The 117749-nt window shown below is 39.1% G+C and overlaps 3 protein-coding genes across 6 annotated transcripts; 1 reads left to right on the top strand and 2 right to left on the bottom strand.

Moving 5' to 3' along the window:
* Positions 1–2286: 2286 nt before the first annotated feature.
* Positions 2287–13315, bottom strand: ptgfr (prostaglandin F receptor (FP)). The gene is made up of 4 exons (XM_057841148.1): positions 13094–13315; positions 6589–6695; positions 4389–5197; positions 2287–2793 (listed from the first exon to the last, which is right to left on the bottom strand). The coding sequence occupies exons 3-4, from the start codon at positions 5181–5183 to the stop codon at positions 2449–2451; spliced, it is 1140 nt and encodes a 379-aa protein (XP_057697131.1). The 5' UTR covers positions 5184–5197; positions 6589–6695; positions 13094–13315; the 3' UTR covers positions 2287–2448.
* LOC130918910 (choline transporter-like protein 5) lies at positions 12719–88486 on the top strand. Of its 4 annotated transcripts, XR_009063853.1 has the most exons (23): positions 12720–13194; positions 35931–35979; positions 50193–50266; positions 59596–59674; positions 59776–59860; positions 59985–60101; positions 61688–61745; positions 61831–61894; positions 64023–64100; positions 67902–68014; positions 68084–68215; positions 68288–68387; positions 70777–70869; positions 74532–74616; positions 74706–74968; positions 78907–79001; positions 80004–80107; positions 80204–80277; positions 82644–82714; positions 82839–82927; positions 83063–83079; positions 83253–83337; positions 86274–86422. XR_009063853.1 is itself a non-coding variant. In XM_057841145.1 (22 exons), exons 1-22 carry the CDS (start codon positions 13158–13160, stop codon positions 86462–86464), a joined length of 2136 nt encoding a protein of 711 aa, XP_057697128.1. In that variant the 5' UTR covers positions 12725–13157; the 3' UTR covers positions 86465–88486. The 4 variants fall into 4 exon arrangements, 3 of the variants coding, with proteins under 3 accessions (XP_057697130.1, XP_057697129.1, XP_057697128.1); XM_057841145.1 differs by lacking the exon at positions 83063–83079 and having other exon boundaries at positions 12725–13194; positions 86274–88486; XM_057841146.1 differs by lacking the exons at positions 50193–50266; positions 83063–83079 and having other exon boundaries at positions 12722–13194; positions 86274–88486.
* Positions 88487–97220: 8734 nt separating this feature from the next.
* On the bottom strand, positions 97221–112317 carry LOC130918958 (cytochrome P450 2J2-like). The gene is made up of 9 exons (XM_057841266.1): positions 112132–112317; positions 111772–111937; positions 106881–107027; positions 106645–106805; positions 106380–106556; positions 106176–106314; positions 97823–98007; positions 97598–97739; positions 97221–97473 (listed from the first exon to the last, which is right to left on the bottom strand). The coding sequence occupies exons 1-9, from the start codon at positions 112315–112317 to the stop codon at positions 97298–97300; spliced, it is 1479 nt and encodes a 492-aa protein (XP_057697249.1). The 3' UTR covers positions 97221–97297.
* Between the last annotated feature and the right edge of the window lie 5432 nt (positions 112318–117749).

Here is a 117749-nt window from a genome sequence, read left to right as displayed (position 1 = left end):
AGTGGGGATGATTGTTAAACACTACGGGCTTGCTTCCCAGATAGCAGACCAACATTGAAAAGATGTTGAATCAACATTACGCTGTCGATCTTATATCGTTGAATCAACGTTGACACCCGACGTTGATTTTTCATCACTTTTGCACCCTCAATTAATGTTGTTCCAACGTTTAAATCCTTAGAAAACCAAAACTTCATTTCAATTATTAATTATACTGGAACAACGCTGAATCAATGTTATGTTTTCCTTCATTTTCAACCAAGGCACTATTATTGCTTTCAAATATGTCTTTATTTGGAGGTCCTGCTTTATTTACAGACAGAAAATAGAAACAACTAGGCTGAATAATAAAGTATTATTTGGTAATATGGTAAATGAATAATAAAAATATAAACTTGGCTAGATTTCAAATTGTTTTTAATAACGCTCAATAAATATATTTTAAACTTATGCCTCCTTTTCAGTCTGACGAGATTCCCTGCGAACCTTGCCACCAATGTGTTCTGTACGGGGCATAGCATAGCCATTTCTGCACAACAGCAGCGAATACATATTCTGACACGTCCATACCCATCTGCCTCTTCAGTGAATCTGAGGAATACAAACAAAGCGCAATTCACAGTTAAGTCATATCATTGAATTCAAGCAGATATCGTGGGTTAGTTTAACATACTATACAGTACAGTAATTGTGGTGAAGTGAGTTTCTCAACCAATCTCAAACCAAATTAGGGAGACGTGTGGGACCGGAGCTAGCTAGCTAGCTTCGATGGAAAAATGACCGCACTGTCTTGGTTCTCAATGAATTAATTTAGACAAGGCTCGATTGTGTAATATCTAGTGATTTTAGTACTAAAATTGGAAAAATTTATTTTGCCTAAGCTTTGTCACATTTGGTCAGGAAAAGGGTTATATATACAAGTAATAAAGACAAACGCGGTTCTTTACACCGTAAAACGTCATTGCTGATAAAGGCTCTGAAGAAGCGCAGCAGGCCTACCTTTAAATATGTCTATCCTTAAATGAGGCGTTTCTAGTGGAGTTCGTGCGAGGTGATTCGCTGTCTTCCCGGTCAACCAAGAACACAACTCTTTTTCGACCAAAACTCCCGCTAATCCATAATTCAACGACTTTTCAATCATATTTCCCTGTCAATTATAAATCAACTATTTGTCAACATTAGTTCATTAACAACAAAACAATGTTAACCCAACCATCGCCTGACAGACCATAGAACAATGTTGTTTCATTGTCACTGTATTTGCAACATTGATTCAACATTGTATATTGTTGAAAATTTCCATGTCAACCATGCTGATGATTTTGATGGAAAATCAACGTTTATTTAATGCCGGTCTGCTATCTGGCTTGTCACTATTAATTTAAATGGAATTTTCTTTAAAAATGATGACTTCTGAAGTAAATTTAAGTGTTTTTAATTATTTATATTCATAAACCAGGAATATTAACAAGAGTACACAATAAAATTACTATACGCTGTACAGTGACCCAAAAAATCCTTTAAACCCTGTTGAACTGTTGATAGTGTGATAACTATTCCCATCACAATTGTGACAACCAACCCGTGCTATCAAGCAACTACCTAGCTTGAGAATGTGAATCAAAAATGTAATTCTGTCCTCATGCTTTTTCACGGTAACTTTCACACTAGAAACCTATTGTTTAAAAGACGAATCTTAAAAGTGAGAAAACCTTGAAAGTTTTAAATTTTCACAAAAAAGTAATTCCCTCTTACCTCAATGTGATGTGTGGCTCTACCATATCAAGCAAAAGCAATGTAGATTTTTTTTCTGGACATGATGATGATAGTTTCAATACTGATACTATAAAACACGGCCCTCTCGTGGTCGAGTAATAGCAAGTGTGACAACCAACTCATGTGAAAACTTACCCTGTTCTCCCCTATTTTAAATATATATGTTAATTTTGGAATAGTACTGAAAACAGTGTTTACACAATAGCAATATTTTAGTGAGAATTAATGTTAATGCTATGGTCAATTTTATATTCAGTGATTTTGAAGCCTTAGCCTTGTGCTATGTGTAATTTTTTAAAATCTTTATAATTTAGCACAGTTGTTGTATTGTATAAATATCTAACATATTATTTTTGATGTAAATGTAATGACTGTTAACTACAGCTTTCCAGTTCAGGCCACATAATTTAATATTCATTCTTTATTGACTCCCATTCACTGTATAGGAACACTTACATTGCAAAAACGAATCAATAATTATGATGGTAGCTGCTTCATTACATTAAGACAAAAGATGACATGTAGTAATAAATATGACGCCATACATTAATGTATGTGTATTTCATAGTGACCACCAGGAATTACACATGATTTACACATTTACTATGGACCAGATTACATGTAATGCTCTTTTACATTTCACAAACCATCTCTGTATCTTTCCGCTTTCTTTCAGCCTTTCTTCCACACGGATAACACCACATGGAACACCTGTGTCTTGGATTCGTCAGACAGACCGATGCGAGTATTTTCCACGAGTAAGCTATCGAGGAGGCAGGCTGGTTGCTCCAACTTGGAGTGGCTGGACGCAGAGCTACGCAGAAAGCTGTGCTGCCAGGATTTGGACTGGCAGCATTTTTGTAACATGAGATAGAGCTTCTTCAGGACAGCTTTCCTCAAAAGGATGTAGACCCAGGGGTCCAGGATCTGGTTCCACGTGGCTATGCGCACCAGAAACAGAATTTTGTCTGATGCTGGCTCATGTTCTTCTTTGAAGGTGAGAAGTATGATGCACGTCTGTTAAAAGTCATACAGAACAAGTAATAAGTAAATTGTATGGAATAAAAAGAAAAGAGATAATATTGGTTAAATAGTACTGCAGTATATAAATTTACACTCAAATGATAACCAGTACAGCACTTAAACTTTATAGGGCACCCATTTACTGCATTGGCTGCCATTGCCAGCGCTAGACCTCCAATCCATTTTGACTGGGAGAGTCTGGCAGCGAATGATCACATTCACATCGAAAAATTGAACATTGTAAGTGGCAGGCATTGGGTTAATAGTAAATTCAGTAGTAGCATTTATTTATTTTTAAATAAGATAAAACTGCAATTATTCATTTTATTTAACAATTTAACGCATTCAAAAAAATGTTTGATTGAAGCAAAAAGAGGAACTTTTAAAAGCTCTATTTGTTGTTAATGCTATTTATTATTTATTAACTTTAAAGTGCTATTGGCGACCAAAGAACGTATATTTATGTTTGTATTCATATTTTGTTATTAATGTTTTATCAATTTATGATTTTGTCATTTAAAAATGATTAATAATTGAGTATATATATATATATATATATATATATATATATATATATATATATATATATATATATATATATATATATATATATATATATACACACATATATGTTTATTAGGGCTGTCAAACGATTAAAATTTTAAATTGAGTTAATCACAGCTTCTAATCGTAATTAATCGCAATTCAAGCCATCTATAAAATATGCCATAATTTTCTGTAAATTATTGTTGGAATGGAAAGATAAGACACAAGACATTCAACATACTGTACTTAAGTACTGTATTTGTTTATTATAACAATAAATCAACAAGATGGCATTACAATTATTAACATTCTGTTAAAGCGATCCATGGATAGAAAGACTTGTAGTTCTTAAAAGATAAATGTTAGTACAAGTTATAGAAATTTTATATTAAAACCCCTCTTAATGTTTTCGTTTCAGTAAAATTTGTAAAAATTTCAATCAAAAAATAAACTAGTAGCTCTCCATTGTTGATGTCAATAATTACACAATGCTCATGGTGCTGAAACCCATAAAATCAGTCGCACCCAAGCGCCAGCAGAGGGTGACAAAACACCAAAAAAAACACAAGTAACAAGTGGACATGACACTGTACTGTCATTTTAATCTGTTTTGAGCGGGGCATTTGCGTTAAATGCGTCAAATATTTTAACTTGAATTTAAAAAATTAATTACCGCCAGTTAACGCGATAATTTTGACAGCCCTAATATACTGTATACATGTGTATATATATATATATATATATATATATATATATATATATATATATATATATATATATATATATATATATATATATATATATATGTGTGTGTGTATACATATGGATTAACTCATTGCCTACCATTAACAACAATAGACATTCTAATTCTTTAAATTCTTTAAACAGAGAGGACTGGCTGTGAATGCTCATGTTTCAGTGCAATTGACGGCTACATGTCCGAGCCTCCCCCAGTCAAAATGGATTGGACATCTAGCGTGGTCAATGGCAGCCAATGAGTTAATAATAAAAATTGAAAGTCAGGCTTTGGTAATTCCGCTTACTAGTAAAGGCCCCCAGCAAACACAGGAAACCAGCATGATGGCCATGAGCTGGCAGATCATCTCAATGTGGTAAGACCTTCCTTTGGTCTGATGCTTACGGTGCATTGTAGACAACAGTAGGGAGCAGCTGGTCACAGTATTGCAAACGATAGAGAAGAGAAGCGACAGCAAGCCCAGCAGGGCAAAGAGGAAAGGCAGGAAGACGTCCAGGTAGTCGTGAAGCTTGTCCAGATTGTAAAAGCACCAACTCCTGGATCTCTGCACTGTGTAGGACTTTTTAAGTACCACGGGAAGTGCGGCCACCAGGGCGGCCAGCAGCCAGATGCCAGACAGCAGCTTATTCATGTTGTGGAAGGCTAACCCGGTGGAGTGGTAAAAGGGTTTGGTGACTCCAATGCAGCGCTCAATTGCCATAGCGCTACTAAGGAACAGGGGACTCAGACCAAAGAAAACCAAGGTGGCGCCAAAGAGGTTGCACACTCTGCCATGGGGGTCAAACATCTCCCAATTCTTGCGCAAACTGTAGACGTAAAGCACCACGGAGCCGTTGATCAAGTGGCCCAGTAGGTCCGTGACCACCAAGCTGGTGGCAAACACCGAAAAGGGTGTCTTGGATTTCAGTGGCATGCGTTTGGAGGATTGGAATAGGATGAAGAAGGCCAGGCTGTTGGAAAGGATCCCTACACTCATGGAGACGACCGAGGTGGTCACTGACAGATTCTTCTCCACAAAGGTAATATTTGTGGGCAGGGCGTCTTTCCAGCTGCACAGATCACCGGTCTCACTGGCCGACATGGTGGGTGGGAAATCTGAAAGATATTAGCGGTGGAACGACAAATCGATCTGGATCAGCAGCGATCTAAAGAATTTGATTAAGTTAGTGCCATTGACTGCCTACCTCTCCCGGTCAAAATGGATAAGACAACTAGAGCTGTCAATGGCAGCCAATGAGTCCCTTGTAAAGGGTTAATAGTATACCCAACTATCACATGCACCTGTGCTCAAATCAATTGGTGTGTAACTGTATAGGTGACACTGACATCAAAAAATGGCTGTGACTGTAAATCTTGTCATAGTTTATGTTTAAACATTACAGTATTTTCTCTGTTATCAGAAGTCTAAGAAATGTACGTTTGCATACTTCAGTTTTGTCTTCTGAGTATATTTTTTAGACACTTAAGAATCAGACTTGCACTAAAAAAAAAATCTCAATTTAAGTGCCATTGCTTCCATAAAGTTTACTTGCCTTTTATGAAAGTATGAAAATAATTGTGTGTAGTTGCCGTGCAGATCTGGAGAAAATCTTTGACTAAGCATGCAAAAATGACCCGACCTGCCGGCTCCTCACATTAAAAAATTGATCAACTTGAGATAAAACATACAAAACACGATTAGGAGGGTTATTTCCACAGATAATTGAATTATTTTTGCAAATTCAAATTACCATTTAAGACTTACAGCCATTTTGTGCAGGGTACTTCAACCTTTCGTACTTGAAAAAGGTTAATTAGCGAGGCCTTATAAATTAATGACAAATGACAGTTAACCGAGTTGGCATTTGGCAACTTTTTTACTGCAACAATACGCATGAATCCCAGTGAAGTAAGAATACAAGTGGAGAACATCATTGGACTGAAGAAAGAACATCTCAAAAATAGATTAAAAAAAAAAATAATAAAGCTATTGTGATCAAATAATAAAATGAACCAAGGGTGAAGTTTACAATACACAGATGATAGGATTACCACAAGGAAAAACATCTATCAAAACAGGAATTTAAAATAATTTAGGGAAGGTGTGAGAAAGGGTCTGGAGGATTAAACGAACGAATACAGTTTCAATCACTTTCAGACTCGGATGACTGCAACTCATGGTCATCCAAAATAATAAATAATAGTCTTATAGAATACTCCATGTTTTTTAAAGCCAAGAAATCCAACATCTTCATTATCTGCAATATGCTTTTCAGTCACTTTAAACACAAATTAAGGTAGCAAAACCAACAAAAACAAGCAAAATATGGAGTTGTTGCATTCTGAAACCTTGAATCTGGTGATTTCCATTGATTTCAGTAACAAGCAAGAAGTATTGACTCTCTACAGAGACATAAGGAAAATAGACTTTTTGTGTTTTGAAAAACTGACTACATTCTCAAAAATAACAAAAAAATATGGAAAAGCTTTGTCGATTGAGTCTTTACCTCATGTCATGAAGCTTCTGCTTTTCTGCGATGTCAGTCAGTTTTGTGCCCCTCGATGTTGCTTATGAGGCACAGATGAGCTGTCTCCTGTCTCCTGACTCCAGCTGCTGTAAAAAAAAAAACAACGACAACAAACCTAGAGCGGTCCGTCTCTGACATATGCATCCGCCTTTGGTGACGGCTCCCCGAACCAAATTGATGGCGCATTACACACACAAGCTTATACACGTGTGTGAGGGTGTGTGTTTGTTTGCTGTACTCAAAAGTCCCTTTTTAAGTTTCTGGTTTTGGCTTTTGGTTATTTAGTGTATTATTTCATGTCAGAAAATATTTGCATAATCGTAAACTGCTGTCTCAGACTCAGTATTTGCTTTCTTTTGCAGCGTTAACATTTATGAAAAAGAGAACGATACAAATGAAGGATGAAGCTGGGATGTTGCAAATTTTAAGCGCTACAACCTCACCTCAATCAAAAAAGAGGCAAAACACGAGATGGGAAATCATGACTGGAGGGTCGAGCTACAGCTGACTTTCTGAAAAATTGAGTGAGAGTCAATATCCTGTGTGCACAGGAAAGCAGATGCTCCGGAAACTGGGCCAAGGAACTGGATGATGGATATAAATTCAGGGTCTTTGGTATAAGGAGAAGTTTATCACTGAAATTTACAGAAAGACGAAATAATAGGAATACGATAGAACTGGCCGATATGGCTATAAATACAATCTCAGATTTTTTTCACGAACCCTTGATTTACGTTTTTTTTTCCTCTCACCTGCACACAGCTGACTTCTTCACAATTACATTATTTGAAATATTTGACACCTTCGTTACTATCAGGTTCAAATGCAAGTATTTATCCTTCCCTTTTCAACCCTTTCCAGTTCACATGACATCTATCGTCGTCAATAGCCGCCGAAGAGTTAATAAAATGAGCATGTGTATCTTTTTTTTTTTTTTTTTAGGCTTAACTGTACATAATGAAGTAACTACAAGTGTGGTCCGTCTACTTTTTCTTTTAGCCTAGTGAAGAGGACACATTTTGAATTATCAAAGCAGAAATTACCCACTTGGGTCATCAATTAACAAGACTCATTGTGTTGTGAATATTTTTAGTCGTAAACACACATTCTATTTCCCTACTTGCCATTTTTAGGCAACCATGGTATGAACACCCCCATCTTCAAATCGGGTGATAGTTTAAATATACCCAACTACCGGTCAATTCGTTTCCTCCCTGTGACTTCTACAGTCGCTGAGAAATGAGTAGCAAAACTTATACATGAACATCTAAATAAAGACAGCTCTCTTTTGCATCCAATGCAATTTGGTTTCCGGGAAAATCATTCCATAGAGTTTGCAAACTGTCTTTTTAGGGAAAAGATCAAACGCATGTTGGATACCAAACCTTGCATTGGTGCAGTATTTCTTGATCTGAGAAAAGCATTTGACACCGTAAATTATGAAATTCTTCTGTGTAAATTAACCCATTTTAATTTTTCATTGGATGCAATTCAGTGGATAAAATCTTGTTTAGAATTCAGGAGGCAGTGTGTCTCCATTAACAATGTCAAATCAACATTTTTAGATGTCCCTGTTGACCTGCCTCAGGGGTCAATTCTTGGCCCACTGTTATTTTCTTTGTATATTAATGACTTCCCAAATTCATGTGCAAACGTTGAATTTCAAACATATGCTGATGATGCTGTCATCTTCACTAGTGCAAAAAATACTCAAGACGTAGCTTCTGCTCTCACATTAGCTATCGTTCCTATAAATGATTGGCTCAACAAATCTTGCCTTCTACATACTAAAAACAACTAAAACTTTTTGTATGATGTTTACAAAGAAACCTTTGGACATCAAACATTCAGGAGAATTTTCGTGATGACAGGAACCACAAATTGTCTCTGAATTCAAGTACCTTGGAGTGACACTTGATTCCACGCTGTCTTTTAAAAGTCATATTAAAAAAGAATATGTATTACTTTGAAATTCAACCTGAACAATTTTAAACAAATAATAAATTTCATCACATTTGGGGCTGCTAGAATGTTTCTACACTCAATGATTTTATCACACATTAAATATTGGATTACATGTTGGCAACTGGCAGGTGTAAATACATGCAGAAACATTCATTCATCATTAAACATCTTTGCCAGAAAAACAATGTCATTCCATGTTTGTAACATTTTTAAAAAGTATAATTCATTGAGCCTTGAGAATTTAATTTCTTTTTTTTTAATCTGCTTGTCTAGCTAATGTACAAGGTGTTACATGGACTCGCCCCACCTCCCATGTCACGACTTTTTTTTTCTTTTTCTTTTTTTAAAGGGGCTCACAGCGGTCTCAGGACCAGGGCCTCTTCAAGAAGGGACTGTGAGGTCCCAATCAGAAAAACAGCCTTTGGTCACAATTCTCTCTCTGTAAAGGCCAGTAAAATTTTGAACAGTTTACCACTCGCTGTCAGGGAGTGTCCCACAATACGAACCTTCAAAACTCAGCTCAAGCAGTGGTTGAAAGTTAACCAGTCCTGCAATCATTGACTTTTAAATTCTTAGTAACCTATTGTACTGTGCTGTTTTATTGTAATCTTTTGTTCTTTTTTGTCTTTTTGTGTCTTTGTGTTACATGCAGATGTAAATTAGCATTTTTGCTACAATCTGGCATATTTACATCTTCTGAATATGTCTAATAGATGTTCATCAATGTGCACTGTCCCTATTAAATAAATAAATATGATGTCATTGAACCATTTGAGATTAGGGGGGAAAAGTTATTGGAAACTTGATTTTACCAAAACTTGACTTAATAGTTACTTTTGGCAATCTTTCTTTTTTCAGACTCACAGTCGAAAATCCTTTCAGTTTCTCTTTGACATCACGCCTTCCCAGTGCTCACTCACTGACAGCAACGTGGTCCAAATAAAAAGACCAAAAATCCCCTTCTTAATGCTTGCTGGGCCCGAAATAAGGGGCTCAGGGTGTGTTCATCTTGAGTAGAAGTCACCTCATAATTTTGGTTTCATGGTACTGTTCTGTACTGTCCAACAGCAAAAGTCACAGGTATCAAATGTACTCTTCGTCTGTTCCTCCTTTTCTTTTGTCATTTTCTCGCCATTACACATCCCCAAGTGGCCCTAAATGATCCACAGCAACCAATTTTACAGATTATTAAAGGAGCTAGAAGGAGAAAAACGGCTTTCAGTGAACCCTATGTTCCACATTGCTGTTGTTCTTTTTTCCTTTGACTTGCAAAGAAAAAGGTGAGATGCAAAAACTGAAAAATGACAGTCAACTCAGCTTAATTCACGTGGCAAAATGGATATTGAAAGTCTTTAACTGATATTATCACAGTGACACAATTGCAGACAGATAATATAACATAATATACCAATATTGATGTTATTCCTGCAGCTGAGTGAAGTATATTTTAAATGTGAATATGTAGGAAAGTAATATTTTGGTTGTAGAGATACTTATTACCAGCAGGTGTCAGCACAAACTGCCTTTTAAATGAATCGTGCTCTTCAATTTTTACACCAACAAAATTAAAGTCTAAACAAGAACTCTATTTTTTTTTTAATGAATTAAAAATAAAAGGGGAATCACGCAGTAACTTGTACCAAATGCAGTGGCCAATGCGGTATGTTTGCAGTCTGACAAAAATGACGACTGCCCATGTGTATGTGTATGTAATCTTTGAAGAAAAAAAAAAGTCCATAAGTCAAGTCATTTCTTTTATTGACACTGCAATCAATACAATTTTACAAGCATATCCACAAAGGACCAAAAGTGAGGCTCTTGCGACTCGTAGAAAAACTACTGATGAAAACAAATTGCATCTCACAAAATTGTTTCATTACAGCATGTTGGTCAGAGGCAAAATGAGAATCATCCTTTCCAAGCAAATGTCATCTGTACAAAGCCAGGTGGCCAGTTGTAAAAGATGAATTAGAGAAAACGTTTCAAAGTTGTGTTCGGTGGTCAAGTTTATATCATTAGAAAGCTGAATGATTGCTGCAAGCTGTCCCAGTTATAAGGGATTAGACGCCTATCCAATAGTGCTACCACGGTCCCCATATAAATAACTGTGTGGCCTTAATAATGACATTGATTAACGTCATCTGGAGATGTAATTTTTGTTTAGAGCGTTTCTATTAAATTACAAATGATGACATAGTAATGTAAAGCTTTTTGATTCATGTTTATTGGGAGTTGAGTTTCATTTGTCTGAGTTAAAATGCCTCCACGCTATCAGCTACAAATGAAAGTTATTATATGAAGAGCTGTTAAATATAATTATTACTACCACAATTATCTTTATTATTATTTTAATCTCAGAATAACTCGTTTTAGCTCTGGTTGATCACAGATTTATCCCAGTCATGAGCAGAGCACTAAATTTAACATTATAACATATTTAAAACCTAACCTTAATACCTTATTTTATTGGGTCAAATAATTAATAGTTGTTAATTAATTATTAATTTTTTAAAAAATTGATAACTTAATGTAATACGGCTTCAAAAAGGGGAAATTTAGGCCAGCCCATCAGATTTCAGATGCTGTAGGAGTGTTCGCTGATTGTGCTCAAACCATGCTCAGCTCAAGTAAATCAGTAAATGCATTCAGTTGGCTACAATTTGCTTGAAATTTAGTGGGCACTTTACAGTATTGTGTCCGCCCATTAGTAAGTGAGTTAAATACTATGAAATAAATAACAATAACAACAACAGCAACAACTTTAGAGCAATATTTGGGGCCATAACTATTTTTATTTATTTTAATGTTATTTTTTTCATTAACATTTAGTTTTATATATATGCAGTAGATCACTTACCAATGGTTAGAGAGGGCTGGACTGACGCGCTAATCATGGCAGCACAGGAGCAGGCCTTGAGAACCAAAAGAACTGTTGTGTTTGATAGAACAACAGGTCTATATGCTGCCATAGCAGATTCACGGCGCATTAAGCCTCTGAACTATTTTTAATTTGTCTGTTTTACCCTGAATACCCCAGTTTACAGACATTTGTTTCAACCCAGCCATAAAAAGAAGGTAAGTAATTCAATTTATTATTGTAAATGTCTGTCATTTTTAGCTTAGAATCATTAACTGATGTCTAATATTTAGTATTTAAAAAAAAAAAAAAAAAAAAAAAAAATCATTCACTCACATATTTTAAACCAAACAAATTATGTCACAATGTAAAAAAATTGTGTCTGTAAATAAGTCACGGATAACTACCTCATAACTATCGATTACGGTAATTGTATTTTTTTGTTACTGTTGCATTTCCCCCAATATTTTAGATGATAAATAATTGATCGAAACAAACAAACAAACAAACAAACAAACAAACAAATAAAAAATGTTTAAAAGGGTAAATATATGAAAAAGAAAACCTCGACCACTCCTTGATGTCTGCGGTTTCTGCATTACGACCTTTGTTATATTACCATGTTTCAACCATAAAATCCCCCCAAAATCCAGCTGTGGCCATTCACAGCTGTGTCTTGACACTCGATGATACATGCTACATGGACGTTTTGGATTGAAAAGAGGTAAGTACGCGATAATATCTCGTTAAAATCATGGCGTCTTTAATTATGTTCTCTCATACTCTCACCTCCAGTTAGGGTTTTGCTGTTTATTTATTTATTTATTTTTTAAATGCCCTGCTGTTCGATTTTTTTCTTCCCCCAGATAATTGAGATTTTAAGCTTTCCGATGATGTATCACACATGCACATAGGACAATTTTGAAATTTGGCCAAATTGGGGGTCTCAGAGCGGAACTTCAAGTCACCTGAGGGTTTTCCGCCATAAACATTCCCGATTGTAAAATACTATAATAATACACGTATTACACTTGTGTGGTAAATGGTAAATGGGGTTACACTTGTATAGCGCCTTTCCACCCTTTTAAGGCCGGCAACGATACTACAATTGGATGTCAAATTAGGGCCGCAACACATTGTGCCGTGGGCCGCATGTTTGAGACCCCTCTCCAATAGAAATGCAAGAAAAACATTGAACAAAATAATACATAATTCCTGCATTAAATCTAATTACCAAAAATACTCACTTGAAAATGAAATTTCAATTGAAAATGGGTAAAACGCAGTTCTACCAAAATGACTGCAGAGGTCAGTGTTTTGCTGCAACTTTCACAAAAACGGAGTCTGCAGGTTTAAATAACGGTACCAATCCGGCATTTCACTCTTCTATTTTAGTGGCTAATATCTGTGTTTGCATCCTAATATAATAAGAGCAGACGTTAACAAAGACCAAATAAGGCGAGAAAACTCGCGACGAACAAAGAAAAGACAGTGGCGGACCCTTTAAGGCCATTTTGGAATAATTAATTACGTCGAGCTGTAAACACCGCTGAGGCTGAGCTGCGTGGCCGAATTGGACCCGATGAGTCCTCCGAGGAAGGTGGCCGTATTTTGTTGAGCTTCCCCGTCCATCACCCCGCTCCCCCCACCTGCTCACCTCACCTCGACACGTCATTTGCTTTTCCCGGGTCCAAATCGACGGCGCTGACTCCAGTAGACGAATGCCATGGCTCGGAAGTCGGACATTCCCTCCATATACTATGGTGAGTCTTTTGTTTGTTGTCAACTACAAACTGTCCGGCACTCTCCATCTCTCTCCGTTGTCCTGGAAACATCTCGTTGATTCGGTGAAGGAATGTTATCCGGCCGCCTACAAACAATTGTTATTTTGACCACAAGTTCCAACTGACATTTTTTAAAATGTTGTCAGTGCTTTTGAAGGACCACTTTGGCTTCATTGCAGTCACCGGATATTATTAACGCGGCATCCTATCACGAATGTGTGTTTTTTTTTTTTTAATTGAAAATATGTTGACATCATTGATGTCACCTCGTCGCCTTGCTACGTCGATCATAGTAAATGTGATGTCATGAACACTTTCCGGGCCACTGTACAGTTACCTGCAAAGGGATGTCTGGTGCTACTCTCACTTTCTGACGGATGGATTCTTTGGGTGAGCGTTTATTTGTCACATTTTACTTCAGCCTTTTGGGTATACTAAAGTTTAAGAAGCCCAGTATTAGAGAATACAAGATAATTTCATGACACGTAGTTTATTACAAGTCTAGATGTAACTAAAATAATCAGAGCCAATGCAGAATAAATAGGGGGAAAAGTAAAGAATAAGGTTAAAAAGAAAATAATAAAAACTGAAGGAAAATAGAAAATATATGCAATAATATTTACTGTTCGGGCTGGGCAATATGGCCTAGAAATAAAATCTTAAATTTGGTTTTTACACAAAAAATTCATTCACGATATTTTGCCTTTTTTTTTTTTTAATCCCCCTATTTTTTTTATTTTAAGGAGACAATAAGAACAAAAGAAAAAGAAATATACAATGTAATAACTACACTAAGAAACAAACTCTTATGGAATTACATATTGAAAAAAATCCACCAACAACACAGAGGATTTCAAATTATTATTATTATTTTAAATAATTAACAGTAGGGATGAACGATATTGGAAAAAACTGACGTTGCGACTTTTTGGGAGTTTGCGATATATTGTGATATACAGTATATTGCAATATTAAAACTAGACGGATTTTTTCCAGATGACATGAATAGCTTTGTTTGGGAAGACTTTGGTTGATTCACCATGACCACATTGTATTCATATAATACAGTTTACACCAGGCTACGGGACTTCATCTGTGAATTATGAAGATTAATGTATGTAAAAGGGATCCAGGAGGCCACATCTCTGCACACTTGCTGCTTTTATGAAACAAAACAAAAGTTTAAGTGTTCAAAAAAAAAAAAAAAAAATTGCTCATGCTGCAATAGGACTATTGTGCAGGCACATAAACAATAATAATATATAAATATAAATAAATATAATAAATATAAACAATTAACTCAAAACAGTTGTCACGATTAATTTGATGATCAATTAGTTGTCTATCAGACTGCTGAGGGTGATTAAAACCACACAAAAGGCTGCCCCCTTCCTACCTGATGAACCATCTCTAAATCTTGGTGCATAGGAATGGCAAAGAGCATCATAAACAACGATACACACCTCAGGTTCCACCTCTTCAACCTGTTGCCCTCTTGCAGATGCTACAGGGCCATAATAGCCAAAACAAACAGACTTAGAGACAGTTTCTTTCCTAGAGCTGTCACCATACTCAACTCAAGTTTGCACTGAAATGTCACTGTCATTGCACTGCTAATGCCACAACATTGTCACATACATCTCACTAAGTAATATGTTCTCAGACATTTGTCTTAATCTGGATACTGCATAATCTGGGTACGGCATATGCAATATTGGCAACGTTACATCATAGCCAGGGGTGCACATAAGTGGTCCGCATGCGCGCATGCGTACTGGGCGTAGACAAATGTGATGGCCCTCAACGGTTTCCATACGCTTTTGTGTACCGATGGCTGACCACTGTATTTGCGGCGGACACGAGAAAATAACTTCTCAAAATGTCGAAGAGGCAGGCCACACTGAGTAATTACTTCCGTGTTCCCCCACCTCCGTCAAAAGACAGACAGACGACAGAGACGTCACCGGAACTACCGAAAAAAAGGACTTTTGCTGAAAAGTGGCTACAGGAGGTACCATGGCTAGAAGCAAATGATGCTCGCACGGAAATGCGGTACAAAATGTGCCGTGAGAATCCCAATGTCGCCGATAAGAGCAGCGCATTTTATGTAGAGTCAAAGAGTTTCAGCCATCCAAACTTTGAAAAGCACGAAAAAAACAGAGAGCATGTGGCAATTAAGCAAACTATCGATGTCAAACAGGTCCCCACTTGCCCTATGGACAAGTGGCGGAATAGGGCGGAATAAAGGTAATGAACAGCGACATGCACTGACAAACGTGTTTTTGCTCGCATTTTACAAAGCTAAACATGCACGTTCAATGAGGTCTTATGAGGAGGACATCCTGCTTTTAAAAAGGCTTGGAGTTAATGTGGGAGCCGCATAATGCCCTTTATTTTGAATTGGTGCTTTTTATTTCTTTACATTTCACTTCAAAGTAATGGCAATTTTGTTGTGCCAGTTGATGTTAATCAAGCATTAATTGTTTATATGATTAATTAAAGTTAATTGGCTCTAAGTAAAGCTTGTCATAAATTTATCGCATCAGGCGGGTCGGCTCTCAAGCTCAATGAGGACCAAGTCACATCTCCAGGTCCTCCTCTGAGAACCTGGGCAAAAAAATTATGTGCACCCCTGATCATAGCATTTTTTGCACTGATACAGCAATGTCTATGTATAAATATCTATGTACAAACATTTGCACTATCACATCAAGTGAGGCATCTGCCTCCTAGTCTGAGTACTGTCAATTATTATATGCGCACTGTTATACTACCACCACACCACCACTTGCTGCTCGTCACATCATTCTCAATCTGTGTACATTGTAACTTGTGTTTTTATTAGGGGTGTTAAAAAAATTAGATTCTGAGTTATATCGCGATATTACGTCACGCAATTTTCTTATCGATTTAAAATCCATCTGTATCGATCCATACACGTGCGTTTTTGGGGAATTTAACAATTCATTGGCTGCAATTCTACTCCTGTCCAGTAGTTGGCAGCAAGCAGGAGCATTGCTTTGCAGTCTGCTAAAGTAACAACATTAGACTAATCCATGCAGAGATTTGTGTACGTCGCCTTCTTGTGGTTGCTCCGATTAAATCTGAAATTTCGGCTCATTTTGGCTTTGACTACAAAAACGGGAAGCATCAAGTATTTAGAATCCCTCATTTTAAACCGGTTTGGACTCAAGCAGATTTGCACTAAAAAAGAGAAAATGTTATAATGAAAGCCATATATTGTTCAAACATAAAAGAAAAACATTTTTAATTGAGTACTGGATAAGGTTTCATTAATAAATTGATATAAATGTACTCACAGTATGTCCATTTTGATTAGTTTTTTTCTAAAATGTTACAATTATCGCAGTAATCATTTTCAAGTGTTGTATTGGGATTATTCAGGATTGAATCAAATCATGACCTGTGAATCGTGATACGAATCGAATCGCCAGATATAAGGCAATACACACCCCTAGTTTTTATATTAGCCTTAATGTACTTTTGCTTTTGTTTTATGTGGTGGACGTTATGGTGAAGCTTTAAATCTCATTGTACTCTGTACTATGCTAATGAAGGCATTCTATTCTATTTTATTCTATTATATTATAAAATCAAAAAGTCCCTTGTTACAAATTATAAGTGTGTGTACAATACAGTAAAACACACAGTCTATCGCTCATATTCTTTCACTTTCTGTAATTGAAAGACAAGTCAATTAAGAAGGTTAATTGTGCTGCAGCTGTGTTAAATGCATCAAGCTAATGGAGCATTTTGTGGTGTCATGGTGTGAGCAAGCGCTAGACAGTAATGGCGCTATCATCGCTGCATTTGTGCCCTTTTTCATCGACTATTTTAAAATACCCTCTATGATGTTTGTTTCTTCGTAGTAGTAAATGTCAATACGGTTCCCCTGTTAATCCTTGATTTAAGGTTCCTATGGTGTGCAATTACTGTGATGAGGATAATATCTTAATCGTTGAGGGACAGAGTATCGGACGTGACTGAATAGTTGTTCCATTCACTTAAAAAACGAAAGAGAGAGACGAGTTAAGTCTGGCGCAAAGTTAATTAAGAAATTTCTTGCATGTACAGCCTCTCTAAATCCTGCACTCTCACACAGAGCCAACCTACACTCACTGGCCTATTTATTAAGTACACATTACAAGTACCAGGTCTGAGCCACTTTTGCCTTCAGAACTGCCTTAATCCTTCGTGCCATTGAGTCAACATGGTACTGGAAACATTCCTCAAAGAGTTTGGTCTATATCTACATGATAGCATCGCGCAGATGTTGCAGATTTGTCAGCTACACATCCATGATACGAATTTCCGCTACATCCCAAAGATGCTTTTATGGCTTGAGATCTGGTGATCGTAGAGGCTATTTGAGTACAGTGAACTCATTGGTTTATATGGACACATTTATTTGTATCAAAAGCCTGATCGGAATAAAAATGCTTAATGTATACAACCCGTTCGGAATATTTTAACCAGAACAAGTCAATTTCGATGAAGAGTCCGTTCTGAACGAAAGGTGTGGTTTATGGAGATTTATAATTGGATCAGCACGCAAAACAGTTTATTCCAAAATTTTGGAGCAAACCGTCTTTGCTGCGCATGTTTGTGACTTCTGTACAGGTAATTCAATTCAATTTTATTTGTATAGCCCTGGATCACAACAAGGTTGTCTCAAAGGGCTTTGCAGAGGCAGTATGATACATAATCAGAAACAGCAAATGAAGCAACAAAGATGAATAAATAAAGTTCAAGTCCTGGGTATCCCCCATCCTTAGACCCTCGATGTCGGCAAGGAAAAATTCCAAAAACTCCAGAGTCTTGGGGAGAAAATGAGAAACCTTGGGGAGTACCACAGTCAGGAGAGATCCACTCCCAGAACGAATAGACAGGAAGCCCCAGGACTGCTAATGGGAATTAGCAGGCGACGTTACAGTCCGTAAAGATGCAGTGGAGTAAAGGAACAAGAAGAGGTCCATCTAGCCAGATGAGACGGGGGTAGCAACGAGGACGTCCATCCAGCCAGGGGTCCAGACAGTCAGGAGGCTGCAGCTGAAAAATAGCCCCTCCACAGAGGGGAGAGGGGAAAGGGGACACCGGGTGACTAGTGATGAAGTGACTAGACAACTAGATATTAACATTGGAAAAAAGAAATAAAGTGAGACAAGTGGTAGGTAGAGTGAGAAAAAGGCGATAGAACTCAGTGGCTGTACTTCGCCCAGCATTGTAGCTTCTAGTGCAGCTTAGACTAAATTGTGAGTCGACTCCGACTTCAACTAGCCTGACCATAAGCTTTGTCGAATAGAAACGTTTTTAATCTAATCTTAAATGTGCAAACTGTCTCGGCGTCTATAATATTAGCTGGAAGCTGATTCCATAAAACGGGGGCTTGGTGGCTAAAGGCTCAAGCTCCGACGGTACTTTTAGAAACCCTGGGAACTACCAGTAGACCTGCATTCTGAGAGCGGAGTTACATAGTTCCCGACTTACGTGATTTCAACTTTACGACGCCGGAGTCTCGTGTTTTTGTTGTTGTTTTGTTTTCTTATAATGTTGACTTTTGTTTTGTGATGCATGCTTTTATCTTGGTGCAGGAAACGTAGAGCAGGTAGTACTAATGGCACACGAGTAAGAGCGCATGTACACACGAAGAAGAGCGCAAGGGCATGTGCACACACGAGGAAGAAGGCTTTTGTTACCAAGAATGAAGTAGCGCAGCCAAGTCTCACAGAGAGAGAGAGAGAGAGAGAGAGAGAGAGAAAACTTGCAAGCCTGTGTGCACATTTGTCGCTTCTGAAGCATCCACAGAGGCAACACCTCTATATAACACCTCTTGTACTGTTTATTGTGCGTTTTCAGTTGTGGTTGAATACTTGGGGTGAGTTTATGTAATTGTTTTTGATGATGTGAAGACCCTACTAACTGATCATAATCATTTGTGTGATTTGTTATTGCTGTAGCAAGGTATAAACACACATTTGAATTGCTCTTATTGAAGATGAAACGGATTTAATTTCATTTTTATTTTGGTTATACAGTGCCTTGCAAAAGTATTCGGCCCCCTTGAACCTTGCAACCTTTCGCCACATTTCAGGCTTCAAACATGAAGATATAAAATTTTAATTTTTTGTCAAGAATCAATAACAAGTGGGACACAATCGTGAAGTGGAACAAAATTTATTGGATAATTTAAACTTTTTTAACAAATAAAAAACTGAAAAGTGGGGCGTGCAATATTATTCGGCCCCCTTGCGTTAATACTTTGTAGCGCCACCTTTTGCTCCAATTACAGCTGCAAGTTGCTTGGGGTATGTTTCTATCAGTTTTGCACATCGAGAGACTGACATTCTTGCCCATTCTTCCTTGCAAAACAGCTCGAGCTCAGTGAGGTTGGATGGAGAGTGTTTGTGAACAGCAGTCTTCAGCTCTTTCCACAGATTCTCGATTGGATTCAGGTCTGGACTTTGACTTGGCCATTCTAACACCTGGATTAGTTTATTTTTGAACCATTCCATTGTAGATTTGGCTTTATGTTTTGGATCATTGTCCTGTTGGAAGATAAATCTCCGTCCCAGTCTCAGGTCTTGTGCAGATACCAACAGGTTTTCTTCCAGAATGTTTCTGTATTTGGCTGCATCCATCTTCCCGTCAATTTTAACCATCTTCCCTGTCCCTGCTGAAGAAAAGCAGGCCCAAACCATGATGCTGCCACCACCATGTTTAACAGTGGGGATGGTGTGTTCAGGGTGATGAGCTGTGTTGCTTTTACGCCAAACATATCGTTTTGCATTGTGGCCAAAAAGTTCAATTTTGGTTTCATCTGACCAGAGCACCTTCTTCCACATGTTTGGTGTGTCTCCCAGGTGGCAAACTTTAAACGAGACTTTTTATGGATATCTTTGAGAAATGGCTTTCTTCTTGCCAGATTTGTGCAGTGTACGACTGATTGTTGTCCTATGGACAGACTCTCCCACCTCAGCTGTAGATCTCTGCAGTTCATCCAGAGTGATCATGGGCCTCTTGGCTGCATCTCTGATCAGTTTTCTCCTTGTTTGAGAAGAAAGTTTGGAAGGACGGCCGGGTCTTGGTAGATTTGCAGTGGTCTGATGCTCCTTCCATTTCAATATGATGGCTTGCACAGTGCTCCTTGAGATGTTTAAAGCTTGGGAAATCTTTTTCTATCCAAATCCGTCTTTAAACTTCTCCACAACAGTATCTCGGACCTGCCTGGTGTGTTCCTTGGTTTTCATAATGCTCTCTGCACTTTAAAGAGAACCCTGAGACTATCACAGAGCAGGTGCATTTATACGGAGACTTGATTACACACAGGTGGATTCTATTTATCATCATCGGTCATTTAGGACAACATTGGATCATTCAGAGAGCCTCACTGAACTTCTGGAGTGAGTTTGCTGCACTGAAAGTAAAGGGGCCGAATAATATTGCACGCCCCACTTTTCAGTTTTTTATTTGTTAAAAAAGTTTAAATTATCCAATAAATGTTGTTCCACTTCACGATTGTGTCCCACTTGTTGTTGATTCTTGACAAAAAAATTAGATTTCATATCTTTATGTTTGAAGCCTGAAATTTGGTGAAAGGTTGCAAGATTCAAGGGGGCCGAATACTTTTGCAAGGCACTGTATTCTGCAAGTGTTGATGCTAAGTCAGCAAACCATTTCGGAGCTTACCTCACTGTCTATCTAGGACTTAGCTCCAACAAATTGTCAAGGACAGTGCAGTGATCTATAATACGTGTTTTTGGATCGTTATTTTGAGATTTAGGGCGTATTTAGCAGTAATTAAAGTGTTTGTTGCTAGTCGAAGCAGAGCGAGCTGAAGATGGCGGGCGCAAGACTGAAGTGGTCTGTAACCAAGGCAAACACGTTGCTTGAAATAATAATAGATCTTACAATTGTTGAAAGACCTGACAATAGAAAATTCCAGTATATTTGATCAGCCTGCTTTTGTCAAAATAACTTGTTCTGACCGAAACTGTGATGTCCATGAAAACAAAGCATTTGATCATAATTTTAATTAGAACGCTGATCGGATCAGACCTAGCCATTTTATTTAAGTAAACTGTGACTGTGTTAAATGTGTACATATCGTAATACATGAATTGAGGGCCTTTGAATATGGAAACCCAAAAGAGTTGTAATGAAATGTTTTTATTGTATTCATACATGACTGTGGTTTCAAATGTGCCGCCCAGGAGCCAATTGCAATCCGGGGGACGATATTTTACGGCCCCCATTTGATACCAATTGTAGCGTTAGTGCTGCTCGCATGTATTTTGTGATGGCCAATCAAAAAATGTTTAATTTTGATCAAACTGAATTCATTAATTGAAGGATCAATTTTAGGGGGAAAAATCCATTTAAATAGCAATGAATAAAAAATAATTTAAAAAAAATAATACGCAAATTAAAAACGCCATCAGTTATAAATAAATGTAGCTAATTCAAAATTAAAAAAATTAAACAATTTTTAAAAATGTATTCAATTGAAAAAAAGAGAAAAATGAATGGACGTCTATTGCTGTGAATAGGTGTTTTCAATATCAATTTCCCTCAACCACAGCACATACTGTGTGACCTGACCTGATAGTGAATAGGTGAAGCTAATGATAACTTCTAAATAAATGTCTACTCTAGTGACTATTGTTCCTGAAAGGTTTAATTGATTTGAATATTTCCACTCCAATTTATGACTTGTCTTTCCGACATCAAGTCATGCTGGTGCAGCCTCTTACTAGTCGACAGAATCGAGACTTCCCACGAATTTAGTCAAGGTTACATGGCAACAACAACATTTCTATCCAAAAGCACAGAGCAGCAGGCTAGCTGTCAACGGCTGACACTCTCCGATGCAAACGCTTCTCCCGGGGGTTGAATCCCATCCCGCGCCCCGCTGCTGTCAGTGAGCACTGAGTGTCTTTCTTCTCCCTCTCTATTTAAAGCATACACTGTGAAGAGATGATCCAGTAGGCTTGAAAGATGCCAGATTGCTGACTACAACATCCTCTAAAGCTTGCTAATATTTGAAAAGATGCCAAGAGAATACCGATGATAAAAATTTTAAGTACAGATCCGGATGGTGATTTCTTGTCTCAAAAGAAGATTAGAACTAAAAATGCTTTTTTTTTCCCCCCAGAGGGGGACGACGTGAGCAAGGATACAGAAAGGGCAATTGAGCCCAACAAAATTGGGGGAAAAGGTTGGATATTATCTTTAAATACCTTCAATGTTAGAGGGAGAGAGAAAAAGAGCCATCTGGTGCCTTTTAGCTGCAGTGATTGCTTCTGAGTGGGATTCCAACAGGAAGTGTGGGGGGCTGGTGTGATCATTTTGTGCGAAAGTGAGTCAGAGGGCCCGCGAGATGTTTCATGCCAAAACTGAAGTGTTAATGCTTTGTTCTGAATGCAGTAGTAAACAAAGATTTGACAATGTGTATATTAGGAGTGTCACGATACATCGATCTGGTCGAGGAAGGAAGGTTTTTTTAATGTTCTACAGTCAAAGCACTTGGTCAAACTGGACTTCAGTAGCTCAATAGTCAAAATACCTGACTGGAAAGAACAAAAAAAGGTTCACAGTGTTGTCAACCATCAATACTGATAACATACCTATCACAGAAAAAACAATTACAATATTAATTTTCTCAAGACCGAGTGCCCGTTTACCATAATGTACAAAAATCTTCCATATACAGTGGGGCAAATAAGTATTTAGCCAACCACCAATTGTGCAAGTTCTCCTACTTTAAAGATTACAGAGGCCTGTAATTGTCAACATGGGTAAACCTCAACCATGAGAGACAGAATGTGGGGGAAAAAACAGAAAATCACATTGTTTGATTTTTAAAGAATTTATTTCCAATTTAGAGTGGAATATTAGTATTTGGTCACCTACAAACAAGCAAGATTTCTGGCTGTCAAAGAGGTCTAACTTCTTCTAACAAGGTCTAACGAGGCTCCACTCGTTTCCTGTATTAATGGCACCTGTTTTAACTTCTTATCGGTATAAAAGACACCTGTCCACAACTCAGTCAGTCACACTCCAAACTCCACTGTGGCCAAGACCAAAGAGCTGTTGAAGGACACCAGAGACAAAATTGTAGACCTGCACCAGGCTGGGAAGTCTGAATCTGCAATAGGTAAAACACTTGGTGTAAAGAAATGAACTGTGGGAGGAATTATTACAAAATGGAAGACATACAAGACCACTGATAATCTCCCTCGATCTGGGGCTCCATGCAAGATCTCACCCCATGGTGTCAAAATGATAACAAGAACGGTGAGCAAAAATCCCAGAACCACACGGGGGGACCTATTGAATGACCTACAGAGAGCTGGGACAACAGTAACAAAGGCTACTATCAGTAACACAATGCGCCGCCAGTACACGTCTAGGCCCGTCTGCGGTTCGCTAGAGAGCATTTGGATGATCCAGAAGAGGACTGTGAGAATGTGTTATGGTCAGATGAAAACAAAATAGAACTTTTTGGTAGAAACACAGGTTCTCGTGTTTGGAGGAGAAAGAATACTGAATTGCATCCGAAGAACACCATACCCACTGTGAAGCATGGGGGTGGAAACATCATGCTTTGGGGCGTTTTTTCTGCAAAGGGACCAGGACGACTGATCTGTGTAAAGGAAAGAATGAATGGGGCCATGTATCGAGAGATTTTGAGTGAAAATCTCCTTCCATCAGCAAGGGCATTGAAGATGAGACGTGGCTGGGTCTTTCAGCATGACAATGATCCCAAACACACAGCCAGGGCAACAAAGGAGTGGCTTCGTAAGAAGCATTTCAAGGTCCTGGAGTGGCCTAGCCAGTCTCTAGATCTCAATCCCATAGAAAATCTGTGGAGGGAGTTGAAAGTCCGTGTTGCCCAACGACAGCCCCAAAACATCACTGCAATAGAGGAGATCTGCATGGAGGAATGGGCCAAAATACCAGCAACAGTGTGTGAAAAGCTTGTGAAGAGTTACAGAAATCGTTTGGCCTCCATTATTGCCAACAAAGGGTACAAAACAAAGTATTGAGATGAACTTTTGGTATTGACCAAATACTTATTTTCCAGCATGATTTGCAAATAAATTTTTTAAAAATCAAACAATGTGATTTTCTGGGATTTTTTTCCCAATTCTGCCTCTCATGGTTAAGGTTTAACCATGTTGACAATTACAGGCCTCTCTAATATTTTCAAGTGGGAGAACTTGCACAATTAGTGGTTGACTAAATACTTATTTTCCCTACTGTAAATTTACAGTTAACTGAGTACTCCACCTCTTTAATGTATGTTTTGCTGTTTCCCCTGCTATTTTTATGGTACAAGTCTGCCAACCACAACTACCAGTATTATACTGTAAATTTGATGTTTTTTTTGTTTTGTTTTTTTTATACAGTGTACATCAATTAATTAAACAAGAAAGATTCTCACATAGTCCTCCACCCCCAAGTAGACAATAGACCTTCTGACCGTACCTGGTCATTGTGTGTTTAAGGGAAAATACTGAAACACTTTGGTCCACTGGGGTAGACCATTTCATATTCCACTCCCTCACTGTCAACTGCTAGTGTTTTAGAATAGATCCGGAGAAAAACACAGAAGCCCAAAAGGCATGTTTTTGTTGTTGCTATCTAGGGTTGTCTGGCGATCAAGTGCTTTCATATAAAAAAGAACAGATCTACAGCAACATACAACATCCCCAGTACTTCGGTTCCATCTGACTGAACTGTATGAATGTTTCACCGCATTTGAATTACAATGACAAATTTGAGTTGAATTACAATTGATATACGCTAATATTGTTTGCAAACACTCGAATACTACTTAAAACAAATTCACTTAAAGAGCATACGACAGGAGAAAAAAACTCTTAAATAGCATTATTATGTGAATTAGAATGATATTTTGAGATGATTCGACTATATACAACATTTTAGCAAAGCGCAAATGACAAGAAATTAGTCTTTTAATCTGCCGGTTAGCCACGCCTACCATGATAGGGCTCGAGTGTCCCCAACAGGTGGATGACGTCAGCGGAAGACTGGGCTCATCGGTTTTACTATTCAGCCCATTGAGGGGCAATTATTCAGAACGAGGAAAACGCAACGAAGAGAGCCGCAAAATGTAATTGTTTCAGTCTCTCTTCGTATTTTTTTTGTGGTATTTTTCCACAATAGCTAAATAAATGGCTTGAGAAGAACCAGTCAGCCCGTCGAGGGGGAACTATTCACAACGAGGAAAACGCGACGAAGAGAGCTGCGAAATGTCATTGTTTCTGTCTCTTTACTTCAATATTTTTACAGGATATTCTTTTTATCCAAGTATTTTCCCCAGTTGCTAAATAAATGGCATGGTAATGACAAATAACAGTCTTGTGCTAAATGGAATATGAAATCATAAAAATGCACTTATTCAGGACGACATGGCAAAATTACTCCATAATGGTCAAAACTGTCGACTTCACCTTTACTGTCGCACCTCCCGAACAATATTTTATGACACCTAAATCGGACATATGTCATTTCCCTTCCCCGGCTTCAAAGAATGTAAACAAACCAAGAGGCGTGACAGCTAGCCGACATGCTAACCCGAACCGAGTGATGTTTCAAAGTCTTCGAAGCGAAAAATCACACATAACTAGCCCGGATTATTTTACATGACGACTGGGTTGTCGATTGTTATCGCGGACCGGCAAACCGCCCGGCGGAGAGCAATTTACAGCTCGATCCCCGGAGGAGGGCGGCTGCAGTTGTTGTGCAGCTAACGTGCAGCTAATGTGCATGAGGAGAGCTTTTTACATGCCTATCAATGATCAAACGTAAGTAGTCCTTTATTTAAAGAAAGTTTGTAGTGTTTACTTTGTAATCGCTGTATTCGTATTTGACATAATACAAAACAAGATGTTTACTCACTTTCTCGTAAGTCCAAAGGTCATACAGTAGTCGGGCTATTTTTGGCCAATATCCACGGTGAATGGGGACCTTTTGAAACTCCAAAAAGGCGCACACACCTCTCCCTCATACAGCAAGATTTTTCTGCAGCTGTTTGGCTGGCGTGATGCGAAAAATAAACGTATTAATCCACAAAATCAGCTGAATCCTTAGTCCTCATACACAACAGTACGGCTGGAAAGTGAGGAGGACGCCTTCAACCGTACACGTCACAGCGCCCTCCTCCTCAATGCAAGACCGAAGCCGGAAGTCACTCATTTTCATGGCGCGGGATTCAAAAAACTAAATAAATATAGCCATCGCTTCCACACACATCCAAGCGGTCTATATCATTCAGGAGCATAAAATACCGCGTGGATTATGAAATAAACATGCTTTTTCATGTCACATGCACTTTAAATGAAATCTGTTACTAGTACTGGGCTAAATGAATAAAAATGTTCTTTCGTAGTACCCCCTCATTCTATATTACCATTATGATATGCAATGATGGAGCCAGTTTTTTTAACTTATTGACAAAAACATGAGTTTTCTCCCTCTTTTTCTTTTTAAATATCAATAAAACCATTTCTTAAAAATCAAATGCATTAAGTAATGCTACAACATAAAAAGCATCTAATGTAAACTATGGGTGGGAACCTCTGGGAACCTCCCAGTACGATTTGCCATACAACAATTATCGATTCAAGGGTCAGGAAATCAATCTACGATATGCTACAATACAGCTATTAAAGAAAGAACAGGCTAATTGAAAATGGAAAATAAACAATGATTTTATTTTTTTTGCACTGTCGCAGACAGTTTGTCAAAGGCTTTTGTCTTTCTCATACACAATGAGAATATTTCAGTGGAACATTTCGGAAATAAATACATCAACACTATATTATTGCAACATTCTTGCAAAGAAATGAGTATCTTTCTTAACTCATTGCCTGCCATTGACTGAATAATAGGCTTTCAGTTCATTTAAACTGGGAGGACTGGCTTTGAATGCTCATGTTTGAGTGCCAGTGACGACGCTAGACGTCCAATATATTTTGAATGAGAGGGGTAAATGACATTCACCCCCTCATGTGCATGAGTGAGTTAGCATAGACATCCTAGAAGAAAATTTTGATCGATTAGTTGTTTGTTTTTGTTAAACTGTGACATCTTTTTAAAACGATATATTGATTCTTGGCGGGAGCATATCGAAAACCTATTGGAATACAAATTATCATGATATATCACCATATCGATATATTATCAGACCCCCAATGTAAACAGAAGTGACACAGTAAGTTACATTTTTAGCACTAATGTTAAGTTGTTTAAGCCTCTTTTATATTAAGCTAGTATTATAGTATAATTTTTAATGAATGATTTTGATTAATATAACAAAATGAATTAAATAGTTTTTTTTTTTTTTTTTTGATTTTGTTAGTGCCTATTTCTTTCTAACTGTAGTAGTAGTCAATATTGGTGTTCACCCATGTCAATATTGAGTTTCATTCATTCTTTGTTTTATTTATGCACCATGAGTTTGTGTTGCGTGGTGCACATTACACCCCAGGTTTTTGGGAGACTGTTCCTCACTATTGCTGAATTTTGTCTACAAGGCTGACTAAATGTTGATAAAGTGGTATCGATGGTGTCCGAACATTTTGCAAGTGCATTTCACCCTGTGAATGTACAGTAGTTTTCATTAGCTTAAGCTCAGTTTCAGTTTATACACACATTGTATCATGGCACACACAGGAACATGGTCATATATACAAGCAGTTCATCTGACAAGATGCATAAAAGGGGCACTCTGAATAAGCTATTTAAAACTTTTAGTGGGGGCCCAATCAAACAGCACACACACACATCCATACACATACATACAATTCAAAATTTTAACATTCTAATTACATCGGATTTGACATGTGATAGCTTAGTAATGTTATTCAAAGACAGCATATTAAGCATACATTGCAAGGAGTTGAGTTTTCAGTTTTTCCTTAAAAATGGAGATGGAGTGAGACATTTTAATTGTTTCGTCCAGTTCATTCCAGATCTGTGGTCCTCTGCACACAATGCCAAAGTTTGTAGACTTTAGCCTTTTGCTTTTCCCTGTGATGTGATTTTTTTCTTCTGGTAGTATATGTGTGCTGAGGAGTACAGATTGGGATGAGATTAGGCCTGTCGCGATAACAAATTTTATTGTGCGATAATTTGTCTCATAAATTACTGCAATATGCGATATTATTGCGCCCCCCCCCCCCTTTTTTTTTAAACCAATTTACAATGACACAGTGAGAATATAGTATATATTAATCAAGTACACCCATTTAAACGCGATAAATGTTTACTCTTAAATAAAAAAAAATTCAGAATTCACAACTAAAAACAAGACCATGCCTCTTTTAAGTAAAAGACAACACTATTAATACCTCACAGAAACACAGAATAAATAAAATTTCTTTTTCAAGAAAAAAAATAAAATTGCACTCAATCAGAAGCATTTAGGCAAATGAAAACTTTTCCCCCCTCATAGCTTCTGCTATGGCATACCATGTGTAATATTCTGATTGGAGGTTTTCCGAGGCACCCTGAAGCGCACGCAGCGGTGTTGTTGTTTTTGTTCATGTGACATGGCAGTGGGAGAGACACAGGGCCCATATACACTCACCGGCCACTTTATTAGGTACACCATGCTAGTAATGGGTTGGACCCCCTTTTGCCTTCAGAACTGCCTCAATTCTTCGTGGCATAGATTCAACAAGGTGCTGGAAGCATTCCTCAGAGAGTTTGGTCCATATTGACATGATGGCATCACACAGTTGGTGCAGATTTGTCGGCTGCACATCCATAATGCGAATCTCCCGTTCCACCACATCCCAAAGATGCTCTATTGGATTGAGATCTGGTGACTGTGGAGGCCATTTGAGTACAATGAACTCATTTTCATGTTCAAGAAACCAGTCTGCGATGATTCCAGCTTTATGACATGGCGCATTATCCTGCTGAAAGTAGCCATCAGAAGTTGGGTACATTTTGGTCATAATAGGATGGAAATGGTCAGCAACAATACTCAGGTAGGCTGTGGTGTTCCAACGATGCTCAATTGGTACCAAGGGGCCCAAAGAGTGACAAGAAAATATTCCCCACACCATTACACCACCACCACCAGCCTGAACCGTTGATACAAAGCAGGATGGATCCATGCTTTCATGTTGTTGACGCCAAATTCTGACCCTACAATCCGAATGTCGCAGCAGAAATCGAGACTCATCAGACCAGGCAACGTTTTTCCAATCTTCTATTGTCCAATTTCGATGAGCTTGTGCAAATTGTAGCCTCAGTTTCCTGTTCTTAGCTGAAAGGAGTGGCACCCGGCGTGGTCTTCTGCTGCTGTAGTCCATATGCCTCAAAGTTCGACGTACTGTGCATTCAGAGATGCTCTTCTGCCTACCTTGGTTGTAACGGGTGGTTATTCGAGTCACTGTTGCCTTTCTATCAGCTCGAACCAGTCTGGCCATTCTCCTCTGACCTCTGACATCAACAAGGCATTTCCACCCACAGAACTGCCGCTCACTGGATATTTTTTCTTTTTCGGACCATTCTCTATAAACCCTAGAGATGGTTGTGCGTGAAAATCCCAGTAGATCAGCAGTTTCTGAAATACTCAGACCAGCCCTTCTGGCACCAACAACCATGCCGCGTTCAAAGTCACTCAAATCACTTTTCTTCCCCATACTGATGCTCGGTTTGAACTGCAGGAGACTTGTCTTAAACCATGTCTACATGCCTAAATGCACTGAGTTGCCGCCATGTGATTGGCTGATTAGAAATTAAGTCTTAACGAGCAGTTGGACAGGTGTACCTAATAAAGTGTCCGGTGAGTGTACATCAGGCCCATCTTCGTTAAGGGTCTGGCACGGCTCTGTGTTGACTGCGTGCCCCGCAGTACGTCAAAAACGGGCAAAACATACCAGCTGCCGCCCATTTTGACGGATGCGTCTCCGGCAAAAATAGAAAATAGCCAAAACCATCCTGCAGGCTCCGGCAAGCCAGAGATGGTCCGCAGTCAATACGGAGCACTGACGCGGCCGGTATACGTTGAACCACGACTCTGCGTCGAACAATAGGATATAATGGGAACGGATTTGCTCCGGCGCTAATTTTTTGCCGAACCCGGTACGAAGATGCATTTTGTGTAGTTGGTAATAAGGAAGCTGAACTTTTAACAGCACGTCTGCCGCACGCGCGCGCACGTGCACGCGAGGCGATAAATCGTAGCGGGAAAATTACCGCCTTCATTTTTATTTACTGTGCGATAAACGTAATTATTGCATATTAGGACAGGCTTAGATGAGATCACTTAATTTATGGTTTAGTTTATGGATGACCTGATATGTTATGCAAGCATTTTGAAAGTAGTTTTGTTCTTTTAGCCTCAGAAGGAGGTAATGGTGAAATATTAATTTAGTTGGAGCATTGAAACCGGACCATGTTATGGCACGTATGACTTTTTTCTGTAGTGTTTCAAGCTTTTTTAGATAGGTTCGAAATGTGTTGAACCATATTAAGTCAGCTCCAGGACATAGTTATTATTTGATGATGCACATTAAAAAAATAAGCTCTCAAGTGACATAACTCATGTATAACACCTGCAGTGTGTGAGCTGTTTGCTGCCCTTATGCTATGAAAGAGGCCAGTGTTGGACATTTGAACCAAAGGCACACTAGTGACTGTGTCTAGCCATGTTGACGTTTATATGTGTTCTGGATGTATTTACTGGAATGGAAATATAAACTGCAGTAATAGTTACAGTATGAGGACTGCCCATGGTTGCAGGACTCTGCCAAGTTAGTTTGCTTTAAGATAAAATATTATGGTTTCTAGACATTGTGATCTAAACGATGATGTCATAAAACTCATAGGTGTGGCAGGTGTTAGTGATCAGTTCTATAATTTCTACAAGGAAGCCTTGAAGTGGGCCGGTCGGATCACAAGACCAGCAGCCATCCCCGGTAACGCCCCTGGGTACTACTGTTTTTGTTTTGAGTTCAGTTTTTCATTGAGTCTCACCAAGCAGTATAAGCTTGAAATTGAGGGAATACTGCAGTTATTACAGCCAAAAGCTCTCTTGGAGTATATCTTCACCCGTCGTGGTCTCAGCACCTCACTGCCTTGGATAGTCGCAGAGATGATTGGAAATAGTGACCAACACCAAATCAATCCAGTGAGCAAGCAGAGAGTGGCACTAACTGCAACACAAGCTGTCCAAGTGTAGCATGCCTGTCTTTTTTTTTTTTTTTAACTCCCCCTAGCACTGCTGACTACAGTGCTTCAGTCAGCCTGAATGTGGCCACTAGTTTTACTTTGTAGTGAAGGCTAAACAGCTGTGATATTTGTTTTATTGTACAGTATGACAGTATAGTGATAGAAAAGGAGACTGATAGGTCGGGGCAGAAAAGCAAGTGAAAACAAACAACAATATTGAGCTTCATGTGCATTTGTGGACAGATGAGTGAGATTTGAGTGAAAGATGTTTGAGAGAATATCATCACTCTCTTAAAATAATTGTCAGGAAAAAAATGATCACTTAGATGAACAATTTTGGGAGTGTGGGACATGTTAGCACAAAACGATTTTAATCTTCTCTAGATGTTCAGCAATGTGAGCATTTTAACCTACAGTCAAAATAGATTGGATATCTTTTGCCTTCAATGGCAACAATGAGTAAATGATCAAAACATGCCTGTCCAATGGTTAGATTTGAGATGAAACTACTGACATGATGTCCATGGGCGCAGTATAGGGCTGAAAAGTGATTTTGATTCTAATGGCCCATGCCCTGATTGGGCCCACAAAGAAAATTAGAACATTAGGTTTGGTCATTTAAATATTAATCATTATAATTGTAATAGGAATAAAACAAAGGGTTTCTTTTTCTTATTTTGTTTATGGCAAAAGTAAACATGCCTGGCACGGCCAGACTGTTCTCCCTGTGTTTTTCAAACACTGAGAATATAGTCTGGGACCCAGCCCATTAACGGCCTCTCGAGCCAGCACAAAATCAATCGACAAATCAGATTCGTTTATTTGCGTGACGTGTTCTTAACGAGCAACGTCACTCTTCCGCGTCGGAAGTCATCTCCACAACAACACAGAGAGAGGAGAATATGTTCCAATCCACGGTAAAATCTGTTTTAAATTACCAAAAACACATCGACACAAGTCATTGACAACAGTCTGTCTCGCGCTAGCCATGTTGAATAAACTCCGCTCTCCTCGTTTGTTTACTTCTGCGCGCAAGTCCCTCGTCCCGCCCGTCGCTGATTGGTCCACTCCGCTGTCTGTTTGCTGTGGCTTGCTCCACCCTGGAAATTTTATCCGCTTAATGGTGGCCAGACTTAATAGCTGGAACAGCGGTGAGTCTGGAGTACCAGGCTAAAAGTAAACACCCAGAGAACTGTATTGCCAGCCACCCTCCCCCAACCCCGGTATTTTCATTAAATGGTTTGGTCCGTCCTTCCTTCGATCAGACCGGGAGCAGCGGTGGGCATTTACACCAGTCAATGACTTGGAGTGGGCGGTACTGCAGAAATGTTTTCAAAACAAAAATTGGGTTATCACATTTATGTGCTTACTTCTTACTGATCTGAAGAAAGTTTGTATAAAAGTGCTGAGAACAATCTTTACTGTTTGTAAAGTGAGGTGGGGCACACTGTTGAATGCTGCAGCTCTCTTAGCAGCTATATTTACCGCATGAGCAAAACATCCTATTTGTGGTCCGAGTCCATCTGTGTTACGTACTGAATTAACAGAATTTGCAGCATTATCTATAGTCACTGGTATGGATTGATTTGGCCAGCTTAACTTCCATTCAGTCATGGCGGTTTTTAATTCATCATTGTAGTATATGGACAACGCGTCACTCTGGGCCCAAGCAGCTAATGGCATGGGATCTAATGTAGCACATCTAGGTTGCTATTTGATGATATCTATTGTGTGTGCAAGAGTTGGCATGGGATCTAACGTAGCACATCTAGGTGGCTATTTGATATCTAGTGTGTGCTCGTGAGTGTTTTCTGGGAAATTCATTCAAAACACTCATTGTTCATCATGAAACCATGAGTTTGCTTCGTGTCCCACGGTTTTAACCTTTCTGATCCCAGATGCGAACTGAATGTGAATGCCATATGTGTATGAGCAGTGTATTATCACAGATTTTTGTAGTTGTGAACACACTTATTACTGAAGACGAAGGTGTTGATTTCGTTTGGTAAAGACGAGACCAAATTATATGGATGTCATGCATCGGGATTTGGGAATTTAGCTCACTTGGGGTTGGCAGTATACTGCAGTTGCGTTCAAGTGATGTCAGTAGAGTAGATGGTATCGGCGCCCTAAATGTTGGTACTCGTGGATACCTTTACCACCAATTCGGGCCGGATCGGTGCCACCTGACGATACTGGTATCGGTATCAGTGCAACTTTAATTTAGATTGCAAAAGATGACCTTCAGTACATTTTTTATAGCTGATATCAGTCTATTCATTAATGCTCTATACTCTGTATGTTTATATAAATATATTTTCATCTTAAATTAATGCAGAAAATGCACAAATTAGTGCATAAAGATTTACCAGAATGCAGGAAATTACGTAGTTGATACTCTAAATGTGTGTGTGTGTCCCAGCACTGGTGGTGGGGCCCGAAGTGATATCTTTTCATGTGGCCCAAAATCCCTGGCAGCGCCCCTGATGATGACACTAGGGAAAAAAAGTCTTTCACCATGACTCTCAATCTGTCATTCCTCCGCTGAATCTCATTGATCGCTGTGTGATTTCACATCCTGCTGAGGCCATATGCACCAACCGTTTTTCCCTACCCTGCCAAGTTATGGGGTTTTTAACAGTAATACAACCTACAGGTTTTAGACTTATATACAGTACATATTAGATTTGTGGATTTATTTGTAAGAACTTGAAACTAGATTTTCATTGAGATATGCATTTCTGGAATTTCATTTTACTTAGTGTTAGGGTCATCATTTAATGCCTCCGTTCAGTCATTTTTGCTATTGGTATTTTTTTTTTTTCCATACTTATTTTAAATCAAATCTAATTTTGGGCAATATACTGTAAGTATCTTCAATAGAGGGAAAATGTCTCCTTTTTCATGCTTCTCAAAAATGTCTGAATCACTTCAGCCTTGCTTTGAAGGAAGAGATTCATCTTTGTCTTGTGTATATTGTTTTAATTTTGTTGCTACAGAAATGAGATTTCGGTTGCAGGTCAACAAAGTCCTTCTGGCCCAATTATTGCACTTTCGGAAAATTCGGCTCTAGATTCCACTGATCACATTGCCAAATCCTGTTGGAACTTGATTTGCAAAGCATTAATTCAGAACTCTATACTAGCTCCACTCAACTCACGTCTAATTGCAACCGAATGTCCCACATTTCCAATGAGGACTTCTCTGGATTCGCATTCATCCTTTCTATTATTAATTAGCAAGTTGAAACACTCTTCTACCCCCAGAATTTTTATTTTATGTAAATTTCTCAGTTGCGAGTTGATAAGTTAAGCAATGTCTGCGTTCTGCAAGGACTTAAGTGTTGAAAATGGATGAATAGATCGAGTTAAAACTGAATTAGATACTGAATTATTAAACATGGGTTTTCAATTATTTCTAATTGGATTTTTTGGTCTCTAGAAACACTTTTTTTTTTTTTTTTTTTTTTTTTTTTTTACATTTTAAGGATGGCTTATGGATTTTTTTCCTAATGACTTTTTTGAGGCAAAGTTGTCCTATCCTACCACAACAATCAAAAAGACTTGGAAATGAAGAAAAAAACAACCTAAATTATCTTGAAGTATCAATACAGAAACACAATTTCTCCCAGACGTCAGTCTGAGCACTAATCTTGATATCCTCAACTCTCGCGTTTAACTAGAGTAGCATCCTCTCTTACTCAATGCTCTCTCTAAATGTAAGCACCTGGTCCACTGATATTTTGCCCTTGGCTCAGGAATTCACACCCTCCATTTAGAGCGTCTCCCATTTTTAGACCTTGAATAAGTGATTTTCATTGTCAATATCAAGGATGGCTTTTGAGCTGAGAAGCTATTTGTACAAAAAGTGAGATGGTGATGGTGCCCAAGCTTCCATTCATCTTCCCATTCAGAGTCTGATGACAAAAGGGATTTGTTTCAAATGAAACAGCTTCTAAATATATGTATATAAAGTGACAAGGTACCCAAAATTTTTACCATTGTATATTGCCATGACTTCTGAATTCAATTGATGAAAGCATTGATCTTAAATGCACCACACCTAAACCGAAATTTTGATGAATCACAACGCAAAATGAAATTTCATTGTGATGTTCTTCATGTTTTGGCTGCCATTAACAGCAATAAACTTACATTCCACTTTGAATGTGAGGGGCTGGCAGCGGTCATCCATCAAATTTGCTGTCTCAATCCTCCGCTGTCAGCCCTCCGAGTCAAAATATCAAAACGTGTTGAACGTCTATCACCGTCAATGACACTGAGATTATTCTTCACTGCCATCCCTCCCAGTCAAAAACTGGAATTTGGGCGAGACTTTGTGTCTTTGGGTTAATTGAAGGAAATCCTATAAAATTCCTGTAAAAACAGGCATCATAAAATATTTATTGTACTTAATGATGTTTTTTTTTTTTTTTTTTTGTTCATGAATCTAACCATACCCCGTTTTGCTTGTCTTTGTAGGTGAGCCACACAAGTTTGACCCCAAGTTCAGAGGGCCAATTCATAACAGGTATGGGAGATTTTACCCAATACAATCATAGTTTCTGGGTGAACTTCTTTTGAGTCAGTTTAAAACCAAAATGCTGCATTTTCCCCAAAAAAATGTTTGCCCAAAAATTAGTCAAAAGGCTTGTGACGGACATGCATTGATTCTGACTATTATGTAAGCTTTTTCTGTGGAGGTGACAGATTCATCATTTCTCATTCCAAGTTTAATACAGAAGTAGGTGGAGTACTGGCGGCTCTCTCCGCCTCCCCCAAACAAATAAATGACTGTAAGAGGTGGTGGGAGTTTCTCTGATGACACACGTCTAGTAGCCACACACACATTTCAAAATAGATGTCGTACAGCCAGTATCAGAGTTTATGGACACTGTGCTATGAGTTGTGTTTCCCATTAAGAAAAGTTCCAATCATACATCACTACTCCATGCAAGTGAATATATATAGTTAGGTTAGATTCAGCACCATGAGTTTGAGGTTGTAGTTTGACCTCTTTAAAGAGGTCCTATTCAAGAGCTGCATCAAAACACTTTTTTTTTAAAGATAATGTTAGAAATAAAATTTTAACTTTTTGCTGGACCAAGCTTACAATTCAATTTATTGAAGAATACGTACCACAATTTTGGGGGGTTTGAGTTGCGAGAGAAAAATTTAGATAAAAGACACATGTCTTTTCTTCGGTTTTCTTCGGGTTAATCTTATCACAATGCTGTATTGTAACTGTCAGTGATACTGATGATGATGACAATAAACAATAAACAAACAAACATACAGTCCGGTAGGCGGGCCAGAGACCTCTCGCACCCAAAGTGAGAATCATACCACTAGACCAACTAAGGCTCATGGTTTGACCCTTTTTTTTCTTATGGTATCCAATGACCAAATGCCAAAGAATACTTGACAACCCCTTCAAAAAAGGGCTCGTCCACAAGTTGGACCTGGGACCGCTTGCACCAAAAGTGAGAATCATACTCGACCAACAAACCGCAGTAGCTTAGTTTTTGTTTTTAGCCTTTGTTAATCTGATGAGCCAATGGCCAAAGAAACCATAACAATTCCTTCAAATGAGAGTTCGTCCAGGAGCCAGACCTATCACATCCAAAGCGAGAATATTATTACTAGACCAACAAGCTGATAGTTTTACACCTTGTTTCTTTGATGGTAGCCAAAGAGCCAAATCCCAGAGAATGCATAATAATTCCTCAAAGGAGGGCTCGTCCGGGAGTTGGACTCAGGACCTCTCGCACCCGAAGCAAGAATCATGCCACTAGACCAACAGTTGCTGATGCTTTGACTTATTATTTATTCGATTGTAGCCGATCAGCCAATACCAAAGAATACATAACAATTACTTCAAAAGCGGCCTCTCGTAAGACAAACCCGATTCCTCTTGTACCAAAAGCAAGAATTATAACACGAGACCAACTAGCTAATAGCTATACCCCTTTTTTCTTCGATGGTAGCCGATGAACCAAATAATACACAGCAATTCATTTGAGAATGGGCTCATCCGGGGGTCTGAATCTCATAAGCGAGAATCATACCACTTAACCAAGGAGCCACAGTAGCTGGCAGTTAGGCTTCTTTTTTTTTTTTTTTTATGGTAGCCGATGAATACATAACAATTACTTCAATAAAGGGTATCACACCCAGGACCTCTTGCACCCAAAGTGAGAATCACACCACTAGACCAATGAGCCGATAGTTCTACCCATTGTTTCTCTAATTGTAGCCATTTAGTCAATAGCGTACCGCACGCATGCTATTTTTAGACCGTGACGTCGCATCGTAAAGCGGAAGTAAAGCAAGAGTGGGACATAATAGACCCGCCCTCGCATAGAAACAAGGTTAATTCTGCTACTTTTCTCCGGTCATCTTTCAAAAACGAACATGTCGATTACACATTGCTTTTTTGGAACATGTAGAAACGACTCTAGACATTACGACATATGAAGGATGTTTTCTTCATACGTTTCCCAAAACTTAAAACTAGGAGGAAAAAATGTGTAGAATTAATCAACTTGCGCGGACTTTTAACGGCAGCTCGGTGACTCATTAACATTTCATATGCAGTAAACATTTTGTTCCGTCTGACAATGAATGACCTGAAAAGAATTAAAATGGTATCTGACTGCCAGTTATCTTTTCTGTTGTTAAAAAATAACAACTTTAGTAAGGGGGATGGGTAAATAAATTATAGAATTAAGATTTGTTATCAATGAAAAATTAAAAGTGTCCGTTGGCTGTCACTGACTAGCATTTGCGATCGCTGCACAAAACTAACTAAATTACTCCCTAGAACAGTCAGAGACGTAGGACAGCCAGAGGATATAATATGTAAGAAAGACAGGGCTGGTGGGAAAGGATAGCTTGTTGAAACAGGAGAATGTCATTGTCAGTTGTGTAAGAAAAAGGTGTTGATTAAAAAGCTAAGGCTATGCTTAGGTCGGCTTTTTTTTTGTTGTTGTCTTTTTCAGCCCTCGACACTCAAACCATCTCTTTAACTGAACACGATTTCCATTCATTTCCTATTGGGTCCTCCCTTAGCAACAGTAGCTAACGTCATGAATATTAATGACCGGAAGTGACGTGTTGCTTGCAGTACGCCATTGCCAATGTTTACTTCAAAGGAAATCTTGTTCAGGAGTCAGACCCACGACCTCTTGCACCTGAAGCAAGAATTATGCCACTCGACCAACAAGCCACCATGGGGTGTTGTCTGACCCCATGTTTCTCCAAATGTAGCGGATGAGTGAAACGCCAAAGAATACATAGCAATTCCTTCAAAGAAGGCTCATCTGTGAGTCGGACCCAGAGCCTCTCACACCCTAAGCGAGAATCATACCATTAGATCAACGAACCACAGCAATTGACAGTTTGACTTCTTGTTAATCCAGTAGTAGCCGATGAGCCAATTGCCAAAGAATGCATAGCAACTACGTCAGACATGTCCAAAGTCTGGCCCAAGAGCCAAATCCGGCCCTTGGTCAAATTTCATCCAGCCCCCAGCCACTGTCATTAAATCAATAACGTCTGGCCCGCACATAGACTTAATAAATTGGTCAGCAGTACTGCTACCAGCATATGAAATAGCACACTAAATGCTGCTCCTTATTTACCCACTAAAAGGCAGCAGCACTCTAAGAGCCTTTACTCCCAATTTTCTAAAAGGGCGACAATCAACCAAAAAAAAAAGTTGACTGCGACGGCCGACGATTCAAGGATTGGTGGAAATTGGACTATTTCTTCACTAAAATACGCAACAACTGTGTCTGCCTCATTTGCAAAGAGACAGCTGCTGTTTTTAAAGAGTTCAATGTGAGGCGATATTACCAAACAAGACACGCTGACACGTATGAGAAGATTACAGGGAAGATGCGTAGCGAGAAATTGAAGTAACTTGAAGCTAGTTTAATTTTACTGCAGCAGTATTTTGCAAGAGCCCGAGATTCTAAAAAGAACGGCACAAAGGCTAGTTGCGATATTGTTAACCCTTAAAAAAATAATAAAGCAAATGTGACACACGGAATGGCTTGCTTAAATTTGCTTAAATATATTGTTCTACGTAAAGGACGTCAGTCAAGGTCGGCCCCCCACATTTTTACCACACCAAATCTGGCCCCCTTTGCAAAAATTTTGGACACCCCTGAACTACGTCAAAAGTAGGCTCATCCCGGAGTCAGACCCAGGATCTCTCCCACCCAAAATGATAATCATACCACTGGACCGACGAGTGACGATAGCTGGTAGTTTTATGCCTTGTTTTGCCCATGGTAGCCATTGAGCCAATTGACAAAGATTACTTCAAAGGAGGGGTAGGCTAGGAATCGCCCACGGGACCTCTAGCACCCAAAGCAAGAATCATACCACTAGAACAAGTAGCCAAAGTAGGTGACAGCTTCACCCCTTCATAGTTATACCCCAGTACTTTACCCCAAACAACATAAACATAAAGCAAGAATTTAATGTAGCTTTGCTTGAATCTGTAAATTAATTTTAACGGTAATGATCCCTTTAAATTAAAAAATTTTTTTTTAAAAATCCCCCACTCCTTATACGTTTGAAATTTTACATTTATGTAGATTGTCAATGTATTGTAATCACCTTTAATAGTAAACGTCTCTGAAAACAAGCGGATTTTAGAAGAATTACAATTTGTCATGGAGTTTTTGCCTTATTATTCAAGTACCAGCTCATTTCAGTTGCATTGACTGAGTCATTACGTGGCTCACCGCTATACTCACTTGCCAAACTCGGACGTATCGGTAAATGGCTTAAATTTATTATAGGACAAATCCTTCAGCATTTCGAAAAAAGCTTATCTACTTAATATGTTGTTAGTACAATAGTATGATTAGCCATATCCTTTTGCAAAAAGATAATAGTGTTAGATAGAGTTGTCCGATATTGTAATATCGGCTGATGAAAGCATTTTAAAATTATATCAGATAATATCGACATCATTTTTTAAATTATCGGTTTTGGGCCAGTATACATCTTCAAAGTGAATGTAGAAGCCTTCTGCCTTTGTACAAGGGCTGGTCACAGAGCACAGGTGTTATGCTTATTGACCATTAGATGTCCCCAAAATAAGATGCTTAGAATTTGTTACGTGAGCAGACCATTTGCATTCATGGTGCAAAAATGAAATGAACAATGAATGATTGAAAAAAAAAAAAAAGATTTCTAAACTAATTACTTACCTCATTCACTGCACTAGAGCTGTGTGCCTTTGTTGTTGCTTTGAGCCAGAAGCACTGTGTGAGTCATATGTGATATGGCAGTGCCTTATAGGCACTTTGCACTTGCACTTCATAATTTTTTTCCCTTTTTTTTTTAAACCATGTTTGCACTATTTTGAGTTCAACAATAAATAGAGTGGTGCAGTATAGGCACTTTTTCCCATGACATCAGTTGATATTGCTCTTTTATTTTTTGCAAACTTTTTATCGGAAAACCTTGAACGTGTTACATTTATCATTATTAAAACATCCAGTGGGGCATAACAATATAATTAGCTATAATATGTTAACTCCACGACCACATATATTGTAGGGCTGTCAAAATGACCGCATTAACGGGCGGTAATTAACTTTTTAAATTCATCACGTTAAAATATTTGACGCAATTAACGCACATGCCCCGCTCAAACAGATTAAAATGACAGCACAGTGACATGTCCACTTGTTATGTGTGTTTTTTTGTGTTTTGTCGCCCTCTGCTGGCGCTTGGGTGCGACTGATTTTGTAATTATTGACATCAACAATGGCGAGCTTCTAGTTTATTTTTGATTGAAAATTTTACACATTTTATTAAAACGAAAACATTAAGAGGGGCTTTAATATAAAATTTCTATAACTTGTACTAACATTTACCTTTTAAGAACTACAAGTCTTTCTATCCATGGATTGCTTTAACAGAATGTTAATGCCATCTTGTTGATTTATTGTTATAATAAACAAATACAGTACTTATGTTCAGTATGTTGAATGTATATATGCTTCTTGTGTCTTTCCATTCCAACAATAATTTACAGAAAAATATGGCATATTTTATAGATGGTTTGAATTGCGATTAATTACGATTAATTAATTTTTAAGCTGTGATTAACTCAATTAAAAATTTTAATCGTTTGACAGCCCTAATATATTGTCATCGGTTTGATAGTATTATTAGATTTTTGGAGTTGGACAATATCGGGGTACTGGTTATCGGTTAAAAAGTAATAATCGGACACCTCTAGTGTTAAATAAACCTTGCAGTCATTCACGTTTCTGTCATATTTGATTGTATGTCAGCATTCGTAATGTATCCTCGTAATATATTGTATAATACTATAGTATAGTATTTTTTATATATATATATATATATAAAACAAGTCCATACGTTAAGTACAGTTTTTTGTTTTGTTTTGTTTTTTGTTTTTTAAGAAAACCTGGATCCTGTAGTTTTGTAGTTTAAAAGCTTAACGTGAGAAAAACTAAGTTTCAGATTCTGTTGTCAGAAATTAGCACAAAAAAAAAAAAAAAAACTGTCAGACCAGAGTTACTAACGAGTATTGTGTGTTAGACTGTCCTCCTGTGGTCAAAATGGGCATAGCCCATTGAATTGAAGCAAAATATCAAAAACGGCATCATTATTTAAAACCTCAATTAATGGAATTTCCTTAAATTTCAACAAGGAAAAAAAGATTTGAGATGTCTCAGAATTATGAGCATGGTTATAGAACAGATTAACTCATCTATCAAGGCAGCACTGGACATATAAAAATAGGTGGCAAGGTTTTATGTCCTTAAAAGGAGCTTGTGAAAATGTGTTCAGCCTCACCAACTTGTGTATTTGAATGCAAGCTTTTGCTTTCTCTTTGTACATCATCATTGATATCCTAATGAATTGTCTGATGGGTGTTGAGCAATTCCATTGGCACTATGCAGAAGAGATTTTTTTGGGAGGCACTACCTACCTCCTTGAGGGTTTCTTCCACAGGCTTTGTGTGGACTGGTTCTTTTGATGATTTAGTCTTTTTCAGAGGTAACGCAGTGTTTTGGCTTCAGTCCTCTTGTGTCTTTCCTCCCTTCTCTGCAGCGCTTGTCTCGCTTTGATGTGTGGCTGGCAGGCTTTCTCCTAATGAGAACGGTGTGAGAACATGCTACACAGGTTCTCATTTCCATCTGAGCCTTGGCCAGAAGTTTTTCAAGGCGACTTTTCTGTGTAATAATAAGAATAAAAATTTATAAAACATTTTTTTCAAATTTTCTATACAATACATTGTAGAAACTGAAAATTATGATATGCTAAGACCCGAACCTATGTCAGCGGTAGGGATAGGAATCGAGAACCGGTTCCTACAGAGAACTGGTTCCGGGTGTTCCGATTCCATGAAATTGTTTAGCAGTTTATCTAACGATTCCCTTATCGATTCCATCCGGCTGATGTACGTTTCGTAATTTACGCATGTTATCAACATCCGACTCGACATGATTACTCAAAGAGAAACAACTCATCAAGTATAACCTGGAGCGTTGTCACCGGGTGAGTTTGCATTGCGTTTCACAGTCCACGTCATTATTCATGAGACTACTTAATGAAGGAATTCGGCTCCCCCCGCCAAGCCGCAGAAACAGCGCCAGCCGAACGAAATAGTGTTCCGCTGGCACCGTTCCCGCAAGCCAACCGGTGGGGGCCAAGATTCCGTGTATTCACTCCGGTGTTAACCCTTTGTACTTACTCCATGTTCCAAAAGTTTGAAGAAGGCTTACCGAAAACAGGTTGACAATTTATTCGTCGACAATGGTCAAAAACAAGGCAAAAAACAGACGACGGAGAGGCAGTGCTGGGTCCAGGGTCGGCAAAACAACGGCCAGATAGAAATATTCCTGAGAAGCGACAGTTGTTATCTAAATGTTCAGTTCTTTTTGAAAGCTGCGGTGGAGTGGGCCGGGCCGAAGGCGTGGCTGGAAGTTGTCTTGTCTTGGGATCATCCCTCTGTGGCAGGTCAGGTTCGTGCGTCATCCTTAGTGGCTGGGACGTGGTTGCCACAGCGACCGATGCAGGTCTTGACGTCCAAGGCGCCTGCGCTATCATCTTGTTATCCTGGTTGAGCGAGGGTGTTCTCCAATGCTACTTGTGTTAGGACAGAGTGCCCTGCTCTTTGTCCTGGAGTGCCCGGGAGAACTGATTGCAAGAGTTGGTGTGTCAATCTTGCTCATGACGCGTTGGGCTTCTGTGATAAGATGGCGTTGTGTATCTTTTATGCCCTCTATTCTGCTTCTTTTCATTAAAGTATGGTGTGTTATTTATTTTGTATTAGGTGTGCTAGAGTAATACAAACAGTCCTACAGTAAATATGAGAAATGATACTATTCCCTGATTGATTATATTACGTGTGTTAGAGTAATGCAAACAGTTATATGGTGTGTGCGAGAAAGGTAACTATTCCCTTGATTAAAGAAATGGTGATTTTTACAAAAAAGTCTATTAATGGGTCTATCGTATTCCTCTTCAAATACACTATCAGAAAAATGTAACATATATGCGTCTAAAATAATCCTAAACGACTTTATTAGCAATTTTAATACTCCTGTTAGAAAGATTCCTTGTGTATGCGTTCATTTCCGTAGCAACCAGTCAGTTACTTCCTGTTATTGTCCTACGTCACACGCGCCGCGTATTCTGGGACCGAGAATATGCGTAAGGTGCACATTTCGAGCAGAGGACAGCCCTCTATTGAGATGTGTGTGACTGCGCGAGGAAGTATTAATCTGTGTGCGTCCATGAACGAATGTAAGTATTTCCTCATCATGTCATAAAGTTCTTATGATAAGTAAGAGCCATTATCAGCGCGACCATTTCGTGTTTTTACTGTTACGCCGGTTGGTTGCTTCCGCTCGTCCTCGCTGTGTCGAGGAGAGAGTTGTTTACATTATATTCGCGTTCCACATTTGTGCTAAGAGGGAATGTGTTAGTTTAGCATCTTAAGATGATGTTGTACATCCATATGAGTGTAAAGTGCTTAGTTTTCGCCACTTTTATGGCCAAGATGACCACGTGCACGCAGCGTGCTTCCGGGTTGTGTTCGCGCTCGCGCCCCCCACCTTTGTGTTCATTATAAAGTGCGAGTCATGTATGTGTGTTATTGACTGCTTTACAGTCAATTTGCATTGTTTTTGCATCAGCACTAATATGTAATTTTTTCCTTTCAGAACCACACATATACCCACACATTCCAGTCTTCTTCAACACACATACAAATACATCAACATCTTTCCACGCATGCTCTCATCTGCTCATTGAGTGATTCTTATATCAAGTTCCATTGCCTGTATATAGTTGTGCCTGTTGCCAAGTTGGATTAAAAAAGCCAAAGACCAACTCCAATCTCCGCTCGTTGTGTTCTAACCGAGACTCCAAGGCGAATGAACCATAAAACATATTGAACCCAGAACCCCATTCAGTCCATTAGTCCAAATTAGAATCGATAAGGGAATCGATAAAGAATCGAATTGTTAAGCAATATCGATAATGAAATCGGAATTGTAAAAATCTTATCAATTCCCATCCCTAGTCAGCGGTGGAGGGAGGTGAAAGGTGTTGCTTGCGCATGTCCTATTCCAGAAGGCTGGTTGGTGACAATTCGGATGGACTGGGATCCTTGGGTGATGATGGTGTTTCATCTGCTAGGACAGCAAGTGTAGGGACAGTTAATTTTTTTTTTAATTATTTGCAGCCTTTGAAGACATTTTTTTTTCAGATAATCATACTAGTCAAGTAAAAAAATTTACTTTTTTTTTTTTTTGCATTTAGCTGTGCTTGTGGACAAAAGCAGTTGTGTTTTACCTGAAGGAAGGCTCCATTTTTATTATTATTTAAGTTTTTTTTTCAGTTATATTTATTTATTTAGACTATGTTGAGTGGTCTTAAGACAAATGTTTATTTTTTGCATTCCTGTACTGTTCATAAATTATTAACAAGTGCATATTTATTTTGTATCTTAATATAATTTATGTTCAAATATTGCAATTTAAATTTGCTAATAAAATCCAGATTTATTCTGGACGTTTTCAAAATGTTTCTTTCATATGTTTTGAAATTAAAGGTTTGAATCGAACTGTGCATCACCTGAACCAATCAATACACATGAAAGTTAGTACAAGTCAATACAGATTTATTTTGCATTGACCATTTAGCCTGTCAATTAATTAAGTTCATTTTTGTGACAAATGTAGCTCTGACTCACGTTCACCCAATCTGTTTGGTCTTATTAATGTCCCGTCCCCAGCAATAAGTGTACATGCAGGTCATGCTGTTATATCGTCCCTACCAATGTTGCAACCAAACCTACACCCTTGTGTGCATGTAGAGTGCTATGAAAACCACACGCTGTGAGAACTTGAAAGAATGTGCTGGCTGCTGAAGCTAGACTTGGCTGTTAGCTCGGTAGTCAGCATGCTTGACTGCGATGGCAATAGCTTGTGTTCAATGGTTAGGCATGCATTTTGTAGTTAAAATGTATTTTTGTAAGGAGTTGGTTGTTAATTTGACAGTAAACCTGGAGTTTCCCGTGTTTTTTTGCTCTTAAATTCTGGCAACCACAGCTCGCAGCATTTTACAGGACTTGTTTTTTGACAGTGTGCGTAGGATTACCAAAAAGATATTAGACTATGGTCTGTCTCCCTGAGATAAGAGGGTAAAGCAAAAATGTTTTCCCTCTCCCTTTGTCAGCATCCCCACATCATTCAAATGCTTCTGAGGGGACTTTGTATTAGCCACTGCGTGCTGCTGTTTGCACTGTCTTAATAATGCATGCGCATCCATATAGCGCACAGTTGACACATCTGCCTTAACTTTCATTAATGTGTAGGAGGAACGAGGTCAGTTCACTGCCAAACACCACCTCAGATCTCTGCCGACTTAATTTGCGGATGATGCGTGCTCAAGTTATCGTTACCGTACACTGTATGAGCTTTAAAGGATGAGGGGGGGTATTCAAAGAGGAGGATGATGCCGGTTACCATGGCAACCCAAGCAGCGCTATCCCTTGTTCTTTTTTGAAGGCAAAGAAATGCTACCACCATTGTGTGTGGTTTTTTTTTCTTTTCTTTTTTTAACAACCACCTTGTTCTTGCAACCAGACGTGCCTTTTCTTGGAAATGGTGGCTGTCTTACCCAGGCAGATGTGTCTTCTTTGTCTCCTAAAACCGAACATCTAGTGTAAAACATTTAGATTACGTACCTGAAAGTCAATTTTCATCTCTTCAATTAGTTGAGCAATGAGTCTTAAAAACTAATCTTGATAAAGTATCTGAAAAATTCGTTGAATTTCATTCATTTGCCCAGTAGGTCTTAAATCCCCAATTTTTAAAATCGTGCTGCATTACTTGAAACTATGTCAGAGAAATATACACGCGACAAAGAAAAACGTTTTTTTTTTTTGTTTGTTTTTTTTAATTTGTCACAGTATTGGGGTTAGAATTGTTCTAAGTGGTGATAAAAATTGTCGTTAAAGGCAGAATCTTGATTAAGTTCAGAAGATGGTTTTCGTTGACAAGCAAAATTCTAATTGATGGTGGAAAGCATCGAAGGTTTGCCTTTTATGTTGGTAAATGAATTGTTTATTTAAAAAAAAAAAAAAACTGATTTGGGCTAGCTTATATGGCCTGAAAATAAAAGTTTTTTTTACCTCAAAAAAAAAAAAGATTTACTTTTTATTCCAGTAAAGGAGCGTAAATCATAAAGAGGGAAAAACTCAAGTCACGTTTTATTCAAATGAGATTTTTCTAATGCTGAAAAAACATAAATCATGTACATGTGCTATGTGTGAAGAAAAAAGCGCCTGCCTTTGGGCCTCCTGTCATAGAGGTGAGGCATGCACTGAAACGAGGTGGCATGGTCTCCGTGAATCCTTAAAAAGTCTTAAAAGGTCTTACTTACAATATGTGGTTTTTAAGGTCTTAATAAGCATGATATTTCGCTATTTTTTTGAGGTATGGGATTTAATCTCACATGGGAGGTATTAAATTTCATCCAGGTAGCCGAACATGTCTGGATTTTTTTTGGTGCTAATGTTTTTATTTAGACGTTCTCATTATTAAGATTCCGTAAAAATAGAGAGGCTCCATTTGCCGTGTCTAATAGCGCAGAAATCACGCCGCAGGAGGCAGTTCGTCCTTTTAGCCATGTATTAGAACCAGAGTAGAGAACAGATGAAGTGGTTGGAACAGGCATACACTGCTGGCTAAAAGTATTGGCACCCCTGCAATTCTGTCAGATAATGCTCAATTTCTCCCAGAAAATGATTGCAATTTCAAATGTTTGGTAGTAATAGCTTCATTGATTTTGCTTGCAATGAAAAAACACAAAAGAGATTGGGGGGGGGGGGAATCATTATCATTTTACACAAAACTTCAAAAATGGGCCGAACAATAGTACTGGCATTCTTTGAAAAAACATGTGATGCTTCTCTAATTTGTGTAATTAACAGCACCTGTTACTTACCTGTGGCACATAATAGGTGGTGGCAATAACTAAATCACACTTGTACCCACTTAAAATGGATTAAAGTTGACTCAACCTCTGCCCTGTGTCCTTGTGTGTACCACATTGAGCATGGAGCACAGAAAGAATACCAAAGAACTGTCTGAGGACTTGAGAAGCAAAATTGTGAGAAAAAAATTTGCAATCTCAAGGCTACAAGTCCATCTCCAAAGACCTGAATGGTCCTGTGTCTACTGTGCGCAGTGTCATCAATAAGTGTAAAGCCCATGGCACTGTGGTTAACCTCCCAAGATGTGGACGGAAAAGAAAAATTGATGAGAGATTTCAACGAAAGATTGTGCGGATGGTGGATAAAGAACCTCAACTAACATCCAAACAAGTTCAAGCTGTCCTGCTGTCCGAGAGTACAACAGTGTCAACCCGTACTGTCCGTCGGTGCCTGAATGAAAAGGGACTCTATTGTCGGATAACCAGGAAGACCCCACTTCTTACCCAGAGACATAACAAAGCCAGGCTGGAGTTTGCCAAAACTTACCTGAGATAGCCAAAAATGTTTTGGAAGAATGTTCTCTGGTCAGATGAGACAAAAGTAGAGCTTTTTGGGAAAAGGCATCAACATATAGTGAGATAGCCAAAAATGTTATGGAAGAATGTTCTCTGGTCAGATGAGACAAAAGTAGAGCTTTTTGGGAAAAGGCATCAACATATAGTTTACAGGGGGGAAAAAATGAGGCCTTCGTAGAAAAAAAACAACAGTCCCCACAGTCAAACATGGCGGATGTTCCCTGATGTTTTGGGGTTGCTTTGCTTCCTCTGGCACTGGACTGCTTGACCGTGTGCATGGCATTATGAAGTCTGAAGACTACCAACAAATTTTGCAGCATAATGTAGGACCCACTGTGAGAAAGCTGGGTCTTCCTCAGAGGTCATGGGTCTTCCAGCAGGACAATAACCCAAAACACACTTCAAAAAGCACTAGAAAATGGTTTGAGAGAAAGCACTGGAGACTTCTAAAGCGGCCAGCATGAGTCCAGACCTGAATCCTATAGAACACCTGTGGAGAGATCTGAAAATGGCAATCTGGAGAAGGCCCCCTTCAAATCTCAGCGACAATGGTCTAAAATTCCAGCAGAGCATTGTAAGAAACTCATTGATGGATACCGGAAGCGGTTGTTCGAGTTATTTTGTCTAAAGGTTGTGCTACCAAGTATTAGGCTGAGGGTGCCAATACTTTTATCCTGCCCATTTTTGGAGTTTTGTGTAAAATGATAATGATTTTTTTTTTCATTCTCGTTTGTGTTTTTTCATTACAAGCAAAATATATGAAGATATTGCTACCAAAGCATTTGTAATTGCAATCATTTTCTCTGAGAAATTGAGCATTATCTGACAGAATTGCAGGGGCGCCAATACTTTTGGCCAGCACTGTATGTCTTACATTATGGTGAAGTTTCCTGTAGACGGTTGCCTCCTGAGGTTTTTTTGTACTTTCCCTCTAACAAGACAAAGATGAATGGAGGATACAAATGTCTCAATTGACATTGTTAAGGAGGACTGAGCTGAGCTCAGATGTGCACTGGACTTAACTCTCATCAAGACCACCAGTCTCAGTGCTCACTTGTCTCTTCTTTAAATTAGGACTTAAAAAGGCTGACAGCTTCTCCCACAGTGTAAAGGAGCTGGTTATGAGGAAAGATAGTAAAGAAAGAACTCATTTTTAAGTGAGCACACTGGCGGAGTTGAGACAAAGTTGAGCTTCAAACAGATGCGCATCCCTTAAGGGGAACCCACTAGTCTGAAATTCCAGAAAGTTCCAGCAGCAGTTTTTGCTTGTCAAATCAGACTGCAGGGATATGGCCGAGCAAAATGGAATCGAGCACAAGAATTCATGGCTGTTATGCTCAAATTTAACTCAATGACACCATTTGACTGTGATAGACATCGAATCCTTCAGGGACAGTGGTCACCACAGTCGACAGCTTCTCAAAAGTGGACACTTGAGACCTTATAACCCTTTAGTCAAAGTGACTATTTTTGGTCATTGAAACACAATGTCGAATATTAGCAATTACTATAACACCAAGTAGACTTTTTTTCATATTACTTAACTCATTGCATGCCATTGACGGCAATAGACATAAAATTCATATTTCAATTCAATAAAGGGTTCAACTTCAATGTTAGTGGTCCTCCTGTCACACTTAATTTTTTTTTTTTTTTTTGCAGGTCCCGCACGGATGTGGTGTGCTGTGTTGTTTTTTTCATCTTCATCTTCGGATACATGTTACTGGGATTTATTGGTGAGTGTGACATATTGCTGCTAATTATCACCATGTTACAGACAAATAATAAAATTCTGTTCATGGCTTGTAAACATTTTATTTGTGTTGCTTGGGCCCAAACTAAATAAAAAAGAGCAACTAAAAAGGTAAAAGTTTGGTTTTGCTAAAATTAGAGGCTATATTCAAAATTTCCAATTGTACGTCCTAGTTACTGTATACAGAAAATAATTGTTCAATGTCATTTCTTAGTTTTTCAGGTCAAGCTAAGTCTATAAAATAAGGAGGAAAATATACATACATACATATATATATATATTAGGGCTGTCAAACGATTAAAATTTTTTAATCGAGTTAATTACAGCTTAAAAATTAATAATCATAATTAATCGCAATTAATCGCAATTCAAACCATCTATAAAATATGCCATATTTTTCTGTAAATTATATATATATTCTGTAAAATAAATTGTTGGAATGGAACAATAAGACACAAGATGGATATATACATTCAACATACGATACATTAGGACTGTAGTGGGCATTTCACTCTACTGTCATTTAAATCTGTCTGTGCTGTCCTCACTCCGAAGCGTCTACTTTTTCCAAAGCTAGACAGCTAGTGAATGACGCCTTAATAATCAGACTTCTTCCTTCTTCATCTTATGTATTAATAAAATGGCCTCAAACCATTGTCGTCTTTAGACCTTCGTAAAACTACAAAAAAAAAGTACACAAGCATTGCATTAGCAACAACGTTAGCTTAGCACGCTATACAGGTTAACTAAACATAAACAAAAAGCGTCTCATACATAAAATATAACTTTTCGCTTACTAACATAATATGTACATTCTTTACAACAACCATACTTACGGACAAATCTTGTCCAAGGATCATATAAGCACAACATTACAACGTAGGCGTCAGCCCGAGACGTTGTGCAGCCATATTGAACTGGCAAGAAAACAATAAACCATGTCGCAAAGCGACCACAAGAGTTCGCTGTTAGCACAAAAAGCCTTCCTGTAAAACTTACCAAAAGGCAGAATACTGTCTAAGCGGGACATGTGCGTTAATTACGTCAAATATTTTAACTTGATTAATTTTAAAAAATTAATTACCACGCGTTAACGCGATAATTTTGACAGCCCTAATATATATATATATATATGTATGTGTGTGTGTGTGTGAAAAAATTAGGACACCCCATAAAATATTAAGTTCTTTATTAAGAAATATTCACATATCAATAGCTGATCTTGTTTTTCCTTTATCTCTGGATTAGAAAGTGATTTAATTGCAGGTAAATAACAAAAATTAGCATTGTTTTACTCATGAAACCAAATTTATCAACACAAATGCATATTGTAAATGAGGAAAGTTAGGACACCCTACCACCTAATAGCTAGTGTTATCCCCTTTGGCTGAAATAACTTTAGTGAGACACTTTTTGTAGCCATCTACCAGTCTTTGACATCAATCTGAAGAAAGTTTGCCCCACTCCTCAACGCAGAATGCTTTCAACACTGACTGGCTGTTGAAGTGAGGGAAAACAAAATGGTGAAAACAAAGGAGCTGTCTGAGGCCTTCAGAAAGAAGATTGGAGACGCTTATGAATCTGGTATGGGATTTCAAAAGATCTCAAAAGAATATGAAATCAGCCATTCCACTGTCTTGAAAATAGTCTACAAGTGGAGGACATTCAAAACAACTGCTAACATGCCCAGGCCTGGCCGTCCAAGCAAGTTCACCCCGAGAGCAGTTTGCAAGATGCTAAAAGAAATCTCCAAAAACCCTAAAATGTCATCACGGGACCTACAGCAGGCTCATGCTACTGTTGATGTGAAAGTGCATGCCTCTACAACCAGAAAGAGACCTCACAAGTTTAACCTTCATGGAAGGTGTGCAAGGAGAAAACCTTTGCTCTCTAAGAAGAACATGAAGGCCATAATTAGGTTTGCAAGAGTGAATATAGACAAAGACCAGGACTTCTGGAATAATGTTCTTTGAGGTTTACAAGAGTGAATATAGACAAAGACCAGGACTTCTGGAATAATGTTCTTTGGACAGATGAATCTAAAATTGAAATATTTGGACACCAGAATAGAGGACATGTTTGGCGTGAATCCAATGCAAAATTCCAGGAAAAGAACCTCATACCAACTGTGAAGCATGGAGGTGGAAGTGTCATGGTTTGGGGATGTTTTGCTGCAGCAGGACCTGGCATACTCACCATTATAGAATCCACCATGAATTCTATTATATATCAGAGGGTGCTTGAGGAACATATGATTTCATCTATGAAAAAATTTAAACTGACGCGAAACTGGACCCTGCAACATGACAATGACCCCAAAAATACCAGTAAATCCAACAAGGACTGTCTGAAAAGAAATGGAGAGTCCCGGAATCGTCAAGTCAAAGGCCAGATCTTAATCCCGTTGAGATACCCTGGGGTGACTTGAAACGGGCTGTACATGCAAGAAACCCCCTCCCCCCTTGGGAAACAAAAGTGTTTTATATGTCAGTGTGATGAAATAAAATAGGAAATACCACTTAGAACCTGGGAACAAAATATTTGTTACATGGTGTTATGGCACATGTTTTGTAATTGCACACAAATACACTTATATGTTCAGTGAAACGCTCATCAATTATTGAAACCCAAATGTCAGGTGTTACATGGCCAAGCGAATAACGAGTTATCAATACCCTCTACTGGCTAACTAATAACCTACAGGCAACACAGGCACCAATAAGTCAGCAAATAATTATTCAGCCTTGATACGAATTTTTTTTTTAAAATCTAGCTCCGATTGTCGTTAGATACTGGTCCATGGTACATAACTACCTAGTTTCAAGACGATACGTTCAGAAATGAAGGACGAGTTGGACTTTATTAGATTACACAAGAAGAAGAACATGAATAACAACGACTTGAGTGGCAACTTGACAGGCCTTCAGTCTATAATAATAATAGTGAAGCATACTAAGGAACTGAGAGTAAAGGCCCAAGTACACTGCATGCGTGATCGTTGCGGTTCCGGTCCGGTTCAGTGTTGCCTGCGTGCCACGCAGTCCGTCAAAAACAGGCAAATCATACCGGCTGCTGCACGGCTGCGGTCCGCCAACTCCGTCCCCTCGTGAGCTCTCGCGTGATCGCGCGCGATCATGTGCCATTTAAATCAACGACAAACACACAGAGTCTGTAGTATGTACTCATCAGAGAAGCAGAGAGAGAGCACATTTTTTTTCTTGCATATTGATAATGTAACGTTTGCTAAGCGGAAGTTTGGCCGCGAAAACAACACACGAGCTTCAACGCCTTTTTCCTCTTTTTCTTTATTAACTTCCCGCCACCTCACCAATGCAAAAACAACAACTACAGTGGGGAGAACAAGTATTTGATACACTGCCAATGGGTTTTCCCATTGTCAGTGTATCAAATACTTGTTCTCCCCACTGTATTTACACTGACGCTATCTAGTCCACCAATCGGAGCGTCGCGCTGGTGCACCAGCACACCAATGACAGCCCCGCGTTGGTGCATAAATTAACCCACCGATGACAGCCCCGGCGACACTACAATATTTTATTTGTGTCTGTCTCTTAATTCCAGATTGACTGCATCATGTTGAGTTCAGGGATCCGTGTGTGGAGGGAAGGGGGGCTATTATGCCCTTGGTTGTGTCGGTGCGTTTATATCTTTGTGCACATTTAAAATTTATGGCACATAACATCTCATAGAGCTGTTATAAACAACTGATAAATAATCTGTCATATTTATAAAATGGATAGCGAATTATATTCGACATGAACTAAAAAAACAGCGTACTTGGAATTGGTGTCTCAACACTGCAGATTCATGTGGCCAGCGCAAACTGTTGTTTTTTCTATGAAGAGTCAAGTGAAATGTAGGAAAGAAAGAGAAACGTCTTGAATAGACCACCAGGTCGAAACTTGTGGGTGTCTCTTTTTTCTCTTTCGTCTCTTTTTTCTCTTTCGTACTTTCCCCCCTCGACTCTGTATACAAACCGAGATTGTTTGTACGCGGGGCACGAGAATTTCTGCAGTGGAACCACTTCCAGATACGCTGTTTTTTTTTTTTTTTTTTTTTTTTTTTTTTTTTTTTTTTTTTTTTTTTTTTTTGCTTAGCACGTCGTGTTTGATATCATTGCCAGAAAAACACACATAATAGGACACTTTGCAGTTTCGCTTTTAATGGTGTCCTTATAGTAATATCTTCTGCATGTATATCACTTTGTGGCTTTCCACCTCCATGATGAAGCGCTCATCATCCATTTTCGCTCGTGTTTAAACCGTGATTAGGCACCCGGGCTTTTGACGTCAGGCCCAGCTCCGCCCATTTTGCCGGATGCGTGTCCGGCAAAAATAGAAAATAGCCTATACCATCCGGCGGGCATGCGGCACGCCGGAGGTGGTTCGCAGTCAAGCCGGAGCACTGACGCGGCCGGTATACGTTGAACAATAGGATATAATGGGAACGGATTGGCTCCGGCGCTATTTTTTTACCGGAGTCGGACCGGAAACGCAACGATCACGCATGCGGTGTACTTGGGCCCTTATCCTCATGTCTGCTGCAGTTATGAAACAATGTGCAATATCTTTGGCTGAGGCGCTTTGTTTGACTTATTTGTGCTGATTGTCTGGGGGAAGATGCAGAAGCATGTATCATATCAGGGTGACTTATTCACCAAGATGTCTCTTTGTGGGAAGTGTGGGGGTGTTGAAAAACTGGGCTCCCTAGAGGTTGGCTTACGATAACAACACAACTCACTCTGCATTGTGTCCTCATTTGTATCCTCAATGTCATTAATTGTTAAAGAGTGCATGCAGTATGCAATCTCATGTAATATCTTACTTTGCCTTTTTGGAAAATCTTTTTTTGCCATACTTTTTACTGCTTTGTCAAAGAAGTCACATCTCTCAATCCAGACAAAAGGACATTCTTTGTTTCTCTATCATTTGAAGGCGAATGAGCTGGGACACTGGACGTGAGGCTAAACGGTCACAGTCTGCAGTCAGCTAAAGTGCAACCTGTTCTTTTTTTTAGCGCATAATTTTTTCCTTTTTCATCATTTTTAGTCAGTGTCAAGCACTTCAAGGCTGTCTTTAAGCTGCTTTTCACATTCAGCACAATATTTTACAGACACAAGAAAGGTGAATAAGGACTGGTTTTTATGGTTAATACCATACAGAAAGTCTTGCCTAAAACCCAATCATACAAAATCCAAAGTAATATTTTGAAACAAATCCACCTTTTACCCTCCTTGAAGACTTTTGATTGTGAACACGGCGGGCAGTGGAGAACAGATAGCCATTTTCTTAATTTTACTGTGTTTTTGCCTAATTTTTCTGTCTAATTTATGTATTATGGCTAATACTGTACATTGCATCTCACTGCATCAATGAGAAGACAACAGGTGGAACTAGGACGGCTCTTCCGATACGCAAATTGAGCCTCTGCGTAGGGCCCCAAACACAAAACAATGACCTAATCTGGCAACCAAAATGTCAGTAAAATTGCAAAACGTGTGCACCTGAGATTTTAGCTTAAAAGAACACTATTGAAATACAAGCCTCTGAAAAGGGGATTTTTGTAATCTCAAACTGGCAACCCAATAATATATGAGGCAATACTACACGTTGATTGGTCAACATGATTTTGTCTGGGTTATTGCGCATTTTGTGACATGTATGGATCCAAGTGAGCAGCAGCATGTTAAGAAGACGATATCCATTGCAGGGGCGCCACTAGACCTAATACAATAGAGGGGCACAGCAGGGCACTGGGGAGCGAGCAAATTATTTTTTAGCCCTTATATGTCATAAAAAAGCAGAAATAGCACTTTAAACTATTATATACAGTGGTACCTCAACATACTATCGCATCGACATACGATCCTTTCGACATCCGATGTAAAATTTGACTCGACATATGACGACATGCTCGAAATACGACGATTTATGACAGTGTCTGGCACTTTATGGCACTAACCTGGTAAGCAGGTGGGAAGATGTAATTTGCACCGTCGCATCGACTGTATGATTGGCACACACCCCGAAATATTGATGTACTGTAGATGCTGCATTCACGTGTTGTTGCAGTAATCGAAAAAATTATTCTGTATTAAATGGTGTCTATAAAAAGTGCCAAACATTCACTCAACTTGTGATGTATCGTTGGAGCATCAAAATAGGTACTCGTCTTTATAGCAACCATGTTTTCATTCCACATTACGACTTGACAACACACCAGAACGATTTTCCAATTTTGGAACTCAGATCTCCCGATAGACATGAACCCAACATATCTCCCGAAGATGCTTTGTGGAAATGTCAACTCATATGCCTGTCACAGCCAAAGTTTCGTGCATAAATGACCATTTTAAGGAGCCATTTGCAGATTGTGTATATGTAGTGAATAGAGTAATATGACTAGGGGTGTGACAAAATATCGAAATGGTGATATGTCGTGATACTTTGTATCCCAAAAGGTTATCGATACGCTCCCGCCAAGAATTGAAATATCGTTTTGAAAAGGTGTCAATGTCTTAAAAAAAAAAAGTGAAAATGAACCAACAAGTTGCTACCAAAATCTTCCACCATAATAGTGTTTCAGTTAACTCTAAGGCTGCATTGACAGTGCTCGACAGCCACTCCATTTAGACTGGGAACGTTCGTTCATTCGAAACCACAGCATTCACAGTCATTCTGTCCGATTTTCAGAGCATTTACAGGTCACTTGCTGTTCATTTTAGGGCATTTTCAGGTCATTTTCTGTTGAGTTTGAGTCACTGCCTATTCATTTGGGTGATTCCAAAGTAATTTCCTGTTCTGCAACTCAAAATAAACAGGAAGAGACCCATAAAATACCCCAAAATCAACAGGAAGTAACTGAAAATGAACAAGTAAATGACCTTAAATGGCCCAAAATTACCTCATTGTCTGGCATTGGCTGCCACTACCGGCCATAGATGTTCAATCCGTTTGAAGTGGGAGGGATGGCAGTGAATGAACGATTATTCATTCCCTCCCAGTTCAAATGGATTGGACGTCTACTAGTGATAAACCCATTCCAATTCACAGCAGAAGCTTGTTTTTCTGTTTCTTAGTTGTTTGTGGAATATCCTAGAATGATTTCCTAACCAATGTATCGATAATCGTTGTATCATCAGGTCATCGTTATCGTGAGCTTTGTATCGCAAGTCGTATCGTATCGTGAGGTACCAAGAGGTTCCCACTCCTAAATATGACCATATTGAATGGGCACATTCTGTAGATTATGTTATGTAGATTTACCACGTGCCACAGTGAAATACATATATCTGACGACGCCCAATATCCATTGAGAGCAGACAGGGGTAAGAATAAAATAAAGGATGAACAACATGATTAAGATAAATTCGAAGGAGGTTGGGGCCCTGTGTTTGCTGGAAAAAGTAACCTATTGTTACTTACACCTTGGCTATTAACCACTTATGGCTACCATATAGACAACCCTGCATTGTCAAACATGTGAAAAATATTACCGTTTACAGCATTAAGTTGTAAATGCAATTTCTTAACACAACCCGACTAAATAAAAATGCATGAAGAAGTGGGAAAATGTCAAGTTTCCTGGGGTTTAGCCAATAACCTCTACTGTGGCAGCTGATGGCAAATAATGCAGTATTTACATATGTTCACAAAATGTATAAATGAAGAGGTAGCACCAGTCACATTTACTGATTTTGCTTCTTTGTCACCAAAAATTGTGCTTGGTTAATGCTTCTGATCAGTTAGAGGGCCCCCAAAGTCAATTCTATTTAAGGATGCCAGAAGAGCAGGGCCGGCTCTACAGGTGCTCTACAGGTTTAACCTAAATGTGAACCAAAAACTCATTACAAATATGGTTGCTGTTTTTTTTTATTTTTTATTTTTTTATGAGAGACATGCTCTGAAACACTGTAATCAGACTCGATTAGCCGATTATTTGATGCTCTCACATTACACAAAAAACAAGTTTCTGTAAGAAAAGTACATTTGGTATGTAACATAACTACAGAAAGCTATTTACCCGTGTATGGATAGAAGTAATGCAAAAATACAGAACAATGGGACTAAACAGGCAAATAATGGCAATTTCAATTATTTTTAAAGAGAAACTTTTGACAACGATGTTTTCAACTTTTTGTTTGTGGACAGAATTAAACCTATAGACATCAGTATATTTTATCCTCTTTCAGTACGAAAGGCTCATCAAAATGGAAGAGCAGTGTGGTTTTACACTTATCGTTAGAGATGTGATTGGGTCCGATCACGTCATTTTCAAAGTATCGGAATCGGCAAAAAATTATCGGCCACGCCTTTTTTTAATATATATATATTTTTAAATTAAATCGTTTTCTAATTGTATTTAACGTTACAGACATAATATGTTACACTCATCCAGAGTCTTTAGTTTAGGCTTAAGATAGGGTTATCAAATTTATCCTGATAACGGCAGTAATTAATTTTTTTTTAAAATGTCTCACGTTAATAAATTTAACACAATTAATGCATGCGCTGCACGATCCACTCACGCATTGGCGCGCCCTATCTGTAATAGCGCCGTTTTACCTATATAGAGTGATAAAAGGCAGCGTAAAATGAGTAGAGTGAATTTTGGCAGCCTTTGGAACCTTTTTTTAATTGGCCAGAGCCTTACAATCCCTCTTCCTATGATTAGAAATATCATGGGAAGCAATGTGGGGAAGCAAGGTAGCAATTGATCTTTTTCTTAACACCTTATGTTATTTCCCAATGCAGAGAAGATATATCCGTTGGTAGCACTACGCACAGTCATGGTTCCACTTCCCATCATGCATTTGGGCATGCCTACAGTATCATTTACTGAAAGCTCAACAAATACTATAGAGGGCAATATTTAGTCACAATATACAAAGTCACAAGTCTTTCTATCCGTGGATCCCTCTCACAGAAAGAATGTTAATAATGTAATGCATCTTGAGGATTTATTGTCATAATAAACAAATACAGTACTGTATATTGAATGTACTGTATGTTGAATGTATATATTCGTCTGAGTTTTATTCATTTTTTTCTTAATGCATTGCCAAAATGTATATGATCGGGAAAAATTATCGGGAATCATTGGAATTGAATCGGGAGCAAAAAAAAAGCAATTGGATCGGGAAATATCGGGATCGGCAAATACTCAAACTAAAACGATCGGGATCGGATCGGGAGCATAAAAACATGATCGGAACAACCCTACTTATCGTATCAATCGCAACAATGAGCAGTTATTTAACCCTAGCTTTATTGAAATACTTGATGCTTTCAGCCTGGTTCAGCAGCGATCCCAAGAAGATTGCATATCCAACAGACAGCTACGGGAAGATCTGTGGTGAGAAGGAAAATATGTGAGTTTTCATCTTCCAGCTATATATATCACAAATGCTTTTTGCTGAAACATTCTCACATTGCTCTTTTCATTCTGATCTTTCTTTATGCTTCTTCGCAGGAACAAAACATTTTTGTACTACATGAACATGTTAAAATGTGTTAGCATCGAAACAGTGTTTAACTTCGAGTGTCCTACAGTCCGTGTAAGACATTGATGGGCACGCCTCCCCACCACCGCCATCTCCTTCCACTGCATGCTTTATGTGCTTCACAATTTTTACGCACAATTGATGGGACTTCTTGTTAAGATGATGTTTCACCCCTCAGCTCTGTGTCGAGAAGTGCCCTGTCAAATATGAAAAACTTTCAGAAGCCAAGAAGGATCCAGAGAAATGGAAGATTTACAAGCAATACTGCAAACCAGAAACTGACGAGAACAACCCGGTATGACTTTTTATTTATGAAATAAGCGTCTGTCTCCAGATCAGAATATACATGAGAAGGAAAAATGTCTGCCTTTCATTCATCGTTTACAATTTGCACTGGTCTTAGCTATAGTATATACCTAAAGGGACAAACAACACGTAGTATGAATGACTGTCATATAAAAGATTTTTGCTAAAAATTGTAAGTATACAGATTGCGAACTCCAATGACGCCTTGAGATCCCTGCTGAAGGTATAGAGCTGATCCACCTTTTCGCGGCCAGGACAAAAACCACACTGTTCCTCCTAAATTCGAGATTTGATTTCCCGACGGTCCCACATCCCCAGTATCCCTGAATAGACCTTCCCAGGGATGCTGACGAGTAACATTTAGAACACACCCTCTGGTCCCCCATTTTAAAAAGGGGGACCACCACTCCGGTCTGCCAATCCAGAGGCACTGTCCCCGATGTCCATGTGACGTTGCAGAGGTGTGTCAACCAAGACAACCCCACAACAGAAAACGCTTTTAGAAACTGGGCAGATCTCATCCACCCCAGAGGCTTCCCCACCGAGGAACTTTTTAACCATCTTAGTTACCTCAACACCAGATATAGGAGAACCTGCCTCAGAGTCCCTGTGCTCTGCCTCCTCATGTGAGGGCGTGTCAGTGGAGTTGAGGAAGTCTACAAAGAATTCGGCAAACCGACTCACATTCCGAGTCGAGATCGCCAGCTCCCCATCTCCACTTTACAGAGAGTTGGTGGTGCACTGCATTCCCCTCCTGAGACCCCAGATGGTGGACCAAAGTTTCTTTAAAGCCGCCCTGTAATCATTCTCCATGGCCTCACTGAACTCCGCCCTTGCATGGGGTTTTTCCTCTGTAGCCACTAGACCAGCATGCCGCTTGGCCAGCCCGTACCCATCAACTATCTCTGGAGTCCTGCAGGCCAAAAAGTCCCAGTACGACTACGTTTTCATCAGCTTGACGGCATCCCTTACTGCTGGTGTAGTAGTAACGTCTCATCAACAAAGAAGACAAACAATACAATTGGCTTCATATGCTCACCTCTGACGGAGGCACACTGGATCTAACAACACAAAAGACAATCTAACTCTCAACACTTAGTAATATTATTGATTCAGCAACCCAACAGCAGCAGCAGCAGTATTTGCAGCAGCAGTTGCAGCAGTGAACTCTCTCTCTCTCTCTAGCTATAATCACTGGCGCATGTGCACAGCCTCACATTACACACAAATAAGGACCGAAACGGGGCAAAAATCAATTATCAAATTAGTTGGCAACTGATTTATAAATCGATTTAATCGATTAGTTGTTGCAGCCTTAATCTGTTGCCTCTCGCACCGAGTGCAGTGATGATGGGTCATGCAAAAATCACTGTGAAGTTTTGTCCACATGACATGTAAATACACAACATTTACCACATGCGTCTGCAAAATTGCCAAGAACTGATGTGAAACGCCTTGTCGCACTACCACACAGCATGTTGGTCTAGATTTACGAAAAACTAGCCCTAAGATTGGAAATAGCAAGAGTTTACTGAAGTCTTGTTTAAAGTTGATTGTCTTCTTTATCTTTGTCAGTATACGACCCTCATTGCAAAGGACGACTGCCCAGCGAATCTCTTTCCAAGCAGACCTTGTAAGTTTTAGCACAGGCAGGCCATAGCCATTTCTTCACTGAGCCCATTCAATACCAATGTTTGTTGTGTTTTTTTTCCTCCTAGTTCTTAAGCGATGCACTTTAGCGGTGAATGCCAACAATACAGAACTGTTGAAAAATCAGACAAGGTAAGAGCTGTTTTTTAATGGGTAGCTTTATCTATCCAGTGTTGTGAAAAACCTCTAGCCCGTGGCTTTATAGAGCATTTTTTCTGCTGACAAGAGGACCTCTTACCACTAAAATGACATTGGGAAATTGGCGTACGTATATGGTTTGACAACAGATAGCAACCCAATCTGATCTAACGGATCAAAAACACTTCGGTAACCTGACTCAGGGCTCAAAGTTTACAGCTTCCTGAATGCCCGGGGCTATTTAAAATCCGTCACGGGCAAGTGGATAAACCAAATAATATGTATGGATGGGTATGGGCATAAAAAACAAGTTCGAATATAACAAAACCACCCAACGGAACACATTTGAGCTAATGTTTGGTGATCCGTGCAACATTGCGTCACAAGGCATAGATGACCCTTCTTCAATTCAGCGTGATGGCCACAAAATTAAAAAATAAATAAACCACAAAATAAATAAATAAAAATTTAAACATTGAGCTGCGATGGATGCATATACAATAAATAAATGAATATTTCTACCAAATTTCATTCCAATCTGTCCACAGATAGCAGAGGAGTAGCCATTTTATTCAGTGTCCTCAAAAAGAATAACTCTTAACTGGTAAATATAATTAGATCACGATAGCGTCACTCCATTCATCGGTAGCATATGTGTATAATGAAGTATTTTTCTTGTTTGTTTGTTTGTTTGTTTGTTCTTCTCCTCTTCGGTCTGCTTCCTTACTCTCTGTCCCACTCAAAAACCCTTCCAGTCCGCTTCTTTCTCCTAATAAATAAAACGATATGATCAACCACAATGCGAGTACATCAAACTCCCATGTGGCACATTAAAACTGTTCAGTCTGTAAGGACACTCAGATTCCTATTCTCTGTGTCTAAACAATTTAACAGGACAGATGGGGAGGGTAAAAGAAAACAGACAGGCAACACAGGCAGCAATAAGTCTGCAATTAAATACAATACAAAAATTGGTCTCTGAGGATCACGAGGTATTGGCCCATTCTACATAGCTATCAGGCTTCAAGACGATCAGTTCACAAATGACGCAGGAGTAGGATTTCAAAGTTAGATTGCACTTAAAGAACAAAAAGAATAACAACTACTTGAATAGCCCACAGCCTGTAAGAAGAAGAGAAGAATACGAGTATAAATGATCATTTACAGTACTGTAAGGTCTCAAAGAGAAGCGTAAGACTTATTTTTCTTTGCTTGTTCACTTGTTCACTCAACTCCCTTTTGCGATCCCCTTCATTCTTGTGCGCTAAATCATGAATTCATAATAATCAGAAACAGCACTGCCCAACAAACCAGAATAAGACGTATAAAGTAAGTAGCAGTTTATTCAGCTACTTCTCGTACTAACAGTTCGTCTTTTTTGACGTACTAACAGATCGACTTCGTACGACTTTTTTCTCGGAGTAAGACTATGACTTCTTTTTCGTAGTATTACTATGAAAATAAAAGTCGTGTTATTTTGCTGGGCTAATGTAGCTGAATAAACTGCTACTTACATTACACTGTGTTTCGCCTCTGTTAAAATTGTAATGTTGTAAGCATCTTGTGTTTTAGAATCTGTTTTCCAATTAAGGAAAATGAAATCCTTTCATATTTTGGCTCATCTACATCAAATTATTATCAATCGAATGATTTATGGGCTACCAACACTTCGTCGTAGCGCTCAGCTACGTAGTAACTTTACGACCTAAGTGACGTAAAGTGAATTGGAATAATAAAATAAAATCTCCTTTATAAATAAGGAAATCCTTTATCTTTTGGCTCATCTACATCAAATTATAATCAATAGATGGCTTTATATTGATGCTTTGTCGTAGCCCCAGGCTAAGGTACGCGTACATAAAGTGCGTAGTGGTTTACCCTATGTAATAATACCATTTTTTTTCTCGTAGTACCAATTCGACTTTAATCTCGTAATCCTTTTTTTTCCTTCTCCTTTATTTGGCCCTAATCCTAGGTCATACTTTTTTGATATAGAACTCTTTTGTAATCTCATAATGAGTGAAGAGAGAATCAAAAAACATTTCAATGTGTACCATAGTTTAATAATTATCTCATTCTGTCTTCTTTTAATGTCCACTTCTTTCTCCCTCACCTATGACAGGAATGGCACCACAGTTTCTGAAAATTTTACTTCGAATTTCGTTGAGGATTTAGCGCTTTCCTGGAAATGGATTCTGTTGTGAGTTTACTTACTACTGTTTAACCATTGCTATACTTGACAGAGAAATAATGCATGAAGTGTCTTGACAAAAATCTAATCTGTGGGCACAAAATTGTGGCTTGAGGGCTAATTGAAGCTCTTGAGACAATAATTGGCTGCCCTCTACTCCTTGACATCAAGTAAAGTAAGTGTTAGTATCAGCGTTGTTTTCGTCAACAATGACTATAATGAAAATATTTCATTGACGAACAATTTTGTCTTGACGATGACGAGACAATAACCAGCTAAAAATGTGTCTTGGGAGACTAAAACATAACAACACGAATGCCAGTTTTCGTCTGACGAGACGAGAACGAGACGAAAATGTGCCATAGTTTCCATCACATGTTCACAATGTGTGACATTTGATGTGTGGTTAGCCTGCATCGAGCAGTGTCTGGTAACTTATAGCGTTAGCATAGCATTCGCGTTAGCATTAAGCTATTGTCACTTGCGAGCGTCCTCTTAAACTCTCGGACAACTTTTTTTACATACAGTTTATGGCATCCAGGTGGGTATGTTTAAAAATAATTAGGGCTGTCAAACGATTAAAATTTTTAATCGAGTTAATTACAGCTTAAAAATTAATTAATCGTAATTAATCGCAATTAATCGCAATTCAAACCATCTATAAAATATGCCATATTTTTCTGTAAATTATATATATATTCTGTAAAATAAATTGTTGGAATGGAAAGATAAGACACAAGATGGATATATACATTCAACATACGGTACATAAGGACTGTAGTGGGCATTTCACTCTACTGTCATTTAAATCTGTCTATGCTGTCCTCATTCCGAAGCGTCTACTTTTTCCAAAGCTAGACAGCTAGTGAACGACGCCTTAATAATCAGACTTCTTCCTTTTTCATCTGATTTATTAATAAAATGGCCTCAAACCACTGTCCTCTTTAGACCGTAGTGAAACAACAACAAAAAAGTACACAGCATTGCATTAGCAACAACGTTAGCTTAGCACGCTATACAGGTTCACTAAACATAAACAAAAAGCGTCTCATACAAAAAATATAACATTTCGCTTACTAACATAATATGTACATTCTTTACAACAACCATACTTACGGACAAATCTTGTCCAAGGATCATATAAGCACAACATTATCAGCCCGAGACGTCGTGCAGCCATAATAAAGAAAAGAAGAAAATAATAAACCATGTCGCAAAGCGACCACAAGAGTTCGCTGTTGGACAGCGCAAAAAGCCTTGCTGTAAACCTTACCAAAAGGCAGACTACTTTCTGAGCGGGACATGTGCGTTAATTGCGTCAAATATTTTAACGTGATTAATTTAAAAAATTAATTACCGCGCGTTAACGCGATAATTTTCACAGCCCTAAAAATAATGTACTTTTTTCCTGCTGAGGGTGTATTATCAGGTGATAGATTTGTAGATGCTTGTAGATAATACAATATACGCTCGTCTGTCAATGTTCATTTAATATATTTTTATTTGTATTTGTAGTGAAACCTTCGAATTTTATAGATGAAAATAGCGAGTAAACGTCGACGAAAACTAGATAAAATTAGTCTTAGTTTTCGTCAACAAAAACTAGATGAAGACGAACACATTTTGAAATGACTAAAATATGACTAAGACTAATAAGTATTATCGTCTAAAATACCAAGACGAAGACGAAAATTAAAAGGGCTGCCAAAAACAACGCTGGTTAGTATCGTCTTTGTTTTTTTTAATGTATTTATTTATTTTTTTAAATTGTTTTTATTTTGCCCTGTTTTTTTTTTTTTTTTTTTTTTTAAATCATGACACTACAAGCTATTATAAGCTCTTAGCTGTGTTTGTCGACAGGTTAGCTAGTCAATTAGCAAGATTAGTCACTTGGTTGAAACGAAATACCAAAGTGACTACTTGTTGAAAGAAATTTTTCTTGTCACCTAATCCTAGTTTGAAGTTGTAAAGTTCTCAACCCTTTGGCGATAAGACATCCAATCCATTTCATTGCCAGTTCCTCCCAGTTCAAATGGAGTGGACGTCTATTAATGTTAAATGCCGCTTTCAGACAGAACCGCAACATTAATGGGTAACGTGACCTGCTATTTACCCACTTTAATAGAGGTATAATAATAATAATACATATTATATAATGCTAAGAATATTAGTACTGCCTTTGCGCAGCCACAGTCCTGCACCATCCCATTCAAAACTTAACGGTCTCGTTCTTAGATGGGCGAATGGTTGTCAAACCTATTTTGTTAGCTGACTCATTGGCTGCCATTGACGGCGCTAGATGGTCATTCCATTATGACAGGGGGGTGGGAATAAACGAGTCATAGTGAAGAAATTCACCCCCCTGGCCAAGCCGCTCGGAAACGACGGAAATGGTGCTCCGCTGCTTACCGCTTCCGCTTCAACTGGGAGGGCTGACATTCCGCGCGTTCACCTCTTGTGTTAACCCTTTGTACTGACTCCATGTTCCAAAAGTTTGAAGAAGGCTCACCGAAAACAGGTTGACAATTTATTCGTCGACAATGGTCAAAAAACAAGGCAAAAACAGACGACGGAGGGACAATTCTGGATCCAGCGTCGTCAAAACAACGGCTACATAGCAATGTTTCCGAGCAGCGAACCGTTTGTTATCTCAGTGTCCAGTCTTTTTGAAGGCTACGGTGGAGTGGGCCGGGCAGAAGGTGTGGCTGGGTGTTGTCTTGGGATAATCCCTCTTTGGCCGATTTTGGGTGGTTAGGTTCGTGCTTGGATGGGACGTGGTTGCCACAGCGACCGACGCTGGTCTTGACGTCCCAAGCACCCGCTATCAACTTTGTTATCCTGGCTGGGCGAGATGCTACCTGTTTTAGGACAGAGCGCCCTGCTCTTTGTCCTTGGAGTGGCCAGGAGAACTGATTGTAAGAGTTGGTGCGTCAATCTTGCTCGTGACGCACACGTTGGGCTTCTCTGATAAGATGGCGTTGTGTATCTATTCTGCTTCTTTTCATTAAACTATGGTGTGCTATTTATTTGCTATTAGGTGTGTTAGTGTAGTACAGTCCTACAGTAAATATAAGAAATGATACTATTCCCTGATTAATTATATTACGTGTGTCAGAGTAATGCAAACAGTTTCATGGTAGCAAGTCCTCCTAGTTAAAATGAACTGGACATCTATCATTGTTGATGGCAGGCAATGAGTTAATAAAGTATCTGTTTACTTCTTGTTAAATGTTATTTTGCCTTAAAGTAAAGAACAATGAGGCAATGTAATGTAGTCATGTGATAGCTAGGTTATAATAACCTGCCGCATTCAGACATAATGCTACCTGGGAAGGTTGCCGACATTTGACGAAGTCACGACAATGTCCGAGTCAACCTATCCGGGTAATTGCTTTGAAATATAAACCAGACTTCAGCATAGTCCGATAATGTTTGACATTCAGCGTCTGAAAAGGGCGTAAGAGTGTTTTTGATATATGTTTTTTTTTCTTTTATTAACTGCCACAACTCATACTCTGCTTGTAGTTTACACATACCTGGGCTGATAGTGAATGAGTTGATGCAGCCCAGACTCACCCAAGAAAAAGACTTGAGATACACATATTTTGCAGCTACACTGGCAAGTTCTATTATGAATTTTTTCTTTTTTTTTAATGCAAGTCAGCAAGAAGTGGAAAATATCAATTAAAAAAAATACAAATACATTTTAGAATTGATTGAAATTGGAACACTTTTATTTGTAGACACATTGCCCATCTGCCATATGGATTTATATTTCCATTCCAACTGACTGTTTATTCATTATCACAGATGTCTTATATTTGCCTTGCTGGTCAGCCTGTTTTTTATCCTGATGCTGCGCTTCATTGCTGGTGTGCTGGTGTGGGTCTTCATCATTGCTGCCCTTGGTTCTATCGGCTATGGTGAGTATCATGCACGTTTTTTTCTGTTTCAGAGGTGCATTTGATTCTATTCATACAAGTGTCTCTCAGGTATCATCTACTGCACTTTGAAGTACAAAAATCTTTCTGAGACGGAGGGTGGAGACATCACCATCTCACAAATAGGCTTCCAGACAGATGCTAATGTTTACCTGGACCTCAGCGAGACGTGGTTAATTTTCTGTACGATTCATTGGATTCACTCAAATTTGAACACAAAACCAAACTTAATCCACGTGTGATGCTGTTTTTAAGTGAGTGTGCTGTCTGTGATCGAGGGCATACTTTTGATTGTGCTGATTTTCCTGAGGGAGCGACTGGCAATCGCCATTGTGCTGCTGAAAGAATCAAGTAGGTAGGTACAAACAATCTTCAATATGGTCCCTTTTCACATGAAGTTGGTCTTAGTGTCTTTGTTTGGCGTCAAATGGCACAATACAGACCTGGGGCACAGACATTGTACACTTTAATTCCGGGATGGAAATAGCAGATATGTTTGTCCAGCATAAACTGTTATTTTTGGACTACAACCCACTACCTTATACCCCAGATATGTCCAGTGTGGCTAATTTATTGATTTTTACAGTGTAATGAGCTGCATATCTTTTGGTGAAATATATCCCATAATACCACTGGTAATCCTGCGGTTTATTGTTCAGTGCTGCTTAAAGTGCCTACAACAGGATAGAAAAAGTCTTAAATAACATTATTATATGAATTAGAATGATATTTTGAGATGATTTGACTATATACAACAATTTGGCAAAGCACAGATGACAAGAAATTAGTCTTTTAATCTTCCATTCAGCCACGCCTACCATTATAGGGCTCTAGCGTCCCCAACAGGAGGATGACGTCGGCAGGGTCATGGTTTCATCTGATTTAGAATTCAGCCCATTGAGAGGGAAATATTCAAAACGAGGAAAATGCAACAAAGAGAGCAGCAAAATGTCATTGTTTGAGTCTCTCAACTCCAATATTTTTACAGGATATTCTTTTTATCAAAGTATTTTTCCCCATTTGCTAAATAAATTCTATGGTCATGACAAATAACAGTATTGTGCTAAATGGAATATGAAATATTAAAAATGCATTTATTAAGTACGACATAGCAAAATTACTCCATAATGGTCAAAACTGTGGACTTCACCTTTACTGTCGCACCTCCTGAACGATATTTTATGCCACCGGAATTAGTCGGGCTTTTGTCATTTCCCTGCCCTGGCTTTGGAGAGCATAAACCAGAAGGCTTGACAGCTAGCCAACACGCTAACCTGAACCGAGTGATGTTTCAAAGTCTATTTTCGACTTTTGAAGCAAAAAATCACTCAAAACTACCTGGGATCATATCACGCGGCGGCGGGGTTGCCGATTGTCTTCGCTAATCTGCAACCCGCCTGGCGGCAAGCAAGTTACAGCTCATCCCCTGCTGTGGGAGGAGAACATGTTTGCCGGGGAAGCAGCTGGAGAATTACCGCCAGACAACCTGGCCGATGTTGGAGGAGCGCGTAGCTGCCACATGGTCAACACGAATATGGCGTAAAATAATGCTTAACTACACGGCAAAGATGTAAACAGTGAGAGAGCGGTGCAGTTGTTGTGCAGCGAACATGGCAGGATGTGTCTGAGGAGAACTTTTCTACATGTCCGTCCATGATCAAACATAAGTAAATAGTCCTTTATTTAAAGAAAGTGTTTAGTGTTTACTTTGTAATTGCTGTATTCGCGGCCATTTTTAACACAAAGTTGCAATTTCTGATCGAGTGGAAAATTTGACAAAACACCGGGCACACGAAGAGGGCAATAAGCCGAGTATAGCGCTATCCCGGCGGGGGGATGTGTGACAAGCTGCCGGTCGTCGGCCGAGTGGCATTCTCGGTGGACAAGGAGCATGTCAGCCACAAAATGCAAGCCACCTCCGTATTAAAACACGCGCCATGATCCCAGTATTTGACATAATACAAAACACGATGTTTACTCACTTTCTCGTAAGTCCAATAGTTCCACAGTTGTCGCACACTTGTTTTGGCCGATCTCGGGGTGAACAGGAACTTTCTGAAACCCGAAAAGGCTCACACACCTCTCCCTGGTGCAGCTACAAAAGCCTGTAGCCGTTTGGCTGGCGTGATGCGAAAAATAAAAGACTTAATTCGCAAAATCAGCTGAAGCCGCAGTCCAACTGCATGCTATAAAGCAATGCCGTATTGTGAGATGCTGACCCGGGTGACGTCACATTCGCATTCGTCCTAAACCCAAGACTGGAGCCAGAAGTAACTCATTTTCATGGCACGGGATTCAAAAATTGAATATATAAAACGATCGCTTCCATACACATCCAACCTGTCCATTTCATTCAGGAGCATCAAACACCTTGTGAAATATGAAATAAACATGCTTTTTGGTGTCATACGCACTTTAAATAAGAACACATAGTTTTCTTTCAAAATTTTGTGTGTGCCGTTTATATTCTACTGCACCTTATACTCCAAAAATTACAGCCAGTTAACATGGAAGCCAGTTGAACCATAACACCGGGTTTCGATACCCAACCAAATTGTCTTGTATTGAATAATTTGCTTTTTCTACCATTCTAAAGGGAAGAATGTGTGAAAATGAAAAAAAAAATCTGATTATATCTGGGGGAAAGAAAAAAAGATTCTAATTGCATTTTGCCAGACCACTCCCATGTGAAAGGATTTTAATATTATTTCCATACCTCAAGCAAGATGTTCTTCCCTTTTTAGGGCCATCGGTTACGTCATGTCTGCTCTCATCTTCCCCATCTTCACCTTCTTGCTGTTGAGCATATCCATCGCCTATGGAGCTGTCGTAGCAATGTATCCTTGAAAACACAATACGATACTCTGTTGGTGGGACAAAAGTAACATTCCAACATCTTGTGAAAACTCTCTGGGTATTGGTGGTAAAGCAGAGAGTGCTACCTCCAAAGGCAAATGCAATCTGTCAAGAAATAAAACAATTATTCCATAGGAAATAATGTCAAGTTCTTTCTTAACTTTTATTAGAGTGTAAACAAAAGGTACATGAATACTGTTTATTAAAATAGAATTGTTAAACCTTTATAAATACTGTCATCTAGTGGCAGCTAAAGGTTAGTGCATGTTCAGCAAGCATCTTTGACTACAGATGCAGTCTTTTCCGCGCTAATGCTGGCGCTTCTCCTTTTTATTGTTTTTTTTAATAGGCTGAAAGCCTGTCAAGCAGCCACTCAAGAAGTTGTTCTTTTTCTTGTCGACACTGACTTTGAAATCCTACTCCTCTGTTATTGGACAACTGATTGTCTTGAAACTTGGGAGCATAAGCGGTTTTTTTTTTTTTCGGGGCATGCTCCTCCTGGTGGCCGAAAAGTGTCATTGCATGAAAATGACTTTCCCATATAAGCAATAAAACTGCAACACATGAATGAAATGAACAAAATAAAAAAATATATAATGGGTCAAAATTATTTTTCGAACAGATCATGTGACTAGCACCTTAGACGGTCATTTGCTTTGCATATAATTTTCAACAACAGCAAAAAGAATTAGGGGAGGGCAATTTAATTTTTCAAATGATTTTTTTCTTTGATTGAAAAGATTTTTGTTGTTGTTGTTGATTGAAGCAACCTTATTTGGGATTGAATGATTTAGACACAAATGTCCTACCCATAATATGGTCCAAACACAAAAAGGATTGCTTCAATCAAATAAAACTTTTTGAATGAAAAATTGAGTCTTCAAATGCAAATTTTTCAAACTCAAATATTTTTTCGCGTTCAAAAACGTTTTCTTTGATTGAAGTTTGACTTTTTTTGATTGAAGCGATTTTCTTTTTGAAAATATATATTTTTTGAAGCAACTTTTTTTTTGTTTGGGATAATAAAGGCAAAAACGTCCTAGCCAAAATGTGGCCCAAACACAAATCAACATTACTTCAATCAAAAAAGTTGCTTCAATAAAAAATAAATAAATAAATAAATAAATAAAAACCCTGAATCCAATCCAAAAAAAAAAAAAAAAAATCAAAGACAAATAGCTTTCACATGCATTTTTTTGAGTTTCAAATTTATTTTTGCATTCAAACACATTTTTTTGGATTGAATTGACTTTTTTTGATGGAAGCAATTTTATTTTATTTTTTGATTGAATAATAAAGACTCAAATCTACCTCCATATTGCTCCGCCCAGGGGATACAATTTTTGCCTGGGGTAACTACATTGGCACGACACCGGCGGGCGTACCATTTTCAATGGTTGACGATCTTGGCAAAAAGTATTGCCTAAGCACCCTGATTATGAATTCCCCTCAAGAATGAAGGGAAACAAAAAACGCTCATCGTCATCTTATTATTATAAATATTCTTATAAATTAATTTTAATGCTGACGCTGCGTATCGGGGTCATCAACATGTTGTGCCCCCCCCCCTGCCCCAAAAGTCCAACTCCGCCTATGCTTGGGAGCTATGTAGCATGGGCAAGTATCATCCTCAGAGCATTATCTTTTTTGTTTGTTTCTTTCGTTCTTTTACAGTTTTTCTCAATTGCTTTGCTATGTTTCTCAGATCAGAATTCAAATTCTCAAAGCTACTTGGTCAATCCTCACAACATGTCGCACAAGTAGCAAAACAACATGGATTACCTGCAAAGGCCAGTTTTCTGTGCGAAATACTTCGTCTCGCACTCAAAATTAAATTTCTGTGTCAATGAAAATATCACTGCTGTCAGAATGATAAGTCCTTGCTTCATTGTGTACACACGAGACATTCAAATTGCTTAGCCATTGATCAGTTACTCTGGTGGAAGGGTCTGATGCTGAAAATGGTGTACGTAAGTTCGTACGTAAGTGTGGCGGATTGATTGCAAGAGACTAGGCAAGATTCAGTTGACACTTTTACTGTTTTTACAGCCTTTACAGACCATGTCATTGCAGTACAGAAAGCAAAAGACAGCACTGAGTATCACAAAGAAATATAACATAAAAGCAAACTTAGAAATGTGAACATGAGACAGTTGGCACAACTAAACTTTAAATGCTGTCAGAATTATTCACCCATTCTTTTCTACACATGTTGACGTTCCTCTCTGTTTGGCCACAAATTTTCATCCACGTCACAACGGATGTCCTCATTTGCTACACAGCGTGGAGAGGATCTTCTTGAATGCCTTACTCAGCCTCTCCAGGCATCTGCTGTGATGTCACTGCATGCGGCATTCATGGCATACAGGAGAGTCATCTGATTGTGAGACTGGCAATGATACACTTGCCATCTCCATGTGGAAAATAAGAAAAAAAAGAAAAAAGTTGTTTTAAAAAATATATATTTTCAAAAAGAAAATCACTTCAATCAAAAAAAGAAAAATTTCAGTCATAGAAAGCGTTTTTGAATGCGAAAAAATATTTGAGATTGAAAAATGTGCATTTGAACACTTAATTTTTCATTCAAAAAGTTTTCTTTGTAGCAATCCTTTTTGTGTTTGGGCCATATTATGGGTAGGACATTTGTGTCTAAATCATTCAATCCCAAACAAGGTTGCTTCAATCAAAAAAAAAAAAAAATACATTTTCAATCAAAGAAAAAAAAACATTTGAAAAATTAAATTGCCCTCCCCTAATTTTTGTTGTTGTTGTTGTTGAAAATTATATGCAAAGCAAATGACCGTCTAAGGTGCTAGTCACATGATCTGTTTGAAAAATCATTTTGACACATTATTAAAATATTTTTTTTGTTCATTTCATTCATTTGTGTTGCAGTTCTATTGCTTTACAACTTTTATATGTATAGGAAAGTCAATTTCATGTAATGACACTTTTTGGCCACCAGAACCTGCCCCCCCCTTAAAATCCGCTTATGATGGGTAGAACAGTGGTGGGAACTTCATTACCATTCTGTTTTGGGTTGCAAACCATTCCCTGATTATATTGGTGTGGTGGAAACTCACATTGTCTCAAACTATTACAAATTTTGGCTGGTTAAAATAAGTTACGTAAAATAAGTAATGAAAATGCTCAGTAATAAGCACACACATGTTGACATATTCTGACAACATGTTCATCCATTTTGCATGTAAAGGCTTATGCAATGAAGTAAAGACTAGATGTTGTGGGTGGTGAAACTATTCAATAGAAACTCATGATAATCCATTTTGACCACCATGGCAGATGCGACTGATAATGTAGGAAACAGAGGAGAATTGTACAAAATCATTTGTACATCAGCAACTTGCTCAAAGGAATGAGAAACTGCTTTTTTGATGTGCACTAGTGATGCGATGTTGTGAGGATTGACCAAGTAGTTTTGAGAATTGCAAGTCTGATCTGAGAAATGTACCAAAGCAATTGAGAAAAATTGTAATCAGGACTTTAATTATGGATTTTGGTCAGTTAGGTTTTAGCCAAAAGAGGGCAGCCTACAACCTGTAGTAGAACACTAGTACTCATTTTTTTATTTATGGGATTTTATTTTACAAGTTTGCGAAAGGCTTAACTGTTTTACCTTCAGCTGTTTATCTACAACTGGGGTCCCCATCTACAAGATTTTGCCTAAAGATGGTTGCGTGTTAGAGAATGATGCGTGCGATCCAAAGGTTAGCCTTACATCTTCATTCTTGGAATGTCTATATGGTAGCTTTAAATAACACACTGAGAACTGGATACTTGTAATTTAATCTTTCAGACATTTAATGAATCAACCATGACCGGCAAGTGCAGTGGCTCCAAGTGCTTTTTCTCTCACTACGGTGGCGAGAACTTCTTCCAACGCTACACGCTTGTCTTCCAACTCTGCAATGTGTTTATGTTACTGTGGCTGGTCAACTTCATCATCGCGCTCGGCCAGTGCACTATGGCTGGAGCCTTTGCTTCCTACTACTGGGCACTGAGGAAGCCCAAAGACATCCCTCCTTGCCCGATCGTCTCGTCTTTCAACAGAGCCATATAGTAGGTGGTTGAATGGACACAAACAAACACAGTTGAAGTGGGTATATGTCCAAGCATGAGCAAAAATATGACTAAAAGGGGCAGTTGCAGAGGGGAATTGAATTTCCACATGACGAACACAAATAGATATCGGGGAGAGCGGGATTTCGTTGGTTGTTACACTTGCCATAAGTTGACCACTAGAGAGTGGTGTTGCACAAAATCGGTATTAAAATGATCAAAATTGTGCACAGAAAAAAATCACAGAAAAACACAACAACTACAACAAAAAAACATTACAGTTTTACCTAACATACAATTACTTCGAAAAACAATCTTTTCGACATCCGACGTAAAATTTGACTCGCCGTTTGTTTCTACATCCGAAGACATCCTCGAAATACGACACGCACGGACGCACGGCGGATTTTCTTGTGAGAGAAATCAACATGGGTTCCAAGAAGGTTAGTGCAGGTGGTGAAAAAAAAGGAAAAAGGTGACGCTTACCATTGAAATGAAGATGGAAATGATAGAAAAGTATAAGCGTGGCGTGCGCGTCCGTATACTGGCTAGAGAAAACGGCTGTAGTAGAATTAGGAGTGGGAACCTCTTGTTACCTCACGATACGATACGATTTGCGATACAAAGCTCATGATAACAATTATCTGACGATACGGCGATACAACGATTATCGATACATTGGTCAGGAAATCATTCTAGAATATTCTACAAACAATTAATAAACAGAAGAACAAGCTTCTGCTGTGAATTGGAATGAGTTTATCACATTCGTTCATTCGCTGCCATCCCTCCCACTTCAAATTGATTGGACGTCTATGGCCGTCAATGGCAGCCAATGCCAGGCAATGAGGTAAATTTGAGCCATTTGAGGTCATTTACCTGTTGATTTTTAGATACTTCCTTTTAATTTTGGGGTATTTTATGGGTCGCTTCCTGTTTATTTTGAGAACACGAAGTGACTGGGAATCACCAAATGAATAGGCAGTGACTCAAATTCAACAGGAAATGACCTGTAAATGAAAAGCAAGTGACCTGTAAATGCCCCGAATATCGGACAGAATGACTGCGAATGCTCTGGTGTCGAATGAACAAACAGTCCCAGTCTAAATGGATTGGAGTCGACCACCGTCACTGGCAGCCTTAGAGTTACTGTAACTGAGACACTATTATGGTGGAAGATTTTGATAGCAACTTGTTGGTTTCTTGGCAGGAGCATATCGATAACCTTCAACCATTTCAATATTTTGTCACACCCCTAAGTAGAATGTCTACGAAGGTCCTCCTCTGACCTCTGTTCGTCGGTCTTTTATAAGTTAAGGTGACAATTATTACTCTGGTACCATCACCAAAGAAATCGCCAGCTTTGTCATGTTTTTAATCGATAATTTCAGAATTTATGTGACACAACACGCCTCCTGTCCGCTGCAGTTGATGTCAACAACAACAGAACATTAAAAGACAAAGTAAAATCTAAACCGCACCTACTTATCTCACTGTCACGTCGCCCACGCGGTGCGTTCACATACAGCACGCAAAACACATCCGTCACTTTAGATTCCGATTCGTTACATTGTTACAGGAATTATTATTATATTATTCCGATTTTTATTTATGATTTATTTGTTTTGCTATGTGGTACCAGCAGTATTTATTAAGGATTTAGTGTAGGTTTTCGGGCTGTGGAACAAATTAATGGAATTATAATGTATTCTTATCGGAAAATCTTGCTCGACATATGACCATTTGGACTTACAAACAAGGTCCTGGAACGAATTAACATCGTCTGTGGAGGTACCACTGTATTTGCATAGACTTCATCATGCAATTGACGGGACGCGGGGCCGATAAATAGGAGGCCTGCATTGTAGCCGAGGCTGTCAGAGCGGACCGAGTGGAATCAATAAGAGCTTTTTTTGTTGAAAATTCTTGTGAATAAATGCTTAAGATCCCAAATTCTTTATCGATATGAATGTAAAATAGTCTCTATTCTTGGTTAGAAGCAAAAAAGAAAACGTGCAGGTCGCATTTATTTTACCTAAATATGTCGAATGGGCAGCTCGTCTTTAAGCTCACTGTGGCGCCGCCTTACCACAACAAAGAGCTTTTTACGTTGAAATTCTTGTGAATAAATGCTTAAATCCCCGAATTCTTTATAAATATGGACGTAAAACAGTCTCGATTCTTGGTTAAAAGCAAAAAAAAAAAACATGCTGGTAACATTTATTTTACATAAATATGTCGTCTTTAAGTTCACTGTGGCGCCTCCTTACCACAATATTGAGTGTTTTCTGTTGAAATTCTTGTGAATTAATGCTTAAATCCCTGAATTCTTTATAGATATGACTTTAAAAAGCCTTGATTATTGTTTAAAAGCACAAAAAAACGTGCAGTTACCATTTATTTTACGTAAATATTGCAAACTATGATGCCAATGCCATAGCAGCTAATTTCTTCCATTTTTTTCACGTTTCAAAATGCATGCATGGTACGAAAAATATAATAATTACCTTGAATCCTCGAACAAATCACTCCTGAGATAATCCTTCCTGTTTGTATGTGGCACTGCTTTCATACTTTTTGAACCGAAATCCGCCGTTAGTTCGCTGCGAGCATGTTTGTGAATAGCTCCTCTTGATGTGGGCAGCCCTCTGCTTGAAGAAGTTGTGGCCGAGCTGAACCGTCAATAATGATGACGTCTATGGTATTTGTTTTAAGTTGAATTTCAAAATTTAAATGTATTTTCACAATTTTTTTTTTTAAACAATAGATTTATAGTTATGAAAGTGTTATTGACAAAACGTTATGAGGACAAAGTTACCTTTTTGACTCACATTCTCTAGCTGGCTAGTTGATTGCTGGAAGTTAACCTAGCTTTTAACGCAAAAAAAAAAACAAAATCTAAAGTTGGGGTTAATTTGCACCATTTGGGTGGGGATGGTTGTCACATCGACCCACCCTTATTATTAAGCTTTTCACACCATTTTGGCGTAAAAAGAAAACTTGAAATAATTACTATTAGCCAAACTATTAAAAAAATATGACAATAAACAAAGTTCTTTTTGTTCTTTACTAGCTATTTCATTTGTTCTTAGTTGTTAGCCACAAATACTGTGTTTTGAATGTAATAATCTGCATTATTGTAAACCTGTAAGGGTTTTTTTGGGGGGGGGGGGTAAAAATGTTCTAATTTAATAGTAATATTTTATGCTATTCTTGTTTAAGTCATATGTTTATTAAGATAATTAATTAAAAAAACACTCAGAAGTTGACATCATTTTGAAAGAAACCAACCCTTTAGTTTGTCAAGCTGTCTTTGTTTGATGATAATTACTGTAAAATAAATATTGGAATAATTTTTTTTTTTAAATAAAAATAAACAAAAAGAATATCAAATCCAAGCCAAGAGTAAAAATTATAATATATAAGTGCTTATTCTTAGATGTTGTCAGGATTGCGGGCGGACCATCACAGATGTGTTGTTTGAAAATCATTCATGTGAAAAGTGTGACAACCACTTCTCCTTTCCTCTGATGGAGTCTAACAATTTGAAATTTTATTATGCTTCCACTGAAGGAGATAGAAGTTCAATCCCTTTGAACTGGGAGAGGAAAGTTTGTTTTTTTGGACTAAACTGTAGAGTGGCTATTGCTATATTGTCTGTCTACATGTGTAGTGACACCGTTTGTGTTAAAAGCGTAATTAAAATAACATCAGTTGTTAGCCCAACTTCGGGATTCAGCATTATGAAGCTCAGCGGAATTTTTTGCTGAAGTTTAAGATACTCAATGTGGAATTCTCTTGGTTTTATGAGTTGGTTTGACAGATCGCTTTAAAGGGGAGTACATTAAACAGTTTGATGCCTCACTTTTAAAGAAATGTTAATGATGGAAAAAAATGTTTTGTATGCATAAACCTTGCTTTGGGTTCTCATGCCACAGTTACCACACAGGCTCGCTGGCCTTGGGTGCCCTCATCCTCTCTGTGGTCCAGATGATCCGCTTAGTTCTCGAGTACCTGGATAAAAAACTGAAGGGTAAGCTATAATGCAGGAATGTCCAACTTTTTGCTCATACACTGAACCCTTCGGAATGAAATAATAAAGTAATTTTTTAAATCAAAATCAAAACCGATATAGCTTAGTAATAGCAAGCTAATTTCTGAGTGAATTCCCATAGTGTAAAATATGGCACAAATGTTTTTTTTGTGGTTTTTTTTGTTGTTTTTTTTTGTTGTTGTTTTTTTTGTTATACTTCCTCGTACCAAATAAAGGTCAACCATCCACTGCGTAAACCTGTTTCTCCTCCCATCAGATTAAGGGCTAGCAGTTGAAAGAAATGGAATGAAGCCTGTAAATTGGGGGCAAACCAGTCCAAACCGTAGTCTAAAATGGCACTTTGCCTTTTGTCAGTGTACAAAAATAGGGGTCCTATGTGTCTTAACCTTCGCTGAACACTTAGACTAAACGTACTCACTGAACCCCTGGGGTTCGATCGAACCCAGGTTAAGAACCACTGAGCTAGATAGATATTCAACCAATGGGGTGTCTCGTTTTTAAATTGTGAGTGTTAGCATTTCGCCTCGATTATAATTATGGTCCCCTCTCTGTAAAGTTGAATGCCATGGACAAAACACTCGACTGCATACTGTAACTCTCTCTGCTTCTAGACGAAATTCATTAAAAAAATAAAATAAAATAAGGTTTATTACCAGCTTTGGTAGTGCAAAATTCAGAAATTTGAACTCCCGCCATCGTTTGTTAACTCAGTCACTGTCACTGAGAGAATGAGGCTTCGCAATAGGTCATTTTAAGACGCACTGTTTAAGTGACAAGCTACATCTCGTGTTAAAACTGAGCAGTGGTGGCTGAGCTCAAGCTTCTTTTAGAGGCCATATTCAATTATAGTTTCATAATTTGCTGTGGTACAATAAAAACTGGCCAGAGTTTGGACCCCCCTGCTACAATGTCTTTAAAAACAAGAGTTTCCAGCCTTCCCCTTTATTTTCCTGACTATAAAATGAGTTTTGTGTTTCTTAGGTTCCCAAACGGCTTTTGCTCGCTTCATGATGAGCTGCCTCAAATATTGTTTCTGGTGCCTGGAACGTTTTCTCAAGTTCCTCAACAGAAACGCATACATCATGGTGAGTGTTAAGGCTTTTTTACTGCTGTATGGGCTGCTTTATTTTACACTGTTAATCCATTTAACAGAACCCACTCACTGGCTGTCTCTTCAACAGATAGCAATATATGGAAAAAGCTTTTGCACCTCCTCCAAGGATGCATTCTTCCTCTTGTTGAGGAACGTTATTCGGTAAGCTTTTTTCTTACAGTAGAATTAGTCAATCAAGCACAGATCATCAAGAAAAAGAAGTATCACCTTTTGTATGTTTGTGCAACACTTTGTTAGTTTGCAAGCTTCCTGGTTTATAGAGTTCGTAGACTGGAGCAATTATCGAGCTTCCTGCATGACTCATGAATATGTGCGAGTGCTGTAATTGTTTCACAGAATAACAGAACTAAAGCATAAAATCAGTTTTCATTGGCCTAGAATCTAACCCATGCCTCCCTTGTCAGGCGAGAATTCTACTACTGAACGAGCAATGCTCCAATTTAAGTCTTGCAACACGCTTAAAGGGATCCACGGACAGAAAGACTTGTAGTTCTTAAAAGATAAACGTTATTATGAGTTAAAATAATTTGTTATTTAAACCCCTCTTGATGTTTTCGATTTTATCCAATTTGTAAAATTAGTTTAAAGCTACCACAAGAAAACACAATGCTTACAAGTATGAGAAGGAAACACATGCAAAAGTATTTTGAGGCGATGAAAAGGTAATAAAATACTCAATAAAAAACACAAGTAGTAAGTACTCGCCACTTTTAACCGATGAGCTCATTAGTTGGATGTCCTGCCGCGGCGAAGGAATTGCAGTAACCCGGTAGTATTAGTCGAGTGACAATGACAATCTACGTATTCATCACGAGCGTCCGTTGCAGGTATAAAAGCATGGCGCCCTCCATAGGTCAATAAATGTACTAAATATTATAGATTTTTAAATGAATGGCAATATTTTATGTGTTTCTAATAACTTATTTTAGTAAAAGAGATCAAATGTATCTAATTAGAGCCTACAAGTCTTTAAGTCCGAGGTTCCCTTTAAACAATGAATAAATAGTGTGGGTTCACTGACTAAAATGGGGGTGTCCCCAAATCTGTGAAATCTAACAATAGGTTCAAACATGGGTCACCACTCACCAACCACAAATACACGTATGTGTGGGTGCACTAAACAGTGTATCACAAAAGTGAGTACACCCCTCGCATTACTGCAGATATTTAAGTATATCTATTCATGGGACAACACTGACAAAATGACACTTTGACACAGTGAAAAGTAGTCTGTGTGCAGCTCATATAATAGAGTTAATTTATTTTCCCCTCAAAACAACTCAAAATATAGCCATTAATATCCAAACCCCTGGCAACAAAAGTGAGTACACCGCATGAGACTAGGTACATCCCTAAATGTCCAAATTGAGTACGGCTTGTCATTTTCCCTTCAAAATGTCATGTGACTCGTTACAGGAGTGCTGTTATCATTGCTGCAGAGATTGAAGAGGATAGGGGGGTCAGCCTGTTAGTGCTCAGACCATACTTCGTACTCTACATCAAATTGCTGTGCATGGCTATCACCCCAGGAGGAAGCCTCTTCTGAAGACGGTACACAAGAAAGCCCGCAAACAGTTTGCTGAAGACATGTCAACAAAGCACATGGGTTACTGGAACCATGTCCTATGGTCTGATGATAGGAAGATTAATTTGTTTGGTTCCGATGGTCTCAAGCATGTGTGGCAGTGACCAGGTGAGGAGTACAAAAATAAGTGTCGTGCCTACAGTCAAGCATGGTGGTGGGAATGACACCCCCCCCCCCCCCCACCCCGCCACCTGTTCAATCTCTGCAGCAATGCTGACAGCACTCCTGTAACGTGTCACATGACATTTTGGAGGGAAAATGACAAGCAGTACATTTAGGGATGTACCTAGTTCCCATGCGGTGTACTCACTTTTGTTGCCAGGGGTTTAGATATTAATGGCTATATTTTGAGTAATTTTGAGGGGAAAATGAATTAACTCTATTATATAAGCTACACACAGACTACTTTTCATTGGGTCAAAGTGTCATTTTGTCAGTGTTGTCCCATGAAAAGATATACTTAAATATCTGCAGAAATGCGAGGGGTGTACTCACTTTAGTGATACACTGTAACTGACAGTGCTCTTGAAAAAAAAATTTGCAGGCCCCTTAAGACGATCGGGATGGTGTTGGTTGAGAAATATAAAGACTTATAAACTCTTGTATAACTCCACACATCATGATACGTTATTTTGAGAGCCTACCTGCACCCACCTGTTCCCCCTTTACGCATGAAAAGGTGGCCCCCTAGAGGGCCGGGCCCGGGTGCACCTGCACCAACAGTTCTCTAAGTTTCACCCCTGACAGCAACCCTAAACAAATAAATAACAATAAAATCTAATAGGATTGTGCACTGTGAAAATAAATGGTAATAGGGTGGGAAAAAAGCAGAATGGAATAAAACGGTAATGGTAGAAAAGGGAAGTGATAAGAAATTCGTGTCAATACAGGTTGTTTTTCAGTCTCCTCTGTCTGTTGTTAGGGTGGCTGTTCTTGACAAAGTGACAGAATTTGTATTATTTCTTGGAAAACTGCTCGTTACAGGAAGTATTAGTAAGTACACCTGCAAACCGTTATGATGTGTTTTGCATATCGAATTGTCCCATGTATTTGTACTTATGTTTGAATAAAAATTTCAAATTCAGTTTAACTTGTTTTCTTCTTTTATTTGTATCAGGTGCACTTGCATATTTCTTCTTCTCCAATCAAATACCCCTTGGCAAAATCAAGGTGCCCGTCTTATACACTTACTGGGTCCCTGTGGTGGTAAGAAATGTTTTCAAATTAACCATAGACCCTGAAACTGACATTTTTTTCTTTGCTCTATTCTTTTGTGGGCGAGTGGCTTTTGAAATGATTATTTTCATTTTTTTTTTTTTTTTTTTAATCACTTCCGCAAAGATTGACTCAAGGCAAAGGTAATTGTGGGGGGGACTTCATTTCTAAAAATTACAGCTAAAAAAGTCTTTTAGATTCGAGGTGAAAAGACCTCAACAACTAAGAAAGTCTAGCTGTCTTGAATGAGCCTTTGCAGATTTCTATGACCTGAGTGGCTGAGAATTTGCCATCATTTCCCCCCCTTTACTTCCAGGTGGTGGCATTGGGATCATTCGTAATTTCGAGTGGCTTTTTTAGTGTTTACTCCATGTGCGTGGACACATTGTTCCTGTGCTTTTGTAAGTAGCGTAATTTTCTTTGACACACAGTGACACTAATCACCACACTGTCTTTTAAAGTGCCTATGACAGAAAAAAAGCATGTTTATTTCATATTTCACATGGTAATTTATGCCCCTGAAATGGACCGCTTGGATGTGCGTGTAAGCGATCGTTTTATTCATTCAATTTTTTAAATCCCGCGCCATGAAAATGAATAACTTCCTGTTTTGAGGATGAACGCGAATGTGACGTCACCCGGGTCAGCATCTCATAATACAACATTGCTCTATAGCATGCAGATGATTTTGCGGATTAATTCGTTTATTTTTCGCATCACGCCAGCCAAATGAAATGCAGGGTTTGTTTGCTGCACTAGGGAGAGGCATGTGAGCCTTTTTTGGGGTTCAAAACTCCCCACCCCGAGATTGGCCAAAACAAGTCCGACAACTGTAGGACCAGTGGATTTACGAGGAAGTGAGCACGATGTAAACATCGTGTTTTGTATTATGTCAAATACTGGGATCATGGCACACGTCTTAATACGGAGGTGACTTGCATTTTGTCCACCGAGAATGCCACTCGGCCGACGACCGGCGGCTTGTTGCACACAACCCTGGGTCCTCTTCACTTGCCCGCCGGGAGAGCGCTATACTCGGCTTATTGCCCTCTTCGTGTGCCCGGTGTTCAGTCAAATTTTGCACCCCGTCAGAAACACTTTGTGTTAAAAGTGGCCACAAATACAGCAACTACAAAGTAAACGCTACAAACTTTCTTTAGATAAAGGAATATTTACTTACGTTTGATCATGGACGGACATGTGGAAAAGTTCTTCTCAGACACATCCTGCCATGTTAGCTGTACACAACAACTGCACGCCACTCTCTCACCGTTTATGTCTTCGCCGTGTCGTTAAACATTAATTTACGCCATATTCGTGTTGAACATGTATGCTTACGATGTTACTTGTTTATTTAGCACCTGCGGATAACATTGAGAGTCCAACTGAATGTAAAAGAGGTCTTATTGACAGCCACAACAGCTTTGGGAGCAAAATATTATAAGGGTGAAATATTTGGCAGAACACTGGCAATAGACCACTATCCTCGGGTTGGGCTCGGGCAGCTACGCGCTCCTCCAACGTCAGCTTGTTTGTCCAGTGGTCATGTTCCAGCTGCTTCCCCAGCAAATGGGCTCTCCTGCCCGCAACAGGGGAACGATGAGCTTTCACTTGCTCGCCACCGGGGACAATCGACGACACCGCTGCCATGTGAGATGATCCGGGGTAGTTCTGTGTGATTTTTTTACTTCAAAGGGTGAAATAAGACTTTCAAATGCCACTCGGTTCGGGTTAGCATGTCGGCTAGCTGTCACGCCTCCTGGTTTGTTTACACTCTCCTAAGCTGGGGCAGGGAAATGACAAAAGTCGGACTAACCATTCGGGAGACGAAGAAGTTGCCAGTTGACCATTATGCAGTCATTTTTGCCGTCGTACTGAATACATGCATTTTTAATATTTCCTATTCCATTTCGCACAAGACTGTTATTTGTCATGACCATACCATTTATTTAGCAATTGGGGCAAAATACTTAGATAAAAAGAAAATCCTGTAAAAGTATTGGAGATATTGGAACAATGATGACATTTTGCTCCTCCCTGTCTTGTTTTCCTCGTTCTGAATCTTCCCTCTCAATGGGCTGAATTCTAAATCAACTCAAATTGTGACCCTGCTGATGTCATCCTCCAGCTGGGGACGCTAGAGCGCTATAATGAAAGGCGTGATTTAACGCCAGATTAAAAGACTTAATTTCTCGTCATCTGCGCTTTGCCAAATTGTTGTATACGTACAGTCGAATTGTCTCAAAATATGATTCTAATTTGCTTAATAATGCTATTTAAGACTTTTTTTATCCTGTCATAGGCACTTTAAAGCTACACTTAACATTGCATAAAAAAGAGTGTTTGACATGAATTCATCGGCTACCACTGATGGCAACAGACGTACAATGTATTTCGACTGGGAGAGACAGGTGAGAATTCATTCAACAACCAATGCTCACATTATAGCTTAACACAACTCAAAGGAGAAAAGGAGACATAAATAAAACAAATTTATTTACTCACTTTCAAGTGCGTGATGAATGACTGAAATGAATAATTATAAAAGTAATCAACTAATTGTCTTCCATTTACATTGATAGATGCCCATATTTACAAACTCAAATAAAATGTTTCATTTTTTTAAACCCTTTATTGCCAAATGTAACACATTTGATACACCTAAAATTTCATGATTTTCAGAGTAATTCAGAATTTTGACATTTCTATTTTGGAAAAAAAAAGATGGATGCAAGTCAACACATGCATCTGCAGGTTCCATGAGGGAAAAAAACAGGATTTAGCTAGGGTTATAGATATTAGAGCGCTTATTACATATATTCATTTTGACATTTCTTTTTACAAATTTGAAAAACAGGTTTCATTAGGACCTTATTTTTCAAATTTTGGGATTCTCTGATAATTGCTTCATGTTGCAGGTCTTTAAGGGTTAAATTGTATAATGAGTGGTAAAGCCCCGAAAGCGCTTTGCACCAAAATACTGATATTCCCTAAAAGTTAAAGAAATCTACAAAAACTAGACATGCCCCGCTCCACGAATAAGTACACAATAAAATAAAAGATAAAGCTACATTTTGAATTGAAAATTATAGAATAAAATCAATGAAACAAACATTAAAATTGCCCTCCCCTCAAAATGTAAAAGTTTTTGCGCTTTTTTCGTATCATAAAAGCAGAACCCTTGTAAAACACGACACAACTATTAAAATTTACCAACATTTCACCAGATCCCTCCCATTTCAAAATAGATTGGACGTCTGTCGTCATAACTCTTAAATCTGAATTGCCTCTTTTCCTGCCTTGTCTTGCTGCTGCCGCACTCACCGGCGTTCTTCAGGCGAAGACCTAGAGAGGAACGACGGATCTGCCTCCAGGCCCTACTACATGTCTCCGGAGCTGCGCAAAATCTTGCACAAAGAGAATGAGGTGGAGATGTATGAGTCCGTGTACGAGTCCGTGTATGAGTCCAAGCAAGAGTCCATGTACGAGTCTGAGTCAGAGTCCAAGTCAAAACAAACTGATCAATGAAGCTCACCTTCCTTTTTTATCGGCTTGTTGGAGCAACAACTTTTCAATGGGAGTCATCTCTGTTGAACTAGTCACTATCTTCATTGTACGACGTGCGTCCATTTTTTGGGTGTTCTTTCTGTTTTCCTGCATTCTCTGCCTTACCCAAGCACATGCCGCAATGATGATTATAAAGACAAAATGAATGACCTTGTACAGTGGTCCCATTGGCACAAGCCAATCAACTTCTTCAAGGTGAGGCGCACTTTGGTCTTCTGATGTAATATCATTTTGTATGCTCTTTCCCTTCTGCAAAGGACCGTTAAGCTACATAGACTAAAATAAGCCCGCAACATGAATACTTCTGAATTGACCTTTTGCAAAAGCTCCGCCCCCTTACTGTTGCTAGATCGTCAAGCATTGTTGTTTTCGTCAACTATGACGATAACGAAAATATTTCATTGACGAACAATTTTTATATGACGATATCGAGTCAATAACGCGCTAAAAATATGTCTTGGAACACTAAAATATAACGAGACTAATGGCTATTTTCGTCTGATGAGACGACAACGAGATGAGTATGATTTTAATTTTCGTCCGATGAGATGAAAATGCAACATATTTTCTGTCATATTGTGTTTTTAGCTTGCTTTAAGTAAGCACAAAAGTCATGTTCAGTTTTAAAACACCCTCACAAACAACCCACTCACTCATGTCATGCGTTTGACAACTATTTAAAATGATGGTGCCACTTGAAAAAGTGTACCCATACGCTTGTAAACACACCAATAGGAGCGCTGCGATTGTGCCAATAGGAGCATCGCGTTGCTACACTACTGTTTGGGCAACCCAAGCAGTTTATCTGACTATAGGTAACTCCTACCACCAGCTGAACATGATAATCAATAGGAAATTTACACAATTAACACATCAATAGGAAATTACAACCTCAAACTGGTTGCTGGAACGCAGTGTTGTTAATAACGGCGTTAGAGGACAACGGCGTTATTAACGGCGTTATTTTTTTCAGTAGTGAGTAATCTAATTAATTACATTTCTCATCTTGGCAACGCCGTTGGTGAGGATGTAAAAACATGTCCAAAATGCGGCCCGCGGACAAATTTCATCCGGCCTCCAGCCTTTGTCATAAAATCAATAACGTCTCGCACGCACACAGACTTAATAAACTGGTCAGCAGTACTGGTACCAGCATATGAAGTTGCTTACACACTAAATGCTGCTCCTCATTACCGACTAAAAGGCAGCAGCACTCTAAGCAACATTACCCTGTGTGACCCTTAACTCCCAATTTTCTAAAACGGTGACAATCAACAAAAACAAGAAAGTTGACAATTCGACGGCCGACGCTTCAAGGATAGTTGGAAATTGGACCATTTCTTCACTAAAATACACAACAACTGTGTCTGCCTCATTTGCAAAGAAACAGTCACTGTGTGTGAGGTGATATTACCAAACAAGACACGCTGACATGTACGACAAGATTACAGGGAAGATACGTAGCGAGAAATTGAAGCAACTTGAAGCTAATCTAATTTCAGAGCAGCAATATTTCGCAAGAGCCCGAGAGTCAAAAGAGTACACCACAAAGGCTAGTTGTGAGATTGTTGAAATTATTAATTTGAAAAAAAATAAATAAATAAAGCAAATGTGACACACAGAATGGCTTACTAAAATTTGCTTAAATATATTTTTCTACTTAAAGGACGTCAGCCAAGGTCGGCCCCCCACATTTTTACCACACCATATCTGGTCCCTTTTGCAAAAAGTTTGGACACCCATGATGTAAAGGCATACGTTACTATGCGTTACTACGTTGGTTGAATGACGTGAGAAAAGTCTGAGAAACACGGACTAACGGAGACGAGAGACAGGCGGAGTAGGAGGGAGGGAAGGTAGTTGTGATTCCGTTGCAAATGCGATGCTAGATTACCTGGGTAATGACAATGCTCAACTCGCGGCTCTGGCTCAACTCATGCTGCTAGATTATAAAAAAAAAAAAAAAAAAAAAAAAAAAAACAATACCTGACTGTAGCCGATAGCGTACAAACTATGCCCACATGTGCTAAGGGTAGATATCACATGTATATAGATATATAGAACTAAATGCAAAATGACAGACACGGTGGCGTTAGCGCATGTATATAGAATTAGATGGGAAATGATAGACTCGCCGGCGTTAGTAAACAGCCGCCATCTTAAAGCAGTAGACGTATTAGGAAGGCTCTAGCGAACCTAACTTTTTCATCTAAAATACTCCTAAATCAGCAAAATCTTGACTTGAATCTATTTTTAAATGACGAAACAGCTTTAAAACATTCCCATGACGGAATTAGACAGAAGGGAACAAATGCAATAACGGGACCAATTTTAACAACTTTAATGGTTGATTCACAAAATGAAATGACTTCCAAACATAGCAAAGATTACAATTCTTTATTTTTTATTTTTTAATGAAAAAAAACATGAACAGTAACACCAGTTACTTTGCCAAGTAACTAATTACTCTTACATTTAGGTAACTTGAGTTACAAAATCAGTTTATTTTTGGGAGAAGTAATTTGTAACTGTAATTAATTACTTTTTTAAAGTAAGATTAAAAATACTGCTGGAATGTCACTTTCTCCCCACAAGTCTCATAGTCATTTCTCTCCAGTGTCTCCACCAGTGACAATGACAGACACCGCAGAAGCATGCACATGTCACGTGTTGTGCGTAAAACCATGCACTAATAAGGTGCAACAGAGGCGGGGCAGTGATGTGTATCATGCAAATGAAATGAATATGAAAATTTGTAGCAAAGTGAAAACTATAATTATTGAGGCAAAAGCATACAGGTTCACCTTGTGCAGTAAGCACAGGGCTGGTGTCAGTTCACAATATGCTACATGAAAAAAGAAAATAAGTTCAAGGTGCTTATTAGAATTCTATTTTTACTTAAAAAGTGGAAGCATTGTTTAATGTTAAAGCACTCATAGAACTGAGGCCAAAGTACCCGCTAACGGAGATATGAAATTAACTAACTTTAGCTAAAGATAGGCTTGCCAATAGCCCTTGAAATACGTAATCGTTCCGTAATTGGGAATTAAAAGTTGCGTTCCTTATCGAACCAATACGGAACGCAGTTTATTCCATATTTTACAATTGTCCCATGGGGCGACCCCGCGCGACCCGCGGCTCTGGCAGCGGGGAGGGGTTGGGCGGCGGTGCACCCAGCCTATGCACGTCTGTCACATACAAACACATACCTGCGCTCATGAGTGAACACTGAACCAACAATAATGAAAAAAGGGCAGGAGATATCAAAGACAGCAAGATGGTTATCTGCCTGCCCGCTGCTGTCTGCCCAGCACTGCGCTCCACTTCCGGGTTCATTGCCTAGTTACCTCGCTCGCTCTGCTCAATACACCGCCCCGCGCGTTTTCAAAACAAAGATGTCTTCAAAAGCAGACGCTCAGGAGTCAGGACACCCCACCTCATCCTCAAAAGAGGAAACGTCTCCAAAAAATAGACTGGAGTGGGAAGAGGGTAACCCTATAGAGTCACTGATGATGATTATAAAGCGAACTGCGAGGCAGGCAGGAAAGTGTTTGCAGTGTCTCACGGAGGTGTAAAACAGCATGCTGCAGGGGACCTCCACAAACGGAATATAAGATCCCAGAAGAGCCTTCGTCACAATTCTTTGTACCTGAAACATCCCCTGAGCTTGATTTGTTATGTTATTATGCTCTTGTATATGGATAATATATAGGCTATATTTATATTTACCTTCATACATCTTGCATTGATAGGAGCATAGCTAGGCAATTTCAGTTGCGAATATGGTTGATTATTTTCAGGAATGCTGATTTTTTTTTTTTTTTTTTTTTAAACATGCATTTATTATCAATCAATATGGAATGGATTTATGTACCCATAAAGAAAATCTTATTTTGTTACGCTAACTAATGCTCCTCATTTAGAATTATTCCTAATAGATTAACAGCAAATAAACACTGAATAAATAGTCCTACTGCGAATATATAGAATCTATTGATTGATTAATAGTGATACCAAAATTAAAGCAATAATTTGACATTATCGCATTATCGCTAAATTACTGCAGCTGAGGTGACAGTGGTATACCACACAGTAAAACGTGGCCAGAGCTACAATAGTGCTGACTGTGGACACAGGCTCAATCAGAAGATTTTTACCAAATTGGTGAAGAAAATTACTTTGGGGAGAACAAAGCAAGAGGCATTGTTGAAACACGTCCTGGGTTCAAAGGTGATGTGCTCAAGATCTTAACGTTACCTATCCCATTCTCAATACAGACCGATGCCTCGAATAAATTGAGCAGGAAGATGTTTCCCCTTGCTGTCCAGTACTTCAGTCCAGACTCTGGGGTCACCAACAAAATGGTGGACTTCATAGAGAATGTAGACGAGTCAGCTGCCGGAATTGTAGCTCTCCTGCAACATACCCTTAAGAAATTTGGCTTGTCAGTGGATCACAAGACAGTATTCAGTGCCAACAACACAAATGTTCATGTTCATTATGATATTCATAACTTCGTTTTCACTAACCTGCAGAAAAAAACAAAACCGTCTGCTGCAAGGAAAATGCCATGCCCGCATAGTGCACAATACAGTTTTCGTATCTAAAAATACATACAGTACATTTCTATGCATTTTAGGAGTATTGGGGATGCCCCTATTTTTCGCCCGTAAGGCTTTGGGCGCGAGGGGAGTGGCCCATATTTCTATTTCTGAAAGGTGGCAACCCTAGCTAAAGAGTCAGCTAAACGTAGACATTATTGCGATGACATCCTAGTAATATATGATATTCGAAAACAGTAACAACAACTTTGTTCCCAGTTTTTTAATGTTCTTACCTCTACTAAAGCAAGTTATGCAACACAGCGAACCAGTTAGACCTCTTGCATTATGTTAATATTAATTTAGAGTACACATAAGTGTGTTTGTTTAAACTTGCAGCACAGCTAGCCAGTTAGACCTCTGGCGTTATGTAAATCTTACTATAGAGCACACGTATGTATGCTATTTTATTTTTTATACATTTAGCTGGGATTGAAGCCACTCACCGGGTTAACTCTTGAGGGTTTATTTTTTATACATTTAGCTGGGATTGAAGCCACTCAACGGATTAACTCATGAGGCACCTCGTGTTCGATTTAGATACTCTTTAGGCACGTCGCTTCACCATTTTGGACGTCTTCTTTTTCGTCTTCTGTAAAGTTTTATAGCAGTTGGAGGTAGGCATGTGCTCTTATGAGATTCTAATGGTATAATAATCTTCAGCCAAAATTAAGGAATTAATGTTTTAAAATGTGTCTGGGTTAAAAAATAAAAAAAAATTAAAAAAACTTTTTTCCATTGAACAGGATTTTTTAAAAAACATATTAGCAAATTTGAACATAAGTATAATGTTAAGTTCAAATAAAAAAAAACTAAATATTCTAATTAAAATTTAAATAAATGTAGTCCCTTAGGTGAGCCTAACCCCACAGCCACAGCTCAACATTATTACCATCAGAACCAAAATAATTGAATTATTTTCCATAAAAAGCACGTGTATGACTCATCTCATGTTTACGGTATACCCTCTCTTTCTCAACACAGTTGCCAGAGAGAAAAAAACACGTTTTACAAATACTAGTCACACTAAATACACTGGAGTTAACTCTCGTAGCTGGTGGGAAACCTTCATGACAGTATTTACTAACCTTTAATTTTGTATAAATGCGAAATCACATTAGAGGTATTGCCTCCTCGGGAGCCACCCTCCGCAAACATGTCGATTGGCCCTCCTCTTCTAAGCTGCGGCCGTCTGTCACTTTTCTGTAGCCGAAGTATTCCCATAACAGCGATTTTGTTGTTTTCGATGGGGGAAAGAGTTCAGGAGTTTCATCTCCTTCAGCCATCGTGTAGCACAGCTGACTCACTGACACTGAGCAACAAGCGGTGGGGGAGGGTTGAGTCTTGCAGCTCTAAGGAATTCTCCCTGTATTTTTGGGAAATAAAAAATAGCTAATACCGTAGGGACGGTATGAAGGAATTTATTTTGCGGTTCTGAAACCGTGACGTTTTGATACCACAGTATAGCGGTAATCAGCACGACTAGCTGGAGGTTTCGTAAGGCTTTCGTAACCACCAAATTAAACAATCAAGACAGTGGAGCTTTGGTCAATGGCCGTTAGGGGCGGTGTTTACAAAAGGTCAATTTGATCTTTTTACTTTTATCTGACTTGAGATTCTTTCATGACGGTCAGAATGGGCATGGAAGCGGATATTTTCAAGTTTGATCGAGGCAACTTTCTAATGCGGTTTCAAATCTGACATGGCTTATTTTTTGGAAGGTGCTGTATGAACAGTTCAGCGACTCTAAATTGTAATCTATGCGGCAATGACATCAGCAACAGCGTTTTTAGAAACAAATGTGTTCTTCAATTATTTCTTTTATTAATATTTAATATATACAATGTTTGTTTCAGGTCATTTAAAGAAGTTCAAATGTTTATTATGTAAAAAAATATATATGGTGGAAAACAGACAACACTGAAAAAGCAGTTTCTGCTCTTGCACTCCTCTTCAAAAGAAACTGCTGTATTTTAAGGCAAAAGAACTGTTGTGTTTGATAAAACAATATGTCTATATGCTGCCAAAGCAGATTCATGGCGCAATAAGCCCCCGAACTATTTTTAATTTGTTCGTTTTACCCTGGAAACCCCCGTTTACAGACGTCGCGGAACCGCTTTTGTTTCAACCCAGCCATAAAATGAAGGTAATTAGTTATATTTATTATTCAAAATGTCTGTCATTTTTTAACTTAGAATCATTCATTGATGTCTAGTATTTCATTTGGAAAAAAAAAAGAAAACTTAAAAAAATTATTCACTCACATATTTCAAACTTTTAAACAAATTACATCACAATGAAAAAAATGGTGTCTGTAAAAAAAGTCACGGATATCTACCTCATAACTATCGCTTAATTATTTTTCTTTTTTTTATTGCTGTCTGTCGCATTTTCTCCGATATGTTAGATGATAAATAATGCATCCAAACAGAAAAATTGGAAAAAAAAAAAAAAAAATGTTTAAAATGGTAAATATATGAAAAAGAAAATCACAGCTGTGTCTTGACACTCAGTGATACATGCTACATGGAGTTTTTGGATCGAAACAAGGCAAGTACGCGATAAGATCTCATTAAAGTCATGGCGTCTGTAATTCTGCTCTCGCGTGCTCTCACCTCCAGATAGGGTTTTGCTGCTTTTTTTTTTTTTTTTTTTAAATGCCCTTCTGTTCAAAATTTTTCCTCCACCAGAAAATTGAGATTTTAAGCTTTCCAATGATGTATCACACATGTATATAAGACTATTTTGAGTTTGGCCAAATTGGGGGTCTCAGAGCGGAACTTCAAGTCACCTGAGTGTTTTCCGCCATATATAAGATGGTTCTGTTGACTTTCTGTATCCACTCTTGATGGATGTCTAGCATGATTCCTTTAACCCTTTCAGGGAAATTTGTCATCTATTCAAAAGTTGTCATAAGCTTAACTCAATCCATAGACACTCAATCACCGCCAGCCCAGGTCACAGAGAATGTGTTGTGGTAGTTGCAGGAAAATTGGTATTGAAAACGGCTATTGACGGCAATAGACATCCAATCCATTACAACTGGGATGAGGCTGTAAACGATCATTCTATCGACATCTGCCAGTAAAAATGGATTGGATCTCTATTGCTGTCAAAGGCAGCCAAAGAGTTCAACTATGTGAGGTCACAAGAGATTTATCAAACAACAAAAATACAGTACAGCAAATTTCTAGACCAACATACACACTGGCCACACTTACAGTATTTGAATTTGTCTGTATTCCTTTTCTTTTTTAAATGTACTGTATTACAATCTGTTGTAGTGTATTTTTTAAGTTTTAATTTTTAGAATTATTTATATTTTTTAGTATCCATTTTTGTGTTTTTTTTTACTATTATATATTATATTTATATTATATATGAAATATACAGTGGGGCAAATAAGTACTCAACCACCAATTGTGCAAGTTCTCCTACTTGAAAAGATTAGAGAGGCCTGTAATTGTCAACATGGGTAAACCTCAACCATGAGAGACAGAATGTGGGGAAAAAACAGAAAATCACATTGTTTGATTTTTAAAGAATTTATTTCCAAATTAGAGTGGAAAATGAGTTGGTCACCTACAAACAAGCAAGATTTCTGGCTGTCAAAGAGGTATAACTTCTTCTAACGAGGTCTAACGAGGCTCCACTCGTTACCTGTATTAATGGCACCTATTTTAACTCATTATTGGTATAAAAGACACCTGTCCACAACCTCAGTCACACTCCAAACTCCACTATGGCCAAGACCAAAGAACTGTTGAAGGACATCAGAGACAAAATTGTAGACCTGCACCAGGCTGGGAAGACTGAATCTGCAATAGGTAAAATGCTTGGTGTAAAGAAATCAACTAAGGGAGCAATTATTAGAAAATGGAAAACATACAAGACCACTGATAATCTCCCTCGATCTGGGGCTCCATGCAAGATCTCACCCCGTGGCGTCAAAATGATAAGAACGGTAAGCAAAAATCACAGAACCACACGGGGGGACCTAGTGAATGACCTACAGAGAGCTGAGACCACAGTAGCAAAGGCTACTATCAGTAACACAATGCGCCGCCAGGGACTCAAATCCTGCACTGCCAGACGTGTCCCCCTGCTGAAGCCAGTACACGTCCAGGCCCGTCTGCAGTTCGCTAGAGAGCATTTTGATGATCCAGAAGAGGACTGGGAGAATGTGTTATGGTCAGAGGAAACCAAAATAGAACTTTTTGGTAAAAACACAGGTTCTCGTGTTTGGAGGAGAAAGAATACTGAATTGCATCCGAAGACCACCATACTCACTGTGAAGCATGGGGGTGGAAACATCATGCTTTGGGGCTGTTGTTCTGCAAAGGGACCAGGACGACTGATCTGTGTAAAGGAAAGAATGAATGGGGCCAGGTATCGAGTGATTTTGAGTGAAAATCTCCTTCTATCAGCAAGGGCATTGAAGATGAGACGTGGCTGGGTCTTTCAGCATGACAATGATCCCAAACACACAGCCAGGGCAACAAAGGAGTGGCTTCGTAAGAAACATTTTGAGGTCCTGGAGTGGCCTAGCCAGTCTCCAGATCTCAACTCCATAGAAAATCTGTGGAGGGAGTTGAAAGTCCGTGTTGCCCAACGACAGCCCCAAAACATCACTCCTCTAGAGGAGATCTGCATGGAGGAATGGGCCAAAATACCAGCAACAGTGTGTGAAAAGCTTGTGAAGCGTTACAGAAAAGTTTGGCTTCCGTTATTGCCAACAAAGGGTACATAACAAAGTATTGAGATGAACTTTTGGTATTGACCAAATACTTATTTTCCATCATGATTTGCAAATAAATTCTTTAAAAATCAAACAATGTGATTTTCTGTTTTTTTGTTTTTTTTTTGTTTTTTTTTTTCACATTCTGTCTCTCATGGTTGAGGTTTGCCCATGTTGACAATTACAGGCCTCTCTAATATTTTCAAGTGGGAGAACTTGCACAATTATTGGTTGACTAAATACTTATTTGCCCCACTGTATATTACTATTTCTAAAAAAGAAAAAAAAAATCCAGATGTGGATCCTTATTTTATTTAAAATTATTTATATTTTTATTGCCCTTCACAAAATACGGGCAGGCAACACAAATACTGCAATTGGATGTCAAATGGGTTCTGCAAAATATAGTTCCGTGGGCTGCATGTTTGTCCTATATGAATTTAATAAAAATGTGAGAGGAAAATAACTCGTGCATGAAAGGGTTCATGATTGGATGTTTGTCTTTCTCGGTTTATGTCTTCCACCACCTCTATACTTCACGCACAATAAAAAGTTGTTACATCATTCATTACACTTTAACAATGAGGCTCATAGATGTACTGTAAACCAGATGTGATTAGAGGTAAAGGAGGGAGGATTAATAGTGTTTTTAATGTGCCTAACTGTGAGGGGACTTAAGACCTTTTTTTGTTCTTGGATTTTAGCGCATGATGTTTTTTTGAAATACAATTTGTAAAAGATTATCAAAGGCATTCTTGGTACTTTTTTTTTTTTTTTAATTATTGGGTGGTTCAGATACAGTGCTGTTTTAATACCGAGTATAATTAACACATCTGTCAGTAGTTTGTCATTTGCAATTAGGATTTTTTTTATTGATGAATTTTGATGACAATGTACATTTTTTTAATAATAAAGTTGACTGGCTTTAGTGTGTGGGTTGGTGTTTACTGTAACATATTCAGCAATGCATCCTCAACAAAAACAGTAGGCGCTGTTGGAAGCAGTCTTTCAGGTCCTCTGCGTGTTCGTGTTCAATTCAGGTGAGACAGCTGGACTGGATTGCAAAGTAAAAGACTGGAGGCAAGCGATCATTACTGCGCAGTTTTAATTTTAAAAATTTCTGGGTGCACTTAGCTACAAGACAGGCTGTATAGAAAATGCACACAGATCAAGAAACCCGTCCTTCTTTAAATACAAATGAGGTGTGACTGAAACACCGGGTGATTTATTAGTCCTGTGGATCTTGCAAAATAAGTCATGAGCCTTGTTGTGTTGGCTGTTAAAAGTCCATGATTATCTGAGGCAAAACTAACTATCAGCAGTTTCTAGGAAAACAACTCCAGTTGATTGCATTAGGCAAGATGCATCCTGACTTCAGCGCGCACAAAATAAGAGAAATAAATCTCACACAATGATAGGGTCAAGGTCAATAAACGTAGATTTGACTTTTATTTTTCAGCGAGCTTTAGCATGAACTTTGAAGTTACATGGTGCATTTGTCACTCCGATGACACCTTCTGTTTTTAATTCCTCTCCCTCGGGGGCTGAAAAGGAGAACTTCTGAAACAAAGCCACCACAAAAAGGAAGACCTCCATTTTTGCCAAGCCTTCGCCCAGACAAGCGCGCTTCCCTGTTAAATGAATCCAAATTTAATGAGCAGTTTGGCAGGGTGGTTTGATTTTTAAAAAATGTTTGTTTTAAATGAAAGATTTTTTCTTTTTAATACTCATTCCTAGAATCTGGTTGTGGCTTACCTGCAGAATAAACCATGTGGGCGTCTGACTTTACAAACTTGCCGTCAGCATCAAGAAAGTGTCCAGGGTTGAACACGTACGGCGTCTCCCACGCAGTCTTGTCAAACAGAACGGAGGTCATACAGAGCATAATTGCTGTACCCTTGAAACACATTCAAACACCAACATTTCCGATGTCAATATTGATTTAGATAAAATCTTATGGTTGCGGTGTTGGAGAAGAACCTTTGGTAGGAAGTAGCCCCCTATTTCTGTGTCTTTGTCGAGACTTCTAATCCCAGTAGGAATAATGTTCGCTAGCCTCTGGATCTCATGGATGACTGCGTCAGTGTAGGGCAAGTTGGGTCTGTCAGCCATTGTGGGCAGACGATTTTGCCCGATCACGTTGTCTATCTCTGCACACACCTTCTCTGGAATTTAAAACAAAAAAATTTGCAGAGCAAACTTCTTGTTGTAAATGTCATTGTAAAGATTACAATGGCCAACCATTTTTTTAAAAATCCATACAATTTTTGGTTGATATCAAATCTGACATTACTTTTTCCTCTGAGCTTGTGTTTTAATGCAATTGGCATTTTTTGATATTACCGTATTGGCCCGGATATAAGACGGCCCTAATTATAAGACGACCCCCTCTTTTTTAAGACTCAATTTTGAAAAAGACTTTTGAACACCAAATTAATTTTTATACAGAAAATAATTACAGTACATCTGAAACAAATGATTATAACAATATATTTGAGAGATAAAGCATGTTATTCTGCCTCATTCAAATCTTAATATCTGAACATTTAAATACGTAAACTAAAGTGCAATCACATTTGTAAATGAATGGCTTCTGGTTTTTGAAATGTAAATAAACCAATCCATTGTGATAACACAACAAAATTGCAATAACTGCATTGACCATCAAAGTGAAGTCTAACTGTAACTAGTCTTGAAACAAATCTGAATAAGGAAAAACATTGCAATAAAATAATGCAAACTGGTTAAACTTGAGAGTAGCTGAGATCTGTCATGACAGAACATTGCTTCAATGATATCTGGCGCCATCTAGCGTTGTGAATGGGGAGAGTAGCTGAGATCTGTCATGACTAGGGATGGGAATTGATAAGATTTTTACGATTCCGATTCCATTATCGATATTGCTTAAAGATTCGATTCTTTATCGATTCTAATTTGGACTAATAGATTGTATTGGGTTCTGGGCTCAATATGTTTTATGTTCATTCGCCTCGGGGTGTCGGTTAGAACACAAGGAGCGGAGAGTGGAGATGGTCTTTGGCACTTTTAATCCAACTTGGCAACAGGCATAAATACAGTTGTGGTCAAAAGTTTACATACACTTGTGAAGAACATAATGTCATGGCTCTCTAGAGTTTCCAGTTATTTCTACAACTCTTGATTTTTCTCTGATAGAGTGATTGGAACAGATATTTCTTTGTCACAAAAAACATTCATGAAGTTTGGTTCTTTTATGACTTTATTATGGGTGAACAGAAAAAAGTGATCAAATCTGCTGGGTCAAAAATATACATACAGCAACACTAATATTTGGTAACATGTCCCTTGGCCATTTTCACTTCAATTAGGCGCTTTTGGTAGCCATCCACAAGCTTCTGGCAAGCTTCTGGTTGAATCTTTGACCACTCCTCTTAACAGAATTGGTGCAGTTCAGTTAAATTTGATGGCTTTCTGACATGGACTTGTTTCTTCAGCATTGTCTACAAGTTCTCGATGGGGTTTAAGTCAGGACTTTAAGAAGGCCATTCCAAAACCTTAATTCTAGCCTGATTTAGCCATTCCATTACCACTTTTGATGTGTGTTTGGGGTCATTGTCCTGTTGGAACACCCAACTGCGCCCAAGACCCAATCTTCGGGCTGATGACGTTAGGTTATCTTGAAGAATTTGAAGTTAATCCTCCTTCATTATCCCATTTACTCTCTGTAAAGCACCAGTTCCATTGGCAGAAAAACAGCCCCACAGCATAATACTACCACCACCATGCTTGACGGTAAGCATGGTGTACTTGGGGTTAAACCTTTTCTCCTCCAAACATATTGCTGGGCATTGTGGCCAAACAGCTCGATTTTTGTTTCGTCTGACCACAGAACTTTCCTCCAGAAGGTCTTTGTCCATGTGATCAGCAGCAAACTTCAGTCGAGCCTTAAGGTGCCGCTTTTGGAGCAAGGGCTTCCTTCTTGCACGGCAGCCTCTCAAACCATGGAGATGCAAAACACGCTTGACTGTGGACACTGACACCTGTGTTTCAGCAGCTTCTAATTCTTGGCAGATCTGCTTTTTGGTGATTCTCTGTTGAATCTTCACCCTCCTGACCAATTTTCTCTCAGCAGCAGGTGATAGCTTGCGTTTTCTTCCTGATCGTGGCAGTGACAAAACAGTGCCATGCACTTTATACTTACAAACAATTGTTTGCACTGTTGCTCTTGGGACCTGCAGCTGCTTTGAAATTGCTCCAAGTGACTTTCCTGACTTGTTCAAGTCAATTATTCGCTTTTTCAGATCCATGTATGTATATTTTTGACCCAGCAGATTTGATCACTTTTTCTGTTAACCCATAATAAAGTCATAAAAGTACCAAACTTCATGAATGTTTTTTTGTGACAGAAGTATCTGTTCCAATCACTCTATCGGAGAAAAATCAGAGCTGTAGAAATAACTGGAAACTCAAGAGAGCCATGACATTATGTTCTTCACAAGTGTATGTAAACTTTTGACCACAGCTGTATATACAGGCCGTGGCACTTTATATGAGAATCATTGAATGAGCAGGTGGGAGCATGCGTGGAAAGATGTTGATGTATTTGTATGTGTGCGAAAGACTGGAATGTGTGGATATATGTGTGGTTTTGAAAGGAAAGAAAATTAGTGCTGATGCAATAAACAATGTAAATTGACTGTAAAGCAGTCAATAACACACATACATGACTCCCAATGTAATGAACACAAAGGGGGGGGGGGGGGGGCGCACAACCCGGAAGCACGCTGCGTGCACATGCGGTCATCTCGGCCATAAAAGTGGCGAAAACTAAGCACTGTACACTCATATGGATGTACAACATCATCTTAAGATGCTAAACTAACACATTCCCTCATAACACAAATGTGCAACATGAATATAATGTTGGGGGCGTGAGTGCGCGCGCACAATCCGCAAGCACGCTGCATGCATGTGCGGTCATCTTGGCCATAAAAGTGGCGAAAACTAAGCACTGTACACTCATATGGATGTACAACATCATCTTAAGATGCTTAACTAACACATTCCCTCTTAAAATGTGCAACGCGAATGTAATGTAAACAACGCTCTCCTCGACGCAGCGAGGACAAGCGGAGCAACCAGCCAACAGTAAAAACACGAAACGGTCACGCTGATAACGGCTCTAATTTATCATAAGAACTTTATGGCATGAAGAGGAAATACTTACATTCCATAATGGATGCTCGAAATGCGCACCTTACACCTATTCTCGGTCCCAGAATACGCAGCACGCATGACGTAGGACAATAACAGGAAACTGAGTGGTTGCTGTGGGAACGAATGCATACCCTTGAAATCTTTCTAACAGGAGTATTAAAATTGCTAATAATATCATTTAAGATTATTTTAGATGCATATATGCTATATTTTTCCTATAGCCTATTCGACGAGAATATGATAGACCCATTAATAGACTTGTTTGGAAAAATCCCCATTTCTTTAAGTAGTCTCATGAATAATGAATTGGCCTATGAATACCTCTACTTTATCACTCAGTGGCGACACCTCATGGTATACTTGGTGGATGGTTAAACTGAGAGCATTCATGTGATGCATGCTTACATGTTGGTGTGTATTATGCGTAAATTCCGTGACGTTGGTTGTTCAGTTTGGAATCTATAAAAGAATCGTTAGATAATCTGCCAAAGGATTCCATGGAATTGATACAAGCAGAACCGGTTCTCTTTAAGAACCGGTTCTCGATTCCCGTCCCTAGTCATGACAGACCATCGCTTCAATGATATCTGGCGCCATCTAGCGTCGTGAATGGGTATAATGTCTAGACCTCGAATATAAGACGACCCCCTTTTTTTCAGTGTTATTTCAATGCAAAAAAACAACGTCTTATATTCGTGCCAATACGGTATATTTAATCTAAAAAAAAAAAATAAAAAAAACTTCTTTGTCAGAAACGTTCTTAAATTAAGGATAGATATTGCTCAAAGCATTATTTGAAAGCAATTTTTTTCTGGATTTAGGTGAAAAGTGACCAAATTTTAGACTTATGGGTTTAATAAGAACATTTAGTATTATTCACTTAATTTAAGTGGAATAATCTGACGTTAACAAGTCTTTAACACGCAAAACAAGATGGAGAAAATTATTTGACTAGATTTAAGGAAAAATATTAGATAAAGACATTATAAATTTGCAGTTCGTAAATTGGTATAAGTCAATACAGATTTATTTTGCATTGAGCTTTCAACCTATCAATTAATTAGATTCATATTCATGAGAAATATAGCCCTGACCCCCGTTCACCCAATCTGTTTGGTCTTATTTATATCCCGTCCCTAGCAAAAAATGTACATGCAGGTTATGCTGTTATATCGTCCCTACAAATATTGAGATCAAAACTACGCTCTTGTATTATATTATCTAGATTTTTCATTTATCTTCACCTAATACCTTCCAATTCTTTGCATAATAGTAGGCATATAATTGACTTTCCTATATATTGTATATAAAAGTTGTAAAGCAATAAAACCTTCAAAAATGAATGAAATGAACAAAGAAATATATTTTTATAATGGGTCAAAATTGTTTTTCGAACAGATCATGTGACTAGCATCTTAGACGGTCATTTGCTTTGCATATTATTAAAAAAGGGGAGGGCAATTTTATTTTTCAAATGAATTTTTTCTTTGATTGAAAATATTTTTTTGATTTGACTTTTTTGGGGATTGAATGATTTCGACACAAATGCCCTACCCACAGTATGGCCCAAACACAAAAAGGATTGCTTCAACCAACGAAAACTGAATGAAAAATTAAGTGTTCAAATGCAAATTTTTCAATCTCAAATATTTTTTCGCATTCAAAAACTTTTTCTATGATAGAAATTCTTCTTTTCTTTGATTGAAGAGATTTTTCTTTTTGAAAATATATTTTTTATGAAGCAACTTCTTATTTGATTGAATAAAAAAGACAAAAATGTCCAAGCCAAAATGTGGCCCAAACACAAATCAACATTACTTCAATCAAAAAAGTTGCTTCAATTTAAAAAAAAAAAAAAAAAAAAATTTTTTAAATCAAAGAAAAATAGCTTTCCCGTGCATTCTTTTGAGTTTTTTTTTTTTTTGTTTCAAATGTATTTTTGCATTCAAACACTTTTTTTTGTTTTTGTTTTTTGTTTTTTATTGAAGCGGACAGACGCAAATCTACCTCCATATGGCTCTGCCCAGGGGATACAATTTTTGCAAGGGCTACATTGGCACAATACCGGAGGGCGCACCATATTCAATGGATGATGATCTTGGCGAAAAGTATTGCCTAAGCAGCCTGATGTAGAATTCCCCTCAAGAATGATGGGAAACAAAACGCTCAATGTCAACTTATTATTATAAATATTATTGTAAGTTAATTTTATAGCTGACACTGCGTTTCGGGGTCATCAACATGTTGTGCCCCCCTTGCCCAATAAGTCAAACCCAAAGTCAAACGCCTATGCCTGTATTATTTTGAAGAGTAAAGGGTGAAATATACATACAGTAATGTGCATTGGTGTTTTTCATTCACTGTGCCGCGGCACACGAATGCGCCGCGGCTTAGTGCCTGGTGTGCCATGGAAAATCATCAACTTTAACCTAATTGCTCTAAAACATTTTTGAAAATGAATCCACAAATGTGCTTTTGCCTGCTTGGGTGTCCGCTGTCCAATGGTCGGTAATCATGTAATACTCTTCCCTATCAGCAGGTGGCAACAGGTAGCTAATTATTTTGTTTAGTGACACGTCAGGTGGAGGTGACAGTAGCATTAGCAGCTAGCAAAACTTTAATGATGACAGCAAAGATGGAAAAGTTTTTGTAAAGGAAAGATGCTAGCTCAAAACTGGACACTGGACCAAATTCTGACCCAGATAAAGGCTCAAGTATGAGTGACGAGTGTTTCCTCTGGCATGAGGCAATATAGCAAAAGCTAACTTTTATTGGTATTTATAAAAAAGAACTGGACATAGCAGGATTAATTTTCACCTGGCATGCGATACCTACTCCGCTACAACAGGCCCAGGTGTCATGAGTGAGTAAAAGTATGTTTTTTCCAAAATTGGGTCTTTGTGTTAGTTGGATTCCTATTCAATGGCGTACCGTACGCATGCTATTTTTAGACCGTGACGTCACATCGTAAAGCAGAAGTGGGACATTATAGATAGACCCGCCCTCGCATAGAAACAATGTTATTTCTGCTACTTTTCTTCGGTAATCTTTCAAAAACGAACATGCTGATCACACATTGCTCTTTTTGGAACTTGTAGAAACGACTTTAGACATTACGACATATGAAGGATGTTTTCTGCTTACGTTTCCCAAAATCAAAAACTCGGAAGGAAAAAATGTGAAGAATATATTAACTTGCGCGGACTTTTAACACCAGCTCAGTGAATCCGTTCACATTTCAAATGCAGTAAACATTTTGTTGGGTTGGCATGGTCTTGCAGAGGACAAAGAGGTAAGCCATTTTGATATTTTGAACTTATTTTTTAGCGTGACTTTGTGCCGTGCTGCTTCTGTCTGACAATGAATGACCTGAAAAGAATTAAAATGGTATCTGACTGCTACTGTTACCTTTTCTGTTGTACAAAAAAAACAACTTTAGAAAGGGGGAAGTGTAACTAAATTATAGAATTAAGATTTGTTATCAATGAAAAAATTAAAAGTGTTTGTTGGCTGTCACTGAGTAGCATTTGCGATCGCTACACAAAATATAAATTACCCCCAAGAGCAGTCAGAGACGTAGGACAACCAGACGATATAATACATAGGAAAGACAGGGCTAGTGGTAAAGGATAGCATGTTGAAACGGGAGAATGTCATTGTCAGTCACGTAAGAAAAAGGTGTCGATAAAAAAACTAAGACTATGCTTAGGTCGGCTCGTTTTTTTCGTCTTTTTCAGCCCTCGACACTCAAGCCATCTCTTTATCTGAACATTTTTATGTACTTCCACACCTTTGCAAGTGAATTTGGCACCAGGGACATTATTTTCGGAGAGAATTGGTAGGTTTAGCTTTGTAAACATCTCCTTCTTACACGATTTCCATTTGTTTTCCTATTGGGGACAAACGGTGACGTATCCTCCCTTAGCAACAGTAGCTAACGTCATGAATATTAATGAGTGGAAGTGACGTGTAGCTTGCGGTACGCCCACTGGTACGCCATTTACGACTTGATATAGTTAACCCCTTCAGACCTGCATTTTTTTTTGCTGGACCCAAAAAAAAAAAGTGCTGATTTTTACTCCACTTTTTACACTACCAGAGCAAAGTGCAATTTTTTGGGTCGGAGATATTTCCTGCTTTTATTGGTTCTTTTTAATCTTTATGGGAAAAAGGGTGGGCCTTTGCTCAAAAAAGGAAAAACAATGCTGTAGATAAATAATAACTTCACATGTACGCAACATCCAAAGAACGAACGGCAAGAAAGAATGGCGGATGGAAACAAATGTTTTCAAATGTTTTCTTATTATTTTAGCTACTCACTAATGCATTAAAGCACGAGGTAAGTGAGATTGCTGATGAAGCTGTCTGACAATATCAATGGCAAATCTGGCCCACTGCATTTTGATGTGAAGTAGCTAGTTACAACGTTAGCGCAATGTTAAGCTTGCCAGACTACTTTTTCGCCTCAAATTTAATGTTATGCACTGTGCCTGAAAATAGACTAAAACCTGATTATTTAATGCCTATTTTTGCTCACAATGACATCTAATTATTAAAATGGTCATGAAATTAGCGAAAGGGAATTCTAGTCTGTATACCAATACCTGCAAATTGGACAGGGGTAGGGTGGATATTTCCGAAAACGGTAAGGAAATGACAACTTTTTTTTTTTTTTTTTTTAAATAAAGGTTATTTCTGATGTTTTGGTTTAGTATCATTTACGAAATGTGATTTTTCAACTCTTTGCGAAGTTTATTTCATTGTAATGAAACTTTAAATCGATAAAAGAGATGTCTGTGAACCTTTTTGGGCTTTTCGTACTCATTCCATGCAACTTCTGGCTCATTTTGCGATGTCAGTTCATATATCTGATTATATTTACTGTTGAGATGATGGCATTCTAAAGGTTTATCAGTTTGATTTTTTAATGATTCATTGATCAAAAGTTAAAAGTTAATTTGCTCATAGATTAGTTGTTAATCAATCGAGTTACCGTTTGTTAAATCAACTTTTGTCTATATGTTTTGATGAATTTGCTTTTAGTGCTAGATCAAATAAATGAGTCATTTTTTTGTTTATTGTTTTATGTTTCACTATAACCTAACTGTTCGAGTGAGAAAACATCATGTTGACCTACCCTGTACCTCCGGGTTTTTGATAAGATAAACCAAAGCCCATTGCAAGGTGGTGGCTGTGGTTTCTGTCCCGGCCGCCAAGAGATCCGCGCAACATAGTACTAAATTTTTCTCATTGAAGCCTTGGTCATTTTCAGTGTGCTGTGGAGGAACACAGGAATGTGACAATTGATTGCCCTCGGTTTTCGAGGCGATCCTTCACATACGTTCTTCATTTCAATCAGAAAAGAGTCGATGTAGTCTCTCGGGTTGTCAGGGTCCAGCTCACGTTTGTGCCTCTCCACTTCCTCTCTCATGAAAATATAGATCTTCTCTCGAAGACTGAATAACATGTTGTGAGGACCAGGCAGGTATTGCATGATTTGGGGAAATACGTCGTAAAGCTGTCCAAATAAGAATGGAGTAGTCACATTTTGGATGGCCGCAGACCTTTTCAACATGACATCAAACATCTATAGAGGAATGACTTACTTCAGCCCAGATGGAACCCTCCATCCTGATTAATTCATTTATAATATTGACCATACTAACAAATTTGTGGTCGCTGTACTCAAAGCGTCTTCCTGTCAACAGCTGGCAGATGATGTTGAACACAGCATTGTTGATAATTCCTTTCGTGTCAAAAGGCTCACCTAGTGAAGAAGAATTGAACACAGTTAACACAGTGATATTTTTGTTCGGATGCAGATTTTGAGCGGCTAAATCACCATTCTCCTTCTCAATCTCTTCTCGCATGTTTCGGATCTCCTCACGTATGTTTTGCTCCATTACGTTCTTGCCCCAACTGCGCCAAGTTGATAAGACGAAACGTCGATGCCTTTTGGACATTTCGCCGTTGCTGCAGAAAAACCCACCTGTGACAAATATGTAGAATTACTCATGATGAGAACAACGAGAAGTGGATTTATTTATACCACAGTCATTCAAGTCATAACATCTATGTAAAAAGAGGGTTCAGGGTTTCACCCTAACAAATGTTGACTGGGCTCAGGTGCGATGAGCATAAATGGGACCTTCTAAGTAGATCGTCAGGACGGGGATGGGGGTGCTAGTGGAAAATAGAAACCTCAAGACGATCGTCCGATGTGTGTGTGGTCGGATGGTACAGGTGGAATTATTTTTTTTCCAGACAACCGACCAAGGTGAGTTGGGGAGCTGTCAGAGATATTTTAACACTTTAAAACAGTATTTTAAAGCTTTGCGCATCATCTTCCTTTTCTGTTTTTTGTTTTTTTGTGTGTGTGTTTGACCCGCCCTTCGCCCAACAACACCCACTTTACGCCCGCAAACAAAATCTAGAGGCCCACAAGCAATCCCACCCCCCTAAATTCTGCCTCTGATGATCAATTGTTATGTAATTTTTAGGGCTGTCAAAATTATCGCATTAACGAGCGGTAATTAATTTTTTAAAATTAATCTGGTTAAAATATTTGACGCAATTAACGCACATGCCCCGCTCAGACAGATTAAAATGACAGTACAGTGAAATGCCCACATGTTAATTGTGTTTTATGGAGTTTTGCCGCCCTCTGCTGGTGCTTGGGTGCGACTGATTTTATAGGTTTCAGCACCTATGAGCATTGTGTAAGTAATTATTGACATCAACAATGGCAGGCTACTAGTTTATTTTTTGATTGAAATTTTTACAAATTTTTTTAAAACGAAAACATGAGGGGTTTTAATATAAAATTTCTATAACCTGTAATAACATTTATCTTTTAAGAACTACAAGTCTTTCTATCCATGGATCGCTTTAACAGAATGTTAATAATGTTAATGCTATCTTGTTATTGTTATAATAAACAAATACAGTCCCTATGTACCATATGTTGAATGTATATATCCATCTTGTGTCTTATCTTTCCATTCCAACAATAATTTACAGAAAAATATGGCATATTTTATAGATGGTTTGAATTGCGATTAATTGCGATTAATTACGATTAATTAATTAAATTTTAAACTGTAATTAACTCGATAAAAAATTGTAATTGTTTGACAGCCCCAGTAATTTTGCTGTGCTGAATCCAAATCTGACATTTTCTGTACTAGGTTTGTTTTTGTTTTTTTTTTTTTCAGATCTAAGATTTCCTTTTTTTTTTTGTTTTGCTTTGGGGTTTTTTTGAATGCAAAATTATTGCAATGCAATATTTTTAGCTGACACTTAGGCTACATTTTGTTACTTTTGGGCTATTTTTTTAATTAAAAATACTTTTTATACTATAGATAGATCAATAGATTCTATTAACAGACTCAAGGTCCATATTACAAAAACACAGCTCAAGCAAAAGATTAAAAATTAAAATAATAACAATTAGAGGTGAGAATCTTTGGACACCTAACGATTCTTTTACGATTACGATTCAGAGGCTCCGATTCGATTATAAATCGATTATTGATGACACCCACAAACCTCCCAAGCTATTTGCTGCTTTCAATGTTTCGTACATTAGTTCCATAAATTGAACAAAAAGCCTCTCAGATTTATACAAACGACTATTTCAGTATCAAGCTAACAGTTCAAAACAGTAAATAAGATACGCAAGTCCCCATTCTGCATCAGCAGAAACTACATTCAATTAATTTAATGTTGTGAATCAACCGCTAAAGTTGTTAAAATTGCTCCTGTTATTCCATAATTTACTTCCGTCTACTTTCGACATGTGAAAGTTTTTAAACTGTTTTAAAGATAGATTCAAGTCAAGATTTTGCCGATTTAGGAGTATTTTAGATAAAGAGTTAATTAGGTTCGCTTGGAAGGTTCGCTACAACAGCCTTCCAGGGAAGCCTACGCTTTAAGATGGCGGCTGTGTACTAACGTCATTAAGTCTGTCATTTTGCATCTAGTTTTCTATACATGTGCTGCTAACGCCGCCGAGTCTGTCATTTTGCTTCTAGTTTGTTATACATGTGATTTCTTCCGTAGCATTATGTGGACGGAGTTTGTAGCGGCTGTCGGCAGCAGTCAGGTATTATTGTTTTTTTTTATCTAGCGGCATGAGTTCAGCCAGAGTTGTGAGTTGAGCATTGTCATTACCCAGGTAATGATGACAAGCATGATGTTTACTCTAGGTCCGTTCCTTATTGCGTCCCGAAGACCGCGCTGTGTTTTTGTTCCGCTTTACCTGACATATTTCAATAATCGGGATTTGGATGTTTGTGAATCGTTCTCAAGTCCACGGCCAATTCGCGAATAATCTAAGAATCGGAAATTTTGCACACCTCTAATAATAATAACGATATAATAAAAATAAAGTAATCAAAAGTGAACTACAGTAAACAACACTGGGTCTCCTAGCCACCCACTTTTAAAAGGCACCTATGCCAGTGCTTCCAAAACCGTGACAAACAGCGTGTAAAAATGCAAAATGTTAGTCTATATTTTAGACAGATGCAGATTATTGACATTGTTCTCTATTATTAAACTCATTTGCTCCCAAAGCGGTATAAATATGTTCTATTTTTAATTGTTTCAGTGTCCCAAAGATTTTGCGTTTTTTTTTTTTTTTTTTCATAATAGACATCTCTGGGTTTCAATTCAACTGCGCTCCAAAGCACAAAGCTGATAATCCATTTTAAAGCAATAAAACTGGCCACCGGAGGGCAGTAGCGCATTTGGGAAGTCCAGCAACCCGATTCAGCGGCAACGAACGGCCAGGCCACACGGCCGGGGCGCCGGCGGAAGGATGCCAGGCAGCGGACGACCGAGTGGACACCTGGGGTGCCAGGCGCTGGAGGGCCGAGCAGAACGACCGGGACCGGACGATGTCATTGAGTCCGTGCTGCTCGCCGAGCAGACCCCGCAGAGACTCAAAAAAATCCATCTTTATGAGACAGGCGGCAGTAAGGGAAAAGTTAACCTGGCTGTCTCGGCCACAACAGCGTCTTCTCAGTTAGTTATGTGTAAATAAATTGTTACTTTGCTATAGACCCTACTCACATGACGTCACAACCACGCCCCCGTGCCATATTGTCCGTCAACTCGTTGTTGATGCATTACCGCTACGTAAATTCCTCCTATTATGGCGTGTTTTTCTGCTCGTTAACATTAATAATCAAAATGGTGAAGGCGTATGTGGCGGTGGGTTGCAATAACAGGGAAGATAGACGGAGAGACTTGAGATTCTACCGTATTCCGAGAGACCCGGAGAGGAGAGCGAGATGGACTGCTGCAATTCGACGAGAAAACTGGGCTCCAAACGATTACTACAGATTATGTAGTAGTCATTTTATATCTGGTAAGATGCATTTAATTTATATTTAGATGGTTTTGGGCTGACAACCACAATTAAGATTCTTGCTAAGCTAATCGCCGACAACATACCATTTCAAATTCAAGATGCTTATTTCTTCCACCATCTTTATTTTTTGAATAATATTTAGCTGGTAACAAGTGAAAGAAGCTGGCCTCGTCTACAGATCATCGGTTAAACAGGGGTGTCCAAACTTTTTGCAAAGGGGGCCAGATTTGGTGTGGTAAAAATGTGGGGGGCTACCTGGGCTGATTTACGTAGAACAATACATTTAAAGAAATTTTAGCAAGCCCTTCTGTGTGTCACATTTGCTTTATTATTATTTTTTTTATTATTCATAATTTCAACAATCTCGCCTTTGTGGCGTTCTCTTTCGACCCTCGGGCTCTTGCGAAATACTGCTGCTGTGAAATTAAATTAGCTTCAAGTTGCTATAATTTCTCGCTGCGTATCTTCCCTGTAATGTTGTCGTACATGTTAGCGTGTCTTGTTCGGTAATATTATTGCGTCACATCGAACTCTTTTTAAACAGCGACTGTCTCTTTGCAAATAAGGCAGACACAGTTGTTGCGTGTTTTATTGAAGAAATAGTCCAATATCCACCTATCCTTGAAGCGTCGGCAATCGCAGTCAACTTTTTTTTTTTTATTGATTGTCGCCATTTTAGAAAATTGGGTCACACGGGGTAATGTTGCTTAGAGTGCAGCTCTTAAAGTTTTTCAAACTTTTGTGAGAATAGGCTGATTTTGTGTGGACAAGTTAGTTGTAGATATCAGGGTAGCAGATGTCAGGCAGCGAGGGCGAAGACAGCGGGTCGAAAAATATCGATTTAGGCATCAAATATGGATCTGGCGAATGGATAGACTGAAGCTTTTCCACATAACACCTTTTATGCAACGCATCCAATGAGTTTACAGCGTCTGAAAGCACCGGGGCTTCCATGAATTGCTCTATAAACTGAACGACTAATTGAAACCATTGAGAATAGGGCTAAACAGAGACGGACAATATGGCGGCCGTTATCGTTATCGTGAGCTTTGTATCGCAAATCGTATCGTGAGGTACCAAGAGGTTCCCACTCCTAATTATTTTATGCAAATCTGGCTTCCTGTTCAGTTGACTGTACTAACAGATCTTCAAAGGTTTTTTGAGGGCATCGGCGAGTGCCAATTGCGCACCATTTCCAACATAACCGGCTAGTACAACCAGACCAAATAAAATCTTTTTATTTTTTTCAAAACAGCGTGATCTCGGTAGAGTATTGGACTCTCCCAACATTGCACAGGCGTGTATAGGAAACTATCTGAACAAAACTATTTATCCATTGTAAGTTAGGGGTGTGTACCTGCATTTTCGCTGATAACTCTTTTGTATATTGGAGTGGGTCCCCGATACGCAAAGTCCTCTCCATGCACCAAAAGGGCCTCTTTCATCATCTTCTGCCCGCACAAAACCACAACCTTGTGACAGCCGAGTTGCATACTGAACACATTTCCATAAATTTTGGCAAGCTGGAAACAATACGGCAGAAAACAAATATGCACATTATGGCACCAGAAGGACACACTTAACTGCATCAGTGGCTACAGTCCAGTTTTCTCTTGTTTTGGTTCGGAAGTCTTCTAGCCACCCCAAACACTCTGAAAAGCTAGCTGGCCCTACTCACAAAGTCCTTCAACACCACTGATAGACTATGACGTCTTACCCTGGTAAAATCGCCGCTTTGATAATCCATACTTAAAAAACTCCCAATGAATGGTATCGGCCGCGGTCCTGGAGGATAGTTTGGAGGATTCTTGTTTTTGAGGTACCCTGCCACCGTTACAAAGACAATTAAACATACTAAAAGACATTCGAGGTCAAACCCCAGCAGAAAGACATCAAACCACATGGTGACCGAGAGCTCCTGCACCAACTGCGAACAGGTTTTTCCTTCTTGTACATATATCAAGATGACGAATGTGTTTATAGGCAGAAATTGTAGTGCACCTGCTTCATTGTTAAAACCCAGCCCTGGCCAAATAAGACGTGTCAAAAAACTATTTGTCACAGAGTTGTCGATTCACCTACTTTACATATTTTCTCAATGCGAGAGTTTAAAACCTTGTGAAATCAGTATTTCAAAACAAAAGACAGTTTGTCATAAGTTTAATTTGTATTGTTATATAGAAAGTAATAATATTTTGTGTTTATCTTTAGGTTTCATTCATATAAACTACTGTTAAGGTAACCATCCTAAAACAGAACTTGTCCACTTTATTTTAGTGTTTGTATGGGAAGGCTCTTGACAGAGCAATAACGACACCTAGTGGAATTTTAAGGTCGTGCATGTTCAGCAAATGTATTTCATTGACTTTGATGGACATCAGGCAAGTGGATAAACTAAGCACCTGCGTCTGAGATATCAATACCTGGATGAGCACTAATTATCTTCTACTAAACCTTGAAAAGGCAGAAGTCCTTATAATAGGCCCAAAAAGTGTGAGAGACTCTTTAACTGGCCAGATAGTCACTCTGGACAATAAGTGTAGCCTCCAGCACCACAGGTAAAAACCTAGGAGTTCTATTTGACCCAGACTTATCATTTAAAGCTCATATTAAACAAACCTGCAGAATAGCCTTTTTTCACCTGCGCAACATAGCCAAAATTAGGAATATTTTCTCTAAAAACGATGCAGAAAAATTAATTCACGCGTTTGTTAGATCTAGATTAGATTACTGTAACTCCCTACTTGAAGCTTGTCCTAAAAGTTCTCTAAAAGGTCTTCAGCTAGTCCAGAACGCAGCAGCAAGACTTTTAACAGGAACTAATAGAAGGGAGCACATCACCCCTGTGCTCCAGGCCCTTCACTGGCTTCCAGTCGAGTTTAGAATTAATTTTAAAATCTCATTTCTTGTGATACTTGTGCTTCTGCGTCATCGTTGGCATTTGTTGATACTTGTTTGCTTGCTCTTGTGGGATTGTAATCAATAAATCTCATTTATTCTGCATTTTCTAATCAATAAACATTGTCTATTTTGCAAAAGTGTGCCTGTTACTGATTCACAAAACATCCGGTCGTGTTGACAGCCCAATAGAAAGAATTTTCTGTTTGAATTTAAATTTCAAGCATACATATAACCGCTTTGTTGGGGTAAAAAATGCATGTTAAGCCTATGGAATTAATTTTTTACATTTTGCCTAAAAACTGGTCCTGATAGGTATACTAGCGTTACCTTAATTGCAAAAAAAAGCAGCCTGCATGAACTAGCACAAAACTATATTTTCTCATATTTTTATTGATAATAACATTCACAGTACAATGAAGGAGGAGTAAGTGAACCCTTTGATGTAGATCATTAGCTGCCTTTGACAGTAATAGATGCCTAATCCATTTTGGCTCCCAGTCAAAATGATTACTGAAACATGATCTTTTTTTTTTTTTTTTTAAACCTATCCTGTTCAGCTGTTTGACACAGAGAATGGAAGTCTAAGTGCCCGGATTCTGAACAGTTTTAATGTTTCACATTGAGAGTCTGACATATTCCCATTGTGATCATTCAAAATACCTTTTTATTATGACAAAGCAGCGAACAGGAAGGGATTATGGGGGGACAGAAGAAAAGAAATACAAGAGAAGAAGGAAAAGAAACACATACACAAACAACAACTAGAAATACATTGAACATCTAAACTAGTTACTAATATGCTGGTGCTATCGTCAGCGAGATGTATTTCCGGTTTACACCATGTGGGGGCCTATTGGCCAGTGAAAGAGGAGAATGGGGTGGGGGTGTCTATAAGCCTATAAGTTAAGTGATTGAAAGGGGTAGAGTGTACACAAATCAGTTCTGTGATCTAGAACCCAGTAATCGTGTGAATCTCTTATGAGTGTAAGCCCGTTGGCGACCAACCCTACGCCGCCGCATCGCCAATCCCGGCACCGGGACCCCCAACCCGAGCATGCCCTACCACATCCAGCAGCACGCAGGCCCCACCGGGCGCGCGACAGCCACGCAGACGGGCGGAGAAGCCGCGCGGGCGCCAACCCAGGGCCACGGCCCCCACCCAGCCAGCCCGGGGAGGGAGGGCGGTCGGGGGGTGTGGGGGGACATGCGCAGCCCATCCCTCCTCCCACAGCCCAGCAAAGGAGCCATCGTCCCCGCCCCCGGGACCCAGGGTGGTCCCCCGGGCCACCTGCGCACCCATCAACCGGCCTTCAGGGATGGCAGGAGGGGACGCATCACCAACCCCACGCCTACGCCCACCCCCGCCCGCCCACCCGGGCCACGAGCCACAGCCGCAGCCCCCCCAACCGGCACGACACGCCACGGGACCCCCAGCGGCCCACCAAGCCCCAGGCAAGGCAGGGTCCCCCGCCGGTGCAGGCGACACCCCGCTGATACACCGGCGCCCAGCCAGCAACCCGCGACGGAGCGCAGGGCGGATGCCCAGCCAGAGAAGAGAGGGGAAGGCGGAGGCAGGAGAACGCCCAGGAACTGCCACGGGGCGATGCAAGATCGGAGACCCGACCCCCCAACCTACTCCCGCGGCCGGCAGCCGAGGCAGAGGGGAGGCCACACCCCAGGAGCCACGCCATATAGAAAAAGTGTGGGACCCACCTACCACCCTATTACTGTGGCTGCCAGGTTCCTGACTGGCAGCCATCACCCAGCACCGTGATGGGGGTGTGAGGGGAGGGTAGTGCTATGTATGCATTAAAATAGGAGAGCTTGGCTTGGGGCAGTGGGACCGCAGCATGGAGCTTCTGCCCAGCCGCCCGTCCCACAGCCCTTTGCCAGAGCTCTCCTGTGGAGTATGATGTGTGGTGCGTTTAAAAAAGGTGCAGAGATGGCGGGGCCTGTGGTGAGGAGGCAGCCGTGAGGTACCCCCAACCCCAACAGGTCCCAACCATCCCACAACCTTGGTGTGTGGTGCATTAAAAACAGGGGGGAGCCGGGCCGGGACTGTAAAGCCCCGTCCCGACTCTCCCCGGAGAAATGTATGAGCATGTAAGTGCCAGGGTGAAAAATATTTACAGTGCTGAAGTGAGAAGTGCGTGAGTTAAGAGGCAGGCTCCCGCGGGCGTGGCCCCGTCCACCAGAACCACCGGCCGCAGGGCGGAAGAGGCGTCAGGGCCCCGATCAATCTCCGCCCCAGACCACCCAGAGCGCCTCCGCGACCGCCCACCCCCCTCCCACCCACCGAGCACCCACCCCGCACCCTGAGCAGGCGCCACACCAAGCGCCGGCGACCAGGGGACGTCCACCCCACCGACAAGGGACAGCAAGCCTCACCCAAGGCCCCGCGGGCCCCAAGAGGCCCCGCCAACGACCCCGCCGGCCGGGGGGCAGCAGCGGCCGCCGCGGCCCAGGGAGGCGGACAGGGCCGGAAGCAGACCAAGGGGACGGAAGCGCGCCCCCCACAACCCACCCCCGGGCCAGGAGGGGCGCGCGGCATGACACCAGAGGGCACCTCCCCGGCACCCGGTACAGGGAGACGCGGCTCCGGCCGGGCGGACCTGGGAGGGAACCATGGCTGCCGCATGCGCCCCCCGGCCCCCACCCCAACTCCACCCCACCCCGGCCGGCCGGGGAAGGGCCGCGGCCCCGGACCGGCACCCGCGCAGCCCCCCCACCCGCCCACGACACCAGCGCGCGCCCGACGGGACCCCCGCACAGCCAGACGCAACCAGACAAGCCCCGGCCGAAAATCCCGGGGGCCAAGACCGGCGACGGGACGGCCCAGGGCAGGACGCCAACAAACTCCACCCGTAAAGCTGACAGAAGAAGAGGTTTATCAAACACCATTAGATGTATGCCAAGGACCGGTGAAGTGTATTATTTACGCATAGTTCCTTAATTGTTCCAAGTCTGATAATATATAGGGTGTTCCAAAAAAAAGTTGCATATGTTCCCCAGCAGCTGGAAACCAAATTGTCTATGAGTATCCTTGTAAAATAAGCCCATTGACCGACTAAACTGTGAAGGAAGAAAATGTATTTATTACATGCTGTTGGGAGTGTATAAAACAGTTCGGATTTAAACATGTCCTGTTTCCAGCTGCAGAAGGATGCATACAACTTCCCTGGACACCCCGCATACATCAATTTATGTGTACATTTTTATTATTTTTGTGGCATTGCTTCGCAGGTGAGAGATGAAACATGATCATTTTTGTTTAAGCAGTGAAAAGCAGATTTAAATATTAATCAAACCGGAAATGCGAAATATTGGTGTTAAAAGGTATGAAACTCCAGTTATTTGTTTTAAGTCCAGCATCAAATTTCATAGATGTGGAAGGAGCCGTCTGTGAGTTGGCCGCTGAAGCAGACGCTCACTATGCTGTTGTCAGTCATTTTCACCTTCTTGAAGAAGAAGACCTCAGATGCTCTCAAAGCACTGTGAAGGATTATCTGCTTCCCGTTCAATGTATGTTTGAGAACCACCTTCTCTGTCTTCTCCTGTAACCCATCAATTTTGGCTGGACTAAAGGCCAGCCAGCCATAAACCAGGAAGGTAGCCGCTTTATCCACGGTGAAGATTCGGTGTTGTCCTTGTCCGTCGCTCTCTTAGCAAAAAAATAAAAGCGTCAGAACTCACAAACTGCACATTGCTTAAAATACAAACCGTTGGCTTACTTCGGATGGAACGCGTCATGTTAACCTGAATGTTGACCTTACTGCTTGATGATCCAGTGTCCTGCAAACAGACATTAGCATGAAAATGTTAATCATTCCTATTAGTATAGTAATCATTCACTCCCAGCCCTCTATTGGAATGAACGTCCATCACTGTCACTGGTAACAAATTAGTTTACCATTGTAGAGCAAGTGACTATTTTTAGCACAATATTATTAAAGAAATCTAACCCCATAAAGACTTGGCATTGACAAGTATAAATGTCCAAACCATTTTGACTGGGAGATGTGGCAGCAATCATTCACTGCCAGCCACTCACAGTCTATTGCTGTTAATGGGTTTTTTATTAATAAATGTAATACACAGTAATCCCTCGTTTTTCGCTGTTAATGGGTACCAGAACCCGCCGCAATAAGTGTAAAACCGCGAAGTAGTGCCCCAACCCCTCCCCCACCCCCCGATTTTTTTGTGTGTGTTCAATGTATTTATTTGGATTTAGCATTGGAAAGAGATACATATAACACGTTTTTTTTTTTTCACTTTTTATTCCAAAGCATAAAGGGGAAAAAAAAAAAATATATATATATATATATATATATATATATATATATATTAGGGCTGTCAAAATTATCGCGTTAACGGGCGTTAATTAATTTTTTTAATTAATCACGTTAAAATATTTGATGCAATTAAGGCATATAT

This window comes from Corythoichthys intestinalis, chromosome 7 (genome assembly GCF_030265065.1).
Source record: "Corythoichthys intestinalis isolate RoL2023-P3 chromosome 7, ASM3026506v1, whole genome shotgun sequence".
NCBI lineage: Eukaryota > Metazoa > Chordata > Actinopteri > Syngnathiformes > Syngnathidae > Corythoichthys > Corythoichthys intestinalis.
Note: the sequence above shows the minus strand (reverse complement) of the source record. Positions and strands in the feature narration are given on the sequence as shown.

What these genes read in the sequence shown, in the direction of transcription:
- LOC130918958 (XM_057841266.1), bottom strand. Translation starts at nt 112,317, where the DNA reads ATGTGGTTTGATGTCTTTCTGCTGGGGTTTGACCTCGAATGTCTTTTA. An exon ending in AGTTATCAGCGAAAATGCAG is followed by an intron (nt 107,028 to 111,771) that starts GTACACACCCCT and finishes TATTTGTCACAG; the next exon opens with GTGGGTTTTTCTGCAGCAAC. An exon ending in AGAGATTGAGAAGGAGAATG is followed by an intron (nt 106,806 to 106,880) that starts GTGATTTAGCCG and finishes CTTCTTCACTAG; the next exon opens with GTGAGCCTTTTGACACGAAA.
- LOC130918910 (XM_057841145.1), top strand. Translation starts at nt 13,158, where the DNA reads ATGGCTCGGAAGTCGGACATTCCCTCCATATACTATG. An exon ending in CATTCCCTCCATATACTATG is followed by an intron (nt 13,195 to 35,930) that starts GTGAGTCTTTTG and finishes TTGTCTTTGTAG; the next exon opens with GTGAGCCACACAAGTTTGAC. An exon ending in TCCTGGAAATGGATTCTGTT is followed by an intron (nt 64,101 to 67,901) that starts GTGAGTTTACTT and finishes TCATTATCACAG; the next exon opens with ATGTCTTATATTTGCCTTGC.
- ptgfr (XM_057841148.1), bottom strand. Translation starts at nt 5,183, where the DNA reads ATGTCGGCCAGTGAGACCGGTGATCTGTGCAGCTGGAAAGACGCCCTG. An exon ending in TTTGCTGGGGGCCTTTACTA is followed by an intron (nt 2,794 to 4,388) that starts GTAAGCGGAATT and finishes GACTTTTAACAG; the next exon opens with ACGTGCATCATACTTCTCAC.